This window comes from Bactrocera oleae, chromosome 6 (genome assembly GCF_042242935.1).
Source record: "Bactrocera oleae isolate idBacOlea1 chromosome 6, idBacOlea1, whole genome shotgun sequence".
Lineage (NCBI taxonomy): Eukaryota > Metazoa > Arthropoda > Insecta > Diptera > Tephritidae > Bactrocera > Bactrocera oleae.
In genome coordinates this window covers 60,726,249-60,831,849 of record NC_091540.1, presented here as the reverse complement: position 1 = coordinate 60,831,849, position 105,601 = coordinate 60,726,249, and the positions used below count along the sequence as shown (strand labels likewise).

The following is a 105,601-nucleotide window of genomic DNA, read 5'->3' as shown; positions in this document are numbered from 1 at the left end:
GAAGCAATAACAGTATTTTGTGAATATTAGGAACTTGGCAATCGTGCCGAACCTGCTGAAATGTTTATTAGTTGCATTAATTGGAGTATTTCCATTTTATTTACCTCAGAAACTAAATCTATGTGCAAAGCGAGCAATGTAATCAAATGTTGCAAAGTTTCGAATTTTTAAGCAGGCAATTCCGTCAAATTTATAATTTGTACGCACTTATCGATTATTTATCGAAGAGAAAAAAATTGAAATTTTTATAAATTTCAATATCTATCTTATATAATTTATCGATAAATTGTCGAAACGAAAAAGTTTAAACTTCTTGTAATAAAATTTAATTTTATATATGTATTTGGATTACCTTGCAGTCAAAAACAAAAATTAGTATGGATTTAATGAAAATTTATCGCAGCGAAAAACTTTTAATATCTGGGTATAAACTTTAATTTCTTATATTTATACATATATATTTCACTGTAATCAAAAAAATTTTAATCTTTAATTTATCGATGCGAAAAGATTTAAAGATCTGTTTATAAATATAAATTTCTTATGAATATTTAAGATTTACTGTGGTCAAAAAATATTGAGTACACACTTAACGATAATTAATCGAATCGAAAAAATTAATTTTCTTTTTATTGACTTTAATTTTTTATATAACATTTGATTTTCACTGTGGTCAAAAAGTTTTTCGAGTGTTAATTTATCGATAATTTATCGAACCAAACAAATTTAAATTTTTTGTTATAAACTTTAATTTTTAATATTTGCATTTTAATGCCGTCAAAAATATTTTGAATATCAATTTATCGATAATTTATTGAAGTAATATAATTTAAATTACTTGTTATAAGCTTTAATTTCTTATATTTGGGCCTCACTGCAGTCAAAAGTAAATAGAGTCATATGTACATACATATATCCATGTGAATTGTTGCTATATTCATTTTAAATAATTGGTTCGACTTTGGCTTGCTTGCTAAACTAATGCCTGGGAGCGCGCATTCACATCACACCTTTGGTACGCCAACTGATTGTTGCTGTTGTTGCTGCTTATGCGAAAATGTTAAATATACTTATATACAATCGACTTAATTGCCGATGCTTTGCAACACACAATTCACCGCATATCCTCCCGCGCTAAGTGGCAGTTACCTCTTAGCTCCGCACCTTGCGATTTGCATTCGCCGCCCCTTGGTGAGCGTTAATTTCACGCTTGTCGTCGATAGTGTCGTTGCTAATACATGTGTATTGAAATAAAGCAAACTAATTATAGTGGAACAAGCAATAAGTTTCAGCAATCATTGCTGGTAAATGTCATTTATTCATAAGAAACAACAACAAAACGCTGCTGAATGCTTAATGTTGAGGCGTTGGTGTGCGCATGCGCATTTGTCACAAACGGCAAACACTGCCAAGACACCAAAATGCATATGGTTTATACTTTATATGTATGTACATATAATTAAAATGTTTGTTTGTAACACAGATACACACACACACACACACGCATACAAACAAATGGCTGACGGATGTGTCAGTCAAATTGATTTGCAGCTGAGTTTCTTAGTTTGCTAAGACAATAATTAGTACTATTGCTGTATATATAATTTTGTATATATATATATATGTATGTAACAGTACATGTATATGTATATTTATATATGTTTCTGTTTGTATAAACGTCGGAAATGCGCAAGGCATGGAAAATTTTATTATTAAGAAATTATAATTTCAGTTTCTTTTTTTTTATTATGCTAAGCTCTGCAGCTCATTACAAATGCATTGCTTGGCTTTATTAAGTGCACAAATAAAATGGAAATTCTCTACATTTGAATAAAATGCTATTTGTATTGTTAATAATTCATTTTCGAAATCTGGCACGAGTAAAGTTAGAGAATTCTCAATAATACGGCTGAATTTTAGTTATATAAGTTTTGTTCGTGCTTAGGACTTCGATGAAGATATTCAGTATACTCGTACACACACATATATACTCGTATAAGTTGTGAGTAATTTTTTTAAGCTGAGAAATATAGAAAATAGATTATGTAAATATTTCTCCTTCTAATATCTATTATTGACATCAAAATATACTACTTTAGCGTCATTAAAGTATTCCTTACACTTGGTTGCGACCTCGACCGATATGATATTTCATTTTTGAATTATGTATAAAGCCTTTTATGGCTTCATTCATTACATGTTGCATGTACTAGATCTAATATTTGAGTATTGAGAATCTGAAAATTTTATTAAGTCAAAAATATAGTGAAAAATTGGCTAAGCGATAACTTTTACATCTACTACATGGATTTTTGAAAAAAGAAATTACGTATTTTAGTGGCAGTCTAATAACAATACAATTTACCACATATATATAAAAATTTCTAAAATTCATCTAAAAATTACTTTTAGCACTCTACTGTCTAACTAATGCCAGCAAGACGAGGTAGATGGAAATCGAACAGCTTGCGTTTTTGACATGTTTGAATTTATCAATTTTAAACGATCAGCTGCTGTTGTGTATAAAACACAACAACCGGATTTTTATTTATTTATTTTTTTTTTTTTGTTGTAGAAAAATTTAGTAAAATATATTTATCCATAGATTCGTGTTCGATTTACCATAAACACATTTTATAGCATTTCAAAAGTAAGGTAACTAAAAAATATTATAATTTTGATTGTGAGCGTTTTCCAAACCCTTCTAAAGTACAACCGTAAATTCAGCTAAAGCAAATATCCATAGAGTACCAAGAACTCCATCATATTTCAATTCTTAAACACATCATCATAACACAAGCACACTAGTTTCAGGTTATGATAGGCAAACTTTTTTTCATTCTATCATTACATATCCGCTCAGATCATCCCGGAAAACAGCAATTATTTCGCATATTTTTTATCGAAAAAATTTGTATGAATTCTTATATCATACTTTGTTATATACCATACATCACCATAGTAACCTGCTGCAAGCTGGCGAGTAAAGACACTCTGAAGAAGATGTTTACAATGAGAAAAAATTGTGTTTTATAAGACCATTTCAGCATCATGGCAGTAGATCAAGCATTTTGGTTAGCTTAAGATTGTGTGTAACAATATTACTACATATACATATGTCCTAGGTGTGACTGAAACCCAGCTAACTTCAATAATAGAGGTCGCTCTCTCTCTCTCTCTCTCTATACAAACACTTTCCGTTATATTGAATTAATGATTCTGCTTATTTTTGATTGTTACCCAATATAATTATTGTTACATTTATACCTATAATAATTCTGGAAAAAAATATATAATCTATACAGATCTTTATTATATCCTGAACAGCTTCTTTAAAGTTTTCCATGCAGTTTGTAACACCCAGAAGTTTACGTCTGTCCGTCTGTCTGTTTCTACGCGAACTAATCCCGCGATTTTCGAGATATCGTTCTGAAATTTTCTCTCGCTTTTTTCTCATCAAGAAGCTGCTGATATCGGAGCACTATAGCATGCAGCTGTCATACAAACTGAACTATCAAAATCCAGGCTTTGTATGGAAAACTTGTGTATTTGACGAGATATCTTCAAGAAATTTGGCATAGATTATTGTTCAAGTCAACGGTTCAACTGCCGTATAAATTGTTCATATCGGACCACTATAGCATATACCTATGTATGCACCTACCATTCAAGCTTGCCGATCAAAATCAATATAAATATCTCTGTTTACACTTTTTTGCTATAAAAATGCTACTTAGAAGGACATTATATTAATCAGGTTATTTTAATTTATAGTTATTATATAATATATATTTTTTCATTTTCAGATGGAGGTAGATCGACAAAAACTTCTTGAAATCCGAAAATTAGACATTTGAGTGCACTAGAAATGATATATTCCACGACGGGAAGGCAACTCCGGTAAGAGGAGAGGCAATCAGCAAGAATACTTAAGACTGAGCAGCAAACGTATGGATATAAGGACACCTAAGAAGATATATAAGCATGCTAATATTAAGAATATAAAATATGTTTGAAAGAATACTAAGCAAAACGTATATATAAATACGTATTCATCAATATATTTGTATATAATATATAAATTTTATATAAAATTATTATTGAATTTATATTAAACACATATATTTTATATGTACGCATACATACTTAGACACTTAAATTTAAATCCCCGAAACTGTTTGCTGTAAAAAAAACAAGAGAAAACTCGCCATCAATATTCTTATTAGCTTAATCGCTTAGTCAAAGTGGCGCCATGTTTTTCCTGCCGAGCAAGTGGAAGGGTAGCCAATATAAGCAGCAAACCGCCGCCAAGCCAATATTGAACGAATAGCTGCGATATGCGTCACATGCACAAAAAACAAACACGCCAAAATATCCACAAGCACACACACATACACACATAATCAGGCGCATATAAAGCGATCCAGATTTTCCTGCGACTACACTCGGTACACTCACTTGGTAAGTAAGTATATTGGTGATTTGCTTTGGCTAAGCACATATTGACGTTTGGCTGCTTTCACTCCGCTTTATATGCGCGCCTTAACGGTATTTCGCTTTGGTTTTTGCCTTTTACTCCCATTCACTGGGCACACATTTTCTCGCATTGATAATATTTTCCGAAAGGATAATGTGCATATAAAATTTTAAGACATCGTTTTATGGTGATACACAACATGTTTATCGCAAAATATTCACAAATTCAGCAGCAAGGTACTCAAAGGACAACACACAAACGCACTCATACAAGCACATATATACAATATATATATATGTATATAAATATATACATATTTATGAAGTTCTTCGACTGTGTAATTTGTACAACTCAAGAGTGAAGCTTAAAGATTTTTCATACAGCTCTCATAAAGACTTATGTTAGTGTGAGAGTGAGTATATGTGTGTGTGCAAGTGTATAAGTGTATGTGTGTTTGTGTTTAAATTTCAGCTCATAATAATTGAATCGACAGCAGCCGTTTAATGCGGCTTAATTACATTATAAAACTTGAATAAACAAACGAACTACCGAACAAGCGGCGACTTGCGTTTAAGTATGAAGGAAGCGCAGTGCGTGGTAACCATAAGCGCCAACAACAACATACATCAAAATATATGCAGAAATCGGTGAATTGCACTCATGTCTCGGTTGCATTTTCGGTGATTTTTTTTTTATTTGTACGTACTGTACTTGTGATGAAGAGAGAGAGCGAAAAGCGGTATGCTCATATACCACAGAAGTGTTTCGCATTTAAAGAACGCCTTAAAGCCATCAGCGAGGTATAGAGTTCCTACGTGACTTTAAAGAATTGTAGGAACTTAATACCGTGCTCTTGGAGGGCTGTTGATCAACAAGCGTACTAAAAAGTGTTTTATTAACTGATGGTGAATAAATGCAGGAAGTGGATGTGGAGTGAAAAGAGTATAAAATTATATGAAACTAAAAGCTTGCAGAAAGCTTCGGAAATATCAAAATTTTGGGTAAAAGTTTGTTCGATTCTAAAAATGATTTTTTTTTTTTATTTAATGAAGCGTTTTGCTTAAATTCGTTGACTATATTTGATATCAAGTGAAGTGTGATGGCGCATTTTGAAATCACAAAACAACTTCCACAAAGTTTGGAAGCTTCTGGTGAAAGTTTGAACGATTTTATAATGTTATTTGCTCTTCTTCGTTTTAGAAAGCTTATCGAGCTTGCACAGTAAGCTTGAATGAATTTGAATCCGATTTCATTGAACTTTTTTTTCTTTTTACTAAATCTAAAGTTATTGTTTATATGTATACCTGACTTAATATGGTAACACGTTCATGGGACGCTGAATATGGTTGTATTATTTAACTAATTATTATATATTATATATATTATATATATATATATATATATATATATATTATATACATTTTACTATAATCATCAGCATTCCGGTGCTGTTGAGTGAAAACTTACATTGTCTTGGTGAAGATTTATTCATCCAGGCGAGCAGGTTCTTAAACCAGTCATCAAAATCAAAGTCGAGAATTAATTCGATATCTTAAGTAGTTTTTAAGGTATGATGACTTATATATATATATATGTACACAAATTTGAATTAAGATGAGAAAACATATCATTACAAGTGCGAAAACACGAAGAGAGAAACTGCAGGAGGAATGGCAACAAATAGCAGCCGTTGTGCTTGAAAATTCAGTTTCTTCAATGCCTAGACGCTTACAAACAGTTATAGATGCCCATGTTGGGTCAAAAAAATATTAATCTTCAAGTTTTAGTGCCTTATTGAAGTTTTTTATATTAAACTGCTAGGCGTACGTAGACTTTTTTTCAAACATGCTTTATAATTTTTTGTGAACAGTTTTTTATGGTTGCAATTGAATACATTTTTTTTCATAGTTTCCTATTAAAAATTTATTATTATATTTACATTCAGCAAGACATCAAAAATATGGGTTGTACGTAGACTTTTTGCACCCACTGTATATATATATATAATTATAGCATATTAATACAATACCTTAAGTAGTTTCTATGATATTATCACTTATATGTAGGTATATGTAAAATAAAGTTATGTTTGTTTGTAAGCTGTCTTAAGAGAAATATATTAAATTTTTTATAAGAAAATCAAAACAAATACACCTTGTACTTAAATTTTTTATCGCTATTTAAAATTAATGTCAACGAAAAATTTAATTAAGCTTGAGAAGCGAGTCTTAGTTGGAGAATTGTTCAAAAGCACATAAATTATAAGATTTTAAAATTTTATTAAGAAATAAAATTTTTAATATATATAAATCAAAAAAAATTTTAAATTTATAATAAAAATTTTTTTTTTTATATATAACAAAAATTAATATGCCTTACTTGGGGAACTAAAAGTCATATGAGATATAAATATATATGAATTTAATTACATCAAGAGAGAGAAGATTATGACTACCCCTAACAGTCAGAGGCACGAAAAAATTAGAATTTTCATTAATTTTATTTCGCTATTAAATCATGTTATTTTACCAAAATAGTAATATGGCATTATTATACAGTGTTTTGACTTGAAGTCACGAAAATTAATTTAAAAAAATTTTTATTCCCAAAGTTTTAGCTGTCTGTGTTGACTCAGTTCCAAAAAAAGGTCCTAGCGGTGACAATCACAAATCCTTGCAGATTCATCAAAAATCAATCGAATAGAAAAAATTAGTTTTATAAAGAGATAATCCTGGGCCTGATCGAAGCTTTTTTTCACAAATTAACAAAATCGCAGCCTCAGAAAATTTGTTTTTAGATTTTTGGGAAAACTTTGGTCGTAAAAAATCGAAATTTTTGAAAAAAAAGTCCTGCGATCAGGCCCGAGTTTATTATATGTTTCATTAAAATCAACTGAGCGGTTTTTGAGTTACAGTTGTCACCAGTTCGAAAAACATAGTTTTGAGAAGAACGCATTTAAAGTCTCTTGTAGCTGGAGCAAGTAGCTCTCCCGAACGCTCTTTTTTATTTGTCGAATAAATCAAAAAGTAATAGTCGGATCGACTTGAAATTTTCAGAGAATATTTTCAAGATATCACACTTAACGAAAATGCAAAAAAAAAAGCTGACTACCGCTAACACCTTAAGAAAACGATATCGTTGTTGAGATCTTCTACACACTTTTATAGAATCCACTTTGGACTTAGCAAGTATTAGACTGTGTGCAAAAACTTGATGGCTTTTACTTAAAAAATAAGATTTTAGTAATATTTTAGAGGGCTGAATCAAGGAATTTATTCAAACTAAATGCCTATATAATATATATTATTTACATACATACATACAGATATACAATACAAACAACTAATAGTAAACATTTACTTTTTTCCTTCTTTAGTATTAGTTTTCTAAGGTTGAACCATTTTTAATACTTAATACTGGCAACTAAAATATATTTGAGAAATGGAATCGGCTCCGTTTCTGTGCATACCGTTATATAAATAAAGACTTGAGGCACATGAAGGTCTTTATGATGCATGGCAGCCTTTCCGGTTATTTCATTTTTGTAACAAAGTAATTGACTAGAAGTGGTTTTGTAATTAATCTAACTGGATTTGTTTCATTACCTAGAGAGTATAAAATACCATTGAGCTTCTTTTCCTTCAGCTTGGTGATAAAGTGAATAAGCTAGAGTTCATCCAAGATAGAAAACTCATGTGTAAGCACAATAACGAGAGAAAAGTGCAAAAGTCAGCTGTTAGCTTTACTAATGCAAATGAGCCATTGGCAAAGTGAGGATCCACTTCGCATATTGGTACATTAGCTTTTGAAATTATAATTACTTAGACGCAAATTTTAAAACGCTTGAACGTGTACAACGAGCTGCTGTTAGAAGGTGTGCCGTTTGAAAATTTTAAATCAAGCACAGCATAGCTTTATGCTTTGGTGTTGCTAGGTCCAAAGACTCTCGAAGTCTTGAAGCCTTCCTTTCATTTAGTGCGCTGCTTGGCCGAGCTAGGTACTGGTGAATTATTATCTTTCTTCAAAGCTGTGAACGACTTGTGGATAGGGTCTTATCGATTATATCTTTGTTTTATTTAGGATATGTTAAACATAACAAAATATTATATTAAAAGGATAGAGTAGAATATTTTGAGAGCAAAACTGCGCCAGAAAATTAAAAAATTATTAATTGAAATGTTAACGATTGTATCAATATTGCTATGAAGTGCTGCACACTTATCAGCAAATATTGATAACCAAAGTATCGATAAACTTCACATCTTTACGATGCTCAATATTAAACAATAATTAATGAAATTCAGCACAAAAAACCTAAAATACTGCCCTTGGTAGTTTTTGAAATTTTTAGAGATCACAGTTTTGTAAGACATATGTACATATGTGTATGTGTATTAGGGTGGAGCGAAAAAAAATTTTTTTTTTGCTTAGCCTGAGCGTAAAATCTGTAGATTACAAAAAAAAAAAATTTCGACAAAAAAAAATTTTTTTTTTTAAATTTCGAGATCTGGAGGCGATCTACTTAGTTTTAAAGTAAATTTCGAGTGAAATCGGCGCACATATATGTAACAAATATTGTAATATACTTATCTCTTATTTTTATCGTACCATATATAAATAACTATATGTGCAATTACTGCACTCTTAAGAAAGAGTTCAACAAACTATTTGATACAATGTTAATAAACGCATCAGTTGTATAATGAGTAGTAACAACCCTGTGCTACGCGCTGTGTTATTACGTAGGTGACTGGGGTGGCAATTTTCGACAACATATAAATAGATATAATAAATAATATCCTTTAACATCTATTATATTTACCGTTTTTAATTTTTAAATGATTAAACGCACTTGTTGAATTTAAATTTGGATGCATGTATACATAAGAGTAAATATATTTTATTTATATAATGGATTAATATCAACAGATATGCACAAATTAAAACAAATATGCATATGTAAGCATGCAAGGCAAATAAATTCATTCGAATTTAAACGGCAACTCAACAAACCTCCCTTTTAGATATACAATAATATTATATTCAAGTTGCTGCTGGATTTACAAGAACATACATATAAGCACGCATATATGAATGTATAGTAGGTATGTTAAAAAAACACCACCTATCGAATAGAAACGCTTAATTAATTGCTCGGCGCAAATTATAGGGGGTTGCAAATTCTACACTTAACCCCCCTTCCCAAACAAATTTTAAATTTTGAATTTTCCGCCAGGATATCACCATAAACGGCCACCTGCGTCTAAAAATCATAGCACTTTTCCGTTAGATGTCACTTACTTATGTATGCGTTAGAAGCATATCCTGCAACATAACATAATGTTGCCATAAAATTTATAGGAACGTATTTATAATTCGAAAGGTTGTCTAGGCACAGCAAGGACATGCAACGAAAACTTACAAATATACAAATATTCTAAGTCTATCAAATTCTCCATGAGATAGGATAAAACCAATAAAACCAGAATCATCTTTTTTAATAGCTCTCTGGGTATTGAGAACAGCTCAATCTGAAATATTGTGACTTAATTCCCAGTGGACATTAATTTATGACATTTATATGATTTCTAGGTAAGGGTTAGAGTTGCTAGTTAAGATGTTGCAAAGTGCCAATATTGACGAATATTCTACGAGTAATCTGTGGTAGTTACTTACTCTGGACCTCTGTCCATTTAGACACATGATTTTAAAACTAAAAGCTAAGCATTGTGATGGTGTTAGTCTAAACTCGCCTAGCTCAGTTAATTAAACCTATTCATTAGATAATATCATATATAATATGCTTGAATTATTATAAAAATAAACATTTGAACTCTTTAAGTGAGTAGTGCAATCGTATCCAGCAGACTTTACACAATTAATTGTATTCTGTAATATGTTCTGAAGCGTTTTCATACCAGCATAGTCATACTAACTAACTTTATTATCGATCAACTTAAATAATATCAGCTCAAATCGTTGAAAGAACTTTCGGAGTTATCTTAAAACATTCTTATTAGAAGAGTAAACTCTTTCTTTATTTATTTTTTGACCGCAAAGTTCTCAAATGGTTTATATTAGAAAATATATATAATATTATATAAGTACTATTAAAAGTAAAATGGTAAGAATATTTAAATTAAGAGTTCTATATAGAAACGTTTGGTCACTAAGCTATTGCTCGACTGAAGTTACGACAAGGATTCCACAATGTCGACATGCATAAATTACGAATCATTGCTAGTGCTGATTTTCTGAGCTGAAATCGAATGAAGTGAGTGAGAAAAACATATTGCTAAGAAGCCCTTTTTCTTTATTGGCTCTATTGGAGTATTGTGATTAGTAATTGACTTTGTCACTGTTGTCGCAAAAAATAGTAACCCAAACTGTTTTAAATTTATTTTAATGAAATTTTCAATAAAGTAAATTACATTTAAAGCACTTAAAATATTTTTCAATGATGTGAAGAAACAAAATATTATGTGTAAAAATTGATAATAACGATGGCTTCACGTTCAGTTATAAAAACTTTAACCAATAATGCCTTTGGAGTGAAAAATATTAACAGTAACGATAGGCAGTTAAATTTTTTGATATATGGGTGCCTGAAGTCTACTCAGGATTCGGTCGCAAACCAAATATATCTACATATGTTACCAATTGACCTACTCTTTAAGCCAGAATTTAACCATGCCGCTGCAAATGATTTAACGATAAAAACATAGCTGTAAGTTCATCACATAGAAATGAGTTTCGAGTTTTGAAAACACATTTCCATGGTTGCCAAATGTTGCTCCGGTGAAAGTGTTTGCATAGTAATTTTACTAAAGTAAACTTATTACAAATGTTTCCTTGACAGCTTTAGAAATTTTGAGCTCTATTTTACTTTACATTAAAAAATATTGCGAAAGCATTTAACATTCATTATTTGACGATATCTTAAATAAATTGCAATCGAATTTGTTATCTTCTTGATTAATATTGTAGTACATAAATTTAGACTTAGTTTTATTGCTATTCTTTAATTCGCGTCATTTAAAATTATATTAAAAACGCCTTCAAATGAGATATACGAGGTGTGTTCAAATCAAAAGGTGAACTTTGATTTTTCGTGGGCTGCGGATTTTGATGACGATACTCACGCTCAACAAGCGAAGAAAACATCGAAATAGTGAAAAAAATTGTTTTTGAAAATTGTTTTGGGCATGAATCGTGTGGCAGCGAAGTTTGTTCCAAAATTGCTAAATATTGAGCAGAAGCAATGTCACATTAGTTAGTAGCATTTAGAAGGCCAAAAACAAAACGGTGTATGCCTTGGTTCCCTGCAACCTTTTCCTATTCGCAGAACTGAAGAAACCAATGAAAGAAAAACGTTTACCACATTTGATGAGATCAAGTCAGAATCGAAAAAAGAGCTGATGGCCATACCGAAAAGCGCATATCAGAAGTACTTCGAGGATTGGAAAAAGCGGTGTTATATCCAAATAAATTATATATTATATTACAAATATCCAAGTGGGACAAAATAAATATTGATGCATAAATAAGTACTCAAAGTACAATACTTTTCAAAAAAATTCAAAATTCACCATTTCTTTGAACACACCTCGTATGTATGTATGTGATATTAACTCGACCAAAGCGACTAAATTTAATATACTTGTATGTGCCGAAATTTTTAATATTAGTGATATGAGGTTTAAACCAAATCCATTAAAATTCAGTGGTAAACCATATATAATATTAAAAATAAAAATTCGCTAAATTTTATTAAAATTACACATTTTGACCAACCGGAACGGTTTAAAGTCAGGTGGAAAGACGGAAATTATTATATGTAGTATATTGGGGGAGAGAACGGGTATGCTTGAGAACATACTTTCAAGCAATTTTATAAATATATAAGTCTCACACTGAATGACATATTCATCATAAGACTTGTTAAAAAACGATAATCAATATACATATGTACAATAGTATATGGGAGTAAGAGTAGTTCGTATACGAGTATATGTTATAAGGCCAGCCGGAAATTCGAAAATTGTGTATTAACTATATAGAATCTAAAGGATGTATTGAAGCGATTTTATCTAGTTTTGGCAATATCACATACTATATATTCATCGATATATATATACATTGTATATGGAGTAAAATCAACCGAATGTTCGAAATTCGTGATATTAGTTATATATTTGGGGCCAGGGGAAGTATTCACCCAATTTTATCCAAAAGATACACCGTTATTAGTGAAACACACTTTGTTATTTTCACTAAGACAATTCACATATTTGCCGATATATGCGGTATAAAGTAAAGCGGAAGTTCGAAGATCTTTGTATTAGATATATGGCTTCTATTCGATGCTACCCATTTTTAACATACATGCATACTGTTATCAGTAAAGGATCTGCTCCGAAATTCAATAATCATATCTCACAGAAAATGTTCGCTGTAAACTGCGGTTCTCATATTCGGTATCTGTGCCTTGAACTTTAGGCGCAATATTCGGCTCCTATAAAGCAAACTCATACCATCCTGGATGTAAAATTTAGAGGTTTCTGGTGTATCTATTGATTTATCGCGCTTTAAGTAGCTTTTAACAGTACCGTTATATGGGGAGTGGGGTTATCGTCTCATTGCATCCATTTTTACAGTGACGGTAGTGATGCTTAAGGGATTTGTTCTAAGCGAATTTGATTACTTTAGCTTGAGTGAGCTTTTAAAGGGCGGGCCACGCAGATTTTTTCAAAATATTGGGGAAGGTGTCTTTTGCTGCTGCGATCCCTTTGGCAAAATTACAATTCTCTTTCTTAATTAAGTGCTTGATTATGACACTTTATTGGTTTGTGATTAATGGCGTTTTGTGGGCGTGACAGTGGCCCGATTACGTCTATCTGCTATACCAACTGTCTTGCGTTACCAAAAAACATGTGTACTGATTTTCATTAAGATATCTCAATATTTACTCAAGTTACAGCTAACACGGACAGACGGACGGACATACATACATTCGGATTTCAACTCGCCTCGCAATCCTGATAATTTATATATATAATATAACTGTACATATATCTAGGTATCTCGATTAGCTGTGGGTGTTACAAACAACCGTTAGGTGAACAAAACTATTATATTCTGTAGCAACATTTTGCAAGAGCATACAAATTTATTTGGGAAGATATTTTTGCGGCTATTTTGTCAATTTTTGATTTTGTTTTTTTTTGAACCGAAATTCATTGTACGTACTACAAGTATATCTTCTAGCTTATCTAGGTTTTTTTGTTTTTTATTGGTTTCATTAACGTAAAAGGCCGGAATCACTGCCTTAGTGGACGCCCTCTGTTTAAATTTAATCTTTTTTCTTTTCAAAAATTGTGTATTCTCAAATTATATGTATAATTCAACTCTTGAAATTTAAAAATTATTGATACAGTAGCTTCTTAACTTATTTTAATGAAGAAAGGAGCGGTAGGTTCCTAATTACTGAATAGTATTAGATTTGTTAATAATTGTGCTATTTTCGATATACATACATATGTATATACGTATATATGTACGTATGTACATGTATATTTTCTGGTCAACTATCGACTTACGAACATACATTATTTCAACTACTCAACTACTCAAATCTGCAAAACAAACAAACTGAAGGATATGCAGGCATATGCCCCTTAATTGAGTTCTATCCACCAAACATATGCAATAACTCAAGAAATTTCCCCTATAAGATATCCGTTTCAAACTCAATTACAGAATTGCTACTTGCTTACTCCTTTACAGAACATCGCCAACGGTGCCAAGAAACTGTTCTCACTCAATAGAACACTCATTGCTGATGAGCGTCTGTTGCCGATTGAGCATTGCGCACGCTATCGGCCGCTAGAGGCCGCACAAATTGAGTAATGATTCTTGCTCGTCGCATATATTAACCAAACGGCAAATGAAAAAACAAAAAAGAGGCGGAGCTCTCAAGTGCCTGCTAACGCTAAACAATACGCGCTCAAGAATTCAACGCTTAGCCACACAAATTGATTGACGTATGAAAGCACTCACATTCGCTTACGCTCAAATGCGGCAAATAAACAATAAAAAACAACGCGCACTCTACAAGAAGGGGATCTCTGTCGATTGCTGTTTCGTGTTGGTTGACTCACGCGCTGTCACATATATATACATATATGTTTATTGTTGTTGCGCTGCCTGCGCGTTGAACCGAAAGTGAGTGCTTTGCGTGCGTTGCGGTGCGCGCTGACACATACATATGTACATATACGCTAGTATATATCTATACATATATATGTATGTAGATGCGCTCTAGTTGGGAAGGTGGTATAGGTTTAGCTTTGCAGCCGCGTTTTAAAACGTGTTAATTCGATTGTCTTTGGGGTGTACGCGCGCGACCAACGCTCTACCACTGGCATAGACATAGACAGCACCCATGTATGACCTGACCGTCGGTCGCGTTGTCACATCATGACGCAGCGTATCTTATCCAGCTGGCCATCTGCCGCTAACCCAGTAATTGTTCTGTGTGTTGTTTTTGTTTGTGCGTGATTTCGTTGCGCGTCGCACATTGTCCAGCCGTGTACGCTTCCAACCCTTTTGCGGCCAAGCCGGCAGCAACCCTTCCGACACAACCCTTTCGCCCGGCCGAGCAATAGATAGGAATACGTTAAATTTTTAACAGGTTTTCGCTTGTTAAAAAATGGGTATCTAGTATTTTTCAAATCCTGTTTACGCGCACATATAAAATATATATATAAATGCATGTACATATGTACATACATACATATGTATGTATGTGCATAGTATATGTATGTATGCCTTTATTTATGTATGCGCATTTTGTTGTTGTGTTTTCGCTTTATTTTCGATTTTCGAGAGCGTAATTAAATGACTCCTCCGTTGCGCCCTTTCCCGGCTATTGTTGTTGTTGTTGTTCGACAAGACGCGGCGCCAATACAGCCGCATCGCCTCTGCCTGTCCTCATTGTCGTCGCGCGCTCGCCTTTTGGCCCCGCGCAGTGTCGTCGTTCCTCGCGTGTGCCTGGCCAAATTGTGGCGATTGTGGCGCGTTGGCCAACTACCGTTTGCCAGCCGACACATTCGCCCAGTTACGCAATGGGCAGCGTTCGTGTTGGAAGTGCGTGTAAAAGTGCGTGGTCAGTGAGTTCATTCGTGAGTCCATCCGTCCGTGCGTGTGTTCGTCCCACAGCTGTGCAGTGCAGCAAGCGCGGCATTGTTTTTGTTTGCAAAATCAGCTGTTATATATTTTTATTGGCATTACATATGCATCTACACATATTATTGTTGTTGCTTATTGTTATAATTTTTTATTGCTGTGCTTACTGTGCTGTTTATTGGCGTGTATAAAATGCATATCGATTGCCATAAATCCACAAGGATGAAAGACATATGTGCTTTGGTGTGTGGTGGTCATTTGATATCTATATATAATAAACATATGTGTGTATATATACCAAATATAAATTATATTTAGCTTAATCCATGTATATTTGATTGTGCGAACGCCTAATATAAAATCGATAACGCGCGATTAATTTGAATGCTAAACATTGTAGGAATCTGCTTTAAACAAAACAGTGAGTTACTAACCTAATATACATGCATACATACTTATATGTACAATATATGTGTGAAATACTCTAAAATTCATTAATTCCATTGTTTTAGTGACCTAAAATAAATTATATAAGTATATAGAACATATTGACCTGATGTATACTCGTACAAATTGGCATTTGTGGGTAAATATTGTATGTATGTATGTAAGTATGACCATTTTTTTTTGCTTTTTACAAGTGCTCTGTATGCGTACATTAAGCAATATATATCCTCAAATGCAATTATATACAATTATATACATACATATATACACACATACATACACAAGTATCTGAACATGCATATATAATATAACATTTTATACTTATATATAATACATAAGTACAAAACAAATATATATTTATATATATATATGATATATGTATGCATGTACATAATTGGTGTTGTCACTGTGCATAACTTAATTAAGTAGGACAGTGTGGCATATGCGTCAAATATTTGGTATATATGTATAATAATATTATAATAAAATATATAGAAGAAGCCTAAAAGCCTGAATTCGGGTTATAACCCCACCTACTACCCATATAACGGTTTTGCTTAAAACTATTGTACTAAAAGTGCGAGAACGCATTAAATAAAAAAGTCAAAGACTTTATATTTTGCACGTAGAATGGCATAGTTAAGCTTAGATGGAGCCATTACAAAAATTGTTCAATGGGCGTGGCACCGCCCACTTTCAAGTGAAAAGCCGTATCTCGAAATCTACTTCATCGATTTCAACCACACTAGGTACATAATATTATACCGACATGTTGTTGAAATGGGCGAAATCGGATTACAACCACGCCCATATAACATAAATTTCATTTCCATCTGATTTTTTTATTTTCCAGTATACAAATTAAGCACTAATGAATATATTTATATAAAACTTTGTAAAAGGAGTGGCTTCAAGATATGCCATTTCAAGTCTAAAAATTGTGAAAATCGAGCCATAACTGTTTAAGTCTCCATATACCGTAGATGTGGACCTAAGTGTTCATGGTTGACTTCTTACCAAAATTTGCGTTCAATATATTAGATGTACATATAATTGGAACTTGGAGAGAACCCTTTTCTGATAATATTATGATGAATGTATGTAAAAAATGGTTTGAATCGGGTCTATACATCTCTTAGATCTCATATACCAAATAGATATATTTTCGACCTTCCGGCTGACAAAAATGGATTAAATCGGGTGAAGACAGGATTTCCAAACATCCGGTTGACTTTACTCTTTATACAAGTATATTGGTGGCGGTATGAGATGGGCCTTAATGAAACACAGAGAACGTCTTTTTCCGTAAATAATATATAGTAATGGCAAAGATAGATAAAATCGGGTCAATACTACCCTTATCTGGCTTTATACCGTATATATTGATTAAAGAGTAAGATATCGTATCTTATATTAACTAATCATAAAGTCTTGGATATACTATAGTTTAATGCCAAAAATATATTAAATTTTTTCACAAATTGGCCAAACTCCAATATATGTAAATTATTTTCGTTTTTTTCGCCGGTTTTGATCCTTGCCAGTTGCACGAGTAAAAAAATGTTCGGTGTAACCTTACTTGTTTTAATTGAAATTGATTAAACTTCCTCTATATATATATTTACAAAATACTGGATATTTTAATGGGGTAACATGGGTTTCACGGCTTCAAAACAATTTTTTTGTTTTATTGTCTTCTTCAATTCTATAACATCTCAAGAATATTGTACTAAATGCTCAAGTTGATAATATTGATAATAGTTATGGGGTTACAGCCTTGAAAAGTTGCACGCTCGAGTTCAGCTATACGGTCACTTTTTTGCCAAAGTCGGTTGTAAAGAAAGTGGTTGTAATTAGATTAATATTTGTACATGTGAGCGTGCTTATGATTCGGAAAGTTTTTTCATTCAAAAAGTTTCCTTTTTATAAGCTCTAGCAATGTCTAAGCATAAAAGCGAATTACCAATAATCCAAGGAAATAAATTACAATTCAATATTTTCTAAAAAGAATTCTTTAAAAATATTTAAGAGTTCAATTTTCAACTTAAGTCCTCGAAATTTTCGCCTGGATCATAAAGTTCAACCTTTATAAAGTCGTGATGAAAGCCATAGCAATGTAAACAGAAACTTTGAACGGGTTTGGATATCTTATTACAATAACAAAAAATCTAAAAAAAAACATCTCAATAACAAGAAAAGAAATTTAATGAAGAAATTGAAAATTATATATTTATAATATATACCATAGTCTAGAGCAAGTTTTTAGCTATGTTGATTTGGGAGTTAATATGGACCCTAAGCCTAATTTTAGTCTTTTCAAAATTAAAAAGTTTTTTTGTTTTCTCTTAATGAATGAAAATGTAACAATTTATTATATTTTAACTATAAATATTAGCTGTTGAAATTTTTGTTTCTGTAGCTGAGCAGTTTTGGCTCTCAACACTTAAAAAACTCTCTTGCCTTTTCTGATTCAGCTAATGAGGATCGTTGGGTTATTATTATTATAATAATATAAAAATAAAATATTTTTTCGTATAAAAATAGATAAAAAATTGTTTTCTGTTATAATTTTTTTTTTAAATAATTAAAAAAATAAAATTAAACCTCATCTATTAATAGAAATTCTGTAAATTATAGGCACGTTGTAGAATTCATGGCGCGACAACATTTGCTGATAGATTTTATTAGACAAAGTACGCTTTGAAACATGTCAAATACTATACTCTATATATTTTCAAACGCTTTGAATGAATTATATGTTCTAGTGTATTTACATAAATACCGCTTTATAAATTGTGCTCTGCCATAAGATTACATAAAAGGTCGACAACAATTTTTAGTGAAATTTCTGGCTTGAAATGAAGGAAAAGTGACCATTCACAGTGTGGCGTGAAATGCGGTCGAATTGGATATAAGGCGCTGCCATAGCAGTTGCTTTTACTTTTCATAATTATTGTTGTAAACATAAAATTTCCCACTAACAAATGTCAAATGTGAAATTTTATATACAAGCATACATACAAACAAAACTACATACATGCACACACAAAGAGCTCAGTGTCAGTGTGGCACAGTCAACTAAATACAAATACATACATATGTTAACACAGGACGGACACACGTGAGAATTACACACGCACAAACATACATACATATATACATATATAGACAATATATACATATATACATGTGTGTATTTAAATATATGCCGGCATGTGTTCGAGTACATAAGCAATTACATGACTTTGGTGTTCCTAATGATGATAGTTATTTGCGTTAGTTCTTGTCGCAGCAACAACAACACTACTTGCAACTGCCGCCGTTGTTGCTAATTATGAGCGCAACAACAAGAGGGGCAAGCATATGAGTCGTTGTGTGACAAAGGGTGTGAAGGAGGTAAGTGAAGGGGTGCATGCGCTCAAACACACACATAGACATATATATACACACATAGACATATTTGCACGTGCTTGCTTATATGTAGGTGCAGCCAAAGGGTAGCACGCACATGTGAGACAACAACAAGAAAAAATTATCGAACCGTTAACAAGCATTTAATTACAAGCGAACTTATGCTTGGACACACACACATACACATATGTATGTATGTATGTTTGTATGTATAGGTGCATGCAACTCTCTATAGTATATTCGGCTAAATGACTGCTTATTTGAAACAACAATGCGCCGCACAAATGCACCTACGGCAGCAACGCCATCAAGCTCCACCGCCCGGCACCCTCTTCATCGCGCCCCATCCGTTACACGCACGCAAGCCGCGCCACAGTTCACCGCCTCCACGCGGCAGCTCACGTTCGACGTCTGCTGCTGCTTCTGCCGTTGCTGTTGCTGCTAATGCCGTCGGTGTTGTCGGTGCGCCGTCGGTGCCCTATTCGATGTGCTGGCACTTGCGGAGAAATTACCGCGCAAGCGTCTTAAGTGGGCGGAGTTTTTTATTGGCGTGCCGCACCTCGCGCCGCGTACACAGACTACCAGCCATTTTAGTTGTTTTCATTTGTTTTTTTGTAATTTTTTGCAGCGCACAATATTTTTTTTTAACGCGACGCCACCCTAGCGAATTTTTCTTAGCGCCGCCAAGAGCTTGCTACTTTGTATGTATGTCTGTGTGTGTGTGAGCGCTTGTGCGCCTGTTTGCGTGCGCTCACGCTACTTGCTGTTGTTGCTTTCATTTTCATTTCCCTCGCTGTATATTCACATACCACTCGTGTTGTTGTTGTTGCTTTTGATTTTGATTTTTTCTAAGCGAAATTTTTTTTTCTCGCTGCGCTATCTGCCGCAAACTCATTTGCCGTAATTTGCAGCGACAGCAAATTGCGCTCAACGCTCATAGCTACAACAACAAAAACAACAACAGCAGCTAGTCGCTCATTGCATTTGGCGCATTGCCAGTGTTATTAGCAACAGCGTACAACAACAACAATGGCAAAATGTTGTTGTTGTTATTGTTGTTGTTGTTGTCTTTGTAAGTGAGTATGCTGTGATTATTGTTGCTAGCTAAGGCATATGAGCATTCGCTGCTGTGTAGTTGTGTGCATGTATGTATGTATGTGTGCGCTTGTGGTTTTAGTTGTAGTGGTTTCGATTATTTAGTCGCTTCGTTCGATTGCAAATTGAAGCCATATTGAATATTTTTGCGCATAGTTGTTGTTATTAATTCGTATTATTGTTTTTGTTTTATTTTTGTGTTGTTGTCGTTGTTGTTGTTGTTATTTTTGCTGTTGGCCATATTGTGAGTTCACTTGCGCATGTGTTTACGCTTGTATGATCACTGAAGTGTGTGCACAGTCAATAATCGTGGCGACTGACAAACCAAGCTTTAAATTTTAAAGACCCTTGAAATCTCAAAGTTCGCAATTAAGCTTCACTGAAAGTCATTGAGAAATGCGAATGCATTTTTCCTTGTTGATTAGCTCTCGAAGCTAATTATATAAGTGAAACAAGTAAAAGCTTGAACTTTGGCCGTCGGCTGAGTCGATTCAACCATGCCCATCTGTTTACATATACCCGAACATGTGTACACTCAGTTTTTGAGATATCGATCTGGAATTTTTTCACACAACTTTTTTCTCCAAGAAGCTGCTGTCGAAACCGCCGATAGATATCGGAACACCTTAGCATATAGCTGCCATACACACTAATCGGTCAAAATCAAGTACTTCTCTGGCAGTTTTTTTTTTATTTGAGAAGATATCTGCACGAAATTTAGCAATGATTATAGTCCAAGATAGCACTATAATCTCCGAATATATTGTTCAGATCCGACCTCTGTACGTATATCTGCCGTACAAACTGACCGAACAAACTCAAGATAAATATTTTTTTATACCCTTTTATGCTATAAGAAATGCACTTGTGCAGCTTTAGTGCAACTGAAATTGACGTTTTTCTTAAGGGTGTTTTGTGAATTCAAAGACGATTTCAAGTTTACATATTTCAACCGCTTAAAGGGTCAAATATACGGATTCTATTTTTACCACTTTTTCGGAAAATTTTTTTTAAGTCATTTTCAAAAACAAGTATCGGTAATTCTCTTTTTAATATTTAAAAAAAATTTAGTTTAGAAATATTTCTTTAAGATCATCTACAAGAGCTTCAATCAATTACCTGTTAATTAAGTTAGAAAATTTTATCATTTGAAATATAATAGTTAAAGGAGTGGTTCAAGTTGGAGAAGTATCGGCTATTAATAAGAGAAATTCGTTTAACTATTTCTATGGTGAAAGAAGGTCTAAAGAAGTGATAAATAATAATAAATAATCCAATCCCTCATTTTTTTTTTATCAACATGGAGTTCATCATCAATCTCATATTGTTGTGAAAACAGCATTCACAGACTTTCGTCTTCAGTAAGAGTGAACCATTTTGGAATCCTCTCCTAAGCTTTGGGGGAAGCAGTTGAGTTAATAGTTCTTTGCTAGATATATTTTTCAATTATATTACACAGTTCGCACTGTCGTAATAATGGACCACAACTAAGTTGAGTACTTGGTCGGAATTCTTCTTCCATATGGCTGATTTTATATGATAAATGGAGTGACTTGCAAGTAAAGTCGACTCAGAACGACATATGAATTTTATGAGATGCTTTTTAATGACAAAAATACACTCGGTTTTTAAAACCTGCTAAAATGCGGTTGTTATTTGGAAAGCTTTTAGGGTTTAAACTAAGCACTTTCAGAGACGAAATGGTTGATTACAAGTGCTGTGAGGTTATTTTTATATTAAGGTATAATTAAGAAAATAATTTCTATAGACCGGCTATATGTTTTAAACAAAAAAATTACAAGTTTATATATGTTAAAGTTGTTGGTAATGGGTTCGTTGATCAAATATCCTCAACATTCCATCGATAATAAAATTTTTTATTTTATTTATTTTTTTATTATTTACGATATTTAGATATTTATAGAAATAGAATTGTTCATATTTTTCTGTTGTTTTAGTCATGGATAAATTTTAAATAAATTAAATTAAATTTATATATTAAATATAAATTAAATTAAATTAAATTTTTGTTTAAATTCATTGATCTCTTCAAATTAATATATTCTGTTATAATTTAATACAATTTAATTTAACTTAACTATTTAATTTATTTTAATTGAAAACAAAAACAGTTGTCTTTAAAAAATAAAATAAAAATATTTAATTAATTTTAATTTAATGCAATTTAATTTTAATTGAACTAAACTAATTTAAAAAAAGTTGTCTTTAAAAAATGAAATTAAAAAATAAGAACACTGTAATTAATTTAAATTTAGTATAACTAACTTTTATTTTATTCAATTTAATATTTTTTAATTTAATTAAATTTAATATAATTTAATCTAATATAAGTTAATTTAATTTAATTTTGATTGAATTTAAATTAATTAAATTTAATTTAATTTTATTTGAACTAAACTAATTTAAACTTATTAAAAAACAGTTGTCTTTAAAAAATAAAAAAAAATTAATTAAGTTTAATTGAATGCAATTTAATAAAATTTTATTTTATTCAATTCAATTTAATTTAATTTTATATTATTTTATTTACTTCAATTTTATATTATTTTACTTAATTCAATATAATTTACGTACATTTTATTTTATTCTAATTTACTTTATTTTATTTTATTTTATTTTACGTTATTTATATAAATTTAACTTAATTTAATTTTACTTTGTTTTATTATATTTTTTTTATTTGATTTCGAATTTTCTCAGTTATTCTGTGTGAACGGCCATATTTGAATGTTAGTACGAGTGTAGTGCGAACCCTTAGCAAAGAGTAAGAGTCATTTTTTGCAGAGTTGGGACCAATACTAATTCTGTTAAATTGAGGGTCCTTAAATCACAATGTAAAACCCAACCAAATTGAGAAAAACAGATCTCAGATTGTTTTTCAAAAATTTTTTTTTATATGTGTTTATTTTTATTTTTTTTTTTGTAAATCTAGATACAAAGTGTTTATTTAGAAAAAAAATAATTCAAATATTTAAATTGTTTTGCTTTTACACAATCAATACCTCACAGCCTAAAGCATTTTATCCACAGTTTATTTCCAAGTGATTAATTTTGTTACAGTCTGCTTGTTTATAAAGTTTTAGATGATTTTCGAAAAAGTCTGAGGCTCTCGAAAATATTAAAAAAAAATTTAAAATAAAAATTTAATATAAGTTTAAATTTCATTACTTTTAATTCTATATGAGTGTAAAATATATAATTTTTTTTTTACAAAATATTTTTTTGAATTAAATGTGAGCGTAAAATATATAAAATAAATATTTTTTATAAAATTATTTTTTATATTTTTTTTTTTTTTAATTCAATGTAGGCATAAAATATACAACATGGTACAGTTATCTCAATGTTTCATAAGAAAGTTAACACTTAATCGTTGCTTCAGCAGCCCGACCTAAAACTTAACTAATATCAATGACTCGCATAAAAAGAACAAAAATAAATAAGAATATTATTAACATTTTGTTTTTGCAATGAAAAAGTTTTATACTTACTATATATATCTATATATGTATGTATGTATGTCCTTATGTATGTATATATGTATGTTGGTATATATACATCTGGATTATATTAAAAAGCGAATCGCAACGATTTGTATTGCTGTCAATCCGCAAAATGTAATTTCTATTACAACAAAGGCAATAATAAAGGCAAAAAGCTGACGGCAGCAGCAAATATAAAATAAGTTTAATAAAATGAGCAGTAAAGATTGCTTGAAAAAAGAATTAAAAGCGAATTTAATGGCGATAAAATAGAGAACAGCTTGCGCTAAATAAAATGAGAAGAAAATGTGTACATATACAAGTATATGTATATTATATGTGTATATATAAATTTAAAAATGTACATATATATGTATATAGTATATCAAAGAGGAATGATTCTTAGGACAAAATGCATTTTCTGGCATGCAATTACATATCGAGACAAATATTGATATATATATATATATATGTAAATGTGTATATATCTAAGTATAAATGTCTGTATATACATACATATGTATGCATGAATGTATGTGCAACCTTATGGAAAATAACAGCAGTCAACGTGGAGCACATGTTGCCAGCAATCATGATTACAGCGCCTCAACTAAGCTTAAAAAGTGTTTATATATAAGTATATACATACATACATACATATGTACATATCTACATATATAAAAGTATGTATATTAACCAGTATGCCGGTTCGCGTTCTTTAGCACTCATTCAATTTTTTAAGAGACACCGCACAGTGCTGCTTTTTTAATTAGCATTCTGCTGCTACTTCTACAATTTATTTCCCCACTGCAACAATTGTGGCTTACATACATAGAAACAAATACATATATATATATAGATAGATAAAATGCAGCCAGTTATTTCTCCTCCGCTGCACATAGCTGTGGGGTATTTAGCAGCTAACTAAGTATATGTAAAGCTCACCTGTATCTGTAACTACTGCACACATACATACACACCCACATGTAACTGTATACTTATACTTATAAACCGCCCTCCGCGCGACACATTAATCAATTTATCTATGCATCCGTATATATGTGTGTGTGCGTAGTTTGGCTGCAAAGGGGCGCGAAAGCAGAAAATAAAAATGGCCGCGGTTTTGCACGCCCTTACCGCCGCCAAATACACAGTACACGTTCTAAAAATAATAGAATATACTTATATACACACACACACTGTAAGTAACCTTTTGTTGCTACGTTGCACTGTGCGCTGTCCATTACTCGTGTTGTTGTTGTTGTTGCCCTAAAAACCACCCTCTGCTGGCTAGCCAAGCATGCAGAAAATTTTCCCCATTTTTCACGTTCAACTACTTTGCGCCCTCTTTAGCAGGCAGTTTTTTTTTTAGTTTCTTTGCGTTTTGTTTTTATTGTTTTTGCTTGCGCTGCGCCTCGTTTGCTTGTTACTGTGCGAACGTGCGCTTAGTTAGTTAGCGTGCGGCACGTCAAATTGCTGTCGACCGCGCGCGCTCTCTGCACGTTGCGCGCGGCGCGCGGCGTCTCTTTTCGCAAGTGTCTATTTGCGGCCGAGCGCAATACGTGGCACAGCAACAACTATATTAATAACAACAATATTAGTACTAACAACAACAACACGTGTACTTAAATACCTAGGCGCGCTGCAAGAGCACCAGCGTTGGGTGGGTCGCGTGGCAGCGCTGCGTGTTGCAAGTTGCTTACGTGGCTGGTGCGCTGTTAATGTTGTGGCTGTTGGGTGTTTTTTTTTTGTTTTTATTATTTGCGCTTGCAGGCGCTGTAGAGGGTGGCAACTGCAAACTCAAGTTGGTGTTCCATTTTTAAAAATGAACACATGGCCGCAAGCGCACACACACATACACAGAGAGCTATTTGCAAATTATTATGGATACACACACACATACATAAGCGAAAAAAGTTGTATGAAATCAGATTTTCAACCACCACAGTTGTTTGTATGTGTAGGTGTAGCGCAAAAAATAGCATACCCACACACACACACACAGAAACAGCTATAAAAAACTTTGTTTCCCTTGTTCAAAGCAGTTCGCAAATGTGAAAAATAAAAGAAAATATGCGAAAAAAATTTGAAAAAATGTAGAAAAAGCGCACGCTATTTAGGGGAAACGCTGCGCGGCAACAGCAAATCCGGAAAATGAGGCATAAATTGTTTTTATAGGCAGAATATGCGCGCGCGTTCGCTATGCTTAAGTGGCGACATGGTGGTGTGTACCACACACACATACACACAAATATTTATATATACATATATATGTATATTATAGTTATTTATGTGCATGTTTGTGTGTGTATGCGCGCGCCTTTGGCGGCTTGTCGCTGTTTTTAATTTAATTTCTTCCTTTTTACTTTTAGCGTCGCGCATGTTATTGTTGTTGCTGCTGCCATAATTTGCGTATCGAATTTTTGTGGCCGCATTTCGCATGTTTGGCCAGCAGCAGCTTTATTGCCGCCTTGGCAAACGCGCACGCCTCAGTACACTTTCGACTTTGGCATATCGTTGTCGCCGGCCACGCATTCACCGCTTTCTGCAACAACGGACACCATAAGCGGCGCTCGGCACTCGACGTCACTGTGGCGTCACTGATTTTGGCAGCAGCGAGCGGGAAAAAAAATTAAAAACAGCGCGCTGCCACAACGCGCGCTTATTATTTTCCCGCCGCTTGGCGTACAACATTTCGTGCTCCATTTTTTCCTCTTGGACAATTCGATCTGCAACATTTATTTCAACTAACGCTGCGGCACTTTTTTTTTCAAATTTAAATGTTGTGTGTTTTTTTTTTGCGACTTTCGGCTGCTTAATCTCCGCGTGCGCATTACCAGCGCCGCGTCCAATCGGCTGTAGCTCGGTTATCATTCGGTTATTCGTGCTGTCGCCAGTAAAAGCACATAGATTGAGTTTCTAGCGCGCTTTTGGTTGCTATTTATTGCTGTGATTGTTGTTGCTGGTGTTGTTGGCGTTGGTGGTGCTTGCGCTGCCGCTATCATGACTGTTACTGCCGCCCCCTGCCATGCCGTTAGCAAGCGCGCACACAGACATCTGTTATAGCGGGCAGGCGCGCCTCAGCAGCATCTCTGTGGCGGCGGCGCTGGCTAGCCGGCCGGTCGTTTGGCCGACTGGCGTTGCTTGGCAGTCAGCCAGGCTCCGTGGCTTATCCTGCATCCTGGCCTCGTGCAGTTGTCCAACAGCAGCCGGTGTTGGCAGTAGTACATCAGCTTGTCGTCGTCGCTGACACATTGATAAATAAATCTTAATCAACTTCAAAATTACTATTCAGTCACCGCCAGAGCAAGTAACATTTGAGGATGCAACAACAACTAACTAACTAACAAGATTTGCGCAGCGTCATATTAATTCCACATAAAAGCAAAATGTCGTCGCAATGCTAACTAACTGGTGCGCCTTAGCATCGTAGCCAGATATGTTATAATCCAAGTGTCAGTTGTTTAATTTACCGCGTACGTTTCGGCCGTCCAACGCTCCGCTTGTACAACAACACTAACTTAGCTTTTGCTAACTGCAAATGATTTATGGCCAAGAGACAATGAAACCGAATCGCCGTATACAAAAGTGCCGCTAACACTGGTCTCACATGCATTTATTGCATATAACATCGCATAACGGTTCTTGTTGTCATTTGTCGTTTGGTGCGTTCGAGTTTTCATTTGGTTAGGTTTTCGGCTGCTTTTCCGTTTGTTGTGTGTTGCCGACTTGTTGGTTGTCGCCTGTCAGTGTTTTCGACTGCCCGACAGACAGACGCTCGCATGCGCTCGCATGTACATAAATACTTGTATGTACGTATATAGACACGCGTGTGTGTGGCAACGTGCAACATGCTGTAATTTCCGTGTTTAGAATTGTGTCGGTGTTGCCGCTACTTTTGTTGTTATACTTATTGTCGCCGTTGTGCAAAAACTCTACTCAAGTGTGGCAAACAGATCGGTGAATGTTGGTAAATTCCTGTAAATCAAAATGTTGCACATGCGAGTGAACGAGTACGTAGAAATAGACATGCAAGTGGGCACTTGCAATTGGGCGTAATCGTGGAGCAAAAATCGGGAATGGCGAGAAAACAGGTAAATTCAGCAGAAAATTAGAATAATAATATTTGAAAAAAATTTTAAACCATGTTGCATGTCCATAAAATCGGGAATAGGAATAGGAATATTGAAAAAATAATATTGAAAATGGCATTAACATGTATAATAGCATAAGTCAGCATTTCTAAATTTTACAAAAAAATATGAGTGTGATTTTTCCTTGAAAGTTGAGAAATTAAATTGTAAAAGTTAAAAAAAAAAATCTTTTTTGAACTATAAATAAGTAACAATTAATTTAAATAAAATTAAAATTATAATTTAGATATTTTTAAAACAAAAAGTGAGTATTTAAAGAAGTAAATTGTTGCAAAAATAAATATATATTCAAAAAAGTCCAAATAAAAAAATTCTCAAAATATAAATAAAACCGAGCGAAAAAATTTTGTAAAATTTTTCAATATACACATTTTTAAAATTGGGAATTTTTAAAAATTTCAACTTGAAAATTTCATTTTTGAAAATGAAAATATTGAAAAATTCTCATTGACGCTATAAATTTTCGAAATTATATACATTTATCTTAAAAATTGTACACAAATTTTTTTATAAAATGTTTGTAAATTTTTAAAAATTTCAACTTCGAAAATGAATATATTGAAAATTTCTTCAAAAATCACAATTTTTTTAGAATTTCCATCGATATACATTTTTGAAATTATATCTTATTATCATTAAAAAATCTACAAAAATGTTTAAATTGTTTCGAAAATTTTTATTTTTAAAAATTCCACAAAACTTCTTCCCTCCGTTTAAACCAATAACAATTGCTTTTAATTTAACTTTCTATAAATAATTGAATTCATTTAAATAAGTTATTATCAACATTTAAAGATAATTACTTTTGAGATATTTAACTTAAGATATTCTGAGCTGAAAACAGAATATTTCAAAATTTAATAGTCTTATAAATTGATCAAAGCCAAAACAAACAAAGAAGTTAAAAAAAGAAAAATTTAATAATAATTCGCTTGTTTATATGGATACGATTACTGAATATTAATTTTAAAGAAATTAAAAAAATAAAATTTTTAAAACATATAAACATTTTTAATAAAATTATAAAAGTAAAATGATAATAAAAAATAAAAAAATTATTATTACAAAAAAAAATTATATAAAAACAAGCAACAATAAAAATAATAAAAAAAAAATTTTTTTTTTTAAATTTAAATTTTAAAACTATAAAGCTATTTAAAAATTATGCTAATATTTATGGTAGTCAAATGAGCTAAAGTGAGTTTCGAACGTTTAAAAAAAAGCGCAATAAAACTCCAGTTCAAGTTGGAAAAAATATAAAATTTTCAAATTCCAATATTTTGTAAAAAATAAAAAAAAATGCAAATAAACAAGAATTATGCTCAGTGCGAACAAAAACTTATTTTAGGCATAAATTAATAGGTTTAACATAATATGTATAATAATTACGATAATTTCTGCTCTGCAGATATTTAAAGTTCCTTTTTATTAAAAAAATTCGAAGTAATAAAAATATTTCAATATCATTTATACTAGTACTTGACAATTTGCAGTAGTAATGATAGCTCATGAGAGATTATATATTATTATATTGTTTTTTTTTTTACTTCATAATGCTAGACTCTAGACGATTTTTCTTTAGAAATAATTATTTTAAATAGTATATGAAATTTATAGTATCTATGTATTGAAAAATTATATTTTTTATATTACAACCAAATTTATAAAAAAAATTAATTTAATAAAAACAACCAAATTATTTGAGACAGCTTTTTTAAATTGAAAAAAAAAAAATTTACAGTGACCAAATCGAATTTTTAACTTAATTAGTATGATTTTAGTTTTTGTGTGATTTTTTGAAAAGCTTTTTAATCCAAATCCACCCAAAAAAGCAATAAATATTTATTAGCATCTAACAAGATATTTGTGTTGTGGCAATTGGTGGAGCTTTGCTAATTAAAAAAGTGTAACTAAACCAGACTTATTTCGAATTTTTCTGAAATTAAACAGATCTAATATATGCGTGAGTTGAGAAAGTACTATTCCGAGAGCATAATGTAATTTAAAAGCACTGATAGCCTATCATCATCTATATTCACTTTTCCTAATTGTTGACATGTGAATTTTTAGTATAATTTTCCTACTTATATTGCCCAATTTATGAAATAACTGATCCCCATAGCGAAACTGTAGTTTCCAGAACTTTATTTGTATGCATTTATTATATAAGAGGATTTTTGTTGAAACTCTTACAAAACTGTTCGAAACAACATGAAAATAAAATAAATAAAAATATAAGTTACAGTTGAATACAACATTGAATTCTAAAAAGACAAAATTTATTAAAAATATCATACCAAAACTCCTCATCGTTCCAATATGTCACAGAAACAAAAGGTCATAGGAAAAAAGTGCTTATAATTTTTTTTTATTTTTTATTTTTTTTTTTTGCAGATAATTTTATGAATTAAAAATTTCGTCCAGAGTAATATTTTACTACAACTTAACTTTCATTGAAAATCGCGAAAAAAATTTTTTTTTTGCTCTTGGACATTGATTTTTTTCCACATAACGAAACGTTGAGATTTTTAAGTATGTTATTTTTAATCATGGTTTGAACATATGCACGAATTTTCAGCATGTTGTAAATGTATGCCATTTCACGCTAATTTTCTATCTAATTTGAACGGACTGTATGCAATCATTTCTGTATTTTACGAAGATGTTTATTGCTGGAAATCTTTCTTGTTTCTAATTTATTGAAAAATGCAATGCCAAAATTATTTGCTTATTATAATGCAATTTGCTGGAAGACCTTGCAGGGTATAAAAAGTCACTTAACTATCAAAGTTATTTCACAAAATGTTTCAAAAAGGAGGTAATACCTTTTAGGTGCTTAAATCTATTCAGAAAATAATCCAGTTCACACTTCGCAGCTACTTTCTGAAAGCAAATTAGTAAGAAAAACGACGAGAGCTTCTCTTATTTGACAGTTTTTTTTATATAATAATTAACTAAAAAAAAAAAATATATATTTCATACTTTTTAAACTGGAAATTTCATAGCATAAAATAATTGGCAGACTAATGAAACCGGTGCTGCATACTGGAGATAACTTAGTTTATAGTAAGTTGATTTGACTGTGGGTTTAAAGTCGTGGAAATAATTTATTGTTGTTAGTATGGTAAGAAATCAGTGAGAAAAAAATATTCTTGCAGTGACATAGAAGCCAACAACAAATTAAATTTAGTGGAAAAATGGTGGAATGAGTCATCGCTTGACTAATATATCAAGAGTTGGCAATGAGAATTGTTAAACAGCTATGAAAAAAGGGAAAACGTGAATTTCGTTGCACCGAAGCAAATAAAAAGAACTTGATTTCGATCATTCAGTTTATATAACAGTTATATGTTCTTGAGGAAAAAAGAACGCGTGCAATAATTGTGCGACTAGTTAGCGCATACACAGACGGACAGACATAATAACATGGCTAAATCCACACAGCTCATCACGCTGATCATTTATTATATATATTTTTTTAGGGTCTCCAACGTTTCCTTCTACGTGTTACACACTTCTTTGCAAACTGAATATACGCTGTTCAGGGTATAAATAACTCACGCTAAAATTTTCACCATATCTAAGTATTTTTCAAAGACAAAATTTTATTGTTAAATTCACGCCAGAAAAAATATTCACTCGTCACTTGAAAAATATTGAAATTAATTTTTTAAACACCTTTTATATTAAAAATTTTTTTTTTCATAAAATAACACTAAAAGAACTGGTTTTCATGTGCTTCACAAAATTACGCTGCTAAAAAAAAAATTTTAAAAAATAAATAAGTAAAAAAAATTAAAAAATAAAAAAATAAAAAAGCGCCAACTCACTAAATTTCAATAAAATGAAGTGAAACAATACACTTATCTGCCCACTTCCATCTGCGCTGACCATCAACACTTTCATCACGCATCAACAGCAACAATTCAACTACGACAACAACAACAACAACCACAACAGCATTGCACAATAAAGTGAGTGACAGTGCAAACGCCGAGACAGCCGAAACACTTGTCCGCATCTATGCATGTGTGTGTATGTGTGTATGTTGTTGTACATGTGGTTTGTTGTTGTCATGCATGCAGCATTCAACAGCGAGCAACAAGATAATTTTTTAACCTCAACACAACCATCATCAACAAAGACATTACAATCAAAGCGAGACTCGACGCGGTGACTCTTCGATAGTTTCGTTGCTCATTTGCTATTCTTTCACGCGCGATGCGCGGCTCATATATTGTTGCCACAGCCACGCAGCATTAGCGTCAGCGCTGAAAACAAACCAAAAATATACACAAAACAAAAAAAAAAAAAAAAACAACCTAATACGAATAAACAATAACAACAATAAGCCATATTGACCATAATAAAACAAGAGGAACAATCACATTTACAAACAACAGCAACAACACACGGCTTGAGGTTTGCATTTCGCTTGTTGTTGCTATTGTTATTGCCGTAGAACACCATTAAAGCCGCAGCTACAAAAGCAGTAATATCTTCGCTGAAGTTGTTGTTTCTGTTGTTGTCTGTGCGTTGTTGTCTGCTTTATGTGTAAGATAGGAGTGCTTGGCTTGTAAAAATCAGCGGCATCCATACACACACACACACATAGCTGCATCCATATATGTATGCATATGTGTGTAGCCATGTCCCTTTGTTTCGCCTAAATGCATTTGTTTGTTTATTTGCCCGTTCGTATGGATCGCATGGAATAATATTTCGTGCATCAGGTGACCCATTTAACGTGAGTTGAGTTGGGGTTTCGTTTGTTTACGATTTTTATATTTATGCGTTTCGTACCTGTTGTTGCCAAAGTCGTGGCTTCTATACGTATTAGCACGGCGTGTTTGTATACATATGTATATACATACATACGCACATATAATATATTGCTCATATGTACCTTCTGGAGAAATTTTGAGGTGTTGAGGTGATGTGGAGCTGGTGTATTTGCAGCTGTGAGTGGTCCATCACTTTTTGGTAATTTTTCCTTTAAAAAATCGTGTATTCTTTTTTAATATTTTGTGAATTTTAAATATTATTGAGTTCAAAATATTATAACGGTATTTGGAAAATTATAAAAACAAGATAAAAACGCTGGTAGAGTAAAATCTATAGTCAAATAATTTAATACATTTTTTTTTGCAATCTATTAATCGATTATTGTCTTGAAATTTTCTTAGGTCATTTAAGTTTTTATAATTTTAAAAGAGTTCATCTTTATTTATTATTATGTTAGCTTCAGCTTATAAATTAAATCTCAAATCACTATCAATATCTTCTCGGTTGTATCCAAACCTTTCTTGACATCCTTAGCATACAATTTGAATAATACGACTGTACATCGTTACTTATGAATATTACCCCAAATCGAAGTGAAAATTAAAATTTATTTATAAAGTTTTTGATTCTCACTTTGTAAATAAAAATGTTTGCCGTAGATTTCATTTCAGAAATTTGAGGTTAGATCTATCGAGTGATCGATCAACTCCGTGTTTTTGTTGTACGCTTGTATTTCAGTTTTAATATAGCTTACGGTTAAATGTGATTTACGCATGTAAATATTTTTGATTTTTCGATCTAAAAATAAGAAAAATGTGTTCAAAAATAAAAATCTTTATATGTAAATTTGACATTGTAGATCATCGATTATTAGATATCACAAAAATATTGAAAAAAATGTCAAAAATATTTTTAATTTTCAGTACGCTTAGTAGAATGGGGTTTGAAAATATAAATTCTTTTTTTTTTTTGAGTTCAATGTGATTTAATCGACGATTTCAAACAAACCTAAATGATGAATCGATTATTAGAGTTACAACTATAACTATTGATTCAAATTAATCAATACTAGATTTCTGAAATATTTTTACTAGAACATGCGTTATGACTAAAATCATAAGGTTTCTAAATCTTTATTTTCACTCCTTTCAATGTGTTTCGTTAATAAATACTTCGACTAATCGATTTTTGAAGTTAGAAAATGCCTTTCAGCTCAAGAATTTTTAGGCAAATAAGCGATTCCAGCATTATCAATTTTTTAATTTTTTTTTATATATTATAATTTTCAATAGGTTTGTTTGTTATCGGCACTTTGAAGCAAACTATCGATATATCGATTGTATTAAGTAAAAATGTCATATTTGTCATTTTTAAAATTTAGTATTTAACTAATCATGTAAATTTTCAAAGTTAGCCAATTGTATTGAATTGTGAGTGCTTGAAAGGCCTTGAACTGAAAGATGAGTTGCTTTGCTAGCTCTCTAGATTCTTAACTTCAAGCATCTATTACAGACTGTCGATCATAATATTGTATGAGAACAAAAAATTATAGATTCAATTTCACTTCGCTTATAATTAAATTCTTCTTTAAAATAATTTCGAGTTTCAGCAAAACATGTGAAATATGAGAGTGCTGACAGCTCCATATGATTTTTGTCAAAACGAGGGATTATCATGTATACTTTTAGATTTTATATATTATATATTCCAAGAATTTATTGTAGTTTTGTGCATAATGTTTAAACATTTCTACCGCTTGTAGAAAATTGATTACCACAAACCGCTAGAGCGTAACCAATAATCATTTATATAATTTTATTTTTTATAGCGAATTACGTAAGCATTACATGGTATTACTCATAGTAATCTAATTAGTAATTGCTCACGGAAAATCACATTTCGTCTACTGGGTACACAAATATCCAAATCTGTACATATACCATATATAAATATATGCTTGAATGTATAATCTACGTATATATATGTACATTTTTATATCACGCTGATATGGGTAGTTTTATTACCCGAAATTGCTTTATTGCAGCGGTTGTTTTTTTCTTCTGATGCTGCTGGCAAATTTCTAATGACTCTATTCGGTTATATACATATACATTATTTACATATTTATTTTAGAAGTTCGTGCAGTACTTGAGAGTTTATGACATTTATTGTATCTAACAAAATTGGGACTCTTTAACAAGAATATCGTGTAGGTTACTCACCGCTGAGTACAGTGTTTAGTGGAAAAATTTACGCGCATGCCATAGTCACAGCAATTTTATTGTTTCGTGTTGTCTATTACATTATATATATGAATCAAGTTATCGCTTTCGATTCGTATTTAAGGTATTTTAAAACCAATTCTGAACAACTTGGTTTATTTTGGAGCAATATAAGCAAGCCAATGATTCATTAAATTCGTTCGAATCTTTCGTTCCTTCAGCGAATTACTTTCTGTGTCCACAATGTACCCAAAAGATAACCTATGATGAAGAATTATGAAAATTTACAGGTTAACAAATTTATGAATTAATTTTGTGTAGTAGTGATTTCCGTACAAAGTTTCTGTCTTCTCTTATAAGTTTGACCATCAAAATAATCAAATTAGTGTTTATATAGTGATCGCGTTTGGGTTTACGGAGAGCCTAATTCGACGACTTTCTAGCACAATTACCTACTCTGTTTTGATTTCAGCGTTAGCAGCACATATTTGATATACATATCCGATTTCACGCACTTCACTGAGTGCTTCATGCTACTCAAATAATTGGATTCTCGTTTAAATAGATTTCACAAATAAATTTTTAATGATTTCAAAATCAAAAAAAATACTTTCAACATAAGCTCTAACATTGTAAGAGTATTAAAGCAGCTCCCTTTAACTTGACTTCTGTTGTGCGTTCTGATATTTTCGGGCAAATCGAGATTTGTATAAGTTTCGTATTTGTTCTCAAATCGTTAAAAGATTTTAGGAAAAACTTCCTCCACCAAAAATACACTCCGTAATGTCTTGGCCAAAGTTGGAACTACAACCCAACTTGTGGTAGACGCTTACTCGAATGCAAATATACATATAAGTATGTATGTATTCTAAAAATATTTACGCAACATTTATGTGTCCTCTCTCAGCACTTTAATTTATTTCTAATGCATTGAATTAAAAACTTTTCCATTTGCTAATCCATCATTGTGCGAAGTTGCCATTCAAAGAGTGAAACAAAAAAAAAGGAATAAGATAAGCAGCAAATTACGCCATTCAAGATTTGAGTGGATACGGACAGCAGCAATAAGATTCGTTTAACAAAGTGGGTATGGTGTCTGTAGGACTGTGTGTACTTTGTGTAGAGAATTTGTTTGCGTTTATCCTTGCTGGCAATCCACTTCAATTCATTTCAAGTTTTAATGTAAATTCACTGGCCAAAGCTGGAAAAGGGTTAATGCGCTTCAGAAAAAAAAAGCAAAGGCAAGCGTGGTAAAGACTTAGCGCGTTCGCTCGTCTAAGGCAAGACGAAATAACTACAACGAAACAGCAACGTTCGGGTGCTGCAACTAATTTCCACGTTTTGTGGGGCGGATTTTTGTATTTTTGATTAATGATTCAAAGTTTGCTTATTTTTAATTCAGCTACTCACAGCTGAAAGGATGCGCTGCGTCGTGCAACATTTCCTTTTGTTCGCCGACGACGCCGCTGGAGAGAATATTTATGCGTGGCGAAAGAAAGCAAACGACTCTTAAGAGCGTCCAAGTAATTTTCCCTTTTTTAATTAAAATTCAAAATTATACACGTTTACTGTGTGCGGCACTGGCTGCGCTGGCTCGCCTAAGGAGTTGTGTTATTTCTGTTGGAGTTTTTTTTCCGGGAATTTTGTCATTTATAAATTGGAAAAGTTTCTTAAGCAGAAATTTATCATTTCATGCTGTAAAATAAGTGATTTGTGTGTCTTTATGTGGTTGCATTTTCGGTTGCTCTTCCATGCAGCAGCCCTTTTATGCCAGCCCGTAATAATTATCATATTCTTTTCTGCATTACCTTCTTACCCTTCTGCGCTATATTTTCCTGCGCTTTCTCCCGCAACAAACTGACAGCGCAACCATAATTTCCTTCGCTCGTGTAATTCATCAGCAACCCGACGCTAAGACTGTCAGCCAAACAGCGAGTAAAAGCAGCAAACAACTGGCGCTCAGTATCGGAAATGTCCTTGTTCACTTTCTTGCCTCCTTAAACAAGCTTCCTTTTCTTGGTGTCACTATATTGCCTTGCATATTTAGTTTTATTTCTGATTTTTCACTTCCATTCAGTTGTTGTAGTTGAGTTGTTGTTGTATTCTGCTGTATTCTTGTCGCTGTTCTTGGCGCTGTTGGCTGAGACAAACAAATTAAACGAAGATAATCGTATTGGCAGTAACGCATATCTGGCTTAGACTTACATATATATGTATATAGATGCGCTAAGGAGGGTCTTAAATGCGCGAGTAAAAATCATATAAATAAAATATAATATAATACTCAATCTACCGCCATCGCTGTTATTATTATCAAGCAAGTTATAAAAACTGCGCTTTATTCCTGATTTTTGTCGATTTTGTGTACCCTGGCCATAAATTTCAAAATCTTCTTTGGAGACTTTTGTTCATTTTGAAACCGAAATCGTTGTTAGGGTGGTTTTTTGTAAGCGTAGGGCAAAATAAAACTCAAGGCGGCAAGAAGAAAACAGCGAATCAAATTGCAAATGCCTCTCTTTCATATTCCGACTTTTCGCCTTCTTCTTTGGCTCTACAATCGTGGGTCGGCCTGTGCCGAGAACGCAAAACTTTACCAGTTGCCTTTATCCCAAGTGTAGACAGGTCTCTATGCACTTGGTACGTTGTCCATCCATGGGTCTCGAATCGAGAGAACTTTTCGCTGGCGCATTATCTTTCATGGCCTAACCAGCGCATTCGTTGAATTTTTATGCGCTTAACTATTTCCTGGCGGTGTAGAGCTCAAACAGTTTATGAATACATCTGCGACGGTACTCATCGCTCACGCGGACGACTCCAAAGACATTCCGTAGAACAATTCACTCAAATGATCCAAGTGATTTCTCATCTCGGTTCGTCATCGTTCATGTTTCTGCGTCGTATAATAAAACGTTAAGGGTAATAAGACTTATTAAGAGTGATTTTTGTTCGTCGAGTGATTTTTTTTAATCCAACTCTTCCCAACACTTTTCATGTTTCTTCTTGCATTTTGAGAGTAGTTGGCTGCGGTTCTTCGAATTTGCTTGATAATTCTCTTCAAGACTCCAATTAGAACAGAGATTTTTCGGGACTACAACACTGAGTTCGAAACCGCCTATTTTATAATCAATCTCGCTGAACTAAAAAAAAATTACGGAGTCTCCACTATTTGCTATGATTTTGTTTTTGCTTTAGTGAGTATTCTTTGGACACTCGCTTCATCATCGATCAACTTCCGGATTAATAGACGACAGATATGACAAACTTCGTTTTCCACCGTTCGGATGCAGCTAAGAAGCTTCGTGTGAAGATAAAAATTCAGATAAACATCTTCAAATGGAATCGTAATACAAATTTCGCATGGATTTAACCACATTATTACCACTTGGCGTATGAAGACTAAACAAATTATTCACTTTATTTCTTAAGTGTCACCCTAAGGTTCATTCCAACACAAGTAAATCTTGACATCTTTTCACATTTGTGTCACATGCATCGTCTGTTGTTCTTTCCTACACTCGCTACCCCACACCTTATGGCTGCCGAGACTTCTACAACTCTTGCACCAAGCTCACCTTAAGCCGCTCCATTTACAATTTTTATTGTTATACATTTATCTGATATAGGTATGTACTTGTATATTTGTTTGCCGAAGCTAATGCGCCTCAAATCCGCCACATTGCGTCTGGCTTGACCCTACGTGCTTGATCCTCGTTAAATGATCTGCACAACTGCTCTGCTAAACCGCAACGAACAACAGAGATTCGCATTTTTTTTGTGCGTTGTGCTGTTGCCTGCCACACAAGCAATGCCTTGCCGCGACTCCTGCGTATATTGAGCGCGCCCCAGCACCAGCGCTACCGGAGTCAGTGACGCAGCCACACAGCCATGCAGACACATTCAGACTCAGCGACTCACGCTGGAAATATATTCAGATTTGTTTTCCGGTAACATTGCTGTTCGGTTACCCATTCATTCTCGTGTTAGGGTAGGCAAGGGTTCTTTGCGCAAATTGCCAGTTGCGGCCTGTTGGTGCCAGGCTGGTAACCGCTGCATCTGCTCGCTCGCTTGCCATTCTTTGCTTTTGCTGTTGTTGTCTTAGGTTCGCGTCCTTCAATTGTTTGGTTTTTGTGTACTTCAGCGTTGTTGTTGTTGTTTTTTTTTTGGTTTTTTTTTTGGTCTCCTTACTCATTATAGCTTATACTTGTGGTCCCTCTGCTCAAGATCTGACTTCTTGAGCACATTTTTTGTTGCTTTGCTGTTGTTGTTGATGTGATTTGTTAATTTTTTGTTTGTTTTTTGCGTACTTTGTCGATTTCCTGAATGAAAGGGAAACAATGGGAACTCGAAGTGGGTTTGTAGGATCACTTTCGATTTTCAACAGCCGTGCGTCTGCGCATAGCAGTAGTTGAACGCGCATAATAAGTACGTATTTATTTACAAGAAGTGCGTTGATCTGTGATAGCCGCAGCCAGCCGCTGTTGCGCGCTCAGGTTCGTTAACTGCACACATGACCGTGCCACGACGACAGGTTCACAGGCGATCACAGTTGCGCTCGCAGTTGCAGGGACACAATCGGTGAGATCTTCGACAGATAGTTGCGCTTGTGTGAGACTGTGTATGAGTGTGTGTGCATATCCGTTGTGAAAATCGAACATGTGTTTCGGTATTGTAAATTACAGTGTTGTATAAAAAGGTGAGAGATGTTGTAAGAACTGTAGTGATAAATCTGTTGGCGGAAAATCACGTGCAAGCTGTTGGCGGAGGGAAAGGGCAAGCTGAGGGCATTATTTATATGTTTATTTGTTGAGAAAAGAACAGACAGCTCGTTATGTGTGTATAATCGCTTGTATCTACAGACGCTCTTGGTTTCAAGCTGTTTGTTTTCGCTCGACGTAATGTGCGTGTAAATAATTGAAAATCCTACAGATGAAGATAAATTGAAGGCGGATACGCTTGGGATAGGTAATGTCTGCGAAGATCGATGGACTTGTGAGTTTCTCATATTTATTCATATATTGTATATATATGTATGTATATATACATATATACATTATATATGCATATATTTTTTACTTTTCTAAAAAATATTTAATTTATTGTTGTAATTGTGCTTCAAGTGTTAAACATGTGGCGCAAAGAAATCGTTTTGCTGCATTATACCGATATGATTAATAAGTGTTAAGGTTATTTCTTGGCTATAAATTATGTTGTTATTGTAGGTTTCTATGGAGCGTGAAAGTATTTCCAAAATCACTGAGTAATTAAGCATAACATAAAATAGTTAAAAGTTTCTCGGCCTCAAAATGTTGTTTTTAGTTTTACTGAAATAAGTAAATTTCCACGAGAATAATATATTCTCAAATAAAAAAGTGTTCCATACAGGGACTAGATTTATATCTGTCAGTTTGCATGGTAGCTATATACTATAGTGATCCGATATCGGCGGTTTCGAGAAATAAGCCTTTTTCTTAGAGAGAAAAAGACGATATTTAAAACTTAAAATCAGTTATAGTAATTCATAGAAAACAGAATCCGAAGACATGTTAGCGCAAGGTTGCATCACAAGTGCTGCCCGTTTGTTTCAGCATCTTGGTATAGTTTGTTCGATTCGCGGGAGAGTAACGCTTGACAAATCGAAGGCAGCTAATGAAGCAAAGTAAGAAGAACTCAAAATTAAAGTTCTTATAGGTCATATATAAATATAATATATATATTATAATTAACTTCCAGGAAAAAAATCCATTTGTTTTCACTTCGTAAAAGTTATTTCAGACGAAGATATACATACGTATTTCTTCGATTTGTTCATTGAAAATAATTATTTGGAACTAAATATAGGCGGGTGTGTTGATGATTCAGAATACGAGCTAAGAGATACAATAACAGCCCCCTCACAACTTATAAGAAGAAACCATGAAATATTGCAGGAATTATTATATCAGCTGAGCTTAATATATGTTTGAGCTGGAGCAACAACAAACGAGTCAAAGGCGAAAAAAAATTTTCACAGCCCCACTAAGAAAATATATATGTATGTTTGGCTCTAAGAAGTTAGGTTAGGACATGTTGTTGTTGTTGTTGTTGTTGTTGTTTATGTAGGAGCAGAAATATTCCTGAAGGCATTTGGAGGAATGCTGCTGAGTCAGTCCTTGGTCGGATAAAATCTTGTTCTGTTCCAATTGCTAGATTCGACCGTAGTGGGCACGGAAGTTAGGTCATGTCGTCTACTATAGTCACATATATAGGTCTTCTAAATAGGTCTGATAAGGCCAATTCTTCTAATATCATTCACATATATCATATTAAATCTATGCTTCGCAAATATAAGAACAATTAAATTAAAATTACTTTGTTCTAAGCACGATTGAAATTTTGAGAAAAGAGAAGAACTAAGAGTAGAGCAGAGATATCATTGAAAATATAGGACCCAAGTAGTATACATACAAGTATTACTAAAACTATTAGTTAAGTTATTCAGTTAAGTTTTAGTTATAATCGACAGAGTTTTGGTGCAAACCTGAAAGAATTTGTCGAAGTGTCTGGTTCTAAAGGTTGCTGTATCGTATTAAAAAAAATTGTTTGAAGTTTAAGCTTACAGCAAGTTAGCAACGACAAATTTTTCGATTAATACTAGGTAAAAAGTTAGGTTATGTTTCCAGCAGTGAATTTAGTGACCGTCACGACTTTTTGACGTTGATCGAGTTATAACATGTACGCTTGCTTTTGGTTAGAAATTTATTGTACCCTGCCCATCCTTCAGTGAATTTTGGTATTTTCAGTTTCGATTTATTATTGGAGCGCTTAGCTACATTGTCAAGCATCTCTTTTGCGACCTCTATTCGACGTTATTAAGCCTTTTAGTACGACATTGACATGTTTCATACCCAAAACATTAACTGACATGTATTGGGACGATCCATAAGATGTGTTGAAATCATTTGCTATCTCTCTGCTCACCCAACACAACCCAACGATTTTTAAGCAGTGTTTCTACAACTTTGTCGATGCTGACGTCATTAACAAAGGTGCAAGGACGACTCGCATGAGGCAAGTTTTCGATGACTTCACGACCTTCACTGAATGCTTTATGCCTCTCAAATACTTGTGTTCGTGACGAAGTAGACTACCCAGAACACTAGCACAACATTTTCAACGATTCTGTAGCCATGATTCTAGTTAGTTGAAGGTGCAAACGCGTTGATTCTATTTCTAGATTTTTCTTGTATTTTAAAAAAATAAAACCTCACTTTGTATTCCCCAACCAAGAAAAATTAAGAAAACTTTAACATTGTCAACTTCAAAACAATACTTGAGCTCAAAAGCATAGAATGTACGATCCCATTGCCGACACAAACACACACATCCACTCAATAATTGCAACAAAATATTTTTCAACAAAACTGTCATACAAATATTTTTATTGGTCTAATTGATTCGCTGGAAAATATTCTACAAAACCGAGAAATGAAGCAATGAACTCGATATTTTGTCCATGTCCGTTGGACAACTGCTACCTTCGGCGTAGCGTTGTATATTGTGTTGCTGCTGACTAGCAACGGTTGCACATTGTTGCAACATACCGGCAACGGCTTCCGATTGCATGGCGCGACCAGTAGCTGGCTTTTGTCATTGCTGCTGTTGTTGCGGCGGCGCACAGTTTTACTCATGTACACGTGTGTCTGACTGGCCGGAGTTCGCCAGCAGCTGTTAGACAGTTGAAAACAAGGACAGATTTTTTCACTTAAACTGTTGCATTGTTGTTGTGCAGCCTGTTACACTGTTGCATACGTTGCACCATTCCATTTCTTGTATCACAGTTGCGTCGAACACCCTTCGAACCGCGCGCTTCCCTACGGTAAATGTGTGCGTGTGTGTTTATGTTAAAAGCGATTTGTTGTAATTTCACAACGATTTTGATTTTTCCCACAGGGAACATGCCTTTTGTTTCGGTCACTTGAATGTTGTGCGGAGTTGAACGACTGGCGTCTGATAGGTCGATGGAGTGACTGACTGACTGAAATTTCCCAATCACTGACAGTTGCATTTGAGTTTGGGCTGACTTTAGGTATTTCGAAATTGTCTTCTCAAGCGGTGGTAGTCCAAATGATATATTATACGTACATATATGAGTGTGTACTGGCTTCTGAGTCGATGGACAAATTTAGTTGCTGGCGAATCTAGGTAAAAATGGTATTTCCGAGGAGCTTGATAATTCATTCTGCAAAATATTTGGTCACAAACAGTTTTTAGGTTGTTACTTGTTTTTATATTCTCAAACGAAGGATCAAAGTATGATATCAGCAACCATATAAAGAAGAACAAACAAGCTTTCGGTGCTCTTAATGCGAACAGGCGCTGCTCGGTCATTACGCGACGTACCAAAGTAAAAATATTTAACTCCAATGTTATGCCCACATTTCTATACGACTGTAAAGCATGGAATCTTTTAGCCTCTGACATCCAAAAGCTGCGAGTTTTCACACAAACCAATGCCTTCACAATGTTTGCCGTATTTTCAGGTCCGTCACTATCTCTACACGGACTTAGGGTCACGCACAAGCCAAACTCCCCAGTGAGTCGCAATTCTCAAAAGAAAATGGGGCTTGCTTGGATATGTTTTAAGATGAGATTCAGATATAATCACCCGGCATCCACAATCGACTGGCATTCACAAGGCCAGCCGATGGAAAGGCTGACCTGTTCTGACTTGGCGATGGAATATGGACAACGAAAAATTAATAATCCAAAAAGTTTGGAGTCAAATCAAGGAGCTAGTGCAAGATCGAAATAAATGGAGAAGTCTCATTGTGGCCCTTTGTTCCCACGCATAGGCAGTGGATGCAATATATTTTCTAGGTTTGTCTGACGAATGGTTTATGGTACATATATTATATTCGAGACTTTCAGGCAAATCAATAACGGATAACTTTATTATCGAATACGATACTTAAATTATCGACGGTGATTTATGAGAGGGTTTTAATAACAGAAGTATGATATTTCGTGATTTTCGAAGATTTATTATGGCTTGGCAAGAAGTAGCCAGTTTCAAAATTTTCTGTTGTTATTTTAAAGTAAGTGTTAATTTTGGAAAAAATTTATATTTAGTCGTCGACAATTTTAATCAATTACGAGAAGTTTCATGCAAGGCAAAAATCCAGTTTTAAATATACGACGACCATCTGTATATATGCGAACTAGTCTCTTAGTTTTTGAGATATCGATCGGGAATTTTGCACACATCCGTCTCTTTTTAAATAGCTGCTCATTTGTCGGAACCATTAATAACGGACTATTTTAACATATAGCTGTCATACAAACTGAACGATCAGAATCAAGAGCTTGTATGGAAAACTTTTATGTTTGACAAGCTAGCTTAACAAAATTTCACATAAATTATTTTCTAAGTCAACGCTACAATCTGCGAAAAAATTATTCAGAACATACCACTATAGCCTATAGCTGTCATACAAACTGCCGGATCAAAATTAAGAAAAAGTTTTTATAACCTTCTATGCTTTAAGAAATACAACGGTGAAAGGTATTATAGCCTCGTTGTTAAAGTTAGAGTTTGTATGTATTTGTAAACTTTTTGGAACTAATGTTTGTTCTGACTTTATATAGCCAACAACTTTGAGCGAGTGCTGTATTCGAGCTTTACAAGAATTATCGAACTTTTGTGCATTCCCGACGCTTATTTAATACGTACATACATAGACACTTTCAAACATACATATGTAGTATATAATATCAAATATATGCTCTACTAACATATGTATTATATATGTACATATGTACATATCGGTTTGTTAGTCAGCTTTAGGTGAATGCGCCTGCCAGCGCTGAAGAAGCGTATCTTCGAAACTTTTACACATAAACAAACAACAATGTACATATGCAAGTTGTATATATACATATGTATGTACATACACACACACCTGCATGTAGGCGCACTTTGCCAGCGATGCGAAGTTATTTTGTTACGGCGACAGCGCATACCGCCTCTCGAGCATTTTATTTCTTCGCATGAATTGCTCCAATACCGCATGCTGCCCCCGCCGCGCCGCGACAAGCCTGCTCGATTAAGCGTTCTTTGTTATTTTTGTTGTTATTGTTTGAGTTTTTGTTTTTTTTTTGCTGTGGGTTTATTTCATTTTATTGCATTGTCTGCCACACATCGCCTGCGTTGGCTTTGTGGTCCTTTTGCGTTGCAGCGCCTCTGCTGCAAATGTTGTTGTTGCTGATTGGAGTTGATGCTGCCTTTTATTATTTTCGGTTAGTCTGCGTTCACGTGTCGGCTGTCTGCCCCAAAGTCGCATGCATTTCGGCTTAAGAGCCGCCGTTCGCCCGGAGCTGGAGTTCATTAAATTGTGTGTGCGTGTGTGTACGGTTCGGTCGGCTCCACGGCATTATCGGTCGTTCATGGCACTGGGTTTGTGACTTATTTTTATTTTTATATTTTATTTTTATTCTTGTTATGTTTACCCAGTTTGCTTTTACTGCACTTTTATTTTTCATGCTGCTCCGCTCGCTTATTTTTGTTTTTTTTTTTTGCTCGCGTATTTGGCAAATTTGCCCATCTCGATGACTTCGTGTGCGCCGCCGCGTCGCCGTCGCATCGCTGCCGTGTTGCACTTTATTTGGTTTCGCTTTTAATTTGTTGTTGATTTTTTCAGCTCAGTTCAGCTGAGTTGTTTGCATTTCGTGCTCTTCACGTTTTTCATTTATTTTTTCACATTTCAATGCAATTTTATACCCTGAACAGGATATATTAACGATTTTTGTAACACTCAGAAAAAAAGTTGTAGACGCTATAAAGTCTATATATAAATGATCAGCGTGATGAGCTGAGTCGGTTTAGTAATGTTCGTCAGTCCATCTGTCCATCTATCTGTCCGTCTATATATCTGTATATGCAAATCAGTACCTCAGTTTTTGAGATATCGATCGGAAATTTTGCACAGGTCCGTTTCACTCTAAGAAGCTGCTTATTTGTCGGTATCGCCGATATCACACCACTATGGCATATAGCTGCCATACAAACTGAACGATCGGATATAAGTGCTTGTATGGAAAGATTTTTCATTTGACGAGATATCTTCACGAAGTTTGGCATACGTTATTTTCTAAGGCAACAATGCAATCTCCGAAGAAATTGTTCAGAGCGGTTCCTTATAGCATATGGCTGCCATACAAACTGATCGATCAAAATCAAGATAAAGAACTTTTTAAACCACTATATGCTGCAAAAAGTACACCAGTGAAGGGTATAATACGTTCGGTTTGTTTCAACAAAAATGAGTCGAAAACGAAAAGTATTTTGCGTCCAAGGTTAAAGCCAAGTGTATACGCGCATGTGTGTGTTGTGTGTACTTATTGCTTTCAAGCGCTACGATCCCAGCATTTTTATATTTTCAGAATCTGGAAATAATTTCATTTTACTCCCATTTTCGCATTTTGGGAGTTTCTTGTGCGATATTTACTCTTTTTTCGTTTGCAAAAATTCTCAGGAAGCTTCCTTAACACACATACACACACACACACAGCTACACGTGCGTGCATTAAAGCAGCACTTATGTCGGTATGTGCGGTAGTGCGGACTGCGTGTGGAGTGTGTGTCATCAAACAGACTCTGCAACGAACTGGAATGGGTACTTTGGCCAAGCTGAAAGCCCAACAAATTTTATTTTCGTATTTTACTTGGAAACTGCGGTCAAAGTGTCTTTTTGCTGCAGTTTTTGTTGTTTGCTGGATTTTTGTATTTTTTTTTGTTTTTTTGGATTATTGTATTTTCTTCTGGACTTTTGTTTTTGTTTTTGTTCTTTTTTCCCTTGTTACTGCTCCTCCTGTCGTAAAGTGAGAGATTGCCCAAAAATGAACGAAACAAATTGCTCTGACAGTAACCGAAAATAATATCAAGGAACGGGTTTTGTCGTTCGGCTGTCTTAATGCGGAGTCAGATTTACAAGAAGGATCAACATTGTGGACCCGCAATGATGCGTGCAACAAAATGTGGCGCAAACACACATACATACTTGTATGTATGTATGTCGGTGTATATATAAAAGCTTGTTGTTGTTTGCGTATGCTTCATGGTGTTTTCATGTTAATAATTTGTTGTTGTTGTCGTTTAAACCATACTCGCTGAATTCAACTCAAGCGAGTGATTTATTACGGTTCAAACGAAAAGTGATCAAATTTCGTTGTCATTCCTCACGCGCACCGCACCACACCACAACACACTGTCACACATACAAACACACATTCACTCATGTACATATAAGTTTTTTTTGTAGTTTTATGCTGGCTTTATGTTATATTTTTATATCAAGTGCAGCATAGTCATCTCTTAAGCTCTTCTTGATCAAGCTGAAACTGTAGATTTCAAGTTGAAGTTGAAGTATTGCTGCCATATATGCTGCATGTGTGTGTGTGAAGCCATTGAAGAGCTGTCAAAATTTCGGCACACTACGAAAATAAATTTTAATTTTAAAGCAGCCGGTTCGCATACACGAATCTACTTAGTTAAATTTTTAGATTTTGATACAGTGCATCTGAGAAGTAATCGGACCTAATCTAGTGAGGTTATTTAATACTTAATGTCTGTTATTTTTATTTTTTTTAAGCTATTTTAAACATCCTTGATTAGGCCAAGACGCACGCTCTTTCCCCTTCATACGCCAATGAAGAAGAAATTCTTTCAAATTTGTATTTTCTTTTCTTCAGCGATGGAAATACTTGAGCTGTGCTGTGTTAGTCAAGGAGTGACTGTCCTCACTCGAAATAGCATTATGCTATTTCATTATCAGACTGGTTTGGATGCCTGTTCATAACGGAATCGATGGAAACTGCAAAGCCGGTGAGTTAGCAAAGGTTGGCACCTTACCTCTACACACGTCGGAGTGTGAACGAGTTGGACCTCTGTTGTCATATGCAACGACCAGCTTCTCTGCGACTACGAGATACTTCTGAACTAAAGTAGAACGCAGGAGATCTACTGAGCTACTTTCCTTTGACGATCGGAAGAATTCTTACTGGACATTGTCCAATCCATTACCTTAACACTTCAAGAACTCTTCAATCAATGTCAGAAAAAATTGTATGAGAAATCTTTTTTACGTTCAAAATATATTGAAAATTCGTTTATAGTCTCTTAAAGATTAACCATTATATTCTTTTGAATTTTATAGTCTCTTAAAGATTAATTATTATATTCTTTTGAATATAATTTTTAATATTATATTTTTCTGTAATCGACGAGAAACGTTCGCGACATTTTCCGGTCTATGAAAGTATAGCAGCCTCAGATGAATATTTACTCAAAAACTGTATGTAAACTCAGTTTGAACGCTGTTTAGCGAAACAACAACCGTTATGTTAGTGCTTCCGTTAAATTTCATACACAAGAATTTGAGGATACCTAGTTAAATAATTGGTATAACTGCTCGAAAACACTTAATAATGCCAATATATTTTCCTTATGCCATTTGCTTGTTCGATTCACCAATCTTGAGAGTGTACTAGGACTAAATAATTTCCAATTTTGAAACTTAAAACGAGTTAAGAAAAATACTAGTTATTTTTAGATTTTTTTTAAATTTAAATTGAACTAGTTTCTTATCTATCAGAGTTATACCAGTTTTATGGAAAATTAATATTGAAAAAGTAAAAAAAGGTCCGTCAAAGAATCAGTCTTCACAGAAAAACATTTTATATTTATTCAAATCTAAACTAAAATTATTTTTGAGAACATAAACCTTTTCAGAGTTATACCAGTTTCATGGAGAAATCATATTGGAAAAGAACACATTTCCGTTGAAGAATCAGTATTCTCACTTGAAAACATGTTATACCTGAATATAATCTAAACTAACATTATTTCTGAGAACTCTGAGAGATATTTATCTGTTTTGCTGCAATGATGAATTGGTAAATTTTGGCCTCAAATCTGACAATTGTCATTTTGTAAATGGTCTTGTCTAGATTTTACTTATGCTAGTTGCTTGTTCGATTGGCCATTGGCAATTGGTTTAGTGTATGCTAGAGCCCGAAACTTCTCTGTTGTGAAACTTCAAACAAGTTAGGAAAAATACTAATACTTTTTTATTTAAATCAAACAAGTCTGTAAACCATCAGAGTTATACCAGTTTTGTGGAAAATTGATAAAGAAAGAGAGAATACTTCCGTCGAAGTATCAGTATTCTCGCTGCAAAAAGAGCCTTAAATCTGGCAATTGTCTCCTTGCAAATGGGCTCGGATTAATTTGAACTCAAGATTCATTTAGATTACTGACTTTGGCAATTAACAATTTTGACTCTTGATTTTAACGTACAAAACAGTTTGATGTGTGAAATAAGTATTCAAGAATCGTTATACCGATTTTTACTGAATCTTTTTAAATATTTATATTTTATGAGAGATTTTAATATTTGGCCAACTGGTAAATATTTAAAATGGTAAATTGTAAAATTTTACTTTCGAAGAGAAAAATTTGCAAAAAGTTTAAAAACCTTTCTTCACAGGACTTTCTGCAAGCACTCTCTGCGCCACATTTAACGACACCAGAAACCTTTACTTTCACTTGTAACATATGTATTGTTTATACTATTAAAAAACTTTTCCCTAATTGAATATGACATAATTGGAGAAATAAAACTTTTTAGTTGCTCACTCACTCCACACATTTCTATGTAGACATACTTGTATGTAGAGTTATGTTATTGGTATGACTCACCTGCACTATTGATGGACCAAAGATGGTCTGTTGACGGAAATTGTGGAGGCACTGCGCTATGATTAAATAAACCGTAAATTTGGGTATATTAGACCGCAGGAGTAAATTTGCCGAAGCGCCACAACCACAACAAAGTGGCCAACTAAAAACGAAAATAAATAAATGCAATGAGTATATAAATATAAGTGATATATATACACTTAGATATAGATATATATATTGTATGCAAATACTTGTATGCTCTAAAGAGTTCCGCAGTGAAGTTGTATTGTGCTGCTGGAGTTTTTGTTGCAAATGCGGTCATGTGAAAATATTTATGTAAATTTCTAAATTGGCAGTCAGAGACAAATACTCACATTAGGCTATGATATGCTCGAAATATACACTCATAGCCATACAAAAACACACATACATATACAATACCTATATATACTTGTACATACATGCAGTGGTCATAGCAAACAGTGATGCACGTGTTTAAAAATATGCCAGCCAGAGATTACTTAGATAAACATATATACACGTATACATATCTGTTGTTGCTGTTCATAGAAAAGTTTTCAATTTTAAGTGTCGGTTTAGCAAAAACCGCTTGTGGCCCTCCACTGTTTGTTTGTTGCATATTTTCGGTTGGCATTAGCATTTACTGCCGGTCTCATCGCTGAGCGCCTCCAACCGCCTGCCAGCGCTGTCATCACTCTGTGACCACAAAAATTCCAAAATGCTCCCAAGCGTACGCATTTTGGTCAATTTGCATTTGTGGGTTTAGTATGTTTTGAAAAGCATTAAATTTGAAAACAATAACAATGCGCATTGTTTGAAGGGTGTGTTTGACTAGTAGCAAGTAATTTTGTTCTCATAACGGTTTGTTGCAAGTAACGCGTGAAATTATGCATATTGCTATGTAGATGTGGACGCTTATTGGTAATTAGTTACATATAACATCGTTTGATATAGCATAGCATACCATAGCATAATTAGTACATAAAGCATTATATAGTATAGATAAGCATAGCATAGTATAACAAGCACAAAAAACATAACATAACATAACATAAGATAATATAACATAACGTTACATAACATAGTATAACATAACATAGCATAACAAAACTTAACATACTTCTTGTCAGAGTATTTCCGACCAGTATTGGAGAAAAAACGTGATCTGTTGGGGGAAGGAAAATTTATTATAACAGAATTTTCTAAATATTATGCAGAATTGATAGACCAAAGAGTACTAGCTAGTTTCCAAAAAGCCCGAGTCTAGATCACTATATTCTCTCACTAACCTAACTCTGTTAAAGACATGTAGATTGCCATTTTCTATGTTAAGAAATCTTAGAGGAAAAATTATTACATTTTAAACTAAAAATAGGTGGCAACACCGTTTTTTAAATATATTTACAATAAAACTTATGGAGAAAACGCACCAAAAAAATTTTAAAGAAGAGAGGGAAATGAAAAATTTATTTCTATTGAATGATATTTAAAAAAAATAGGTGGCAACACTATTTTTAAAATTTATTAACAGTTAAGCAAAAGCTGTATTTAACAATAAAATAAATAAGGAACGGAATTGTAAAATTATTTTTGTTGCATTATAAAAAAATAGGTGGCAGCACTAAATTTTCAAATAGTGCTATTTAACAAGTTTTTTTTTATATATGGCAATAAACATTGTTTTGAGTAACTTTCTGAGTAAAAACAGCTCCGATTTGTAACAAACACTAAGGTCTATGGTCCATTTATGCTTCAAACTTTTTTAAACATACTTAAATATTCATATGCGTGTGCTCTATGCTGATCAAAGAAGCAATACTCTGAGTACAAAAAGATGTGTTTACTGTTATTTAGGCATGTTGCATTGAATTACACCTTAGAATGCTCACACATATTTGTATCTACTTTGCAACTTTTGACTATGTCGCATGCAACAAATGAGCGTATTTTCTGCAACGTTCAAACTGCGCAAGCTCCATATTTGCCGAAGTTTTCGTTTTTGGTTTTTTTTTTGGCTAAAACATTTCAACAAAGCAATTCACCACTTCAACTGGCTCGAGAGCACCTGTATGAGCCGAATTCCACCGGCGAACCGGTTGTCAGAGGACAACTCCATGCCACTTGTGGCTCCGTTGTGTCGTTGCCAAAGACGAACCAGTTCAATGTTGTTGTTGTAGTTGTTGGCGACGCAAGAATGCTTTTCAACAACAACCGAACAAATAAATAGCAAAATAAGTCCATTTTGAGCTCTTCCAGCCACGAAGTGTTTTGTGTGCGACAATTTGCTTCGCCACGAAAGCGCTCATTCCGTTAGTTATCAGGTGTGTGGTGACTTTTCCGCTTGCGAATTGCTCTTCAACGCATTTGTCTGTGTGTGGAGTTGGGTAGGCATGAGAGTGTGGTTGTTGGAATTTGTGATGTGGGCTTCCGAAAATTCGTGAACTTAGTGAAACGTATAATATATATGGCGCAGCAAGGATATGTGGGTGCTTTTTGAGGCAGATACGGTATATTTGTACGGAAAAGTGTTGATGTAGCAATAAAGCGTAGTTCTAAGGGTTGACACTGTCTGCTACAAGTGATAAATTGAATTTGACAAAATAAGCTTTGGATAATTCAATTTGCATATTTATGTGTTAATTTGAAAAGTTTTGAATCTCGAAAGAGTTAAAGATATATTTTAAAAATATTTTAATAAAAATGTATTTTAATAATTTATTGTTCTGCAAAATTGTATTTGTATTCACAGAGATATCCTTAGCAAGCTGTAAAACTTTATAGAACTTTCTAAAGAATGCATATATCCAATAGCTCGTTTTTCAAGAGCCGTTTTAAACCAGGGTAGATAATTTTTATAACCAAAAAAATCGTATTAGATTGAAACCTATCCGAAACGAAAGATAAAATGACAAAGCATTAAAGCAAAAATAATTTACGGGTGAACTGTGGTCGGGAAAAAGATGGAGAGGGGCGTGGCTGAACTTTTAAGAGTTACGAATAGTTTATCTCGATTTCCGGCTAAACTTTGAGTTCTATAGATAGAAGCAATATGGCATTGTTGTAGGTAGTAAAAAAGTCTATAACTTTTCTAAATGGATTTTTTTCACATAATCTCAAAATTTATGTGAAAAATCCCGATAACCAACTTGTTGTAAAAAATTTATTTTCTTTCACGAAATTTGATGAAAACTTAACTTCTAATGTCCCAAAAATACTTTTTTATTTATTTTTAAATATATTTTTTCCTCCTTGTATCGACCTAGTATTGAAAAAAGTCCAAATTTTCAACCAAAAAAATTTTAAATATTTTTAAAAGTCAGTATGCTTTATGTTCTTGAAAGTCTCTGCTTTCAGATGGTATATGACATACATATATACGGCACTACGGTACATTTTCTCAGATTCTTCATATAGCTTCATCCTAAGCTCTTGCTTAGAAAGGTTTATATTTTCAAACGTCCATACATACCAATAAATCGGGGTATCTAAAGAGTGCGAGTTGGTAAAAGTACAGTCTAAGTTATGGTCGTATTAAGTTAGGTTAGAACAGAATGAGGGAGTTTAGGTTGGCTCTAGCATTATTTTACTAAGCATTAAATTTCCAATGAACGAAAATAAAGAACTGTCAAGAAAGCAAATGATACAAATTAATATTAAGTGAGTTCTTAAAGAAGGTCAAGGTAGAGCGCTCAAAAACCTCCAAATAATTTTTTGTACGGAAAATGTAGGAAAATATTTTAAAATAATGTAAAGTTGGTTGTGGTTTTCCAAAACTTTTCTCACGCTTGAGCAGGGTAGCTCTTTTTAACAATTTCTTTATACACTGTATAATATACAGTTGGATATTACTTTATAGCCATAACATTCAATAACCGTGTTTTTTGATCGCTGTCTCTATATAGGGAACTAGTCTCTCAGTTTTAGAGATATCGTTTTGAAATTTTGCACACGTTTTTTTTCCAGAAGAAGCAGCTTATTTGTCAGAACGCCGATAGCAGACGACTATAGCATATAGCTGTAATATAAACTGATCGGTCAAAATCTAGTCAAGAAATCGTCACGAAACTTGGCACAGATTTTTTTAAGGCAATTTCACCATATTGGAAAATATTGTTCAGATCAAATCACTATAGCATATAGCTGCCACACGTACTGATTGTCTGAAATCATGTTAAATATCTTTTTATACCCTTTTTGACATATGCACCTGTGAAGGGTATTATAATTTACTAGCGCTTATATACATATTATATATTTTTACATATATTCCCTTCCATTTGCTATATCAGTTAATCTTCTACGAATATTTCTTAAAATAATTATAATGGTTTATTTAACTTTTCTTTCAGATTTTGCGAACCGTCAAAAAGAATCCAAAAAGCAGATGATTTTTTAAAGAAACAGGTATGTAAAATTTAAAATTATTAAAATCTATTTATAAAATTGTGAATATACATATGTATAAGTATTGAAGTTTTGAACCGATTATAGAGTTTTCAATCTGAAGAACAAACGTATATTTTGAATAAAAAAATTTTCAACAAAAAAGCTGAAATTACCTAGCGATCTTCCGACCTTTTATTTGCTTTATAAATTCCATTTGAGATTAGGTTAAGTTATACAGGCCGGCTGTCACGCCATACATAGACCTACGAGTCCTTAATAATGCCAGATCGAGGTTCAGTTTAATTTGCGCTGAATTATTCGTCATTCAGGCCGTATTTTTCTTCGGGAATCTTGCACATGAACTTGGAGATCTTGCATGTCCTGAAGGCCTTCCATCTCGCGCTGATCGATCTGTTAGCGTTTTCGGAAATTTCATTGCATATCGTGTTTAGTGACTTCTGTATTTCCCGTACCGATTCGGTAACCAGGCGAACGGGGATCTCATCGGCCATTTCATTTTTTGAAATTCATTTGAGGTCTAGAGCCCATTATGTATGCAGTCGCTTTCCGTAAGTCAACCCATCTATTGCCTCCCTGCTTCTAAGGACATTCTCGGACGTAATGCGATGCGAGATTATTGCCTTAATTGCCGGCTGGATATCGACGTATATATTGTTCTGCTTTATGTTGTTTTCTGCGTTGCTAGTTATCTCAGCCGCTTTCCTCAGCGCGAAAACTTCCACCTGGAAGATACTGCAGTATTGTGAAAGCTTGAAGAGTCGCCTGAAATCCAGCTCCAAGCAATAGATTCCGGCACCCACCCCATTAGCCATTTTTGAACCGTCTGCATAGATGTTGTAAGTTCCGCACTATCCACCCACGTTTAGTGTAACTTGAAACTTTCTCTCCCGAATAAAGTAAAAATATATGAAATCATTGAAATTTAATAAAACTTTATACATTTTTGTATGATTTATATGATATCAGATTTCTTTTATATTTTTATTATTTCATTATTAAAAAGAAAAATATTACATAAATATATATATTTCGGTATAATATTAAAAAAAAATAACAATATTATTTTAAGTTCCATACCTTATTTAAAAAAAAAAAAATACTCACACGAAATTTTTTTTTATCATTTTGTGTGAAAATATCGGCATAGAAATTCGCAAAGAGCAACCTCTAACCTTGCCCAAACACGCCAAAGTCTAAATAATGACGTTATTATATACATATGTACATGTGTACGTACATACATGTATCAACGACCAATATCCGCCAATAATCCTTTGTCTCAGCAGACACTGCCAATTTACTCACGCTCTCCGACTCCTGTCTGTTAAACTGTATTTGTTTTTGCCTTGTCATACCGGCACGAAGCAGCGATGTCCTTTTACTCACCTGCAACACGCAACGAACAACGTGGAATGCCACACAACAACAATAACCACAACAACAACAGCGAAACAATACACCGGCAACAGTGAGAACAGCTCAGTCATGCAACCAATTGATCTCACCAATCCGGAGCACCTTGCCGAGTACAGTGTGGTGTAATTTGTTGCAAGTTATTGCTTTAATGGCGATATGATGGTGGCATTGGTGGTTGTGGCAAAAATACCAAAAATTCGCATGTGCAGCTTAAAGCGCGTAGGCCATTACAGTGCGAAAATTTCGTCTGACGGCAAGCAACGCATGTTGCAAAGCATGTTGCAAGTAGCAAAAGTAAAAGGAGTGTAATTTTTTAAAGGGAAATTTAGTCGTTTTCGACAACACTAAGCTTTGCAATACTAAAATGAGGCTTGCAACATTTGCTTACACCTTACAATATTTGCATTTGCTGCTTGCCACATGAGCGGCGTACTATTCGGCAGCGACTCTAAGTGCTGTGAGTTGTTATTTTAGTGGAGTGTTTATGGCTTTGTGGCCAAATAACTGTAGTACGTGCAACTACAATGCAACAAAGCCTTCCATACGGCGGCATGCAGCGCAACACGTCAGACCGTTTCTATTTTGCAAACATTTTGCATTTTTTTGCTCGCTTCGTTGGAAAATATTTGCAGACAATGCTCGAGCGGCTTTTGACTTTGGAGTGCTTTGAAAATAGACTCACACAAAGTGTTCGATATGGTTCGTAACACGGCGTACTCAAATACTCCGCACGCAATGCTTAAACACCGACACGCACACACACACACGCACGCACACATGTAAATGCAAAAATGCATAGTTACATATTTCTCGTCAAAGTTGTTATGCGCTCGTGTATGCTGGCAAGTGCACAAACACGCACACACACGCATATATATATATATATTCAAGTATATATACATACATACATGGCATGCAGGTGCTTAGCACTGCCAAGTGAAGCGAGTGGAGCGAAGTGGAGTATAAGACAAAGTGGTCGGTCGCCAGGCGCGTTAGTTAATGTCGCATTCGCAATTGGGCTTTCGCATCGAACGGCGGCGTCGGCGGCAAAAACCAGCCACATTGCCATTGCAACATTTTGCATTTTGCCGATACGCTTTCGCATTTGCCAAACGAAAAGTAGTCGCAAGTTTACTTTGTGCATTTGCCGTGTCATGCTCGCAGCAAACAGCCATACGCCATTCGTACAGTTACTGTTATAAAAGTCACAAGTGCATGCAACGGCCGTGTTGCACGCGCCACATGCTAGTGCATTTAACTAGTTTAGCGTAAAGTTCAAGATTTTTAGTGAAAAATATTGAAAAATATTTTTAAAAAAATACAGCAAAACTAACTGTCGCCGCCAAACGATAAATCTCAAATAACTTATTGTGTGCTACAAAAACCGAAACAACAATAAAAATAAATACAAAAAAATAAAAATAAAATATTGCAATTTCCATCAGTGCAACATTTGCAATAATTTCACATTAAAATTAAAAAATAAAAAAAAAATAATAAAAAGTATAATTAAATTTCCATGTGCTGCCACCTAATAAAAACGTTTGCGTTGACGAATTGTTTAACTTCGCTTTGCCGCGGCGACGGTGTCTTTTGTTGCTTGCACCGCATTTAAGTGCAGCAAGAAATAATAAATGCCGGCGGCACTTCAAAGCCCAGCGCTGATCAAACGTTTACAGCAATTACAAGCAAAACAAAAACGAAAAAGTTAATTAAACTTTGTGCAAAATATGAAAAGAAAAACCTTTATGCCCCAGCAACAAAGGAAATTCAATAAAAATTGCATTTTAATGAGGTGAGTGGTGACTTGGCTTTGATTATATAATGTGTGACAAAAGAAATTTGCAAATCTTCTATACTCCCGGTTGATGAACATGTATTTGGCAGGCCTATAAAGTGGTTTTTGGTTTGCAACAGCAATAGATTGGTTTGATATTTGTGCTTTTAAATGAATTTAATTTTGAATTTGTGTGAAAAATTTGAAACTAAAATTCGAAAATTAGCAAAATTGTTCACAGTCACTGGCTAATTTTGCGCCTCTTTATTCATAGCTATGCTGGTTTGAGAGTAGTTTTCTTGCACTATGAAATCAGTGTTCTCGACCATTTGCCAGCATTTTCAGAAAATTTACGAATTTATGTTGGCATTTTAATTTTCCATATTAAAATAATTTTTTAAAAAACTAAAATCTATTTTTTAACCTTATCCGTGATAGATCAGTCTTCACTCTCAATTTGGTTGAAAATTCGTAGTTTTTCCAGTTTTCGACGATTGCCTCGCCATATTTTTAAACGCTAAAAATTGAAACCTCTTTTTTACTTAAGGGGTTACACGAATTTCACGGCTTCCAAAAAAAAATTTTATTATCTTATTTATTTCTTTAACATCTCTAGAATATTGTCCTTTATTCTCAAGTTGATACCAGTAATAGTTTTGGAGATACAGCTTTCAAAAGTTGCGCACTCGAGTTCAGCTATATAGTCACATAAAACTTTAAATGCGTTTTTATCGAAACTGTGTTTTCAAAGTCGATTGGCAAGATTTCTCACGAACTACTCAACCGTTCTTAATGAAATTTTACACAGATTTTTGAAATATAATTTACAAGTGCTTGCCGCGAAGGATTTTTTTGTTCAATTAAAACTATTTAAAAAACAAAAAACGTAGAGAAATTTTCACCAAAATTTACATGTTTTTGTAAAAACGTCTACCAAAAATATATTTTGCACTTTATTTGTTTTTTCTCCGTCTCCGTACCTAGTTAATGGTGTTAGCTCAAATATTTGTTTTTTCTTCTTACTTTTGATGTTCGTGTAAAAAATTCTGCTGTCAACACGGACGCAACTTTTTCCGAGGCACTGCGGGTAAGGACGTCGTAATAACCGAGTTTTGAATATTTTCCTTTGCGAATTTCACAAAATCTTTATCAAATATGTATCTTTGAAATAACAAAAAGTTTGTATAAAATATTAAATTTTTTATATGAAACAAAATTTATTGAAAATATTAAAATTTTTTGCTCGACGAATCCATGTAACCCCTTAATATGGTATAAGATAAATTTCTGCATATATCTAGCATCATCAAAAAAATATTGCCTGCCTTTATACTTTTATAACTGTTACATATTTTTTTTTAATTTTTAAAATTTTAGGTATTCTTAAAAACCCTTAACCACAATATGTATAACTTCAACAATAGTTTCGTTAAAGACATTGATTGTCTTATTATTCGATAAAAAAAAGGTTCCCCAAGAATAGCATTGCAGTTGTTGATAGCATAAAGGTAATTCGAATCAACACTTTTAGAATTTACATTTAGTTTCATTTAATTGCCAAAAGTGTTTTTCTTTGAATTGTATACCATTTTCGCACACAGTGTGCATTTTTTTTAACAGCCTTTGCATGTCACAAATTTCGCTTCTTTAGCTGAAACTCTGTTTCCAAATGGCTTTACACTTCAGAATAATCAAACTAAAAACGAATCAATCATAACTATTTTTTGTTAGTAGTGTTAGTAGTGTTAGGAATGTCAGTGGTATTCAAGAGACCTCAATGTGTTTAAAATAAATATTTAAATATGAAATTTTTAACTACATAATTTTCAAATCCTCAGCATATGAGGCTCACAAAGAAGTGACATTGGCTACATCAACTTAACATTCAATTCACTTGATGCCTTTCTGTCTTGTGAATGTTTTGTAAATTTTGTTTAAAGACATCAAATTGTATAAAATGCAAATCTTCTATTTCGATGTGTACGATTGACTGTTCTTTGAAATCATCAAGGATGTTGTGTCGTCAATACAAAATAATGGTCTGTAAGAAAGATTTATATCTTCCATAGCATTCTGTTTCTGTTGTTTAAACTGTTGAAATATTTTCTGATAACAGAATATATTCAGTACATAGGTAGATATGAGTGTTTGAGCAAAATTTTTTATATAAAAATGCATTATGCAAAATTGTTAAACCCTGATTTTAATTTGGTGAATAACTAGCAAAAGAAAAGGCACTTCCTGTTTTTGAGTAACGCCTATAAGAGTAACTGCCTTTATGGTTAATATGTTACTAAAAGTTTGCGTTAAACAATATGATGCTTATACAGTCAGAGCCAAATTTTAATATTTTAAGATTGCATAATAAATTTTATTTTTATTTGAAAAAATGTTGAAATCGTGTTTAAAATAATAAAAATATCGACATTTTCAAAAGATTGCGGAAATCCTGTATACTCTTTTTCTGCGTTCGGAAAGATAAAATAGAGTAATTTTTTGCTAAATATCTTGGAAAGGTTTGGCGTGATTACTTTTAGTAATTTCAAAACCAACTCAAATAAAGATTAATCAAAAAAAGTAGCAAGTCATGGTACAAGTTGAATGTGAGCGCACTTTCAAGAAACATCGTTTGAAACGAGATGTTTTGCTTCAAAAATTTTTGAAGAACTTTGAAACAAAAAAATTTTATTTATTAAAAATTTTAATTTCTTTTGCAACTTGCGGCTTTACTTAGAGAAAATTTAGCAGATATGACGATTTGAAGCAGCTTGAGAAATCAGAGTGCATTTTTAGAGTTGCTATAAAAAGATGCTCAATATAACACAGCACTTAAAGCAAGCCAGTTTGATTTTGCTTGTATTGATAATAAGTAAAAAGGTGCCCCAAAATGTATTATATAATATACTCAACAATCAACTATTGTTTTGCTTATAAGCTAATTTTTTCTAATTAAAAAAAGTGTAAACTCAAAATATATAACATTTCGTTTCGTTTAACAAACACTTAAAGCTTTGCTTTTAGTTCGTGAGTCCAAGTTTGAATATTACTGAAGTCATATGTGTGGTGTAGAAGCGTCGTTTAACATATTTTTGTTTTATATTCTCGTGCAAATCGTCTAACGAAATATATTTTGCGATACTTTTGTACGCTCGTCAAACTTTTAAAGCTTTGGCATTACTTTTGAAGCATACTGCGAATAAAGAAAATTTTTTAAATGCCGCATGCTAGTCAGTTTCAAACTTCATTTGCAGGCATTGCACAAGGAAATCGATTATTTCTTCCTACCACGGCGACTATAACATACCGAAACTTGTTATAAATATAATTCAACGAAGATTTTTGCAAAATTAGAAACAAAAGAGGACGAAATTTCTATCATCGAGATTAGCTAGGACTTATGAAAAACTCAAAATAAATAATTTGTGTTTTATGCAACATAAATAAAAGTAAGTGGGCCGCTTCTAGATGTTAAAAAAAAAAAATTTTCCAAAAACTTTTTTTTTATAATCTACAAATTTTAACCTCAGGCTAAGCAACAAAAAGAGCGCACTCAGTTTCTAGTAAATTTTCGAGTTAAAATTTTTATTTCGTAAAAAATGTTTGATAAGTGTTCTTCTGGAGAGTCCTCTTTATGGCCAGTTAAAAGTTATCAAATTAAACAAATTTTTTGTGGTCATTATTGGAGTTTTAAAAAAGGTCTTAAACGACAACATGCTTTCCTTAAACGTTAAAATAAATTTTGAGTCAAAAATCGTCACATTTGGTAGTTTTTATATAAATTTAAAGAGTTTAAATCAAAAATAATTTTTTCTTGTCCAAAAAAAGTTTTAACTCGAAATTTACTTTAAAATTTGAGTGCCTCTAATTAAAAAAAAATTTTTTTTGTCCAAAAATTTTCTTTTCTTATTATCTACAAATTTTACCCTAAGGCTAAGCAAAAAAAAAATTCGCTCCACCCTAGTGTATATACAAGTATATATGTTATAACGTAACCACTTCAACTATATATTGGGTACCTACATATGTACACTTGCATTTAAGTGGGATAATTTCAAAAATATTGAGCACCTCCAAAGTGCCCTTTGATTTTCATAAGTACTGTATTAATCTAAAAACAGATGCACAAAACTTTTTATTTTTAAGGGATTATATGCACTTATGAAAATAATCGATTTTTTTTTCGCTTACATAAACAATATTCATAAATTTGAAAATATGTACCGACAATTAAAAATTGATGCTGCAAATAGTTTCGGACATATGTACATACATATGCATGAGTAAGCATATTTGCATGAATTCTTTAACTTAGTGTTATCGGCTATCAAAACTTTGAACGCGATTTTTTCGAAACTATGTTTGCAGCGCCGTTAAAAAAATTTCTGCGAAAGTGCTGCTTTGATCAACTTGAAATTTGCACACGAACTTTTTAGATATATTTGTGAGGTAATGAGCGAAAAACTAATAATATTTTTGTTAATAATTTTGACTTTAAGGCCACTCTGATATTTAATTTTTTCACAAAAAGGATTTTCGAGGAAGGCGCCATTGGGTGAAATATCAAAATTTTGAGCAGTGCTTCAATCGTTATCTGTGATCATATGTGGTTATAGTAAATTTTTCTGATATATATATGTATTTGAAATATGTAATTCTGAGCAGAAAAATCGTTTACACCACTGACACATTTCTTCGTTAGTCCGCCTGGCGTTCGGCTACTGCATTAATAAATTTTTCAAAATATATCACAGATTATTAAAGTGCATTAAATTGTGTAATTGCTTATTATTTTAATTTATTTATTAAATAAATAATTATTCAAAAAATATTCAGGAAAAAAATGCGTTTTTCTAACTTGCAAATAAATATAATTACTTAAGTGTGTAACTAAGAAAATAATATTTTTCTCAAAATTAATATGGAAATCTCAAAATTTAAATATTATGCATTGTTGACTCATTTCTTCTGAAATTAAAGCATTTGTATGCATAATTTGTTTATTTACAAAATAAATGTTTCCAGCAGTTCATTACAAACAGAACATATTATATGCTATATTTAGTTGGCTGCAAACACGCGATTCTAGTTAATTTTTTTTTTTTTTTGTATTTTGAAAGACTTTTATTTTTTAATTTTTTCTTAACATCTGCATGAAAAGCTCAGAGCAGCAGCACATGCTTATATAAATAATAATATGACCATAATGCCTTTAAAATGTACGCTTTGCATTAAATAAACTAAAACAGATTTTCGACATCCGTGAGACACCTCAAAGCCAAAGTGCTTACGTGTCTACATTTGTACCATGATATATATAATACATATGTACATACATATATAATATATATTTATATACGTGTTTATGTTTGTGTGTGCTAATAAATGCAAGACTTTTAAATTGGTTTACAGAAATGCATCGTGCCACAAAACGTAACAACAACAACAACAACAATAAGAGTCACAACAACAACTAATCGTGCAAATTGCACGTCGATTGGCATTAATCTCGTGCCGCCTCTTTGCGATTCTGACAATAACACATGCAAACAAACATATTTTTGTAGCCTCCATATGTGTGTGTATGTATGTAAATATGTGTGTAGATATGTTTTTTTTTTTAACAAATGCATGCATTTCTTCAAATATTCCCCACCCTATGACTCACATCATCCATACAACTGCAACTTCAAACTCTGCATAAGCCTTGCTACTATTTACATACATACACATATGCGAGCGTTCACACACACACACACATATACAGAGTCGCCTAAAATTTTATTTTGGTTCGTGTGACAAATAACTGGTGTTCGTTTACTTTTACAGTTGCTGTTCTTTTTGTTGTTTGACGCAATTCGCAAAGCAACTGCCAGCAAGTAACAACAACAAAAATTAAAAAATTAAAAAATAATAAGAAAAATGCAACTTTAGCCGCCACAATTCCCTTTATGGACTAAATGGATCGCCACACATGCGCGTGCATACATAAAAACTTTTATATATACATACACTATACATACCTCTGAATAGTGTATAAGTATATATATTTATATATATATATATATATAACTTTGTAGGGGCTCGACCCAAGCTGAGTCAGTCAGTCAGCCAGGCTGCCAGCTAGTTTGCTACAAGACTGGCTCAGGAAGTTGCAGCGCCGCAGGAATGACGCAAAGGGCATATATGCATACAAGCAAACATATATATATATATGCACATACTATATATATGTATATATAGGCGAAAAAAAACGGATAAGCCGGAAAGCAGCACAGATCCCAAATTAATGCAATAATTGAAGCCAATTTAATGTAATTTTGTGCAATTTTGTTTTGTTGTTTTGTTATTGCTCTTGTTGTTGTTATTGTTGTTTTCGTTATATTTGACTTTTTATTCACTTCTCTGCTTTCCGTTTTTTTGCTTAGTTGTCGCAATTGTCGTTGTTGTGCGCTTTGCTGTAACATTCATTGCATTTGTTGTTATTGTTGTTGTTGTATATTTACTGCTGTTGTTCCTCTTTGCATTGCGCGTTGTGCGTTAAGTGTTTACTGTGGTTGTTGTTAGCGTTACCTTAGTTAACTTTACCTTTACCTTTTGCTCAACTCAACTCAACTCAACTCGACTCGACTCGATTGCATTTCATTTGTTGGTTTAGTATCGTTTCTCTGGTAGTTAAGTATTTGTTGTTTGAACTATTATCGCATTTGTTGGCACACGGCACGCTGGTCTTTGGTCTCCGATCTGTGGTCCTCGGTCTGCAGTGTCTTTTGAGGCTTTTGCTTAAACATTTGCTATTTGCTTACTTTACCTACCTAAATTTGTTTATTTGCGTACATATATACATACATACATATACTTATATATATATATACTTGTATGTAGTTTTATATATCACTCTATATATAGTTATATGTGTGTGTGTGTGTGTTTGGTGTTTGCGTCACTAAGGTGTGCACGAAGTGAATTTGGCAGTCACATTTTATCGCATATTTTCGCATTTTTCTCGCCTTTGCTTGAGACGTTTATAAAACTGGAGAAAATAACGTGCTTTTATTACTTTCTGTTTAGGGAGTGAACTCACGTGATGATTGTGATGGAAAGTTTTGTTATAACATATTTTTAATATTTTTTTATCTTAGTTATTTTGTATTGGACTTTTTATCAAAAATTATTTAATATTTTTCGAGTTAACATCAACTCAAACCGCAACACAACACCGGACGGTTACTTTTATATTATCATTTTTGCCACTTTATGAAAAGTGTATAAATTTTACCTCAAACTATTGATATATTTATGCTAGTGAGTTTCTAAAAGACTTAGCTCTACACCATAAATCAGCGCCGAGCACTAAAATTTCATATACTCTATTTACCAAATCATAATCGTAAAAAATACCGTCATCTGATTAAAGTTGTCTTAATAAATGATGCAAGCTAACAACTGGCATGGTTTGTGCGCTCTCTGTTGTTTTCGAAATGAACGCCAAAACAGTGTGTTCCACTTATAACTGTATTATATAATAATCGTCTACGTTTTGCCACTTCTCTGGTCGCTAATGTTGAGTGCTGCTCTCTCGTTCTATTAAAAATATGAAGTAATTCACACAATTTTTGGTATATAGGCATGATGACGAATAACGGAAAAGAAATATACGGTAAGACGTATGGAAAGCATAGAAAAAGCAGCCAGTATTTGCATTAGTGTAGCTTTCAGGACAACGCCAAGCCAGGCGCTGAACATAATTTTACGCCTACAGCCAACAGACTTGTGTTGCTAGCAAATGGCGGCGAAGTCAGCTCTTAGATTGAGGGAATCATCGCTACTAGTCGCCAGTAACAAGGGGTATACTATTATTGGGCGCGACTCTTGCGAGCCACTTTGTGCCAAGATCCCACAAAGCCCAGCTATACCGTAGTAAAATAGAATACACGAAGACATCGGAGCTCTAAACCATTCTATTGTTAGCGAGAATAAGCTGCCTTTTCGTGCTCGTCAGCAGTTGTAGTTACTTGAGTGTCCACTCTGGCCTGGGACTCATACTAGTCTTATAACAAAGTGACTGGATGCCGTTGATAGCGAGGTTTTCTTATAAGAAACCGGTCACCGATGTAACTTTTTCGTTGTTGAAAATGGAGAGAACTGCATTGAATTACATTTATGTCTGTGCTAAACGGTTTTAATTTTTGAAACAGAATATTGTAGTTCTAGGATTACTTCTGCAGGAAACGCTTCTTAAATTGTTAAAAATCGCTTTCCAAAATTTGTCTTTTAGCAATGTTGCGGATATTTACATTTCGGATATTTGATCCCAAATCGAGAAAAAAAATTTTGTTTTGAAAATAACTTTGCAGTGACTTATTTGGTGCGTTCATTATGTCTGTTTGACCACATATTCGATTTAATTTTTTTTTCGAATTCATCAATTTTTGGTCTTTATGAATTTTATGATTTTAGAGAATTAAAAAACAAAAAAAAAATTTGTATCGATTGTTCGAAATTTTTAGTGTATATTTATACATGTTTCAAGAATTCACAGTGAAAATTAAATTAAAATAAAATAAATATTTTTTGAGTTCTACAACATCTCGACGGCGCTACAAAAAGGGCCTCCACTGCTGTAGTGATTCCGGCCTTGAATGGAAGCCAAAAATAAAAAATTCCCATTTAACTAGAAGATATTCTCCATACAATGATCTACGACCACAAAAAAAAAAAAATCAAAACTTGACAAAATGGCGGCGTTTCTAAATAAAAAGTTGAATATTACCGAAAAATTTGGTATTTTTTTTTAAATTTCCGTACAAATTCTTTAGATCTATATATAGCATTAAGCTGTCAAGTGTAATTGAATGCTTAGTCTTAACTTCTTTTAAATTATATCAATCCAATTGACTACGAATCGAAAACAGCTTTTATACAAGTATATCACATACACAAATACAATATAACATTGCATTTCGATTATGTAATAAAACAATTTAATTTAATTGCTGCAACCGCACGTTTCAATCATCTTCACAAGTTGGCAAACTTGCGGTCAAAACGAAGACACTCTTCATCAAATAAAACTTGGCACTTGGGCAAACTCTCACACATGAACACACAAACACTTAAACACACACTCAAACACACCAATGGCTGACCACTCAACGTACTCCAAGTCTTCTAATTGTTTTCAAATGAGCAAATTGTCGAGTCCACCTTTTGCGAGTTTGCGGTTGCATTTCGGCTCGTGTGTGTTTTCCTTACGGTCAACCGCAAAATTACGCACCCACTCGTCGTGTGTGTTTGTGTGTGTCTACGAATTACTTCATTTGGAAATTTCGTCAATGTGATATAATACATTGACAGGGGTGATAAGTAAAGAAGAAGAAATCTTCTTATTTTTCTTTTACACTCTTGCTTACGCTGCACCATAAAAGCGTTGTAATTGCAGTATTGTGGTTTGTAATTAAAATTAAACCAACCATTACTTTGCTGCAATTGCTTTGGAAAATCGTTTAGTAAGCTGAGTGCCACAAATGGACGCATGCAATTAAGATGAGTGAGGACTTTTTTGCTATACCAATTGTTGTTGTTGTAATTTGTTTAATTTCATGTGTTGTTGTTGTTGTACTTTATCATTTTTGTGCTGTCCAAGTTGCTGTTGTTGCTTTTGAAGTCATGCATATTCACCTGCTTGTGCAATTGCGCTCACTTGCAACAGCAACAACAACAACAACAACTCATCGCATCGCAGCGCATTCCAGCTGTCAACTTTGGCGCCGAACGTCCGTCCAATAATAAGTATTCAAGTAAATTGAAAGTCTAAGTCATCAAAATGCGATGCTATCATTAAATGGCAGCAAATCATAATTCATTTTTTCTACACTAACACACACACACGCACACATGCACATACATATATAGACGAGCAAACATATTTTCTAGCTAAACTATTGTGCCACCAGCGCCACACCAGCCAAATATTAATAGTTAGATACACACACATACATACATACATATATGCATATACACATTGTACACACACACATATATATATATATATAAATATATATGTATGCTTCCATATAGGCATGATTATATAAGTTACTTTTGCCTGCCAGCCACTCCTTTGTCGACTATCGGTCCGCACGCTCGTCCGTCCAGGCGTTAATAGAGTAGAGAGCCAGAATTTATGATAGACGCTAATGCATGGCCCAGGCATGACCAGAGCTAGCAAACCCACAAACACACACACACACACACATATATATATCTTGTATATAGTAGTCGTAAAGGTAGCAAGGGCAAGCTGATAGTCAAGTTAGTTAGGATAAAAGCAGTAAAGATATGAGTTGATGCACACACACACACACACACACACATGCAGCTGTACATGTATTAATTATATAGACAAGTAATCGCATTCTTTTATTATTACTAGTGTCGTTGGTTTTGTTGTTGTTACAGTTGCTGCTGTTATGCAATGCACAGTAGGTAGCCAGTTTGGTAGTCAGTCTCCGGCAATTGCCACTTTATAACGCCAAGTGCCCGCAGCACCAGCACTAGCACCAGCAGCAACAACAACAACAATGCGGTCTAGTCAGGCAAGGATGAGTTCCTTATGCAGTGTGGAATAATAGGAAAACACCTTTGGCACTCAATCAATTGGAATTCCTGCTCTGCATACAAACGCTGATAGTGTATGTGTGTGTGTGTGTGCACTTAAGCGATTGCACATACCTATGAGTGTGTGTAAGTGTTTGCATACAAGTACAACGGTGGAGCTCTAGTGGAGTTTGTGAGGTTTTGTTGCCGCTTTGTGGTATTTCATGGGAATTTTCGTTGCTCTAAGCCGAGTTTGGTAATTGAAATGCAAAAACCCTACATAAAATATCAAACTCGGAAGAAGCCGGACTGAATTATTTAAAAAATAATATTAAAAATTAATGATTTTGCTACAAGTGCGTACCTTTTATTAAAACTTCACCTTTACCATAGAAACGTAATATTTTACGGTTAAATACCCCAAGTACATCGTTGTCATACTTGAAGCCTAAAAAGCGCCTATAATGGTTCCAGCTCTCTCGGGAAATCAGAGTAATACAAAGTATATGAGATGGATGCCTCGTACTTCATCGTGTCTTTAGTACCAAAATCGAAAATTTTTAAAAACAAATAATACCCTTCACAAATATAAAATATTTCCATACAAAAACTTGATTTTAATCGACCAGTTTGTATGACAGCTATATGTTATAATTGTACTATCTGACCGATTTGCTCGAATATTGTAGAGTTGCTTTGGACAACTATCCATGTCAAATCTCTTGAAGATATATGGTCAAATAAAAAAGTTTTCCATACAAGTACTTGATTTTGAGCGGCCAGTTTGTATGTCAGCTATATGCTATAGAGGTCCGATATTTTAGGTTCCGACAAATAAACAGTTTCTTGGGGAAGAAAGAGGCGTGTGCAAAATTTCAAATTGATATCTCGAAAACTGAAGGAGTACACTCAAAATCAAATATAAGATCCAACTTATAGCTCAAATAATAACACTCAAACTCAATATAAAACGTTAAGAGAGTAGCAAAACGAACAAGCAAATAGAATAAAGTAAATAATTTGACAGCGTTGAAAGAGAGCAGAGACAAAAGGCTTATATTTTGATGAAAAAAGTTGCATATTTGAATAACCAGACTTTGTAGGGACATCTCTATAACTTCTACAGCTGAAATGAGTTATAAAACTTCATCATAACAGAGGTCAGAGTACACAAATTAGCAATGAATTGGAGATTGGGATTAAACTTAAAATAATTTGTGACACAGATAACCTCACTGCCAAGTTCTCAATGTTGTCTCACTTGGTAGGTTTTGAGACTGTAGGAATGCTGGCGATAAGCAGGGCATCTAGTGCAGAAGACTAGTGAGATATTTTCTACTGTTACCATAGAGTAACCCCTCACTTTTTGTAAAATACCTTAAACATTTTAACTTTTTTTTTTCTAAAGAAAAATCTAGTTATACAAAACTTTACGTAGTTAGAAAAATTCCAGCAAAGATGGTTGAATTATTCGGAGAATATTAAATAAAAAGTTTATGCTTAGTTTTTAAGTTCTAGAGTCAAATTGAATTACTTTCTTAACAAAACCCACCAAATGCGCCGCACTCAACGCCACTGTCCTTAAACATACACAAATTTACAAAGAGGCTTCGTCGCTCAAGCTGCGGCGCATAAATATTGATATCCAGTTTGCTTTCAAATATGCTGTGATATATTTAGAATAACAAAAACTACAAAAACTAACAACAACAAACATTAAAAAAAAGAACTAACTGCCTTCACTGGACAGGCGTCCGAAAAACACGTATCGTAAAATGTTGCTATGCCGCGCGGTGGACAGCATGAAAACCGGCAGCGCGCGGCGGTCACATCGATCACTATTGACAGTTTTCGAAGAAAATAATAGTAAAAAAAATTAGAAAATCAGTTAAAATAAAATCAAGGTGCATGCACACAGACTTGTAATGGAAAAATATTTTGTTAAAAACAAATAGATATAAAGAGTATAATGGTATGTATTTTAATAAGTCATATGTGCAGCGCGCACTTGTCCCATTGGCTGACTGCTTGATTGGCCACTCAATCATTGCACAACAACAGCACCAGCCGAACTGCACATGTTTGTATGCATGCAAATGCATTGGAATTGCAAAAGAAACAAACGCGCGCGCCAACGTGTATGCGCAAATGTGACTTGCTGCAAATCAAAGGTGCGCGCGCTAGCGGTACAGCGCGCAGTTTTTCACAATTTTTGGAACCTTGCGCGTTATTGCAATGCCACATGCGTTTGGTTAATTTTACATTTAGGTAATTTTATGTGTGTGTGCGTGTGTGTTAATGCTCAAAGCGGGCATTAAATGGATTTTGGTTCACAACAAGTTGACATTTCAGTTGACAAGCGCGGCATGCAAAGCGACGCGATGCGACGCGTCCAATCACAAATTTCGCTCTGCGAATATGTCGCGCCGCGGATTTATTATATGTGAACAACGACGAAAAATTAATGCCAGCGTCGCATGACGAAGCAAACGACTTGGCGGTGGCTCTATGGTGGAGCGGTGCGCTACAAGTTTATTAGTATGTTGACGCAAATTAACAGCGACTCGCGCGCTTCCACTGTCAACGTGTGACGCGCGGTGCGGCGCAACGAAACGTTGCCGCTAATCTTTGCTGTAGAGCAAGTTGAAAACTGTGCGCTATAACACATGCCACAAACAAACGACAAACAGCAACAGTCCACTGACAACACTGTAACGGCAATTGCAGCGACAACAACAACAGCACCAGGCAATATTTTAACGGCAAAAGCCAAATAATTTGTAAATGTCAAGAAATTTTGACAGTTTGTGGTGATGTTTTGCAAATTACGTTTGTAATTGCAGCGACGAACAGTAAACAACGAAGCGCGAGTGGCGAACGACGGGCGGCAAGCGGTCTGTTGTATGCGCGCGCACGGTAAGCGCTTTAGCTAGTGATCGTAGCCGAACGCGTTCGTTGGCAAAATTTAAAATGAAGCGAAATGAAATATCAAAGGTGGAAAAATTCGCTTTTTGCATGCCGACAAGTGGTGGCACACAGCTGGCGCGCAACACTATAAGCGCACGTTGCACCTTCACTCTGGCTGGCTGGTTTTTACTGCAACGAAATTACGCTAATCGAAATGACAAAGTGTATTTTGATCAAAGCGAAATTTGAAGAAAACACGCACCATTGGCTGACTGGCTGCCTTGGGGGCCCCAATGAGCATAGCGCGCGCACATATTGCATTAATTTGCAGAAAGGAAAATTTAAATCTCTTTTTTATTTTCGTTAAGTGTTTTGTGTGCTTTCGAAAAATCGAAAACGCTCGATATGACAGCTTACGGAAATAGATTAGTGATCGATTGAAGTGTTTACGTAGTTTGACCTAAATAGTTCGAATAAGTAAATTTTTGATATGATATGAAGTATGGGTAATTGCATTTAAGTAGTTTTTGAATAACTCGCTAATTATATTAAATTTCCAAACGTATCTGGAGAATCTTAACTTGTGAATCCACATCCAATAACACGTTCAGACACTAAGGTAAACACTTTCATGAATTGTTTATAAGAAAAGAGTTGTGAAAAAAATGCCAAAAAAACTCATAGAAAGTTAAGTTGGTTAAAGTTTTGCGTATGAAGCGTGTTAATGCTAGACTCGTGCCAAAGGTTCTGAGTGTTGAATAGAGGTCGCAAAAGATATGCGTGACAAAGTAGTTGAGGGCTCTATATTCATCGAACGCAACATTATTGGTGACGAAACATGAGTTTATGCATATGACGTCGAAACTGTTCAACAAGCTAGCGAATGGCTCCTCTAAAATGGGGGGAAACTCGCTGAAGGCATAAATTGGATAAAGCGCTAGTATGCCTAATTTATGGCGATATACGTAGTAAATATACTTTAAAAATTAATTTTTTTTGTTAGTCCGGGTCAAATTTGATCACTTAGTCTGTGTGAACTTTTGGTACACGCTGTATAACTTGCGTTAAATGCAAATTTTTAATACTTTGAAAACAACGTTTTTTTCTGGAGTCTCAAAGTTGTATAGGCTGAAGTGGTGTGAAATTCAGCTCGTCGAATTCCAAGTTCAAAATAAAGGTGTATGTAAAAGCAAACGTTGAAGCAAGCGACAATGATTTGCTTTTTGTATTTGAAAGGCATATATGTATATCTTTAGAAAATGTATCAAACGATGACGGTCAGATAAATCAGTGACATTATACTTGCAAAATAAAAAAAAAATAAATGATTGTTTTCAAAAAAAATTTTTTTTTTTTAAGAAAATTTCAAGTTATATAAACATTTTTTTTTTTCCTTAAAAAAAATATCAACGCGACCTTATTGACCAGCATACATACTGAATAATCAATTTTGGGCTAAAATTCTTCGAAAAAAGTCAATTTATTGACTGCTCCTTGAACTCTAGTTGATCCTTATGGCTGCTTGTGATAGACCACTCGGTGAAACCATAACCTATGTACTATGCAGATTCAGTCGCGTAGAACCGGTTTTCTTAAGAAACTCGATCTTCTGTATTGGTCAAGACTCCTCAACAAAAAATTATTCGAGTAGAGGCTAAAAACCAGAAAATATTCTTTGAAAATTGACTCTATATATTCTGTAGTATATAATTATTTAATTATAAATGTAGTATATAATTATTTAATTAATAATTATTTAAACTTACTGGAATAATCGAAAACATTACCGACTTATCAAGCGACCCTCGTCTGTAACTATAGTTTTGTAATGAACGCCAACCTGTGTTGTACTTGCAAACAATCGGTTTAAGTGATCAGCTAGTAGCACCAGCTGAGAAAGTGTGAAATGGGTTTTGCAGCGGCGCAGCACACACAGCACACACACACATACACATATCTTGGTATAACTTCAGGTGGTGTGCGGCTCTTAGCAGCGGCACGCATTATACGCGGCGCGTACAAAACAACTTCAAAGCGATAAAAGCCGCCAAAAGTCAAGTAATACCATCAGAATACTCAAGCGTTGCGATGCCAGGCGACACACGCACACACACACACTTAGATATATATATATGTAAAGAAAGGCATGTGTGTGAAGGCAAAAAGCCTAATTGTCTTTCAAAACGCAATCAAAGCCTCGACCGCAGCTAAGCCGCAATCTATACTGAGACCAAAGGAATGAAAAAAAAAGAAACAACAAAAAAAACGCAAGCAAATAATAATATTAGAACCTGTCATGCCAATGGCCAACAACAACAACAATAATAACGACAATAACAACCATGTAAAGAATATGACAATGGCGATGACGTTGAGGTTGGCGAACGACGCTGATGTGCCGGACAGCATTGATTGTGATAGAATTTTTACGATAAATAAAAGACGCGGACTGCCAAAGATGAAGATGAAGAAGAAGAAAAAATATAAATAAAAAATAAATACAAAAAAAAAGTAAACACTTGAATGGCATTTGAATTGAAGGTGCGTGGAATCAACGACCGAAGAGCAGCCGGCACTGACTTCGGCGAAAATAAAAAGCAAAAAGCAACAAAAACAGTATTCCGAGAGTGACCGCGCGCTCACTTGTGCCAAAAGGGTGAACTAATGACAGTTTAATTTACTTCTTATCGAAATTAATTCTTCTGCCGCGTCATCTATTGGTGGGACACAAAAACAACAAGCGACAACAGCAACAACAACAATAAAAGCCATCACATGCCACAAAGCACTTGTAAAGCTTAGTTGAGAATACAATTAAATATGAAGAGACCACGCAACCGCCAACCACCGCACAAAGACGCCGTCCTCCAAAGACACAATGCCGCTGTAGAAATGTCATCTTCGTTGGCTATCTTCGTGGACAGACTCGAAGCGTCAAGGTATTTCAACTCAATTACGACGCGCATATTTACTTGAAGCCGCACTGTTACGCGGAACAATGAAATGACATGACTTCTATACATATAAATTTGTGTGGAAAGTTGTTTTTATACCCATGCAACATGTTGCATGCAAGGTATTATGATTTTGTTTAGCTGACGGTACCTTTTTAAGCGGCAAATATTGTTTAGAAAAGAGTTTATATATCAAAGTTTACAGAATGACATAATAAATTGACATAGTTATGGCAGACTCTCTTAGGAACTCCGTATGTATGTTCAGAGGAGGCCAATGTTTACCTCTCTACTCTCTCACAAGTTTTTCCAAAAGCGCGAAACTCATATTTTTCTCATAAATAAAATAATTTTAGATATGGCCTTAAACTCGATTTCATTGACAATAAACACTACTCATAAACACGGAGTTTAACATATACAAAATTTTGTTTCACGCTCATTGCACATATATTTTTGTATTTTTAAAAATTAAATTCTAACTCTCATTAAACACTACTTTTTTTTTTTGGAGTTTATGGAAACACAACCCTGATTTATTAAAAATATGACAGTGCGCTTGATAAAATTAGACGCTGCTGGATTTTTAACAGTTTAAACTCTAGTGTTTCTTAAACACTGACACTAGCCAATAACCTTAAACTCGAGTTAATAACTCTCAAAAATTCTTTTAGGTTATTGTTAACAGGATATGATGAGCTAAAATGATTTCACAGATAATATTAAATATTTTCACACGCTCTTCAACTCATAACAGTAAACTCGAGTTAACTTCATTTATAATTTTTTAGATAATTGTGAATTTGCTATTCTCCCTAACAGCTTAAGCTAGACTTAATTAAATACTACGGGATCATATTAGCTGAAATTTCAATTAGACTCGATATTTTTATAACAATATGATCTATGATATAATATAAGACTTATGATCTATGGTCTGAGAGAGAATAAATTTCAAAACAACCTTTCCTAAACGCGCGCTGGGCATTTCGATTGAATTTGAGGCGCCCTTTATCATACATTTTTAAACATTCAAGTCTCTACCAGCCTGCACTCAGAGTCGACCAACTACTCGCTTGTAGACACAAACTCTGGTGGCACGTTAACAACATGTCAGCATTGTAGAAACACGTTTCACATTCTTCTAATGCTAATCGCCTTCACCCGCAGTAAAGAAAACGAAAAATAAAAAAAGTTGAAACATCCTGCTGCCACAAATGCCAACAGTACGGCAAGCTAGCGAACAGGTGCAAATGCAACGCGTTGCGACGCTATGTTATGCAAGCTGTAAGGAGTCCATTGTCTGCACAAGACACTTGCAAACAGTGCAAGGAACGACAAGCGATGGCGAGTTAATAAGTGGAAGTTAGTAATTGTCTAGAATTGTCGTTGTGGGGACAAGTTAGAGTGCAGGCGCGCAGCCGCGCCACTCGACTCGACTCATGACATTCGCTTAGCATTTTTATTGCGTCGCTCATTTGTGTACGCTGTGTCATTCGTAGAAATAGAGTTGTAGTTGGACGCCTAAACGTAAGTGCCAGCATAGAAATACACCTCTCGCCATAGCGCTTTACTGCCATGCATTGCTATGTCTTCTCTGCTTGTGTGTCTTATGTGCGCAGAGTCCTTTGCTGTCGCTGCCGCCGCTTAGATACCGCTGCTGATCATTTAGTGCCGATAATGCGCGCACTCTGGCACTCTCGCTCTTTGGCTTCTATCACCTTTTGCCACTCACACTCACAGGCGCGCACGCACACTGTGCTGTACGCTGGCGGCGGCGCGCCTTCGTCAGTCATCCGATTCAAATAATTTTCGTGTTTTATGTGTAATATATACGTATTTGAATATTAACAATATAATATGCATGTTTATGAGCGCATAGCAAGCCGCGGACGCATGGCAAACGCAGCATAGCGCAACGGTTAGAACGTCATTAAATTGCGTACCCACACCTCTAAGCAGCAAAAACAAAAAAAAAAATATATTATAGAAATTAGACAAGTAAGGCTGAAAATACACAAACCCAGCCCCGATTATCAGTCGGGTCGGACTACGTACTACGGCGGCACGGCAGGCAGGCCGTCTGTTAGTCGCTTAGTTTCCTGTTCGTTTGCCAACAATTTATGTCAAATAATTTTTTAATGTTCGACTATTTAACTGCGCCCATTTGCGGTACTCGACGGTTGTGAGCGAAAAAAATAACAAATACAACACAAAACGTTTACTTCGTCTTGATTCAGCTCTTGTACGCACATATTAATATGTTTGGCTCTTTGCTGGCGAAGCAGATGTAAATTTTTTTCATAATTATGCAGTTTACAAGCGATTGGCCATTAGGTCTGAAAATTGCTGTCAAAAATGCTTGTTTAACAGACGTTTTTCTTTTTTATCGAACTATGTAAATTTTAGTTGTTACACGGAAGCATTTAACGAACTCGAAATACCTATATATGAGTGGGAAAGATGCGAGTAGAAGGACGTATAGCTAACATATGGATATATTTGTATGTATGATATTTCTACTCGAGACTCTAGTTCCTGAACTAGTTTCGTTGTAATGCAATATGGATTGTTGCTAGAAGTCGTTTCCTTATAAAAAAATTTGGTTTCAACATTGCAGCGTCCTAGGAAGTATCAAGTTTACTTTTCTACTGTTCGGAATTAGCTTAAAATACAGACTAGCAATCTTTGCAAGTAGGTTTGAAAAGCAATACTATTTTTAAAGAAACTCTGTGTTCTTACCTTATGAATATTTTGTCTGATTTTCTTTCTTCTGATAAAAATTAAATTATACTTATACAAATTAAGAAAAAAAGCAAAGAAAAGACATACCAAATACCTAAACCAGGTTTTTATTTATAGCCAACTACACAGTAAAGTTTTTAAACGCTTAATCCGTTCATAAACAAGCAACATTAAACTCGAGTTAAAGTCATTTAAACATTTTCTCTAAGTGCATGCGAGTGTATAGTTGGTGGCATCGTCTCAACAGTATCTACTTATCTCTGAAACTTGAAAGTTTCTGTTTTTAGTTCTGTTTCTGTTGCTAAAAACTCAGTAAGACTCCAGCTAATTTTCGATTTAGTCATTATATTCCAAGGTAACCCAATTAATATCATTGTTAGAGTTGAGCGACAGAGATAGTACTAAATAATTCGTTTGCGTTTTTTTTATTTGTGCAAATTAGGATAAATTTGCGCTTAAAATATTATTTTGAGAACAGTGAGTTAGACTCCTATCCACTGATTTGGATTTGAAAAATTAACTTCTATGGCTTCCGATAGGTTTTTACTTTCTAACCAAACTCATCTCAATTTTATAGTTTTTGTACTCAAAATATATACCGGAATTGTATTAGCTGACTTCACAAGAGATAAAAATATTAAATTCTGAATTATTTGCTAAATACCGTACATTTCTAAAAGGTTCAATGAAGAGAATAAGAAAAAATTATTGTATCAGTTTTTCATTTGCAGAAGAATGGAATATCAATATTTTTGAATCAAAAGAGATCTATATTATAACGGGAACGTTGGAAATTGAATGAAATCTTATATTCTTTGCCTAATTTTGCCAAATCACTGCAATAAACCGCATCTAAACAACAAAAAAAGCTTTAAATTCATGCCGCAGGCTTAAATTTTTAATGCTAAACGATCGTGTTAAATGAGACGTTTGATTCCGCTTAATTTTTGCAGCTGCCAGACTGGTTTGTTTTGGCACTCGCGAGAATGATTGTCAAAATGGAACAAAAGGGTCATTGAATTTGATGTTTGTTTGTGGTCATAATTTATACATATATGTGTGTTTGTGTATGTGTGTTATGCTTGATTATTTACAGCTTTTCGTAGAATTCCGACATTTTAGACGAAGAATGTTGACAAATGTTTAACAAATTTGAGCAACAACTTGAAACAACAAAACGCTAAGGATATACTTACAAACATGCCTACGTATACATATATATATATTTATATGCGTATTTGTGTAGAAAATCATATGTATTTGTATGTATACAAAGAATTTCATATTCCATGCTTAATATTCATGCTATATTAATTTATTACTTATAGTTATATTATTAATATTTTTTAATTGTTTTTTATATTTCTTTAATTTTTTTATTAACTTTTTTAAATTTTTCTTTAATTTTTTATTAAATTTAAAAAATTTTTTTAATTCATTCATTTAATTTTATTTTATATAAATTTTACATTTTTTATCAAATGTCTTTTTATTTTCTTTAATTTTTTATTTATTTTTTTTAGTTTTCTTTAATTTTTTTAAATTTTTTTATGCATTTTTTTGTTTGTATTAATTTTAACTTTCTTTAAATTATTTTTAATATAATATAATTTGTTATAATTTTTATTTTATTTTTAATTTTTTTTTGTATAAATTCTATTTTTTTTATCAAATTTCTTTTTAAAATTTTTTATTAATTTTATTTTAAATTTGAAAAATTTTCATTTTATTTATTTATTTAGTTTTTTTTCTATAAATTTTAGTATTTTATTAAATATTTTTTTAATTTTCTTTAATTCTTCTATTAGTTTTTCTCATAATGTTTGCACTTTTTTTAATAAGTTTTTATATAATTTTTTAAGTTTTTATAATAATAATTTTTTTAAATTTGTTTTTTCTATAAATTTTATTTTTTATTAAATATTTTTTTAATTTTCTTTAATTTCTTTATTAGTTTTTTTCATTCTCTTAAACTTTCCTTAAATGTTTTTTTATATAATTTTTTAAATTTTTATATTTATTTTTTTAAATTTGTTTTTTGTATAAATTTTATTTTTATTATGAAATTTCTTTTTAATTTTCTTAAATTTTTTTAATAATTTTTTTTTATTCTTTGATTTTTTAAACATTTACTTATTATTTCTTTTTCGTATCAATTTTAACTTTCTTTAAATTGGTTTAAATATCATTTTTGTAATTTTTTATAGTGTTATTTTATATTTAAAATTGTCTTTGAAATTGTCTTTACTTATTTTTGTTTTCTTTTTCTTTGATTTTTTTTTTTTTGTAACAACTAACGAATTCGTGAAGAATTTTAAAATTCGTGTCGTGCGCCCAAAGGTACAGACAAATAAAAAATATTTATGTATTGTAAATATGTACATATTATAAACATATGTACATACGTATGTACAGGCAAGCAAACAAATCATTGCTTTGAAATTTCATTTGTACAATAAAGACATTGAAAAAAACTACTTATATACATATGTATATATATATGTGTAACTATGTATATGTATGTATATGTTTATAGATATTTATGCAAATGCCATACCAATATAAAAGCTCATCAATTTTGCATAAAGACGAGCACGTGTTAATCTGCGCCTCCTAGCGGAACGTGAAATGCCACTAAAATAACTGCAAAAGGTGAACTAACGTCAATTTTTTTATGTACGTCAATAAAATATAATTTCGTGGCCAGTTGGCAACTGTTGGAATGCGCTAAAATTTATGCAACCAAACACTGACATACACATACAAGCATGCATTCAACTTTTGCGAAATTTGATGACAGTTTTGGTCTTCGCTGTCTCTGCCGTTCGCTTCACTTATGTTATGCGCTGCTATGCCACTGCCAATATTGGTATTTATTTATAACTGTAAATTGCATAAATATTTTAACATATTTGCATAGAAATTTATTTATTTGTTTTTGTCGTTGTTGTTTTAATACCAAGCACGGCCAATTTAGCCGGATGATTGAAAGCTTCTACGAAAACACCGTATAATTTCTGCTGTCTTGCTGCAAATCTATTAAATTTACTCACGGAAAATCTTACAAAATATACTTTATGTATGCATATACATATACCCACATACATATATATACCTACAAAAAAAACATATACAAACACACAAGTATATATTTTTTAAGCATATCTGCCAGTGATCCGGCCATTTGCATGCCTCTCCTTGTCCGCTTGGGACACTTTTGTTCAATTTCTCTGACATTTACGAGTCATAAATTACTTTAATTGCTTGTACACGCTAATGAACACATTATGTTTAATACTATGTACTCAAAATCTATTTATATTTTTTTTTGTCTTTTATTGCAGACTTCAAAAACGAAACACTCATTTGTCCGCCGTACAGTAGGTGATAAAGTTAAAGGAGGTAAGTGCCTAATTACTATTTGGGATAACGGGTCATTTGGCTGTAGCTTTAGTTTTGGCTACGGGAAAATTGATTTCCTTTGAAGAAATTTGACTTAATACCTTTTTAATGATAGGGTATTAAATTGTATGAATTTCTTAAATTTTTTGTCGTAAACAAATTTTTTGGAAGAAAGTTGCTTTTATTAGCGTTAGAATGTCAAAACAGTTTATTATTTATGTTTAGATTTTAGATACGGTGCTATAAATGATAGGTGTTTTAGGCGCATTTATGAGTTGAGATACATTTTTAGTGCTTTGATGTGCCGGTAGTAAGATTTTTTTTCTTATTTTTCCAACATATTAAAAGTTTTCGGAAGATTTAGAAAAATAGCGGTAGTAAATAAAGACAAAAATTATATAAAAATAATTAAGAACTATCTTTAGTGTAATTCGGATATATTTGGGTATTATCCGCTAACACGGATAAAAACCGGATAATATGGAAAGTCGCTATAATTCGATATATCCATATCAGATACTGTATAAATTACTTTTTCTGGTAATATTTGTTGATCCAGTTATCGGAAAATAAGAAAATGAATTGGATAAATTGAATACTGACAAAAATGAGAAAAGAATATCAGAAAATATAATAATTATTATCCGGATAAAACTATATTACCAATATACCCGTAATTTATGATATAAATTAACCAAAAAGAAACGATTATTAACAAAATATCAGAAATTAATAAAATATATTATTCAGTTAAACGAATTTCAAGCAGATAACAAAACATGTTTATATTTTTAATTTGTACTTTCGAATATGAGAAAAATTGTTTTAACCGTATAATTCAAAAATCGCAATAAAATTGCTTTTATTGTTAATATTCGAAATATTCAAAAATATATGCGAGACCAAAGTATTGTTCACAAATTAATTTGCTATCACAAAATGCTTCAAATTAAGAAAATTTCTTTTAAATAGCCTTAAAAATCATTTTCGATCCCAATTTACTACTAGAAAAACTTTATAAAACACAAGTTTTTGGTTCTACCATGACCTAATTCAAGATGTATTCATGTCAGGTTGTTGCCGCAATATTATACATTAACATTGCTATCGTCTAGTGTTGTCATTATGTCATTGTTAGAGTATCATAAAGCTCTCATAAATCGAGCGGATCTGGTATTACTATATCAACTAAAGAAAGACGGACAGAAATAACGCGCCTCAAAACTGCTTGAATCAATTTCTTACCCTCTTCGACAGGCATGTAAGGTCAATGCTCATGGTAATGGCTGTTGTGTAAATTTTCGTAAAATAAGTTTTCGAGATATTGTGTTGTTCGAAGTTTGCAGGAATAAATCGTAAGGATTTGGTAAATTGTAAGAACATATTTTGGGACCTGATTGCTAAATATATAGTCCGGTAGTAAGAAAGCTTTGATATCTATAACATTAAGCAGTTAATCTAAAATACTATTAGAAAAAAGCTTCTAAATCGCAATTGTTGCGAATGAAATCTCACTTATGAATTTTTATTTTTATTTCAAAGTAGCAACTTACATAGTGAAAATTTTATTTGATAAAAAGAAGAAATTGCTTTACTTTTTATATATTTCGAGTAAACGATCGTCAATGACCAAGAGCAATTTTCCCGAACGGATATAGATTACAGCTCAAAACTAAATCAGAACAAATTTCGGCAGTTTTTGAACAATATATTTAGTGGACTCCAAACAAATTTTGCTTTAAATCAGGCGGTTAGCTGAAACAACTTGCCAATCTTCTCTACTTAGTTGGTAAAATTAAAAAGTCGTTAACCAAAAAACGAAATAAATAAGCGAACAAGCTTTTAAGCGCCAAAAATATTCAGCAATATCCAAATTTTCATAAACTACTGGAAATGCATAATTTTAAGCAACGAAAACGCGAACACACCAATACATGCATTTTGGATTTACGCTCTTTCTCAACAAACGAAATAATTAAAATTCAAAATTCGCCGTTATTGAAAGTTCCAGTTTCTTTGACATCACATGCTTGTTATGTATTTATCAAACTACTTTTTTGGCAATAATAATTAAAATTCTGTGTGTCGAAGACATTTAAAAGGTGCTGAGATTCGTATCAACAGTAGAATGGGCATACAAACATATAAAGTTATATACAAGTATGTATGTATGTATATGGTGTGGATATATTGTTGTAGATAAAACCGGCGAATTAAAATTGAACAAAGAAAGCTAATTAAAATGATTTATAAGCACTTAATTTATCGAACGCACAGACTTGACAATAAAAAGCAACAACAACAAAGATAGCTTGTACCGATAGATATTAGCATGGCAGCAAAGAATTCATAGCTTTGCTTGACAATTTGTTAGATATGCAGTTTTTTCCTCACCTACGTCAGTATGTGTGTACGTATATACATACATATGTATTGTATATATGTAGTTAGTCGGACAAACCTATTTTGGATGTTAGCTGAAGATTTATAGACATCACAAGTAATAAAATGTCATTGAAATTTAAAGGAAGAAACCTGTTTAAAAAGCCAAATATAGACATAGGTAGTATCCGAGGTGATTAAAATTGAAATGAGTTTTTTAAATTACTTCGAAAATGGAGAGTTACTAATACGGCAATATATTTAGGGTTGTCGGTATTTTTTTTAATTCTAATAAACTTGAAGCTGGGAAGTTTTACGAGAAAACAGCAACGATTTTTTTCGGAGAATACATTTTATTCGAGTGTTTATAAATAAATTTTAGTAAAAAAAAAAAAAAATTACATAAACATAATAATAAACTATTTTAAAGTCCATTTAGACAAATTTGCGGTTTATCCGTTCTCACGGATAAAGTTCGGATAATACGGCTAGTTGTTTTAATTCGATATATCGTTACCAGAAACTATATAAATTAGTTTTCCGAGTAATATTCGATCATTCGGATAACGCAAAATAATAAAATAAACTTTTCGGATAAACAAAAATTAACAAAATTAAAAAAAATTTAAAAAATAATACAACTTATAATCCGTTTAAACGTACATTAGCAAAATACCCGAAATTCTTTAAATAAATTATACGCATATCCAAATATTAACAATTTATCGAAAATTGTAAAATAAATTATTCGGATAAACGAATAAAAACAAAATATTAGAAGTTAATGAAATAAATAATTCAATTAAATGATTATTAAGCGAAAATCCATATGATATTCCTATTTTTATTTCGAATTTCGGATTATGGAATATTTTTCTTATCCGTAAGAGTCTTTAATCGCAATGAAACTCTCAACTTAAGCCGAAATATTCAAAAATAATTTAAAAAATATATAATAATAATAAATTCGAAAACGAAGGATTGAGCCGAAATTTTTTGTTAGAATCGTTATGAAATGCTTCGCTTGATGAATTTTTAATCTTAATTATTTAAAAGCAGTTTTTCGATCACAAATTACTACTGAAAAACACTTTATAAAACTCAAGTTTTCAGCAAAAAATTGTTGTTCTTTTATCTCTAAAAGAATTAGTTAAAAGTCTGGTATTATTCTCTTTTCGATGAGCGTATTGATCTCTATTAGCTATAGATCGTGCGTTTTGATTAATCTGCATTACCGTTAGGTCTTTTCACATGTTCTTAATACAATGCGATACTTGTTTTTTTTTTTTGAAAGTTAGTAGCACGTTTTTGAAAGACATAAATCTTGTCACAGCTTAAGACAGTTCAACAGCCAGCGTTAATGGTTATATAAATGAGCCATAATGCTGTTACCAACGGCACTTTGTTGAGAATTGATAAATATGAAATTTTCTTGTTATTTTTTTTTTGTGTCTGAAAAAAATTGAATAACAAATTTAGCAATAAATAAAGTTGTGTTGTTCACAAAATAAAAAGTAAATAAAATTATTTGAATAAATAAAAAATATCGGTACTATAATATAATATAATATTGTATTATACAATTTTTTTTAGAAAAAATGAGTAAGGAAATATTAAAAACATTTATCTAGATTAAAAGTTCGCTTAAAAAGTTAAAAAAAATCGCAACTAAATCGCTAAGTGTATTAATTAAAAAATATTTTGAAAGAACGGATAATTAATAAAGACAGTTAACAAGGTATTAAAATTGTGGAATAAAACAGTAAAAATTCGCAAAATTGTCTGAGGCTGTCTTAAGTGTGGCATTTAATGAAAAAAACAAGTCATAGATCTGGCAACCTTTTTCTCAAAAATTGTCAAAAAAAAGAAGACTTAAATTTTTAATAAGACACGAATTTGAAATGTTTTAAAAAATATAAAATTTATGAGAGAGAGTTGCCACCAGTTCTCAATTTTTTTATAAAACTGGTAGCAACTCCCGTCCAATTTATTTTTAACTATCAGCTCTTTAAGACTTCCTTAGAAGCATTACTGGTCTAGCATTTTATGCCTTGAAAATGATTTAAAAGAAAAAATTGTAATGAAAATTAATATTTTTGTTTAGCACTATTTATAATTAAAGATCTGCCAATACTACTCTAAAAAAATTGTCAATATAATGAATTCTTAATTTTTTAATTTAATACTGCGTTGAACTTCCCCGAAATGTCTAAAATATCTTAGAAGTGTTGCCAACTATTCTCAATATTAAACAATTATTGTGTTTAGAAAAAATACTAAAAAAGTATTAAAAATTAGTTTGTAAATTTTATATAATTACTTATATTATATATTGTAAGCAACCTTTAATTGACTTCAAGGTCTAGAAGTATTGTTTCAGTATCTCATTTCAGCGTTATACTACCGTTTACGGTAAACACCAGTAGCGTCAATAGAAATCTCCACTTCAATTCAGCACACACACACACACACACTCACATATACATTCATATTTGCATATGTCAAAGTGGTCATGCCACGAGTTGGCCCCGACTACCAACGTCATTACTCATTTAAACGCTTAGCTGCGCACGAGCTTATACTCACATACATGTGTTTGTATGTGTGTGGGCAAATATGGCATCACGTACCATTTTACGCAGCAAACAGTAGCCAGTGCAAATATTTGAGCAAAACATTCCGGGTACTCCATGTAAAATGCGATATGTTTGGTCAACATGACCAACACACACATACACTCGCATCCAAAAGTAGACAAACAAATAAAAGTTTGTGAAGGACCGAAGGTGCTGGCCGGAAGATTCAACGTATGAGACGTTGGTAAGCAAAGCAAATTATGAAATGAAGTTTCAGTAATTTTAGCTGCCGCTTGACCACGCCATTGTCACCTATAGCCATGTGTGTATGTATGTGTGTGTTGGTTTACACGCGCGCTGCACATGCTGTTTACGGTATTGTTGACGCCATTTTCAAATATCAAATATTTTTCTTTGTTGGAGAAATTTTCTATTAAATATTTATTCAATAAGTGCATGGCTGAGCTGGTCTGTGTCCAAGGTATAAGCGCGTAGAACAGGCTATAAGACATCCACAGTGCGCTGCTGCCGCTGTCACTGGTGTTACGCCAAAACTACTGTGTACCTTTACAAAAAGAAAGGTGCTGAATATAATTCTTTGTATGTGTGTGCATGTCTAAGACTGTACTGTTATATGTTTTAGCTGTATTGGCGCGCTTCTATTTCTATAGTTGAGTGTTTGGCTTTGGCATATTGACTTTCCTTACAAGTTTGCCCAACATATGGCCGTCAGCCATTTGTGTACTTTGACTACGGCACGCATATTATATGAGTATGCACATATACATACATATTATATATTTACATATGTATGTGTATGAACCTGAAAAGCTATTGCTTTTTGCTATAACGGTGCTATATGATATATTAGGTTCGTAGGTATGAAATTAAACAGAGTTTTTAATAAACAAAAAACCAAAATTTACAACAGACATTATAGAGGCTTCGGGCAAGGAGGTACGAAGCTTTAAGATCATGCTGAGAATTTCAGTAAGACTGTAGAGCAACGAAATAAAACTACTAATTTCAGTATTAACATGTGTTACTTGGTATAGTTAAACTTTTACTTAAAATTTAGTTAGAGTAGAGCATGAAAGTATTACATCTAGACCCATTAGTATTACTAACAGTTTTTTATGAACCATAAATTTGCTTTAAGTTGTGATTTTCCTCGAAATTTCAAGAACAACGTGCCCAGAGTGAAGTTAGTTTATGATTTCTTTTATCTGTATCTATATCTATATCTATATCTATATCTATATCTACATCTATATCTATATCTATATCTATATCTATATCTATATCTATATCTATATCTATATCTATATCTATATCTATATCTATATCTATATCTATATCTATATCTATATCTATATCTATATCTATATCTATATCTATATCTATATCTATATCTATATCTATATCTATATCTATATCTATATCTATATCTATATTTGTATCTGTAACTTTTCAACAGACATTATCTTTGACCTTCTCTTTTAAGGACCTTTATTTAACATTTTGGAACGACGAGTTACTTTTCATTCGCATGGTAAAATATTTACTTATCTACCTGATCTTGTGGATTCTATTAGATCAACATTCTAAACAGCAAACAAATTTCCAAATGATATTTAACTATTTTTAATGGGAAGAGAAAAATTTAGTAATACCTCATCCCTAAGGCTTTTACCTGGTTTTCTTCTCAACAAAATATTTCCTGCTCTTACAATAGATATAATAGAATACATGCTTGAGTAAAAATCGTCGTCGGATCTAGTTCCCCTAAAAGTTCACATAATTTCATGACAGCGAAACAGACAGAATGCTCACGCTTGTCAGGCATGGTCTCTCATTTTTGAGCCACATAAAACTTTTGAAGCTACAGTAGGTTGGAAATGGTTGCCAGATATATAAAATTTAATTTGTTCATAATACATGAAAAAAGGTTAACGTTGATTAATATTTAAGCAAAATGTTATTAAAAATATTATTTATTATTGGGTTGCCACTTAATTTTAATTAAAATTGGTTGAAACGAAAACTAAAAAAAAAAGTAGACGAAATACAAAAATGTAATTTGTTAATTTATAACTTAAATTTCTAAATAAATAATTTAGAAAGTTTGATAGATTTATATGTAGAAAAAGTGTTGCCACGCGTATTCAAATTCCAAGAAGTTGACTAAAAAATGGTATATATGTCGGTCGTTGACTAAAAAATTGTATACAAATATAAAAAAGAAAACGACTTTTAGGAATATAAGCAATATTGATTGACGTTGCCACCCGTATTGATTTAAAACGAAAAAAAACCTTTATATTACATAAAATTACGTACAATTATAGGATTATTTTATTTCTTATTCTTAATTTAATTGTATATATTTTTTTTTCAATACGTAAGCCAGCAAAGCCGCGGACCCCGACCACATAGTTGTGTATAAAAATATACTGCAAAAACCTTTCACTTTCAAATTGCTCGTTATTATTATTTTGTACCTGCTTATAAGTATGTGCTACTATACAAGTAAGTATCTCAAAATCTATATATACCATAAGTGTACTAATATTGTGATTTCGACAAATTCGCGCTGCACTGTAGTGACAGGCATTCTTTTCACATTCTTAATCCGTTTCAATGACATTGCGAATAAATAATTCATAACGGGCATTTTGGGTAGCGCAACAACGACAAAACACTATATAAAAAGCGTAGAAGTGGTGAAGTGTAAATATCGCGAACAACAGTAAGTAAATTGGCAACAAAATCTATAACGATTGCAAGCCAAATTGGAAAAGCAAGCCAACTGAGAATAACAAAGCCAATCTCGCCACTTTAGGAATTACCGAAAACATTACGGGAAACGAAACGAACCGAAATGTCGATAAGTGAATGGCGCAATGGAACGAGCTATCAAAATACATATCTATATATGTATGTATGTATGTATGTGTGTATCGGCAAACAATGAAATTCATATAAATTATCACTTGGGCTATGAAAAAGCTATAAAATTTGCAATAATGACAAAGTCTGAGGGCGTCATCCAAGCCAACCAAAAACTGGGTGCAATCACAATTGCACATATATAAAAATATATATAAATATGTATATAGATAAATGTATATGTGTGTATACTAGTCTATTATGAATATCAATTGATTGTTGCACGATATAATAAATGATCGAACGCGCTTTGATTTCGATTAACGCAAGCGGGTTTCCACATACGAAGGCACAGCTATTGATATGCAAATGAGTAATTGGCGGTGATTGCATTTTTATACTGGCTATGAAGTAGAAAAATAATAGACAAACATTAATGAGATATGCGAAGTGTGTAAGCAGCGTTATCTAACGACTGTCGTTTGGCAGACGTCGGGGCTTCCGGTAGAACTTGTCGTAATATATCAGCGTTAAAAACTAAACAAATAAATGGTAAATAAGCAAATAAAATAATAAAAAAAAAAAAAAAATTTTAAAAATAAAAATAATAATTATAAAAAATAATAAGTAAAAAAAAATAATTATAAATGAAAAAAAAAATTAAAAAAAAAAAATTATAATAAATGAAAAGGAAATAATAAATGCAAAAAATAATAATAAATAAAGTAAATAACAAAAAACTAAAATAGAAAAATGCATAAAACCGCATTCGAAACAAGTGATAATTAAAAAAATACATACATATATATATATACAAATATAAATAATTAGAATTAACAGGTTTATTAAGCGCCTTGTCAACATATGACGGGTGTTTGTCAAATCGCACGATGAATGTTGACGTCGCAAGAACTTGGAAAAAAATCAATCTATCTGATGGCATTTAAGTTGTCACTTTAAAGCGCAGCTTTATTAGCATTTTTATGTTGGCGTTACGCACACACCATACACACACACACACACGTGCGCGTTAAATGTGAAACCTGTATGATTAGCAAAATGTTGCATAGTTGTGACTTGAAAATTTACATGCGTTTTAAATGCCACACATGCTACAGCTAATTATATATATGTATATAGCATAAAAACGCCAGTGCCATAAAACAGCAGCTTGTTACCTAAGTGCTCGTTATGCAACCAGTAGTAGTCCCTTATAGATGGCAGTTTTGTGAAAAAATAATATTATATATATTTATAAAGTAAGAACAAGCACATACTTCTAAACATAACTACAAGCATACAAATATTTGAAAAGTTTTGGTATTACAAAAATGTTTTAACGAGGTGACAACTCTAAACTAAAACTTTTATTCACAGCTAGGTGCAAAAAAACATATGAACATTTTTTAAATAATAAAAAAAATATTTAAAATTAATCGAAACGGATGGCAACGTATTTAATTTTTTTATAAAGGTTTTTGAAATTTTTAAAGTTTATTTAATCACAGTTAATTGCAAATTTAGGATTTCTAATTAGTTTTTTAAACAATTTTCGTTAAAATTTTGGTGGCAACCCCATAAATATTAATATTTTTGCCACAGAAGTCTCCCAACAAAATTATTTTTATAAATCCATTTAATATTTATGAATTCTATCACCATAGGCCTTTACATTTTTTTAATTTTTGTTATAAGTAGTGCTGTATAGCTCTATATTGAACAAGGTGGCAATTCTGTGGCAAACTTCAGTAATTTAAATTCTCTGTATTTAATTATCAACTTCATTTAAAATTTTCGACTTTAATTAGTTTTTTAAACAATTTTCATTGAAATTTCAGTGGCAACTCCTTAAAAATAATATTTATTCCACGGATCAGCTTTCAACAAGCTTGTTTTATAAATATATACAATATTTCTGAATGCTCAACATAGACTTTCACAATTTTTTGAAATCTTTTACGTCCTATATACTAATTTAAGTAAGGTGGCAACTCTCTATCAATCTGTAGTATTAAAAATATTTTGAAGTTTATTGTATCGTATTGTAAATCTTTAATTTTTATCTCTTCTGACAATTTTCATTTAACACTTTAGTGGCAACTTTACAAAAATAATATTTAAAAAAAAATTTTAAATATGGCAACTCTGCATCAAGTTGTTAATATTTCAAATACTATGAAGTTTATCATCCGCATTGTAACGCATATCTTCAATTTACATATTTTTTTCAAACAATTTAATTCAACCTTTTAGTGGCAACTCCATACAGCAAAATATAATTTTTAATTTTGGAAAGTTACATATAATATCTGTATTCCAAGATTAACCTACAATAATTCGAATACTCTTCCAAAGACACTTATATTACAACGTGTTAATAATTTTTTTTTTAATTATTTACAACATTTTAGTAAATAATTAATAATTAATTTTATTAATAATAATAATAATTTATTTAATTTAATAGTAATTAAATAATTTAATTTAATCATAATTAAATAATTAATATGTGGCTACCCTTTTCCTTTTTATTTAGTTTGTTAACCTCTTCAGTTGTCTTAAAAAATCTTAATGAACCACAACCACCAATAAGTTGTCAAACATTTTGCTCATATTCCGACCCTTGGACCCTATACTGCCTTAAATGAACCAGTTACTGCGTTGCCACTGTGACAAACGACTTTACGAAGCGCCAGTACCACATATTGAAATTTGTACCTATGTATATATATACTTGTACATATGTATGTCAACATAAATATCGACTTGTCAAAATGATGAATGTACCATGGTTAATCAATTGCAATTAGATGTTAAATTAATAGCAAATTAAAACGTCGTAATTAACTGTGAAACGCGCGTTTAGAATCGTAAACACCAAACATGTTTGAAAACAACATTTTTTCAGTTTTTAAACAAATTACAACAAAACACAGAAGTTGTATACTTGTGGCAGGAAAATTTTCCATTACGTGGTAAAAATGTTGACGGAGCAGAAAGTTTAAAAAATCGCATGCAATAATTTTTGTGTTATTTCATGGACATAAATGTAGTGGAGTTGAGAAGAGATAAAAAATTGTTTGAGAAAAGTTGACTAGTTGAGAAGAAAGATGATATCTAAATGATTCCACCTCGCCTTCTTCCATACAGTTGTTTCAATTTGAGGCTGTGGAGTTCTGTAATTTGCATTTGTTTCTCATAAAGTGTCAAAGGCATTAGAACGTCTACCAATGCACCAATATTAATTTTGAGTACGACTTGCAAACGTGATAGATTTTTGAGACGAAACTTAAAAAAAAATAGCAATATTTTCCAAGTTAGTGAACGTTATGATCTCTATATATATATATTCTGCATTTCTTAGAACCAGGTTTATAAATTATGTATAATTTAAATTAATTCTATTTTTTTTTTGAATAAGTGTGAATAAGTGTGGTGAAAAATCGAAAAATAGTATAGCCTTTACTTAGATTGATACAGATTTTACCAAAGACCTTCTTCAACGTAACCCCAAATTAAAGTTAGTCTAAATCACTGTCAACAAACCTTTCGATGTTCAACTTATCTTTTCCAACTACAGTATGCTCTACATAACCAGACCGCAACCGGATATATATCCGGTTTATATTCATTTATCTTAAGAGAATCTCAGAAAACCTTACAATCTAACAGTCGACCGAGGAACGATCAACACCTATATTGAAACAACTTTAATTTTAACTGCATACTGACTTTACGGCTCTATTAAATGACTCAACGGCTAGGGAATCGTTGAAAATGTTGAAGAAGTGTTTTAAGGAGTTAACTTTGCCACGGATACCAGTATTTCAGTGACGCAGAACATTCAGTGACGGTTGTGAAGTCAACGAAAATTTGTCTCATGCGAGTGGTCCATCTACCTCTGCTCATGACATCGAAAAGATCAAAGAAACACTGCTCGAAACTGCCTGACACTTTAAAGAATGGCGCTCCAGAAATGAGCCGAAACAGAAAAGGCCAGCCGAGGCTTACTCGTATAGCAAGTGTATGGAAAATTGGATTAAGCGTTGGCATGCTTGTATAGGCTCAGGAGCTTTTTTTGAAAGCGCTAATAAAGATTTATATAAAAAGACGTGTAAATGTAGTTATTTTTTGTCGATTGGGGAAACGAAGAACTACAGATCCTGTACTAGAGTTGAGTCACTCTATATGCAAATTACACAACTACTTAAAAGTTGATTGTTGGATTGATTTACTCTTAAATTTTCCAAACTATCTGCAAGTAAATTCATTGAATCGAACTTTAGATTTCGAGCCAATGCCTTCCGACAAATGAAACTCCAGGTGACGACACGTGTGCATATAAAAACATGCATACCACGTTTTATCGCCGCTGTCTCCACCTTCACTCTATATGCAAATAACAAAATGCACTTTAAGGCATTTGCATAAATATTTCATTTAAATGCAACCCAAGGCGATCATACCTTCGCGCTTGCACGTCGCGCACTCGCGCCCCCGTGCGCCAAGCGGCGCTGTGTGGGCTCCCTTCATTTATGTGCCGCCTACTAGCAACAGCTCAGAAACTAACAGCGCCTCCAAAAAAAAGGTGCAGATCAAGACAGCAAATTTGATGGATTCGCCGAGCTGCAACTTACTTAACGTGCGCGCTGCATATGTGTTGCATATGTATATGCCTGCGGCGCGCATGCGCGACTCGAAATTTTCATATCATAAAGAATTTATGGTATTACAAATGTTATTTAGTGTAAATATCAAAAAGGTAGCAAGATAAAAATTGCCTACAGCCTCTGTATTTAAGTTCGCAATGAAACGCTGGCTAATCATGCGACGCGCAACAAAGAAAAAACAACAGCGGCAGCAATAAAAGCTGCAAAGAAATTTGTTGAGTTCACATTTTCTGCGACCTGCGGCCTGCACTTGCGTGGAGCTCTGCACGCCAAGAATATATTTGGATGTGTTTGTGTGTGTCACAACCTTTCGTGGACGTCTTCTTGGTCAAAGCGTGCATGCGTGCGGGTTAACGGCTTATCGGACATTGCATATCAGCGACGCTTCTTTATAGCCCATATAAAATTTATTACACATACATACAAATATACGCGCGCGTTCTCCTGCATTTTCGTGCTTTTCGCATGTTTGTGCGTCAGCGCGTACGTGCGCGCTGTGGCCCGCATTTTGCCGCCGGCATTCGTTGTGGCACGCCACGCACTTGCAACAGCAATTTTACGCAGATTCGCACTGACGCGCTCAGCGAACGTTTTGGCCGCAGACATGCGCGTGCGCATTTAATTTCGCCGAAAATCCAAATTGTCGTTAAGCATTCGACGCTTTGGCGCGCACAACAGCAACACACGTATACATACGCGTACATAGGTGCGCGCATATCCTCGTCTCGTTGAGCGGCAGCTGTTGCTGTGCCATCAGACATTGTTGCATGCGGCACATCAACGTGCAAATTAAATGCAAACTTACATTTTTTCGCCTTGCGGTCGCCTGCTGCTGACCTGCTGTCCTTGCTGTTGTTTTTATCGATATTTGTGTTTTTGTTGTTGGTGCGCTTTTTACGAGCGTTTGCGTTCTGACCAGCTTATCAACGAAATTCGCAAATGTTTAGTGCTCGATCGAGAACCCATAATCAAGTCTGCTGTCCAAACAGGAATTTGACTGCGGATTATATGTCTATATACAAACATATGTATGCGTAAGTATGTGTATATGTATGCGTGCGCACGTACCAGTGGCAAATGGCTGCCGCGCAGATAAAATTGCAGCCTTGCGGTGAATGTGCTCTCCACTACTCTTCGACTTACCGCTTGTCACTTGCCACTATTCCACTTGCCACTTGCCGCTTGCTATTCTGCTACTTGCCATATGCGGCACGTACTACAGCTTCGACGCGCTAAGGAGTCGAATTATTAAGAAATAAACGCATGCAAATGAAGGCGTTGAAATATTGCACGCGCTCGAAAAAAAAGAAAGCTTTCCACAAACAAACTAAAATTAAATAACATAAAGTGAGTATAAGTGGCGATAGCGCGCTGCCGCAAATATTATAATTAATGACCGAAAAAAGAACGCCAAATCGAAAGATCGCCTAAGCGGTTAGGTTTTTTTGTAGGCAAACGTTCGTTTAAAGGGTGCTAAATGAGTGATTTCTCACGCGCTTCTGCAGCTGAAATTTTTAATCGCTCAAAGGCGTAAATGTTCGAAAGTGTTTTTGTAGTCCTGTGTGCATATTAACAGGTACAGCTGAGGCATGTGTGAATATCAAATGAACATTTACTTAATTTACATGCACTTAGTGGTGTATTCGGTGTTCTTAGCAGCGTGGAGTGCTGCGGAGGGTGCGGCAAGTAAGTAAGAATTCAGAAAAAATAGATAACTCAAGAGCTTCTGAATTAACTTCAAGTGATTTCACTTTAATTTTACCTTTATTCAAGTTTTTATAACATTTCAACCCTCTAATGATCATCTTGAGGGTCACTTTGACTCTGTTTCCTGAAAATTCCCATCAAATTTATTTTGGCAGATCGATTAATAAGGTTCGAATGAAATGTTTTTCGTATTGCCTTCAATCCTACATACAAAAATTTTGCTTATGATAAGGTTTTCAAAATAGTTTAACCCTCTAACGAGCACCGTGCGGGTCATTTCGACCCAGCTTCTGAAAAATTAAGAAAGTATACCTAAAAAGTATTCAGGTAGGAAAAATATACATAAACATTCATTTCGGATCATTACGGTTCAGTTTGACCGAAAAACAACTCAAAAACTATTTTCGAAAATTAGTCAAGGGTTAAAATAATCCTTTAAATAATGTTATTTGGAGTGCGTTATACTCTTTTGAATTGTCTTAAAGTGTATTTGCTAAAATTTTTCAAATATAATTTTTTTTCGAAATATTTTAAACCTCTAAAGGACACTTGCCGGGTCTTTCTGACCTTTTTTTTAAATATCTCTACAAGTTACTGAAAACATAACATAAGCAAAATATAGATTTGAGCATTCGATTATTACCGACTCCATCTCAAAGGCTGTATTAAAAATTTATTTTGAGTAATTTTTTGGGAGAGTCACGCCTCAATCCACTTTAGTTCCAACTCAACCAAACCTTGAATCAGTGATGCTATATACCCAGCAAAAATACCAACTAATAAACTAAATAATTGCGTATAAATTCCTGAACATACACAAATACCGATGTACATATCCACAACTATATACAAGTAGTTGTTGCCCTTAAAGTCGCTTGACGCGAAATGCGCATTCACTCGCCGCAACCCAAATAAGCGAAATGAGCGAGCAAGTTACATATGTATCTGTCCGGGCGCCGGCTAACAATAATGATGACACTTGTGAAGTGCCAATTAATTATCATAGCACATATGTTTATTTACTTAATTTACTTAATGATGCCAGCGGCGGAACAACCCTCATAAGGCGTCTTCAGTTCACAGTCAAACGGCAGCCGTCAGTTTTCCGTTATTAGTTAGTACAATCACAATGACCCTGGCGAGAATCGCTGTATAGCGCTTAACTGCTTGATAAATAAATGAGTTTAAAATGGTATTTCAGTACCGTTAGGAAAGCAATTAATATTGGAATGCTTATAAGTTATCGATGGATATCCATCTAGTAAAAAATACTTGTAAAGCATTAAAGCATAAAATTATATAGTTATCGTTTAATTTAGGTGAGTTCGACAAAGTTTGATTTATTAATTATATTGCGTTCAGAAATTATTATTTTTTCAGTTTCTTATCCAAATGCCTGAATGGAAATAAAAAAACGATTAAAATCTATAAATAATAATCGATACCTGCTTAGAGTTATCAATAAATTTTGCCCAACTAGAGTCAAAATAACAATAAAAACCACGAATTTAAAATAATTTCTAGTGAGTTCGATAAATTAATCGAAAATAGTCGATAATTTATTAAAATTTTCGATAAGTTTTGCCAAAATGGAATAAAAATAAAATTAAAGTGGTTATTAGGTTCATCAAAAATTGCTCTAAAATACTAACGTATATTTGATTGTAACAAATTCTAAAAAATAAACGATAAGAGTTATGTTGATGCTAAATTAAATAATTTTGAAAATAAATTCATAAAAATTCAATAACTTAATACCTCAAAACTTCTCTTTTCAGCAATTGTTTAATACAAAGTGGAAAATTCAAATTCTAAGGTAATTAAAACTTCATTTTTTAATCGTAATGGTTTAGTTGAAAAAATTTATAGGGAAAATTGTCAAAATAAGATAACAAGTTATAGAAAGAAAGTCAAAATTTTATCATAAATAAATAAAAAAGCGATCTTACAATTTTTCTAAAAATGATAGTAATTGACGGTTTCTTCCTCATCTTAATCTTAATTTTTTTTTGTCAAAATATAATTTAAAGAAAATAAATTTAAATTAAATTTATATCTAATATAACTCAAAACTATGTGCTTTTTAATTATAGAAAATGACATTAACAGTCAAGTTTTGATAATATATAAAATGAGGTTGCTATGCTTACAATTCTTATTTTATGATTGTAATTCTAAGCCCAGTATACAAATATTGTTTTTTATATTAAAGAGGAGAAATAGATTTCTAGGTGCTTGAAAAAAAATGTATGATAATATTATTGAGAAATTTCTTACTGGGATGCTTTGTTCACACCGTTCTACATTCTTATGGAAATGCATTTACCAATATAGATCTGATATCTTCTATATGATATCCTTCAAACATAACAAATAAATTAATAAAAAATTTCCTACTGGGTTGTTATGTCTAGATAACACATTTTGAAATAAATTTAAAAAATATCTACATTTACCAATATAGATCAGAAATATTCCTTACGATATCCTCCAAATATAACAAAAAAAATTAATTTATTAAAAATTTCCTACTGGGTTGTTATGTTCAGTCAACTATTCAAATTAATTTTTACTTATATAGATTACATATTTTAGCATAATTTAAAATAAAATTGAAAAAAAAGTAGTCAAAATTTCCTATTGGGTTGCCATTATCATTGTACTATTCACATGATTTTTTCTAGTATATATGAGTTAAATATTTAAAAAAAATTTTCTAAAAAATTTGAAATTAATATTGAAAGTTTCTTACTGGGTTGCTAAGCTTATACTGCAATACAGATTAATTTTAACTAATATAGATTAGAAATATTTGATATTAATTTAAAAAAAATCAAAAAAACCATTAAAACATTTTATTTACTGGTTTGCTAAGCTCTTTGTACTAATCAAATTAATTTTTATTAAATATTTATAAAAAAACCTCAAAAAAATTTAAAAAAAAATTTTAATTTCCCTATGGGTTTTTATAATAAATGTATAATATTATGCAAATTAGTTTTATCTAATAAAGATAGGAAATTTGTAATATCAGTTATAAAAACTAAAAAAAAAATTAACTCAAAATTTCCTGGATTGCTATGTTCTGCCATACAAATAAATTTTAACTAATATAGGTTCGAAGATAATAAACATTTAAAAAAAAGTATTCATTATTTCCTACTGGGTTGCTTCATTAATATTTTTTCATATACTCGTAGCATGAAAATAAATGTCTACTAATATAGAGCAATCTGCTTGACCGCCACACTGGCAGCCTTCATTTAAATGGAGCTGTCCGCTCAATATACTCAAAAGCATGCGCTTATGTGTGAATGAAGCCGCCGCCATGGCGTGAAGGCTGCGTAGCTGAGTCCAAACACTAAATAAAGTTGCTGGTGATAATAAAATTATGAACAAGAGCAAAAACAATTACTTAACTACTTAAATGCATAATTGGTGTCGCAATATGTATGTGTATATATCTGCATGTGTATTTGTAGCCGCCACGTGACAGCGTTAGCTGCAGCTGATGGCTATGCTAGCGGCGCTTAATATTACTTCTAAATGTCGACAAGCCTCCGAGGGCAGTGCATTATGCATTATTTGTTGTTCGCTACTGTTGTTGTTGTTGTTGCCGCAGCTGGATGAGGTCATCATCATTTTAAATATTTCATATTAATTGCCACTGCAATTAAGTATGAAGCCAGCCATTTCTCAGCGCTGTCAGTGTCAGTGGTCGCTTGATGTGCGCTATGGTATCACTAACATGTTGTTGTAGTTGTCCATTTTGTTATTGTTGTGCACAATGTTGATGTTGCTGTTGATGTTATTTGTCAATGTTGTATGTTGTTGGTCGGTCGGTTGCTAGATATTTATGAACACTCATGGTTTATGCTGCTCCCTTAACTGAAAGTTTTTGTATATACCATATGTGTGTGTGTGTGTGTTTGCTACACCCGCAATTATGCCGCATACACGGACATATGCGTGTTTGCTCACATACTTCCACATAGTTGCGATATTTATGGCAGCAACATAAATAACATGCATAATTTATATGCACAAAAATACACAAATATATATATATATGTACATGTATACGCTTATATAAATATATATAAAATTGCATATTTGAGATTCCATCATGCGAATTGGCGCATACATGCAGCGTACAATGTTGCATTGGTGGCATGTGGCACGCTCATTGCGAAAATAAGCCCACGCTGTGCGCGTGCAGAACTTTTTGCAGCGGCACGTGAGTGTGTGTGTGTGTGGATGTCTGTGTATGTGGGTGGTTGGGCGCATTACCAATCTACACATATACACATTTATGAATTTTGCGATTGCGGCACTTTGTCACGCTTACATCATCGTTTATCGCTGCAAGTCAAAGTGCATTCGCGCTGACCCAAATTGATATTTGCTTTGCATTCTTCTCTTTTTGCATACATTTTGAGTGGAATTGTTGCATTTTTGCCAAGAATTGAGATTATGAAACGCCGCTTAAAACGCAAATGTGTGATTTATTTGCGGCTGGTAATAAATGGATGTGCCAGTTGCATATGAAATTCATGAAAAATCACGCCGAAATATAAGAAAAAATATTTGAGGGGAAATTTTTGACAAACAAAAACAACAAATAAAGAAACAATGATATTTGAGACAAACACTAATAACAAACAAGAAAAAACGCTAACTTCGGTTGGTAGCTAAAATACCCGTTACAAATACAAAAGTCTGCTTACGAGAACTTGAACCCAATCGCTTAGTTTGAATGGCAGCTATATGCTATAGTTATTTATATACAAGTATCATACATCGAGAGTTCCAAACGAGTGAGCAGCTTCTTGTGAACAAAAGGACGTGGGCAACATTTCAGGGCGATATCTCAAAAATTGAGCGAATAATTCGCGTATATACAGACCGACGAACAGACGACATGGCTTAATCGACTCAGCTCGTGAGGCTAATCATTTATATATGTATGTACTTATATACAATATATTTTATAGAGCCGCCGAAAATCAACCCTAAGCAAAAGTCAGCTGTGTTTATCTGACTTGGGCAATGACAATATTCGAAGATATACTGCGACCCATTTTTGAACAATTTTGAAGAAGAAACCAAAAATATATAAATAATAACCAAAATAAAAATAACCAAATAAATAATAAAATATAATAACCAAAAACCAAACGTCTGAGTACAATAAGCTAGCCAAAAATTTACGAAGACTTAATTCAAAAGTCCAAATAATGATTATTTTTGGGAAATAAATCAATAAAATAATATATTGGCAATGTACCAAAATCGTCAAAAAATAGCTCTTTTTCTCACGAAGTCATAAAACTTACTTTTAAAGAATAGTTAACTCGAAACCAATGCTGCTCGGAGCATATTCGAAAAGCAAGCTCTACCAGAACAATGCCTTAGAAGTTTGAAGAGCTCCATTAAGTCGAGTTTAAGGTTTAAGTTTGTAAATGTTTTACTTTAAAACTGAGTGAGCCGTCTCTAGATGTTAAAAAAAAATTTTATTTCGTCCAAAAATTTTCTTTTTTTATAATCTACAGATTTTACCCTCAGGCTTTTTTTTTCGCTCCACCCCACTATATATAATGTGTACGATTTGGTGAGCTGTCAAGCAGTCAACAATCACCTCAGCTTACTCCGGAAGTACTAAAACTTTATCTTCAACAAAAGTTGCTTCAAAACCGATCCTGTTTAAAAAAAAATTTGGAATACTTTTGGTAGGCTTTCTTAACAGAATGAATAAAATATTAATGTTGTCTATCGACTCGAGTTTGAGGTTTGAGTTTGTAAACTTACAAATGAAGTGTTTATAAAATTCAGAACTTAATTTGAGATTTTGAATGAACTGTCAAGTTGTCGATAATGTGGTAAAAATGTTTAATATTGCGACTATATACCTATTTATTTAAACACTAAAAAATTGTGTTAAACTGGGGAAATTTATTAAATGGTAAAATGGTGTTTAAGGTTTTTAGCTTAAGTTAAATTTTTATTTAGTTTTTTATGGCACGTTAAACTCGGTGTTTAACTGGAGGTAATAAAAATTTGTTAATTGTAAAGTTATTGTTTTTGGTGTTTCACTGGAGCTAAAGGAAATTGTGTGCATGATAAACGCGGTGTTTACAAGTAGTTTTTAATAATAAAGCCCATAATTCCCAAAAAAATGAGTTTAGCGACAATGCGACATCTGTAAAGGCTACCTCGTAGCACAAAGGATGCGTTGTAACACTAAAAATGTAAAGTAATGCGTAAGACCATGCCTGATGAATTTAAATTTCATCGAGCTGCGTTATATAGAAACCCATTTTATATGTACTTGATATATTCTGTGACTCTCTATATATTGTGGATACACTGTTATTTATAATATATTAATCACCAGTTTCAATACTCCTCTGCTAAATCAATATTTTCTAAACTTAAAATTTTACATGTAAAAATATATTAAATATATTTGGTATTATATATTCCTCCATTGAATTGTCTTGTTAGCAGTTAACAGAGTTGGACAGACTGATCATATAATTTACATAGCGAACAGATGGTTACGAATTAAGTTTCAGCTTTGGTAGCTGATGTTCACTATTTTCAAAGTTCTATTCGGCCATCTGGGTCTCCGCGAGTGCACCTGTACAAGTGAAACTCTGCAAATAATGACAGTGGCTAAAATGCAAATTCACGTTATACACACTAGGCAACGGTAAAGTAAGCTCATCTCATATGAATGTTGGAGATTTTTTATGCCAAGCATTTTTTAAGAAGAAATTCGAAAATTTCGAAATAAAATGAAGTTATATGTAACGTAAAACTTTAAAATTACATATAAAGCAAGACTTTCCAATGCCATGAGATTACTTAACAAAATTCTCTTGAGTTTTTATGAAAATGGAAGGTTCAAACTATGTATATAATTAAGAGTAATTGTTGGTCTTAAGACCTCTGAAGGCTAAACGATTGTGACAAAAGTGACTTACTTTAGTAAAATATGAAAAATTGGAGTGCCCAAAGAATATTATATAAATATTTTAAAAATATTCTTACGCATTATTTTTTCATGGAGTTACCAACTGTTTTCTTATAGGAACTATTTAAGCTTTATATTAAACTACAAATTTGCCATATTATAAAAGTTCAAGGCTTGGAATTTTGACAAATAATTTAATTTAAGCATAATTTGAAATGGTGTTGCCACTTTTATTAAACTTAAAAAAGGTTATAATTTAAAAATAAGAAGATACCATGTTGGTATGAATAATGATATTTGAAAAACTTCATAAAAAATATTAATAATATGATGTTGCCACTTTGGACAAAACTAATTTTTGAAGTTTTTCTTGCAAGAGTTTTTCAGATATTTGAAATCGGTTATAAGCTTTTATGCGGCTGCAAAATGTTTTTAGGGAAATTAAAAGAAGTTGCACGAGCGAAGTTGCCACCTTTTTACATAGGAGCTACTACTATTTGCCATTTTATGTACGCTCAAAGCATGGCATTTTTACAATTTATTGAAGTAAGCATAACTTGAAATGGCGTTGCCACCTTAATTTTATTTTAAATAGTTAATAATCTACAAATTAAATACATATTGTTGGTATGAATAATGACTTTCACAAAACCAGATTTTAAATAATTATGAGGTTGCCACATGTTTTGACAAAAAATACAAAAAGTATATAACTAAAATTTTTTCGCGGACTTGAGTTCGGTTATAAGCTTTAAACGACAACAAAAATTCTGTTAGGAAAATTATAAAAAGTTTTTTTACTAACAAAATATACTTATTCAATTGTTAAAATATGTTTTTGCGGGTTCCTGCAAATGCCACACAGTGTGGCGTTTCTTATACGCACATATATAGTTAGCAAATGAATTGTCGAATTTGTCTCATGTGATTAAGACCATGTTAACCCAAAACAATGGCTTTTTTCAACACTCATGCGCTGGTTTTCGACGCTCCGCGGGCAACGCTTAGTCGCCACAAGTGTGTTTAAGCAGATGAGTATGTGAATTGTAAGTGTGTGTGTGTGTGTGTGCGAATGCGCTGATGCAGCGCTCAACTTAATCCCCAAATGACGCAACGGCATTTTCTACGCATCTATTTACATATTATTGGAAGCGCATACAGCAAAGCCAACAAATAACAAACAAATAACAACAACACAATGTCATTTTCATTTAATTTAATTTTTCATTTTGTTTCACACAACTACAGTCGTTGTTGTTTTTCGTGTTGTTGTTTGGCACCGTAATTTGTGTTGAGTGTGCCAAATCGATGCGAACGCACGCAAGCCGCGTCAACAATGGCCGAATAAAATTTAATTCATTGCTCAGTTGGAGCTAAATAAATGTGTATTGGGCTCATCTACATGCATAGGCATTCATTTCAGCGGCATTTAGGTATGTCTGTGGGGCAATGTTGGGCCAACCGCTGTGCCACACCGCAAATAACATGATACGCCAGCAGAAACTTGCAACACACAACACACAGCACACAGCAATGTGGCACGCCACATGTCACATGCCGCAATGTTAGTTGTGCCAACTTGCGGCAAAACAACTGGTTCATTTGCATTTATGCTGCGCCATCGTAGATTCATCAAATGTTGGCGCGTCCGCTACCCTGTGCGCGCGCGTTAGCTCCCACATATACGTGTGTGTGTTGTGCTGCGTCTAGCAGCGCTCTTTAATCTTTATTAATTGCAAAAGTCGCACATAATGTGAACTGATTAATGCTAAACAAAGTCGCAGGGCCAAGCGTGCATCGTTTTTGTGCTACTGTACTTATAACGCGCGCGGCGTCTAACACTGGCGAGCGCCAACGCGCGCGCATTTGCTCAACAGCGTCTTGACATTCAGTCCAAGTGGCGTGAATAAATGCCGCGCCATGCGAAACATGCAAATTAGAGAAAGAAGAAAGCGCTTTAATTTGAATTTTTTTTTGTACCTAACTATGTACTATAAAAATGTTGTGCGCGTTGCAAGGAATTTGCCACAAGAAATTTCAATGAAAGCAAAGGGTAACTCAGAAATATTTACGCGCGATTTACATACGATTTTTTGTTTGCGTGTGGCGCATTAAAGGTGCACTAAAGATGCTGTAAATACTGGTGCGTCTACATGCAAAGTCTTTAATATTTTCCCACTTGCTTTTAAATCCTTTCTCACCCTTTTGTTAGCGTTGCCATACAGAAACCGAAAAGGGTAAGTCATTCAAATTTGAGCAAGGTAAACGCGGAAAATATCAAACTCTACTTAGCATACGAATGTGCCCATTTGTGGCGCTGAGAAATATCGTAAAAATATAATAAGGCATAAAAAATATATATTTTTTTTTGCTTTTTCTTTTTGAAAAAAAAAAGATGGAATTGAAAATAATTCTCAAGCACTCAAATTTTAAATGCTACAACTGCCAACTGCCAGGCTCACGCGGCTGACGTGTCCTTTGAAGCGCACACAACAGCCATTGACTTTCGGCTCTTCAGCTGTTGCTGCGCGCCCCGCCGCACTGTACAATAATAGGTAGCAAGAACAACAACAACAAGAGCAACGGCGACAAGCGATATGCCAGCAATGATAGCAATAAGCAGTAAGTAGTAAGCAATAAAGGCGCACATTTCAAATGCCAACCCTTTGTTGCATGTTGTTTGTTGGGACTGTGGTGTGGTGTGGTGTGCGCTGAAAGGTGCGCCATGAGAACTAAAAACCCAGAAAGCAGCACAAGCAAATCACCGACCACGCCACCGCTTTGCCAGCAGTTGCTGCATGACAGTTTGGTAGTAGCGCGGCAGCGCGCTACAATCACAGATTTCGCCGCGGAGATATGCGCGTTTGTGGCATAACAACAACAACAAAAAAGTACTGATTATAATAGGAAAATTGAAAAAGTGGAAAAACCACATTTTTTCTGGCCGGCGCGCGGTACCATCGGTACATTTGGAAAGCGAAAATGATATGCGCGCATCTTGTTAAGATGTTCAGCGCCAGCAGCGGTGTATAGATGTGTATGCAAAGCGTTGCGCGTTATGCGCTCAAACGTTGCACAAATAATAAAACTTAATGCAGGCAGCAATAAAAGATGAAATAAAAAGTGTCACTATAAACATATTTACATATATGTATGTGCGTATGTGTGCACTTGAAATAAAATGTGAAAATCGTAATGGAAAAGGAAAATGTTGTCGAATGGTTTGGGTTGCAAGTCGTTGACGCTGAGATACGCGCATTCAAATGTAAATTGTAAAGCGAACGCCATTGATTGCAACAACAATTGGTATGAGTGAGTTGGCGCGCATGTTGACAGATGCGTTGGTACATGTAATTTACAGGGTTTGTAATATGGTTGGCTTTTATGCTATATGTTTAGAGAACTTGCTGATTTGAACATCTATACCAAAATAACTGAACTTAGCGAAAACCATAAAAACCAAAAATTTCAAAAATTCATTGGGAGTCAAAAACTAGTGAAACAATTAATTATTTAAAGACTATATCCGACAAGAATTATCGGCCATACCCAATGCTATCTAATATGAGCCAACGGCACATCCGAATATCTTGCCATGAACTAACACTAGTTGTAGAACTATGAAGGGAAATCTTTATAGCGCTGCTTACTAACTGTTTCGAAAACAAATTGATACTCTTTAAACCTCCCGCTTGGTGTTATGAGTTCAGCAAGTAATACCAAATAGCTACCCGAAAGTTTTGTTAAGCTCTTGCTCTCTGCTCAGAAAAATATACGCGGCTTCTAAGCAATAACCAACAAATTTTTTCTTAGTAAGGTTATGCTCTACCTTACTTAATATATGAAAATATGCTAACATCCTAATTTCCGAATTTTCTCCGAACATTCGCTAGATGTTCTCACACTGAAAAATTGTAAGCTAAATGTCATATTTCTGTCTCCTAAAAAAGTTAAAGAGCAGTATATATAAAGTCTAGTTTTTTCCTGTCGCTTATGTCAAGCCTATTACTCTGTATATGATTGAGAGCCTGATGGAACTTAAGCAACTTGTTTTTTGGAAATCCTCAATTTTGTCAAACATCAAAATTTTGACTAGTTCTTGGATCATTATCTGTATCTATCTGTAGTTATAATACATTTTTCGGTTTTTGGATCAGAGACAATTTTTAATAGAAACATCTA

At 33.2% G+C, this 105,601-nt stretch overlaps 1 long non-coding RNA gene across 1 annotated transcript; it reads left to right on the top strand.

Moving 5' to 3' along the window:
• The first annotated feature begins 27,183 nt into the window (after positions 1-27,183).
• Positions 27,184-96,307, top strand: LOC118683390 (uncharacterized). The gene is made up of 4 exons (XR_004979221.2): positions 27,184-28,214; positions 54,368-54,422; positions 80,162-80,219; positions 96,222-96,307. It is a non-coding gene; the product is annotated as an uncharacterized lncRNA (long non-coding RNA).
• The last annotated feature ends 9,294 nt before the right edge of the window (positions 96,308-105,601 follow it).